Below are 144,179 nucleotides of genomic sequence, written 5' to 3'. Positions count from 1 at the left end.
GGGGTATAAACTTTACCATTCTATTTGGGAACCGCCTATAATGTGTGTAGCATGGAAGATATCGAGATCTCTCGGTTGTTATGTTGACAATGAAAGTATACCGCTCAAAATATTATTCATATCTATTTCAAAACCGAGCTCTGGCACCTCTACAAATCCATGCTTCCCTCTACTAAGGGCCTATCCATTTACTTTTATGTTGATTCATCATCCTCTTATTAAAAAGCACCAGTTGGAGAGCATCACTGTCATTTGCATCCATTACTGTTAGTTTACATTGAGTATGACTTGACTGGATCTCCTTTACCATGAATTACAATGTCTAGTCAGTCCTTGATCTTTAAAGGTGCTCTGCATTTATGTTTTGCGGTCTCAGAAAGGGCTAGCGAGATACCATCTTGTTATATCATATCATGATTGTTTTGAGAAAGTGTTGTCATCCAAGATTTGTTATTATTGCTCACTAGCTGATTATGCCATTGATATGAGTAAACATGAGACCTAAATGTTATTGTGAATATGGTTAGTTCATAATCTTTGCTGAAAACTTGAATGCTGGCTTTACATATTTACAACAACAAGAGCAAATAGAGTTTGTAAAAGTTTTTTCTTTATCACTTTCAGTTTATCAACTGAATTGCTTGAGGACAAGAAAAGGTTTAATCTTGGGGGAGTTGATACGTCTCCGTCGTATCTACTTTTCCAAACACTTTTGCCCTTGTTTTGGACTCTAACTTGCATGATTTGAATGGAACTAACCCGGCACGTTGTTTTTAGCAGAATTTCCATGGTGTTATTTTTGTGCAGAAATAAAAGTTCTTGGAATGACCTAAAAATCAACAGAGATTATTTTTGGAATATATAAAAAATATTGGTGAAAAGATCCACGTCAGGGGGGGCACACCTTGTCCACAAGGGTGGGGGCACGCCCCCTGCCTCATGGGCCCCTGACGCTCCACCGACCTCAACCTTGACTCCGTATATTCACTTTCAGGGAGAAAAAAACCACAGAGAAGGATTCATCGCGTTTTATGATATGGAGCCGCCGCTAAGCCCTAAACTCTCTCGGGAGGGCTGATCTGGAGTCCGTTCGTGGCTCTGGAGAGGGGAATCCGTCGCCATCATCATCATCAACCTTCCTCCATCACAAATTTCATGATGCTCACCACCGTGCGTGAGTAATTACATCGTAGGCTTTCTGGACGGTGATGGGTTGGATGAGATTTATCATGTAATCGAGTTAGTTTTGTTAGGGTTTGATCCCTAGTATCCACTATGTTCTGTTGATGTTGCTATGACTTTGCTATGCTTAATTCTTGTCACTAGGGCCCGAGTGCCATGATTTCAGATCTGAACCTATTATGTTTTCATCAATATATGAGAGTTCTTGATCCTATCGTGCAAGTCTATAGTCCCCTATTATGTGTTATGACCCGTTAACCCCGAAGTGACAATAATCGGGATACTTACCGTTGATGACCGTAGTTTGAGGAGTTCATGTATTCACTCAGTGTTAATGCTTTGGTACGGTACTCTATTAAAAGGAGGCCTTAATATCCCTTAGTTTCCAATAGGACCTCGCTGCCACGGGAGGGTAGGACAAAAGGTGTCATGCAAGTTCTTTTCCATAAGCACGTATGACTATATTCGGAATACATGCCTACATTACATTGATGAACTTGAGCTAGTTCTATGTCACCCTATGTTATGACTATTACATGATCGATCGCATCCGCATAATTCTCTAGCACCGATCCATTGCCTATGAGCTTTTCATATATTGTTCTTCGCTTATCTACTTTTCCGTTGCTATTGTTACAATCACTACAAAACCCAAAAATATTACTTTTGCTACCGTTACTTTTGCTATCGTTACCACTACTATCATATTACTTTGCTACTAAACACTTCGCTGCATATATTAAGTTATCCAGGTGTGGTTGAATTGACAACTCAGCCGCAAATACTTGAGAATATTCTTTGGCTCCCCTTGTGTCGAATCAATAAATTTGGGTTGAATACTCTACCCTTGAAAACTGTTGCGATCCCCTATACTTGTGGGTTATCATAGATTCTCATTTTGCTCTGTATGTAGTCACTTGTTGAAATCTCTAAAAAGATAAATATTTAGGAACGAAGAGAGTAGAAAACAGAGTTGGTGATGATGGTCGTCGAATTTATATCTAACGGATAGGAAGGAAACTATGGCAATTTTGCAAAAAGATACCCACACCCCTCTCCACGTTTGCAAATAAGGCCTTCCCACGTTCATCCTTTTCTCTACTCTTACTAGCAATGTGCCTATGCATTGCAACAGATCCAAAATAGAATAATACATGTTCACAAACTTGAAAGAAAAACACTCTAGTTTGGTGTATATATCACTAAAAATATACGCATATTAGGTGTCACTCAAAATATATTCCTTGTGGTTGTTTTGATGAGGTGGGGGAGGGATGTGGTTGGTTTCAAGATACTAAGGGGTTTCTACAAATTGGAGCAGAGAAGTGGGGTCTTGTTGCAAAAATGCCACGACTTACATCATAGTAGTTAGATGCAGATCTGATGGTCAGAAATGACGGACGGCACACACACCATCATCACCAACTAAGTCTTTTATAGGAGTAGAGATAAAAAACAGAGTTGGTGATGACGGTGTGCCTGCCATCCTGCAATATAGCCCATCCGATTTATATCTGACGGATAGGAAGGAAACTATGGCAATTTTGCAAAAAGATACCAAGACCCCTCTCCACATTTCCAAATAAGGCCTACCCTCGTTCATCCTTTTCTCTCACAAGATAAACTACTCATATAAATGCATCTTCATGTTCCGTGCAACGCATGGGTATCTTGCTAGTTTCTCACAAGATAAACTACTCATACAAATGCATCTTGATGTTCCGTGCAACGCACGGACATCTAGCTAGTTTCTTTTAAAATAGTTACTGCGATAATTGGGTTGAAGTGATATATTTTATGTCTGCCCCGAATGATTTCAGATTCACTAGTAGTAACAAAGAAAAGGTTGTCTTGTTAATTTATAGAAAACAGGGTGAAAACTATCACATGAGGCCGGTAAAAACAAGGCACACTGGGTTCAGCGTCATCGTCACTACAGTTGTGCGCGCGCGAGAAGTCTACATATTGAGGGGGCTACGGAGAAAAAGACGTATCGAGTGTGTCTGAGCGAGGCACAGAGACACAATGTTTGAGAGAGAAACCAATTTACAGATTAAGATCAGATCGAGTTGTCACCCTTCTATTATCATTGTTGGGGTTGGGGTGGGGAGGGGGAGGGAGAGAAAGACGTATCGAGAGTGTGCGCGGTATGCACAGAGGCACAACTAGTGTGTGTGTGTGTGTGTGTGTGTGTGTATGTGTGCATGTTTGAAAGAGGACTAGATAGATTACTATCAAGATCGAGGTGCCACCCTACTCCTTCGATGTCGGGTAGTGTGTGTATGTGTGTTTGAGAGAGAAGGCAGTCGATAGATTAGTATCAAGATTGAGGTGTCACCCTACTCCTTTGGTGTCAGGAAGTGTGTGTGGGGGTGGGTGTGGGCAGTGACACTTACATATCTCTACTCTTATAAAAACAGAGTTGGTGATGATGGTGTTCCTGCCATCCTGCAATATAGGCCATTCGATTTATATCTTACAGATAGGAAGGAAACTATAGAAATTTTGCAAAAATATACCCACACCCCTCTCCATATTTGCAAATAAGGCATTCCCTCGTTCAACCTTTTCTCCCACAAGATAAACTACTCATACAAATGCATCTTGATGTTTCGTGCAACGCATGGGCATCTTGCTATTAGGGAGAAGGAGTTTGTGTGACACATATCTATATTAAGGGATAGGTAGATAGCATGTGTGTGAGGCATAGTTAAAGCATCACGGAGATAAACAAATGGTGTGCATGCAAGTGTTGGAAAAAATGAAGCGATAAACAATGTCTACACGCGCGCGCGTGTGGGTGTGTGTGTGTTTGTGTGTGTGTGTGAGAGAGAGAGAGAGAAAGAGAGAGACAGATAGCGAAATCTCAAAACAAAAGGTGCTCTGCTGGAATCCCATTGTATGTATTCATATGGTTCTGGAACTCGAGTTAACCTTAGGCATATGTGTGAGAGACGTAATTATCCTTTGAGACATTAGTGGTTGTGGGTGTGCGGAATTAAAGGGGTGGGCGTGTTCGATAGAGAGAGCGTGTGTGTTTCTGTGTGAGAGACTTGTCGGACGGGGTAGAAAGTCGAATTCTAACCTTGACGGAGGGAGAGAAATACACGAAGTGCGCGTGTGTGATTCCGATGCCCACGAGGAAATGAGATATGTATGCGTGTGAGAGAGATTGCACACAATTCATTCACGTATCACTATCTAGCGATCGTGGACATGCATCGCTTGAACAAAATCAATATCTACTTCGTATCGTGGCCATAGGTACAATATCAATTCAACTCTATAAAGATTGGACACTCACATATCACATTTTTTCAATGTAAATAAACCTTTTCAATTGTGCATGCCAAAGTTACAATGATGTTTCTTCAAACAACCAATGTAGCTATCATGTACATGCACCATTGTTACTCTTGCATTCAAATTCATTAGTCTTGGATGATTTAAGGTTCTATTATGAAGTAGTATATGTAATATTCATATATGAATTCAACGGGTACGCAATTTATGAAATGGAGGCTATGTAATCATATGAGGTAACACTTTTAAGTACCGGACTACAATATCCATTTCTTTTGTGGGACTACAATATCCATTTCTTTTTGTGCACCTGTACACTAACACGTCAATGCATTATGTTTAAAGTAAATAACCAATGGCACCAAATTATCTATTTACACAAGAAATACATAGGCTGAGCATTATTAACTACTGACGCATGCCCCGTGTACACAGTCTCGCATGACCTTCCCGCTAGCACGGTCCAAAATTAGTTGAAACTGGATACGAACGATCCCGCGGGCGGCCAAATCTCCCGCCAGCAAAATCTCCCGCCTCCTTCTAAAATTTCCGCCACCTAGTCTTTAGCATGTGAAATTCCCCTTTTGTCCTTGGTGCATGGAGAACAATAGTTACAATACCGCCCTCATCCACATAATAGGTCGGGGCTGCTTTGGTAACTTTCAGTTCCCCCACCACACGGCACCCCCATTTCCTCTCCCCCTCCCACAAAAATGACTAACTCCATAGCACCAGAGCATCTTACATCACGCCATCCGTACTTCATTGGCCTTTCTACCCCTCCCCTCTTGAAACCCTAGACTGCTCATCCACCAGCGTACCAGAGTGAGGGAGTCCTGGAATAAGGGGTCCTCGGGCGTCTGACCTATTGGATATGGGCCGGACCAATGGGTTGTGAAGATACAAAGGCCGAAGATTCTACCCGTGTCCGGATGGGACTCTACTTGGCGTGGAAGGCAAGCTTGGCGACCAAATATGAAGATTCCTTTTTCTGTAACCGACCTTGTACAACCCTAATCCCCTCCGATGTCTATATAAACCGGAGGGCTTAGTCCGAATTAGGGCATACACATATATCCTCATAATCATAGTCAGACAGGCTAGACTTTTAGGGTTTAGTCATTATGATCTCGTGGTAGATCAACTCTTGTAATACTCATATTCATCAAGATCAATCAAGAAGGAAGTAGGGTATTACCTCCATAGAGAGGGCCCGAACCTGGGTAAACATTGTGCCCCCTGTCTCCTGTTACCATCGACCTTAGACGCACAGTTAGGGACCCACTACCCAAGATCCGCCGGTTTTGACACCGACATTGGTGCTTTCATTGAGAGTTCCACTGTGCCGTCGTCAAAAGGTTTGATGGCTCCTTCAATTATCTACAACGATGATGTCCAAGGGGAAGTCTTCCTCCCCGGACAGATCTTCGTGTTCGGCGGTTTCGCACTGCGGGCCAACTCGCTTGGCCATGTGGAGCAGATCGAAAGCTACGCCCCTGACCACCAAGTCAGATTTGGAAGCTTGAACTACGTCGCGGATATCCATGGAGACTTGATCTTCGACGGATTCGAGACCACGGTAGCCGCTTCCTGCCACCACGATGAACATGACGCAAATCTGTCATCGGTCCATACGCAGGAGATAGCACCTGTAGCTGCTTGGGCTCTAGATCCGGAGCAGCTTGCATCATCCGAAGACGAGAAGCTCAACCCCGTCACGGAAGCCATAGACTCAGCGGCGTTGGAGCCGCACACAGACTTAACTTCAAGTGACATCTATGTCACCAGAACCACGGACTTGTCTCCGGCTACAGGTTCTGAACCTTGTGCGTCCGCGTACGTCGAGCTTGATCGGTCATCGATCATCGAATTCAGCTCCGCGGACATCTTCCGACACTCACCTTTGGGCGACGTGCTAAGCTTGTTAAGAGCACTATCTTTAGCGGGGGGGCTCACAGCCGAATTGTATCCGGTTCGAACCGGAGGCTGATGACAGAGAATTTCCCTTCCCACCCACCGCCCACTTCATAGCCATTGTTGAAGACTTAACTGACATGCTCGATTACGGCTCCGACGACATCGACGGCATGGACGACGATGCGGGAGAAGAAGAGGCCCAGAACCCGCCGTTTACCAGACGCTAGATGGCCACTTCCTCGTATGATGTATACATGGTGGATGCACCAAAAGAGAATAGCGGCGATGACAAAGAAGATCCAGTTGAGGATAAACCTCCCGCGATACAATCACAGCGTCGGCGTCAGCGGCGCCGCTCCAAGTTATGCCGCAGCAAAGACAGCAACACCGACACAGGAGAAATAACACTCCGGAAGGCGCCGAAGACAACGAAGACCCCATTGATGCAACTGCCGAATAGAATGAACGGGAAGATGGGAAAGTTAGCCTTGGTAAACAGGCCACGCACGAAGACTCAGAGGACAGTAATTATCTTACGCTCTCCGAAGTTGAGGCGAGCCTCGGCACTGAAGATTTCATCATGCCTAAGGAACCTCTTGAGCAGGAGTGCTTCAAGCGCCAGCTAATAGCCACCGCAAGGAGCCTGAAAAAGAAGCAGCAGCAGCTTCAAGCTGACCAAGATCTGCTAAACGATAAATGGACTGATGTCCTAGCAGCCGAAGAATACGGCCTCAAGCACCCAACCAAAAGCTACCCGAAGCGCAAATTGCTACCTCAGTTCGACAACGAGGCTCTGGAGCACATACCCTCACTATTTACTCTTTTCCTTTTCAGATTTTCTTTCCACAGGTTCCCCCTGGTGGCCCAATCACCGGTCCTTTCAAAGGATAAATATACCAAGATGACATGAAGCACAGACGTATAGGGGAAATTTTAGGTAGTGTCTCTAACAATCACTCTACATGTTTTCAGGACCCACACGTAGCTCTCTCTTGGTCGTGGCTTAGCCCGTTGCTTATTGCACTATTTGTATCAATGCGCTTCAACGTATTAATCAAATTATAACGGAAATAGTTTGCGGCCCAAATTCTGTGGCCTTGGCTCATTACCATTGCTCTTTTTTATGTTTTCCTTTTTCTTTTTTGATCACTTTATCAAATAGCACCCGTACACTCTGGTACGTTTCAATTTGCCAGGGGCTTCATAGCACCCCACAACATGGCAACAAAAGTCCGAACACTTTTACAGTATAGTTCGGCATCCCGAATTTAGCACTATATGCATTGGCTCTGAATCATGTCTTTGGTCAATAGTTGGGTTGCCCGGCTCCTGTGCTTGCTACCCTACGTTCCGCTACATCGACTAGGGTAGTAAAGGGAGAACTACAACGATTGTGCCCTGGTTTACCCAGAGGAGCACCTCACTAGAGAAAGCCAAAAACTGACTGTCATGATACGGCGAGAGCCGGTCCACTCTTCGGAGGTCTCAAATCGTTAGAGATTTTTTCTGCATTACGCGAGGGATTGGTACTTGCCCAATTAGGTGTTTATAGCTTCCTAGTTCGGATACCAGGGTTGCGCCTAAATTTTTATCATCAAACTCCTATGGCTAAGTGAGGGTGTTCAAGCCGCATAGTCTGATTGCCTGGTTCATTGCGCTAAACACCTCCTTCATGGACCAAACAATTGGATCAAGAGTGTTTAGATTATATCCCGAACCCCCGTACTTCCTACGTGGGGGCAGAAGCCGACGACTAGCCAACTCTCAGATTTCACACAATATGGCCGCACATGAGGTGAATTTTTTTAAACAAACCTTATATTACATAACAAAATTTGTTTCATCATACAAGACAGAGACAACATGAAGATATTCATTCGAAACTAACGTCTTGCGCACATTGCGTTGCCACAATACGCGACCCCTCCAGGACATCAGCAAAATACCGCTCGGGTGTGCGGTGTTCCTTGCCCTCTGGTGGTCCCTCGATCGTAAGCTTGACGGCGTCCATCTTCACCCACCACACCTTGATGCAGGCAAAGGCCATGCATGCACCCTCAATGCAGGCTGATCGCTTGACGACGTCCAGCCGAGGATAGGCGTTCACCAGCTGCTTCACGAGCCCGAAGTAGCTATCGGGCATAGCTTCGGCAGGCCACAACCGGATTATTAGATCCTTCATGGCCGGTTTGGCCACCCTATGTAGCTCGACCATCTGTTTTAGCTGATCACTAAAGGGCACTGGATGTTCTGGCGCAAGATATTGCGACCAGAAGAACTTCTCCGTTGAGCCCCCTCTTCGGCTCGGAAGAACTCTGCAGCGTCACACACACTGCACGGCAGATCTGCAAACGCCCCTGGAGAACTCTGAATCCGGGTTAGTAAGAAATACTTCTTCACATACTTGCTTTGCATACTAAACGCCTTACCCGCCGTGATCTTCTTGGCGTCCTGGATCTCCTAGAGGGCACCCTGGGTTTCAACCCGGGCCGCTTCCGCGCTTTGACGAGCCTTCGCGAGTTCAGTCTCTCGAGCCGAAACATCGCACTCCAAGGTTTCATACTTCTGCATAGCGTTTTGGAGCTCTTGCTGGACCTCGTTCAACATGGCCTTAAGTTTCTTATGAGTAGCCTGCTCCTTGACAACTTTCCCCTTGGCTTTGGCCAGGGCCTTTTTAAGGGCCTCGACCACTGTCGTCGCTCCTACACATATCATGACACTACGGTCAATATACATCATTTATCCTTTCTGAATATATAGCGACTCATTACATACCTTGCTAGTCTTCCAGCTGCTTCCTCGCTTGGCCGAGCTCCTCCTCGGCCCGCTCCAGTCTTTGCTTTTAGTCCGGAGACTTCGGCAGTGCGTGAGGTCACGGCCAGCAACGACGCCTGCTTATTCACATCAGACACATTTAGTTAGTTTCCTGTGAAATTTAATTGATCCTCTATCCGGCTTTTCTTTCCGAACACCGGGCAGTGTCTTAGGGGCTATTGTCTGTAATGGGATTTTCCCTGTTATGCCGCTTAACTCAAAACCTGTCAGTGGGCCGCTGCAGGCTTTGGTCAGCCCGCTCTTGACAGACTGAACCTTCTCATTCACCGTACCCATAAGGATATGGTGTTCTTCCATAATGGAAGCGCCTCGTAGGGCTTCCAGCAAATTATCCGGTGCCTCTGGTTGGACAGAGGTCACTGGTGGAACAGGCACACGCCCTTCTTTCGAAGGAGGTTGCTCTTTGGATTTCGGAGCCGTATAGGTCCCCAGACTTGTATCCGACTGGGGGCCAAATTGAGCAAGGCCCCCATCCCCAGTCACCATGGGGATCTGCTCCCCCATGTGTCCAGAAGCCGAGGCTTTTCCTCCTGGCACCACCCTGGCGGCCTTCTGGACCCCTTCCTGGCTGGGGAAGGTCCTTTGGGACAACACCTTATTGTCGCCCTTGGCTGTGGGAGAGTGAGCGGCCGCCGGTGACTCACTAGCCATAGCCTTTGAATCCAACGAACCTCTTGATGAGGATCGCTGGGAGCTGTCGTGGGCCGGACTGCAATGGCATCATTTAAACATATTAATATCATAAAGTAAGAGAGGACGGACGCATGAACACATGTGGGTTTTAGTACTTACGATGTGGACGGAGGCTTGTTTCGGGGGTCTCGCTCCGGGCTGCTGTCGACATCCCACGCGGAGTTATTTGCAAGGGAACCCTTCCCCCTCTTGGGCGCCTCCGCCTCTAGATTTGTGGACGCCGCCCTCTTCTTCCTCCCCTCATCAGGGGGAGAAGTGTTTTCTTCCTCCTCCTCGTCATCGTCTTTGGCGGCGGAGGAGCGGGTCTTGTCTTCGGACGAAATGTCCGAAGCTCCCTTGCGGTGGGGGCCACTCTGGACCCCCTTGGCCTTCTTCTCCGGTGCCTTATAGGGCGCCGGCACCAGCATCTTCAGCAGGAGCGGGATAACTGGTTCCTTGGGCAGCGGAGCCGAACAGTGAATCCGCTTCACCCTCTCCGTCCATTCCTGAAGAAATAATGATAATAAAGTTTAGATATCCTCCTTGAAACCAGCAAGTAGAGGATGTGTTTGGAGACGTGAAAAACTTACCGCATTGGTATGATGGGTAATATCGTGCCCGCGGTCCGAATCTATGGCCGGCGGCGTCTCGTTGCCCTTGAAGAGCAACTTCCAGGCATCTTCGTGGGAGGTTCCGAAGAGCCTCTCCAAGGTTCGGTGCTTCTTTGGATTGAACTCCCATAAAGGGCAGCTTCGGCTTTGGCGTGGGAGGATCCAGCGAACCAGCATCACCTGGATTACATCGATGAGCTTGATGTTTTTATCCACCATGCTTTGAATGCGCGTTTGCAGCGCTATCAGCTCGTCTGACGAAGACCAATTCGGGCCCTTCTCTATCCAGGAGGTGAGCCGCATTGGGGCTCCCGACTTGAATTCGGATGCCGCGGCCCAGGTGGCGTCTCGGGGCTTTGTGATGTAGAACCACAGTTTTTTCCACTCCTTGATGGTTTCCACAAAAGTACCCTGGGGCCATGTGACATTGGGCATCTTTCTCACCATGGCACCTTTGCACTCCGCGTGCTAACCGTCCACCACCTTCGGCTTCACGTTGAAGGTTTTGAGCCACAGTCCGAAGTGGGGTTGGACGCGGAGGAAGGCCTCACACACGACAATGAATGCCGAGATGTTGAGGAAGGAGTTCGGGGCTAGATCATGGAAATCTAGCCCGTAATAGAACATCAGCCCGTGGACGAAAGGGTGGAGTAGAAACCCTAGCCCGCGGACAAAATAAGGGATGAATACCACCCTCTCGTTGGGCTTCGGTGTAGGGACGATTTGCCCCTTGGTTGGAAGACGATGGGCGATTTCCTTCGCCAGATACCCGACCACCCAAAGCTCTGTAATATCCTTCTCCTTGACGAAGGAGGCCATCCACTTGCCTTGCCCTCCAGATCTGGACATGGCTGAGGGCTTCTTTGAGGCAAAAAGAATGAGAATTTGGGTGCTGGAGCTCGAGAATGGATGGGCAGAGAAAGAGAGATAGTGTGGGTGAAGAAAGGAAGTCCTTATCTCCTTATAAAGGCAGTGAATATCAGACGCCTCCCCACTAGCCTTAAAACTCGTCTGTTCCCAAGGGCTGTGTAAATGGCATGGTTATATTACCCACGCTCGTATTGATGAGAATCCCGCAATAAGCGGACACAATCTCTGCTTTGACAAGACGTCCCAATGGAAACAGCATCTCAAAACGCGGAATGGCAAACAAAAAGGGTTCGATATAATGACCGGACAGACGTGATGTCATCTTGCAAAAAGTTGTCAGCAGATGGGACTTGTGCAATATTATATTCTCTGCAGTTGTATGTCGTGTTTCTATCGCAGATCCAGACACGTTCATTACGTCCGAAGACTATCTCGGAGTACTCGGAAAGGGGAACCCGCCTTGCAATGCCGAAGACAACATGCGCGCCGGACACCTCGTCATTGAAGCCTGGTTCAGGGGCTACTGAGGGAGTCCTGGAATAAGGGGTCCTCGGGCGTCCGACCTATTGGATATGGTCCGGACTAATGGGTCATGAAGATACAAAGGCCGAATATTCTAGCCGTGTCCGGATGGGACTCTACTTGGCGTGGAAGGCAAGCTTGGCGACCAAATATGAAGATTCCTTTTTCTGTAACCGACCTTGTACAACCCTAGTCCCCTCCGATGTCTATATAAACCGGAGGGCTTAGTCTGAATCAGGGCATACAGATATATCCCCATAATCATAGTCAGACAGGCTAGACTTTTAGGGTTTAGTCATTACGATCTCGTGGTAGATCAACTCTTGTAATACTCATATTCATCAAGATTAATCAAGCAGGAAGTAGGGTATTACCTCCATAGAGAGGGCCCGAACCTGGGTAAACATTGTGTCCCCTGTCTCCTGTTACCATCGACCTTAGACGCATAGTTCGGGACCCCCTACCCGAGATCTGCCGGTTTTGACACCGACACAGAGCACATTCACTGCTAGCGGCGTCCACCTTGCTGGATCTGCTTCTGCAACCGTATCTACCCCTCCCACCTCCACTAGAAACAAGTAGACTGCTCATCCACCACTGTACCATAGCCCATTCAGTGACGGACTTGTCCACGGCGCCGGATCTTCTTTGCTCATACTCTCATCAACCGCAGCGCTTCTGCAGTTGCTCATTCGTACTCCCCACCGGAGATGCTTCGTCCACACCCCCCACCGTCCCACTGACGCCCCCGTCGACGGCCTCTGATCCTCTTCGCTGACACCTTCCTCAACCCTATCGGAGCCACTTCGCCAACACCATCGTCAACCCTACCGAAGTAGCTTTGCCTATACCATTCTCAACCCTACTAGGGCCGCTTTGCCAAGTCACAAGTCCACGGCCACAGATCCGCTTTGTCGCACCCTCATCCAACCTACCAGAGCAGCTTCTGATGCCCCGTCCATGGCCGCAGATCCGCATCGACACCATCCTTAACCCAACCACCAGAGCAGCTTCACCGACGCCCTCATCCACAGCCACAGATCTGCTTCGCCCACACCGTAGTCCACCCTACCGGAGTCGCTCCACAAACACCCTACTTGACGGTTCTAGATCTCCTTACCGGACCTCGACAGCTAGCGCAGCGTCATCACCCTTGACGTTTCTAACCTGATTCCCACTGGCTGGCAAGATGCCAAGCACCCGCCACGGCCTAGGTACTTCACCTTTAAACCCGTTCAGCATCACCTGCCTGATGTACTTCAAATATACTAACATGTCGATGTTACCTGTTATGCAGCTGGCAGAAACTACAAGGCAATGTTTCTTCTGGATCTAACAGCTTGGCCAACCAAGATCCTGGACTGAGGCATTGCTATGATCTTGTAAGTGTGTGTCTCTCTCTCTCTCTTGTATTGTTGTGTGCCTGCCAGCGTTCTTTGCTAGGATTTTTGACTAGTAATCCCTTTGTGCAGACACTGATTTCTACTACTGGCTGCTAAATTAGATATGTAGATGTCATACATGATACTACCTCGTACCTCCATTCCTAATATAAGTCTTTCTAGAGATTCCACTATAGGCTACATATGGAGCAAAATGAGTGAATCTACACTCGAAAGTGCATCTATATACATCTGTATGTGGTCCATACTGGAATCTGTACAAAGACATATATTTAGGAACAGAGGTAGTACATTACAAAAAATCATAGGTGGCATGTAGGAATTCCAGTGCACTACATTAGGCTCCCTTAGAGTGCCTGCTAGTCCAGCACACAAAGTCATGGCTAGTTTATGCTATGCACACAATCGTTAATTGGTGGGTTAAATATGCACAAGGGATATGCAATGTATTATCATGTAGAGATGTCTGAAATTAGCCGTGTCAACTTGCAGATAGGGTTACACAATGAAAAAGTACAAGCTGTATGTGGCAATTTCATGGAACATCGCAAAAAAAGGAGAGGCGGCGGTGAGCCTATGCATTGTGCTATGGTAGGTCACTCCTCCATTCCAATCATTGTGACATGTTATTTGTATGTCAGTTCTATTGGCCAAGTTTCTTAGGGACAGTTATTATGAGTTATCCTAAGAAAATAAGCACATGTGAATATAAGCTCCAGGTAATAAGCCAACTAGTTCTTTTCATTGCCTTCCTTTTCAGCTTATCTTTGGTATGATCAGTGAAAAGTGTAGATTGCATTATATTTTGTCATTTTTCTGCCCATATGAAAATTAATTTGACTTGCAAACACCACAAATTGAACCCACTGCAGTAATTAAAATGATAGGAAAACAGACCGTCACTATTTGTTCAAAATGCAAATACAAATATACCATCTACTTTCCACAATCTACTTTGGTCAATGTCTTCCATAGAGATCCCATTGCCTAATTTAAATGAAGAACGCATGGCCCACATTTAAATGAAGAACAATTATTTATTGAAATTCGATGGTCCAAGTGGCTGGTTATTATCATATAGTAGCCCACCTGAAAGCATCATATAGCAACAGCAGCTCATAGTAACTCATCATACAGCAGTAGCAGCAGTGTGCAATTCTTCATATACCAGCAGCAGCTCATAGCAATTCATCATATAGCAGCAGCAGGAGCAGCTCATAGCAATTCATCATATAGCAGCAGTAGAAGCGGCTCATAGCAATTCATCATATAGCAACAGTAGGAGCAGCTTATAGCAACTCATCATATAGCAGCACCAGCTCATAGCAATTCATCATATAGAAGCAGCTCATACCAATTCATCATATAGCAGCAGCAGGAGCAGCTCATAGCAATGCATCATATAGCAGCAGCAGAAGCAGCTCATAGCAATTCATCGTATAGTGGATCAGAATAAAAATTTGGAAAAAAAATCAGAGGAGATCCTCACCTTGTTGGATGAGCCCATCCTTCAACAGCACCTCAGGGCCACAGCTTGGGAGTAGGGGAGGGGGGATAAGGTGTCTTCTGTCGCTGTCGGTGTCAAAACCGGTGGATCTCGGGTAGGGGGTCCCAAACTGTGTGTCTAAGGCGGATGGTAACAAGAGGCAGGGGACACGATGTTTACCCAGGTTCGGGCCCTCCTGATGGAGGTAATACCCTACGTCCTGCTTGATTGTTCTTTATGATATGAGTATTACAGGAGTTCATCTACCACGAGATCGTAGAGGCTAAACCATAGAAGCTAGCCTATGGTATGATTGTATGTTGTCCTACGGACTAAACCCTCCGGTTTATATAGACATCGGAGGGGGCTAGGGTTACACATAGTCAGTTACAAGGAGGAGATCTACATATCTGTATTGCCTAGCTTGCCTTCCACGCCAAGGAGAGTCCCATCCGGACACAGGACGAAGTCTTCAATCTTGTATCTTCATAGTCCGACAGTCCGGCCAAAGGATATAGTCCGGCTGTCCGGAGACCCCCTAATCCAGGACTCCCTCGGTAGCCCCTGAGCTAGGCTTCAATGACGATGAGTCCGGTGCGCATTTTTGTCTTCGGCATTGCAAGGCGGGTTCCTCCTCTGAATACTTCATGGAAGATTTTGAACACAAAGATAGTGTCCCGCTCTGCAAAACAAGTTCCACATACCACCGTAGAGAGAATAATATTTCCACAAATCTAATCTGCTGATGCGTTTTGACAGCACGACGTCATGTCATGACCCGGTCCTTATCCGAACCGTTTTCCCAGCCAGCCCTGCACATATTGCGAGGTAGTTTTCTTGAAATGTCTTGTCGAAGCAAAGATCGTGTCTCCCTTATTACGGGATTCTCATCAATACGGACGTGGATAACCCACTCATGCCCGTTGGTATGACTCCTCGATTTTAGGCGAGTCCAAAACGGCCGCGAGGAGGACGCTTGACATTCACCCTCTTTATAAAGAGGCCAAGACTTGTCCTTTTTTCCTCTCGTGCTCAATAGAATCCTTTCCCCGCCTCGAGTTCCAACACCCCAGGCTCAGGTCAGGCACTTCGGACCTTCAACCATGTCCGGATCCAACCTCCAAGGTTGGTGGATGCCTTCCTCTGTCATAGAGGAGGACATCAAGAAGCTGAGAGAGGCCAGATATCTGACCGCCGAAATTTCGCACAGGCTGCCCGCCCGAGGGCAGGTCATCCCCACTCCCAAACCCAATGAGAGTGTTGTGTTCATCTCTCACTTCCTCTGAGGACTAGGCCTCGCTCTGGATCCCTTTGTTAGGGGCTTGTCAGTGTCAAAACCGGCGGATCTCGGGTAGGGGTCCCGAACTGTGCGTCTAAGCGGATGGTAACAGGAGACAAGGGACACAATGTTTTACCCAGGTTTGGGCCCTCTTGATGGAGGTAAAACCCTACGTCCTGCTCGATTAATATTGATGATATGGGTAGTACAAGAGTAGATCTACCACGAGATCAAGGAGGCTAAACCCTAAAAGCTAGCCTATGGTATGGTTGTTGTATGATGATGTTGTGTCGACTAGCCTGGCCTCGGTTTATATAATGCACCAGTGGCCTAGGATAACAAGAGTCCTAGCCGAATACGCCGGTGGGGAGAAGTCCTTGTCTTGATCGCCAAGTCTTGTGGAATCTTCCTTGTATGCGGTAGCCGTTCGAACTGGCCCATGAGTATACGGCCACGGGGGTCCTCGGCCCAATCTAATAGATCGGGAGACGACGTGGTGAGTACCCCCTAGTCCAGGAACCGTCAGTAGACCCCTGAACCGGTCTTCAAGTTAGGGACGCTCCTCGATTCTTCCGAACTGTTCTTCATCTTCGGTTGCCGGTCTTGAAAACTGGTTCAACAAATCTTCTTTATCTTCGATCTTGAGGATCGCCGAAATGCATTCGACGAGTTTACACGTCGAGTATCCGAGGAGCCCCTTTAAGTTTCCGGCCTTTATCAATGCCTTGTTTATTTTTATGCCACACCTCGGGTTTGAAGTTGTTCCCGGGAGGCAGGGTCCTCTTGCGTCCGAGCTCCAACGCTGGACTGCATTCAAGGTATCTTTTACAGCCGAGCACCAATGCCGGACCGCTTCCCAGCTCTAGCGCCGGAATGTATCCGAGCTCCAACGCCGGACTATGTATCCGAGCTCCAACGCCAGACTGTATATCCGAGCTCCAACGCTGAAATATATCCGAGCTCCAACGCCGGACTGTGTCCAGGCTCCAATGCCGGACTATATCCGAGGTGTCGTATCACCTTGGTTCAAAAAAGTTGAAGGAGTTTAGCCGAGCTTAATGCCGGAAATGCCCTCTATGGAGCCAGCCACTAGCACCCGAGCTTTATGCCGGACTGCTTCCGAGGTGGTGCACCACCCCGACTATGGGCCGATTTTTTGTCAATATTTTTTATTGGTGCAATTTATTCTCTGCCGAGATATATAGCCAGTAGCCCTCAAGGTGTGTATCGGTCTAAAACCCGAGATGCACATGAAGGATGACATAAGACCGCTGATCCCAGTAGCCGTTGAGACTCAGGTTGATTTGCAAAATCGACCTGAGGATCAAGTCCTAGCTCGGCAGAATACTTTGGGACACAAAAAGCGGCGTGCTCAGTCCTCAAGACTCAGGTTGGGTGCGGCCGACCAACTTGAGGATCAAAATCTCCTCGGAAACTATATTACACATAAAATTTTCTGCATTGGACAAGCAATGCAATAGCCCCCACGACACTGGTCGGGTGGCAACACCAGATCAGGGGATCGATGTGCCCCTTTAATATTTGTAAATAATAAGCCCGAAGCCTAGTAGCCCCCGAGCCTTAATGCGGGCACGGGTGGCCGCATTAAGGATCAATATCCATAGTAAAATCACAAATTATGTGTAATGACTCTATGTATCCAAGTACTTTACGTCATTAATGCTCGGATCCGCATTGTATAAAACTTTGTTGACCGACCATCGGCTTCCACCTCCTTGGCCAGTAGCCGAGGAGTGTTTGTCCTACTTTATAAAGCCTTTATGAGGGCAAAGATTTACGACAAACAAGGCAATCTGGCCACACGGTTTTATAAAAAAAGGTACGCAGAGAGATATGTTATATTACTGTTTAATAGAAGAAATGTATTCCAAAGAAAATAGTCCCGCTATCGGTTCCTTTCTTTGGGTTGTTATGCTAAGCATGATCATGAAACCTCAGCTCGAATGTAAGAGAAAAATATCGAGGATTTAGTTTGGGAGGCCAGTTAATAGCCCCCGGTAGTGTTCGGCGACAGTCGAGGTCAAGTCGTAAACACTTCGGCCAATGTTATGAATGGCCCGTCATAGTCATCGGATCGCTGACCAGTTTACGCTTATTGTGACAGTCAGTTTTCGGCTTTCTCCACTAAGGTGCTTAACAATGTGAGCTGGAAGCACAATCGCAGTGGTTCTCCCTTTGCACGCCTAGCCGAACAAAACGGAACGTAGGAAGCAAGTGCAGGAGCCGGGCAACCCAACTATTGACCGAAGACACAATTCGAAACCGATGCATATATAGCAATATCTGAGAATGTTTTTGCTGAATCCCTAAAGGTGTCCGGCGTTGCACTGCGAGACTAATGCTGAAAAAGCACAAATAGTTTAAAAGTGCCAAAAAGCTTGGAAAACCAAGAAACGTCAGTAAAAACATGACGTCCGAACAAGATCAAGTGTTCGGTGCCAATCCGAAAATTGGTCTTAGAAAAAAGAAGTGATTCTGCCGTCCTTTAACATGACACATCCTATCTCAAGACTTCGAGCGGGTCAGCCTACGGCTTCAACCTCCTATCCCGAGGGCGGAGTACTTCTCATTAGGCCAGTTTAGCAAACTAAACTCTAGCGGCTTTGAGAGAGAAATTAGGCTCCCCAGCTAGTGACCGCACACTCGCGTCGAAAAAAGGAGTGATAAATAATAATAATAATAGAACTTTGCAACGACTGAGAAGAAGAACACTTATTATAAAATGGCTCAAATAAACTTAAGAGCCCCCAAGTGACTTGGGTAGAAGAATGATTGCATGTACCGAAGTATTTATATCATATCTATGTTCAACTGAACTTTAAACACGTCTTAACCGACCATCGGCTTCTCCCTCTTCGGTTAAGGACCGAAAAGTGTTATGTACTCCATCGGTCGAGAATATCGACGGTGTTTCCAATAACCAGGCAATCAGGACATAAGGCTGTAACAGACAAAGCGCGCTCAGGGAACTTATGCTATATTACTGTGAAGAGTAAGAAGCATCTTCGAAGAAAATAGTATCCCCACTAATACCTTTCTTCGGTGCTCATTGTTATTATGAGACTTGTGCAATAGATTTTTTGTACTCATGAGTTCCGTTGTGTGCCGACCATCATTGAATAACTATAAGAGCGCTAGCTTTCGGCTTCACCCAATCTGAGGTCCGGCTCGGGTGACCCGATCGTGACAATCGCAGAGGTGCTCCCTTTACTCCCTAGCCGAACAATCGGGAACTTAGGGGTAAACACAGGAGCGAGGCAACCTAGCTTGCAAATCGCTTAAGTCAATGTGGTGCATATTGTGGCGTAATACATGAACAAGGAACGAAGCCGTACAAGTATAATCATATGCAACAGGAAAAGCTTCATAAAGGAAGCCCCCAAGTAACCGGGGTATTTGAATTTATGCGTCACAAACAAAGTTTGGACAAGGAAATTTTTTAGAAGCAACTTTTTTCCAAAAAAGTATAATGCTTGGTCGAACCGAACGCAAGTTAGAAATTAAAGCTTTGAGCATGAAAGCGACTTAGCTGGTTAATGTGTTCGGTATTGATGACGCGGTCTGAGCTTGATGCGGGGCAAGGTTCCATCCCTCAAGCCGGTCCCGAGGTGGCGGAGCGGAGAGCTTGACACGCCGAAGTGGTGACATAGCACGATCAATGCAGACCGGCAGAGTGACGCCGAAGTCCCCGGATCATTTTCCTATGCACAAAAAATAGTGCAAACCGGAGATAATAGTAATAATAATAATTAAAAAAATCGTTGCATAATAAATAATTTATGCAAAGTGAGTAATAAAAGAAATATGGCCTGGCGCCGAAGTCAAGTCGATGCAGGGCATCGGCGTGATGCGGTAAAGGCGTGGCGAAGCCTGAATTCGCAGGTCGGTCCGAGCTCCGAGTATGGCGTTCGTCGGACTATGTACGGAAACTGACCGAGCCACCATGCGACTATCGTTAATGCAGCCACCATTTGATAGACCTGTGTACATATGACGGAAAAATGAACCCAAACAAGCAAAAAAATACTGGGATTAATAGCACCTGGTTTATTTGTTGTAGCAATCCGAAGGAAGGTGATTCCTAAAATTGGGACCCGCTCCGCACACCCATTGCCTGATGGGCGATAAAATGACGGCATGGCAATGCTGGTAAAGGTTGACTCGCCGAGGCAAAGCCCTCGGCCCAGCTAACGTGACGGAGCTGGTCGGCTAGTGACGCCGAAGTGTCCGGAGTAGGTTGATGAAGAGATGGCGAAGCCCCCGGTCCAGTCGAGATGTCGAAGCCTCGATGTCAGCCGATGAGTCAAAGTAGGTCGGCGTGATGGACACCAGCTTGAAGAAGCAATAGTGCGGCCCTGTCGATGCAGGTCGTGAAGTGGTCGATGCCAGCTTGATGAAGAGACCGTGCGGCGATGCCGGTATGCCCGCTCCGTGTAATCCGTGGGGCGGCGATGTTGGTGATGATTTATCCTTCGCGATGCCGGGCTCTTGTTCGGCTTGCCGAGATGATGATCCGAAGAAGTTGAGCTCGGCTCAACAAAGTGACGCCGTGTCTAGCGCAGGTCGGCAGCCTTGGAGTAATATTGCCGGACTGGTTTGACACCAGCATGATGTTGAAGATCATGTTCAAAAGATCTTACAGTTAGTGGGATGTGTTCGGGAACAAAACACAATACCCCATACAAAACTTCCTTCAAAAGGGATGTCTGAAATCCTGTTCATAAAAAAGATGAACTCGGGTCGGATTCGTTTTCGCGCAGAAAACAGATCCGAAAAATGATGCACTTATCGGAAGGTTCTCGGAGTTTGGACGGTCGGATCGAGCCGAAATTTTGAGAGGTGGTAGATATAGGAATTCCGCAGCCGATCAACGGTTGGATCTTCAAAAGGACGTCCGAGCTAGAAGTTGGACACCACGCCCTAAAATCATCCAAATTCCCGTCCAGATTTGATAGGGCTCCGGTATATTGTGGATTGTCAGAGATTCCTCCATCGGAACTTGACGAAATTTTCCAGGGTTGTTATAGACTCAATTCCGCACAATTGCACCAAAGCGATCGTCAAAGCGATACTCGAGGAGGTGGTGGCGGATACGAGTTCGTTGTCCAAAAAAAACAGCACGGTCGCTTGAGGGCAATGTTGACATTGAGCCCCCAAGCTCCATAGATGATTCCTCCGTGATCTTGATAGAGATCGGAGTTGATGTTTGATGAAGGCCCTCGTCCGAACATGGTGATCCGAACACGGGGCGTAATTCTTGGTCGAACCAAGGTGACCAGTCGAACTGGTGACGAAGACGCCGAAGTCGCAGTTGATCTGCAGGCGAGCCATCGATCCTTTTGTCGATCACACAGCGGAACTCTCAATGAAAGCACCAATGTCAGTGTCAAAACCGGCGGATCTCGGGTAGGGGGTCCCGAACTGTGCGTCTAGGCGGATGGTAACAGGAGACAAGGGACACAATGTTTTACCCAGGTTCGGGCCCTCTTGATGGAGTTAAAACCCTACGTCCTGCTCGATTAAGATTGATGATATGGGTAGTACAAGAGTAGATTTACCACGAGATCAAGGAGGCTAAACCCTAAAAGCTAGCCTATGGTATGGTTGTTGTATGATGATGTTGTGTCGACTAGCCTGGCCTCGGTTTATATAATGCACCAGTGGCCTAGGATAACAAGAGTCCTAGCCGAATACGCCGGTGGGGAGAAGTCCTTGTCTTGATCGCCAAGTCTTGTGGAATCTTCCTTGTATGCGGTAGCCGTCCGAACTGGCCCATGAGTATACGGCCACGAGGGTCCTCGGCCCAATCTAATAGATCGGGAGACGATGTGGTGAGTACCCCCTAGTCCAGGACACCGTCAGGGCTCATGTTCTATTATGGGCTGGATTTCCATGATCTGGCCCCGGATTCCCTCCTTCACATCTCGTCGATCATCGTCGTATGTGAGGTCTTCCTCCACATTACCCCTCACTTCGGCCTGTGGCTCAAGACCTTCAATGTGAAGCCGAAGATGATCGAGGGGCGACACGCAGAGTGCGGAGGTGCCGTAATAAGAAAAAGCACTGATGCTCCATGGCCAGAGGGTTCCTTCCCAGAGGTGTCCAGTTTGTGGCAGCGGGAGTGGTTTTATATCACAGCTCCCCGAAGTGCCAAGTGGGTAGCTGCCCATGCCTTTCGCTCGGGCCCCCCACCACAACTGACGTCATGGATCAGTAGGGGGCTGAGCTGGGGTCTAGCAAAGGATGTGCCGATATTGCAGAACCACATCCGAGATCTCTTTGAGAGAGATTTCAGCCTGGTTATGGTAATGCAAGTTATGCTAGTTCGTCGAGTCCAGTCTTGCAAACGTCGACCCCTCCGTATGTGGGAATTCAACATGGAAGGACCGTGAACCATCCAGCACTTCCTCGGCATGATGCTCGAGGAGATGTACAAATTGTTCTTCGGACCCCAAATAGAGTGTCCGGATACCATCGAGGATGCGGGTCTGAGCTGCAACCGCCCTGCTTCCCAAGTAAGTAATCCCATGGCCGAACACACTGTCCTTTTTTATCACGAGATCATTCTGAAAAGTCGCTCTTTGACCAGGACTGGATAACAAAGGCAAAGACTATCAGGTGTTCGGCCCCCCATCCCGAAGGCTTGGCCAATCTAGTACTGGACAGAATGCTCGAGCCGGCGCCTTATCAGGTGCCCTCAAAGGAAGATGAAGGGGGGATAAAGAGGCTGCAAGCAGGGGAATTAGCACCTCCGCGAAGGAGGATAACCATGGAGAAGAATATGACATTCCCTCTCCCCGAGGAAGGAAGAGGACCACCTCTGAAGATCAGGAAACAAAGGCTTCCAAACGGGGGAAGAAATACTCGCCAGAGGGTCCTGCTTCGGAGGGTATTCTTGCCGCACAATGTCCGCAAGGGGATCAGCTCGCTACCAAGCTGTAAGTAATCAAAAAGTACTTTAATAGTGAAAGTGTCCTACCTTACTTCTGAAGACAATAACCGAAGCTTATATCTTGTAGTTTAGATCGTAGCCCTTCTCAACAGAGTTCGTCTTCGGGGGATCTTCTTCCGGAGATGATGGAGAGCGAAACACCTCCCCCTGCCACCCCGCCTCATGAGGTGGGCGACCCTGAAGTGTCGTCGCGGAGGGTCTCTACTGATCCGCCAAGGCCAGAGGGTAATCCTTTGGCTTCCCGGAGTCCTTAGTATTTGGCTCCTAAAGAGAGCAACAGAAAGAGTCCGGAACCGTACAGTGTGCGGTCGGACGTACTAAAGGATCTTCTAGAGCAAGCGGCCATCTCAGAAGCGCATCGTATGCTAATGGGTAGGGTAATTGAAAGGATTTCATCCGCTAAAAGCGGATTGCATGAAGCTTTTATGAGTCTGCTGAAAGGCTTTGAGGTACGTGAAATAGTGTATGTTTTTGACAGTACCGCACACGTTAGTTGTGCCCTATGCAGATAGTAGCCCCTAAGACTCTGGTTGTCGTTGAAAACGGCGGCAAACAGAGGATCATAGTCCCAGGTAATAACCAGACCGCCTTTATATGCAGGTGGCTGAAGCTCCGGTGGCTAGCCGGACTAATGGGTTTGCCGAGCTAAAGCGGCAACTTGATGCGGCAGATGCCGACATCGTGCTTGTCAACAAGCGGCTTGACGGGGCACGGGGTGAGTGATTTCTCCGGTGATCAACACATAGTAAGAGGAGCATGATGCCAGTATCTTTAATATGTTGTGACTGCAGATGGAGCTACCACCGTGCAGACCCTTCGGGCGGAACTTGCCCGAGCCAAGGAGCAAGCCAGAAATAGTGATGCGGGCGCTCTAAAGGCGGTCGAAGAGCTGAGGGACGAACAGGCTGCACATTGCCAGAGCAAGGAAAGAATGGCCAAGATGGCTGTTGAGTTGAAAGATGTCGGCTTCTTGAAGAAGAAAACCGTGCGAAGGCGACGGACCTGGAGAAGGCCATGGTAGCAGCCAAGGAAGCCCGCTCCAAAATACGAGCGATGAAGGAGGAGCTGCATCAAGCTGGAGATATCGCAGCTGGGAAGCCCTTTTTGTTGCGGACTAAGTTCGGAGATCCGAAGTATGCACCTCTTGATCAACTATGGAGTTCTGCAAACTCATACATGGATTTGGCAGCAAGTGCTGCTGATGCGGCCGAGTACTTCAAGGATCAAAAAGATCGTGAAGTGGAGAAGCTGTTCTGGTCACAGTTCCATGCTCCAGTGTGTCCGCTGCTGTTGAATGAGTGAATGGCTGAGTGGTCCGAGCTCCATAGGTTGTCTGGACTTGCCATGAGGTCTGTTGTGGATCATCTGTGGCCGAGAGGGCCAAGGCCGAATAGTTACTTTAGTTTAGTGCAACAATTCCTTGGCGTTGTGCCGCATATCGATGCTATGAAGAGGTCGGCGTGCATAGAGGGTGCGCGGATGGCACTTGCCCGTGTCAAGACATACTAGGCAGATATGGAGGCCACCGCTATTGCAACACAGAGTTCGGCCGTGAGCCGAGTGGCTGCCGAGCACTACTTTGAAGAAGTTCTTAAAGGTGCTCGTTCGATAGAGGCTCAGTGTTCGAAGAATATTATGTTCTAGTGACATGTACTCCCATTGTAAATACAATGTTTTATTGAGTTATCAAGGCTATGTTTATACTTTTGCCTGAAAGTATTATGATGCCTCCTGTGCGGCCGTTTATGTAGATATGTATATAACCTGAAAGTTTGTAGTCGTCGGCTTTTGCCCCCACGCATATAATGCGGGGGTGTTCGCAAAAAACGCGTATTCACACTTGATCCAACATCTTGGTCCATTAAGGAGGTGGTAGCGCAGCGAACGAGGCAATCGGACTATATTGCTTTAACACTTTCACTTAGCCATAGGAGTTTGACGGTGGGGCTACTATATAGCCCCTGGTACTTCTGCGCTCGTCTGAATATGGGGCGTGTATGTACATGACCGGGAAACGGCCCTTCGTTAATGCGGAGGAATCCCGAAGATTCCGTTGAGTCATCGAGTGGCTGACCAGTCTCGCGCTTTATCATGACAGTCAGTTTTCGGCTTTCTCTCTGAGGTGCTCATCCGGATGAACCAGGGCACAATCGCAGTAGTTCTCCCAGTACTACCTTAGCCGATATAGCGGAACGTAAGGTACCAAAACGTGGGAGCCGGGCAAACCCAACATTTGACCAAAGACATGATTCGGAGTTGATGCATATAAGGCCAAACTTGCGACGCCGTATACTCCCTAAGGTATTCGGTCTTTATAACATATGTCGGGTTGAACGATGCCGCTAATAATAAACCCCGAGTGTCCAGGTACGTGCAATATCCTGACGTGGCCACATGCCAATAACGTCAGCATCCTTCTCGGTTCTATTGAGTATCTGGAGGATGTGAACAACAAGAAACAGTAAAAAAAGGTTTACGCAGGGTCTTAATCTAAAAAGAAACCTTTGAGCGGGTTCCTGCTGCACGTCTGCGCCTGTGTCTCCGTTGTGCCGTGTCCTGGACGGGTGTAGCACGATTCTCATCTATAAAAAAGAAGAACTTAGGTGGAAGTTACCGTGCCAAAAAATTGGTTATTGTCAATAAACTATTAAAATTTAGGATAAGTCAAGTTGAGCCGGACTAGCCCTGATTACACGCAGGAAGCCCCTGGTACTGTCTAGGAGGGTTTGATCATCAAACCAATCTCATGTATATGTAATGGTGCACCGGACTCGTCTAACCATGCCCGTGGTCTTGACGACCTGTCATTTTTTCTGGTTGGTGAGGCCGTCTAGTGCTCGGCTGTTAAAGCCGCCGCACACTCTTCCGCGCGTAGAAAATGCTCAGTATTTCTGCTAACGGTGATGGTGCCACGTGGACCAGGCATCTTAAGCTTGAGAGAAGTGTAATGCGGTATTGCATTAAAATGAGCGAAAGTCGTTCTTCCGAGTAGTGCTTGATAGCCACTTCGGAATGGAGCGATGTGGAAAGTTAACCTTTCGCTTCGGAAGTTATCGGGAGAACCGAATACAACCTCTAGCAATAGAGAGCCCGTACAGCGGGCCTCTTGGCCTGGTATTACTCCCTTGAAGGTAGTATTACTGTGGCTTATTTGTGTCGGGTCTATCCCCATTTTGCGGACTGTGTCCTGATATATCAAATTTAGACCACTGCCGCCGTCCATGAGGACTCGTGTGAGATGGTATCCGTTTATTATTGGGTCTAACCCCAAGGCAGCCAATCCTTCGTGTTGGTTGCTTGTCGCGTGATCCCCGCGATCAAAAGTGATCGGGCAGGCCAACAGGGGTTGAACCTAGGGGTGACGGGCTCTATGGCGCGTGTGTCTTGGAGTGCATATTTGCTTCTCCTTTTCGTCACATGGATCATGTTTACTATTTTGACCTCTGATGGGAATCTTTTTCTGTCCTCCAGTGCTTTGTTGGCGAGGTTCGTCCTCGTCTTCGCTTGGTGTCCCCCCCCCCCCTTTGTGTTCGGTGTTTAGCTTACCGGCCTGCTTGAAGACCCAGTATTCTCTGGGTGTAATTTGCAGGTTTATCAGGGGTGCCATGAATCTGACATAGTTTGTCAAGAATCTTGTTTAGGCCAGACGGTCCGTCTCTGCTGCCTTGGAAAGGCTTTTTCCGCTGACCTGGTCGAGAGCCCCTGAATCCGGCATTGACCGCTGTATTATCTGGGCTATCTTCTTTATTTCGACGCTTGTTTTTATTACGTCGTGGTTTTCCATTGCCATCCCTGACTTCGGATGTGTTTGGGTTGCTGGTGCTACTGCGGGCTAACCAGCTATCTTTGCCCGCGCAAAAGCGGGTCATGAGGCTTGTTAGGGCTGCCATTGTTCTCGGTTTTTCTTGGCCGAGGTGTCTGGCAAGCCATTCGTCTCGGATGCTGTGTTTGAAAGCTGCTAAGGCTTCGGCGTCCGGACAGTCGACGATTTGGTTCTTCTTAGTGAGAAACCTGTTCCAAAGCTTTCGGGCGGACTCTCCGGGCTATTAAATTATATGGATTAAATCGTCTGCATCTGGAGGTCGGACATAGGTCCCTTGAAAATTAGCCCGAAAAGCGTCCTCGAGATCCTCCCAACTTCCAATTGAGGTCCTCAGGGAGGCTTTTCAGCCAGTGCCGAGCTGGTCCTTTAAGCTTGAGGGGCAAGTATTTGATGGCATGGAGATCGTCTCCGCGAGCCATATGGATATGGAGGATAAAGTCCTCAATCCAGACCCCGGGGTCTGTGGTCCCTTTGTATGCCTCTATGTTCACTGGTTTGAATCCTTCTGGGAATTCGTGGTCCAGCACCTCATCGGTGAAACATATGGGGTGTGTGGCACCCCTGTATTGGGATGTGCCATGGCGCTCGGACGGTTGCAGTATTCGGTTTTGATTTTGTGCCGGAGCGCGCTTCCTAGATCCATAGATGGATCTGGTCGTACCGGACTTTTGGCGAAAGTCCTCACGTAGATCATGTGTTGACTTATGTGCGACTTTGTTAGCCGCTCTATCGCAGTCACAAGGTGGTGGATCCGGCCGGTTGGCCATTTCATTTTTTGGCTGTGTGGGCTCTGAGGCCTCACCATCGAATTCAGGTAATAGCTTGCACTTTGGATAGCTCTTTGTGTGGTAACTTCCACCGTACTTTGCTTCGTTGTCGAGCACTTTGTTCCACCTGCTGTTGAGGGTATTTTGTGCGGCCTTAAGCCTTTGCTTCTGCTTCTTCAGACTTCTCCCTGTGGCAATAAGCCTTCTGCGGAGGTTCTCTTGCTCCAATTGCATTTCCGGGATGATGTGTGCATCTTCGCATGGACTGTTTTCCTCCCGAGAGGGGGTTTGATGAGGTTTATCCTCGGCGTCGCCATGTTCGGACGTCGGATCCGTACTTTGTTCGCCGCTTGTAGCTTCATTGTGCTCTGCCGCCGGGGCAATGTGGTCGTCGTTTCCTCTAGAGTTGACTAGAGTGTTATTTTCTCTTGCACTGTTATCGCTGTTTTTGCTATGGCGGGACTTAGAGCGGCGCCGCTGATGTCGGCGCTTGGGTTGCTTCTTGGAGGGGCCATCCTCCGCTGTCTCTTCGCCATTGCCTTCTTTGGGTGTATCCACCATGTATATGTCATGTGATGGAGTGGCTGTCCGGCGCCCTGTGGGCGCTGGTTCCTGTTCGTCTCCGGCATCTTCGTCCATACCGTCGATGTCTTCGGAGTCGAAGTTGAGCATGTCGGTTAAATCGCCGACAGTGGCTACTGAGTGGGTGGTGGGTAGGCAGCGAATTTCTTCGTCGTCTGCATCCCATTCTAGCCGGACATAGTTCGGCCAAGGTTCTCCTCACAAGGAGAGAGACCTTAATGAATTTAGCACATCGCCGAAAGGTGAGTGTTGAAAGATATCCGTGGAGGTGAACTCCATGATCGGCGCCCAGTCAGATTCGATAGGCGCGGATGCAGGCGGCTCGGAGTCCGTGGCCGGAGACGAATCCAGTAAGGGGTGAAGTCAGTATGCGGCTCCATCGCCACTGAGAGTGCGGCCTCCATGGCGGGGTCTATCCCTTCCTCCTTGGATGGCGCAATTTTCTCCGGATTGAAGGCCGGAGTATTTGCAGATGCGATCTCCCGAACACTGTCCGACGGCAGAGTTACGTCGTGCTCGTCATGACTGTGCGGCGCACCTGACACAGGCTCGAATCCGTTGAAAATCAAGTCTCCGTGGATGTCGGCAGTGTAGTTTAAGTTTCTGAATCTGACCTGATGGCCAGGGGTGTAGCTCTCGATCTGCTCCAGATGGCCAAGCGAATTGGCCCGTAGTGCGAAGCCGACGAATACGAAGATCAGTCCGGGCAGAAAAACCTCACCCTGGACCGCATCGTTACCGATTATCGAGGGAGCCATCAAGCCTTATGGTGATGACACAGTGGAACTCTCAATGAAAGCACCAATGTCGGTGTCAAAACCGGCAGATCTCAGGTAGGGGGTCCCGAACTGTGCGTCTAAGGCGGATGGTAACAGGAGGCAGGGGACATGATGTTTACCCAGGTTCGGGCCTTCTTGATGGAGGTAATACCCTATGTCCTGCTTGATTGTTCTTGATGATATGAGTATTACAAGAGTTGATCTACCACGAGATCGTAGAGGCTAAACCCTAGAAGCTAGCCTATGGTATGATTGTATGTTGTCCTACGGACTAAACCCTCCGGTTTATATAGACACCGGAAGGGGCTAGGGTTATACAGAGTCAGTTACAAGGGAGCAGATCTACATATCCATATTGCCTAGCTTGCCTTCCACACCAAGGAGAGTCCCATCCGGACATGGGAAGAAGTTTTCAATCTTGTATCTTCATCAAGGTAGTTAGAATCCCGGTTCGACTGCTAGAATCCTATGACTTCACGACCCTACGGAAGCATGCTGATCCAAATCCCACTATGAATCTGAATCAGGTGGAATCCATGTTGGGTCACGATCCAAATCATAGAATCATGTACAAAAATGTACAATCCCCGACTATGTTATGGACTACATCCGATTCTACTAACTTATCTAAGTTGTTTGTTTAGTTGTAGCAAAATAGTATGACATCATCCAAACCCCTTTTCATATACCTCATGGACCTTTATTCCCCTCCCAAGTCCAAATGCTCAGCCGTAGACACCTTTGATCTAGCTCTCAGAAACCCTAGATCAAAATTGAGGATCAGGCTAGTTGACATATGGAATTGGCGTGAAAAGGAGGATGCTTCAAGATTGATCGGAGAAGGAGAGCAAGACCCTCCAAGTTTAGCAATGTAGGTCAGATAGACAAGTGATCGACTATTCACGCACTCTAAAAAGAACATAAGTAAATTTTGTGCATTAAAGGTTTAAATGTTCTATATATTTCCCTCTCATATATGTTCCATACATGCGAGCTAGATGGTAGGTTAGCCATAAAAAGAAGTGGAATACAACTAGCATTGATGTGTAAGTTCTTTCCTCCATATTTAGTGTCAATACTCTATAGAACCCATATAAAAATTTCTTGTGTGCATACAAAATATCTTATTTGAGTAAATCTAGTAGAATCCTCGATTCCATGACTCGATCCTACGACTCGATTCTGTCTGAGGAAAACCGATCCGACTCCGAATCCCGACTCTTACTACCTTGATCTTCATAGTCTGACAGTCCGGCCAAAGGATATAGTCCAGCTGTCCGGAGACCCCCTAATCCAGGACTCCCTCAGTCGTAGTGTGGCATCAGTCGTAGTTCTGCGGTGCCCGCCGGAGTAGTGCATTGGACGGACCATGGTGGAACAGTTGCTGGAGACCATGAGAATGAGGGGCGGTGCCAGAGGGAGGAGCAACCGGGGAGATTTGGCCCTACCCACCGGCCATGTAGCCTAGCTGGACAGAGCATCATCGAGGACCAGGCCAGATGGGACCAGTGGCGACGACTCGCTGGAGGAACCCTAGCGCTTCAGGCAGGGGATCAAGGTAGAGGGAAAGGGGAGAGGAGATGCAGGCGGGCAGGGCAATTGCATTTTGAGTGTAATATAGGCAGACAACAGAGTTATTTCACTATTCCCCTTCCCTTCAATTTTTAGTGAGTTTCTACCCGAAACACCCCCCCTCAAAAGCGAAATAAGTTAAGCCCAAACCCATAACTCAAAAATGACTTCTTTACATCTTTTATGGCTTATTTTACAATAAGCTCTAAAAAGGCGGAATAGAACTGGCCCTTAACATGCAATTCAATTGTGCGTGCAATGATGAATCACTCCTACCTGCAATACTGTACATTTAGGCATCATCATACATGGCATAACCTAATACATGTGCATTCCATTGTAGAATCTGGAATATGCAATGTTTATGTTAGTTCATACATTGCACATGATGTTTAAATGCCCCTTAAATCTGGTCAGTCAAGTGATGGTCTTTAAGCCTCCTTCTTTGCTTCTTTTCTTGATACATATGTTCAATTGATTGTTTGCATCAGCCAGCCATAACAGAACTGTTTGCTTCAATTACTTCTTGTTCTTGACCTAACACTCAAACAAAGCTTGTCAACAATTTAAACACTAAGGGATGCTGTAGTGGGGGCTTGTCTAACTCATAAGTGACATAAAGGTTTGGCTGTACACTAAAGTAGGCTCTCCAAGAGTACCTGGAGATCCAGTTCGAAGGTATGCCTAGTTTTTACATAGCGCACACATAGTAAATGCTCATTTCATTGTGTGCAAGTGCAAGAGATGTGGCATGTTTCATTATGTGGTGTTGTTTTGTTATAATCTCATCCTTTTGTGTTGTTCACAGACTGGAAAGTATGCATATTTATCTTCCAAGGAGACGAGTAACTAGTTTGTGTCACCTTGCAGAGGGGGTGCAATGAAGATAAGATTGAGGATTTCCATGTACAAGATGTTAGAAAGGATCCTTGCAAGAGAAGTAGGATCAGCATTGACCCTGTTCAACCAGTTAAGGTAAGTCACTGTATCCAACTCAACAGTTCAATTCCTTGTTTGTTTCAAGCACGGTTAATTTGCTCTTTTCATTTGCTTTATTTGTCCTTAGTTAACGAGATGCCCAAACAATGATGCCTGATGTTGGGTACTTGTATAACTATTAGTTGACATAATTAAAGGTCTTACCATTTAATTACTCTGGCGAAGTGTGCCTGAAGCTTTGAAGTCTATTAACCAACTATTACTGCATGAGGCTCACAATCTAGTTTATACTAGGATAATGATTGCATAGCTTTGCTTGATGTAGTAGGTTTGTATGAATCCCTCTGCTGTTCATTATGCTCCCTAAGACTTTAATTGATCTACAGAATGGCCAACTGCTTGCTTATTTATATGCAACGTGTTGTCTAAATTTATAACTTGTCTGTGTTTTGGATTTGGCCCCAACATCATGCTCCTCTGGTGAGCTAAGAGAGATTTCTATATGAAGGCTACACAAACTACTATTTTTATAATTTTTAAAATATCACCTGCTTATGCTTCATGAAGTGTAACATTATTGTTAGTCATGTTTTTCCATGTACTACAAAATAGTTTGTCTTGCTCGCTTCACTGTTGTAACTATATTTTTGCCCTAGTCATGTGTACTTACAGAAACATTTTGGGATGAAGTGACATCAACACAAAGATCTGCAAGCAGTGCGGAATCGCCATTACCGACTGATTATGGATTGGAATAGGAATGTGCTGATGTTCTCGAGCATCAACTAGGTCTGGCAAGACAACATGTACATGATTCTCAACATACAATCAACAAGTTGAGACGGGACATGCATGTATTAGATGCAAGAGTCAAAAATGAAACAAGACACTGAGGTAACCATGAAGGAATTGGAGATTTTGCAGACTAAACTTTGTGCTATCTGAATTCGGTCAATCCTATTTTCTGAAGAGATTGCAGTTCAAATGGTAAGTTCTGTTGATGTGTGTCCATGATGTATGAGCTTTATTTGTCCAGTGTATGTAATTTGTTGTTTGTGTACGCTTTATTATCACTGGTGCCGAACTATAATGCCCAGTGGGTATATTCGGCTGTAATTTCTTTATTGTATAGTGTAGGATTATTTCTACGTTTCTATGCCTTAGTCTTTTTATTGTATAGTGTATGTTTTTTAGAGGCGATAGTATAGAGTAGGATAATTCTTGAATATGCTATATCGTTGAAACGGGGGCCAACACGCCCAAACATTTCCTGGACGCCATATAAACGAACAAACATGTGTAGTCAAAGCGGGCCTTAATTGGGCTGGTCAAAATAATATTAAGTGGATCCCAGATGATGTGGCCCACCGTAACAACGGCTCTTAGCAGGCCGTTAATAGGCCAAAAGCTCGATAGGGCCGTATAAATGGAAATGGCTCGCAAGCCTCTAGCAGGCTGAAATAGATGTCAATTTTTTCTCGGCCCTTTTACTTTACGGGCCAGTAAGCAGCCGAAAGTGTTATGGGGCAGAGGAGGCCCAATTTTCAAACTAGGCTTTTAACAGGCCGAAAGTCGCGCTGGGCTGAAATGGTGCCCCGCGGAATGTGGGCCACTAATGGACCTAAAGTCAAAGGTCCAACTGTTGTGCGGGTCGTTAACAGGCCGAGAGACAAAATGGGCTAGGAGTTGGCCCATTTACCAATGGGCCAAGTACAGGCCTAAAGTCACAGTGGGCTAGAATTGGACCAACTGCAGAATGGGCCGAGAAAAGGCTGAAAGACGTTCCGGGCCGTTAACGGGCTGGAACTGGCAAGGGGCCGCTAATAGGCCGAAAGAAGCTCGGGCCGCAATTGAGCCCAAAGACGTAGCGGGCCGTTAACCGGCTAAAACTGACGATGGGCTGGAAATTGTCAAATGTAGAATGGGCCTTTAATGGGCCAATTCTATGTAACTTGTATGGGCCGTGCTTGTAAATGGGCCTGACTCAAGTAGGCCGCTAATGGGCCAGCTCGCTTATTTTGACAAGCCCGGCCTTTTAACCTGAATGGGCCACTGTTGGGCCGGTCCATGTGTCGACATATCATAGGCGCATCTCGCCCATTGGATGAGTGACACCTGTGCTAACGCGGAGCTGACACGTGGTTCCGTCGGCCAATGAGAATTTTACACATGGAAAATCGTCATTGGTCGTGGCTGTTAGCGGGTTATCGGATCCAAAATCAGACCTGATAGCTTGACGGCGACCCGTTACGGTGGATGCCACGTGTTGGTCACCCTTGACGAAAGCACTTCCATGACGCGGCATTTATCGTCATGGAAGTGAACACTTTTGTCATGATAATTTTGGTAATGTCATGGAACACTTCTACGACAGAACATGTATGACTATCTTGATTCTGTCATAAAATCGTCATGGATGTACATACATGACAGAAAACATGACTGATACGTCTCCAACGTATCTATAATTTTTTATTGCTCCATGCTATATTATCTACTGTTTTGGACTATATTGGGCTTTATTTTCCACCTTTATATTATTTTTGGGACTAACCTATTAACCGGAGGCCCAGCCCAGAATTGTTGTTTTTTGCCTATTTTAGTGTTTCGGAGAAACAGAATATCAAACGGAGTCCAAACAGAATAAAATCTTCGGGAACGTGATTTTCTCACCGAACGTGATCCAGGAGACTTGGACCCTACTCCAGGGAGTCAAAGAGGAGGTCATGAGGGTGGGGGGCGCCCCCCTGCCTCGTGGGCCCCTCGGTGCTCCACCGATGTAGTCCTTCCTCCTATATATACACACGTACCCCCAAACGATTAGAAGAGGAGCCAAAAACCTAATTCCACCGCCGCAACTTTCTGTATCCACGAGATCCCATCTTGGGGCCTGTTCCGGAGCTCCATCGGAAGAGGGCCATCATCACGGAGGGCTTCTACATCACCCTAGCCTCTCCGATGAAGTGTGAGTAGTTTACCTCAGACCTTCGGGTCCATAGTTAGTAGCTAGATGGCTTCTTCTCTCTCTTTGAATCTCAATACAAAGTTCTCCCCCTCTCTTGTGGAGATCTATTCGATGTAATCTTCTTTTTGCGGTGTGTTTGTTGAGACCGATGAATTGTGGGTTTATGATCAAGTCTATCTATGAATAATATTTGAATCTTCTCTGAATTCTTTTATGTATGATTGGTTATATTTGCAAGTCTCTTCGAATTATCCTTTTGGTTTGGCCAACTAGATTGGTAGTTCTTGCCATGGGAGAAGTGCTTAGCTTTGGGTTCGATCTTGCGGTGTCCTTACCCAATGATAGAAGGGGCAGAAAGGCAGGTATTGTATCGTTGCCATCGAGCATAACAAGATGTGGTTTATTTCATATTGCGTGAATTTATCTCTCTACATCATGTCATCTTGCTTAAGGCGTTACTCTATTTTTAACTTAATACTCTCTAGATGCATGCTGGATAGTGGTCGATGAGTGGAGTAATAGTAGTAGATGCAGAATCGTTTCGATCTACTTGTCATGGACGTGATGCCTATATACATGACCATGCCTAGATATTCTCATAACTATGCTCAATTCTGTCAATTGCTCAATAGTAATTTGTTCACCCACCATAGAATACTTATGCTCTTGAGAGAAGCCACTAGTGAAACCTATGGCCCCCGGGTCTATTCTCATCATATCAATCTCCATCACTTTAATCTTGCTTTGCATTTTACTTTGCCTTTACTTTTTACTTTGCATCTTTATACCAAAAATACCAAAAATATTATATCTATCAGATCTCACTCTCGTAAGTGATCATGAAGGGATTGACAACCCCTAATCGCGTTGGTTGCGAGTAGCTATCGTTTTATGCAGGTACGAGGGACTTGAGTGTGGCCTCCTACTGGATTGATACCTTGGTTCTCAAAAACTGAGGGAAATACTTACGCTACTCTACTGCATCATCATTCCTCTTTGGGGAAAACCAACGCAAGCTCAAGACGTAGCAAGAAGGATTTCTGGCGCCGTTGCCGGGGAGTCTACGCAAAAAGTCAACATACCAAGTACCCATCACAATCCCTATCTCTCGCATTACCTTATTTGCCATTTGCCTCTCATTTTCCCCTCCCCCACTTCACCCTTGTCGTTTTATTCGCCCTCTCTCTCTATCCTCCCTCTTTATTTGCCTCTTTCCCCCCGCTTGCCTTTTTGTTTGCTCGTGTGTTAGATTGCTTGTTTGTCGCGATGGCTCAAGATAATACTAAATTGTGTGACTTCACCAATACCAATAATAATGATTTCCTTAGCACTCCGATTGCTCCTCTTACCGATGCTGAATCTTGTGAAATTAATACTGCTTTGTTGAATCTTGTTATGAAAGATCAATTCGCCGGCCTTCCTAGTGAAGATGCCGCTACTCATATGAATAGCTTCGTTGATTTATGTGATATGAAAAAGAAAAAAGATGTCGATAATGATGTTGTTAAATTGAAGCTATTTCCTTTTTCGCTTAGAGATCATGCTAAAGCTTGGTTTTCGTCTTTGCCTAAGAATAGTATTGATTCATGGAACAAGTGCAAAGATGCTTTTATCTCTAAGTATTTCCCTCCCGCTAAGATCATCTCTCTTAGAAACGATATTATGAATTTTAAACAACTTGATCATGAACATGTTGCACAAGCTTGGGAGAGAATGAAATTAATGATACGTAATTGCCCTACTCATGGTTTGAATTTGTGGATGATCATACAAAAATTTTATGCCGGATTGAATTTTGCTTCTAGAAATCTTTTAGATTCGGCTGCGGGAGGAACTTTTATGGAAATCACTTTAGGAGATGCTACTAAACTCCTAGATAATATTATGGTTAATTATTCTCAATGACATACTGAAAGATCTTCTAATAAAAAGGTGCATGCGATAGAACAAATTAATGTGTTGAGTGGAAAGATGGATGAACTTATGAAATTATTTGCTACTAATAGTGCTTCTTCTGATCCTAATGATATGCCTTTATCTACTTTGATTGAGAATAACAATGAATCTATGGATGTGAATTTTGTTGGTAGGAATAATTTTGGTAACAACACTTATAGAGGGAATTTTAATCCTAGGCTATATCCTAGTAACCCTTCTAATAATTATGGGAATTCCTACAACAACTCTTATGGAAATTATAATAATATGCCCTCTGAATTTGAGAATAGTGTTAAAGAGTTTATGAATTCGCAAAAGAATTTTAATGCTTTGCTTGAGGAGAAATTGCTTAAAGTTGATGATTTAGCTAGAAACGTTGATAGAATTTCTCTTGAGATTGATTCATTAAAGCTTAGATCTATTCCTCCTAAACATGATATCAATGAGTCTCTCAAAGCCATGAGAATTTCCATTGATGAGTGCAATGAAAGAACCGCTAGGATGCGTGCTTCCAAAGATGCCTTTATTAAAGCGTGTTCCTCCAATTCCTATGAAAATCAAGATGAAGATCTAAAAGTTATTGATGTGTCCCCTATTAAATCTTTGTTTTACAATATGAATCTTGATGAAACTGAATATGATCTTCCTTTACCTAGAAGGCGTTCTAAAAATTCGGAGTATTTTGATCTTAATGATGAAATTGATGAAAGTGGGATTGAAAGAAATAAAAATCTAGATGTTGCTAAACCCACTATATTGGATTTCAAGGAATTTAATTATGAAAGTTGCTCTTTAATTGATTGTATTTCCTTGTTTCAATCCGTGCTAGATTCTCCACATGCTTATAGTCAAAATAAATCCTTCACCGAACATATTGTTGATGCCTTGATGCAATCTTATGAAGAAAAACTTGAGTTGAAAGTTTCTATCCCTAGAAAACTCTATGATGAGTGGGAACCAACTATTGAAATTAAAATTAAAGATCATGAGTTCTATGCTTTGTGTGATTTGGGTGCTAGTGTCTCCACTATTCCCAAAACTTTGTGTGATTTACTAGATTTCCGTAATTTTGATGATTGCTCTCTAAACTTGCATCTTGCGGATTCCACTATTAAGAAACCTATGGGAAGGATTAATGATGTTCTTATTGTTGCAAATAGGAATTATGTGCCCGTAGATTTCATTGTTCTTGATATAGATTGCAATCCTTCTTGCCCTATTATTCTTGGTAGACCTTTCCTTAGAATGGTTGGTGCGATTATTGATATGAAGGAAGGGAATATTAGATTTCAATTTTCATTAAAGAAGGGCATGGAACACTTTCCAAGAAATAAAATAAAATTACCATATGAAACTATCATGAGAGCCACTTATGGATTGCCTACCAAAGATGGCAATACCTAGATCTATCCTCGCTTTTATGCCTAGCTAGGGGCGTTAAACGATAGCGCTTGTTGGGAGGCAACCCAATTTTATTTTTATTACTTGCTTTTTGCTCCTGCTTAGTAATAAATAAATTATTTATCCTCTGTTTTGGTTGTGCTTTTTGTGTTTAATTAGTGTTTGTGCCAAGTAGAACTGTTGGGAAGACTTGGGGAAAGTCTTGTTGAACTTGCTGTAAAAAACAGAAGCTTTAGCACTCACGAGAACTGCTGTCATTTTTATTTGAAGAGTGATATTTAGTTAATTATTTTAAATATAATTAATATATAAATTCCTCACGTCCAGAAATTTATTTTAGAATTTTTGGGGTTACAGATCTTGCGCTAGCTACAGATTACTACAGACTGTTCTGTTTTTGACAGATTCTGTTTTTCGTGTGTTATTTGCTTATTTTGATGAATCTATGGCTAGTAAAATAGTTTATAATCCATAGATAAGTTGGAATACAGTAGGTTTAAAACCAATATAAATAAATAATGAGTTCATTACAGTACCTTGAACTGGTCTTTTGTTTTCTTTCGCTAACGGAGCTCACGAGTTTCCTATTTTGAGTTTCGTGTTGTGAAGTTTTCAAGTTTTGGGTGAATTCTTTTGATGGATTACGGAACAAGGAGTGGCAAGAGCCTAGGCTTGGTCATTCCCATGGCACCCCCAAGATAACCCAAGGACACCAAAAAGTCAAAGCTTGGGGATGCCCCGGAAGGCATCCCCTCTTTTATCTACTTCCATCGGTAATTTACTTGGAGCTATATTTTTATTCACCAACATGATATGTGTTTTGCTTGGAGCGTCTTGTATTATTTGTGTCTTTGTGTCTTAGTGTTCCACAATCATCCTTTCTGTACACACCTTTTGAGAGAGCCATACATGAATTAAAATTTGATAGAATACTCTATGTGCTTCACTTATATCTTTTGAGCTATGTAGTTTTGCTCTGTGTGCTTCACTTATATCTTTTGAGCGTTATAATTTTGCTCTATGTGCTTCACTTATATCTTTTAGAGCACGGTGGTGGATTTGTTTTAAAGAAACTATTGATCTCTCATGCTTCACTTAAATTATTTTGAGAGTCTCTTAATAGCATGGTAATTTGCTTAATAATAATATGCTTGGTATTCAAGATTTGTGAAACTTTCTTTTGAGTGTGTTGAATACTAAAAAAAGATTGAAGCATGATAATTGTGTTGAGATATGGAGGTGATAATATTAAAGTCTTGCTAGTTGAGTAGTTGTGAATTTAAAGAATACTTGTGTTAAAGTTTGTGATTCCCGTAGCATGCACGTATGGTGAACCGTTATGTGATGAAGTCGGAGCACGATTTATTTATTGATTGCCTTCCTTATGAGTGGCGGTCGGGGACGAGCGATGGTCTTTTCCTACCAATCTATCCCCCTAGGAGCATGCGTGTAATACTTTTCTTTGATAACTTCTAGATTTTTGCAATAAGTATATGAGTTCTTTATGACTAATATTGAGTCCATGGATTATACGCACTCTCACCCTTCCAGCTTTGCTAGCCTCTCTAATACCGCGCACCTTTCGCCGATATCATACACCTACCATATACCTTCCTCAAAACAGCCACCATACCTACCTATTATGGCATTTCCATAGCCATTCCGAGATATATTGCCATGCAACTTTCCACCATCTAGTTCATCATGACATATTCATCATTGTCATATTGCTTAGCATGATCATGTAGTTGACATAGTATTTGTGGAAAAGCCACCGTTCATAATTTCTTCATACTTGTCACTCTTGATTCATTGCATATCTCGGTACACCACAGGAGGCATCCATATAGAGTCATACTTTGTTTTAGAATCGAGTTGTAATCATTGAGTTGTAAATAAATAAAAGTGTGATGATCATCATTTAAAAGAGCATTGTCCCAATAAAAAAAGAGAAAGGCCAAAGAAAAAAAGAAGGCCCAAAAAAAGAAAATAAATAAAAAGGGACCATGCTACTATCTTTTTTTCGACACTTGTGCTTCAAAGTAGCACCATGATATAGCGAGTCTCATATATTGTGCTTCAAAGTAGCACCATGTTCTTCATATAGAGAGTCTCATATGTTGTCACTTTCATATACTAGTGGGAATTTTACATTATAGAACTTGGCTTGTATATTCCAATGATGGGCTTCCTCAAAATTTCCCTAGGTCTTCGTGAGCAAGCAAGTTGGATGCACACCCACTTAGTTTCATTTTGAGCTTTCATACATTTATAGCTCTAGTGCATCCGTTGCATGGCAATCCCTACTCACTCACATTGATATCTATTGATGGGCATCTCCATAGCCCGTTGATACGCCTAGTTGATGTGAGACTATCTTCCCCTCCTTTTTGTCTTCTCCACAACCACCATTCTATTCCACCTATAGTGCTATATCCATGGCTCATGCTCATGTATTGCGTGAAGATTGAAAAAGTTTTGAAAAAGTTAGAGTATGAAACAATTGCTTGGCTTGTCATCGGGGTTGTGCATGATTTACATACTTTATGTGGTGAAGATGGAGCATAGCCAGACTATATGATTTTGTAGGGATAACTTTCTTTGGCCATGTTATTTTGAGAAGACATAATTTCTTTGTTAGTATGCTTGAAGTATTATTATTTTTATGTCAATATAAACTTTGGTCTTGAATCTCTCTAATCTGAATATTCATACCACAATTAAGAAGATTTGCATTGAAATTATGCCAAGTAGCACTCCGCATCAAAAATTCTCTTTTTATCATTTACCTACTCGAGGACGAGCAAGAATTAAGCTTGGGGATGCCTGATACGTCTCCAACGTATCTATAATTTTTGATTGCTCCATGCTATATTATCTACTGTTTTGGACTATATTGGGCTTTATTTTCCACCTCTATATTATTTTTGGGACTAACCTATTAACCGGAGGCCCAGCCCAGAATTGTTGTTTTTTTGCCTATTTCAGTGTTTCGGAGAAACAGAATATCAAACGGATTCCAAACGGAATAAAATCTTCGGGAACGTGATTTTCTCACCGAACGTGATCCAGGAGACTTGGACCCTACTCCAGGGAGTCAAAGAGGAGGTCACGAGGGTGGGGTGCGCCCCCCCCCTAGGGTGCGCCCCCTGCCTCGTGGGCCCCTCGGTGCTCCACCGACATAGTCCTTCCTCCTATATATACACACGTACCCCCAAAAGATCAGAAGAGGAGCCAAAAACCTAATTCCTCCACCGCAACTTTCTGTATCCACGAGATCCCATCTTGGGGCCTGTTCCGGAGCTCCGCCGGAAGAGGGCCCATCACGGAGGGCTTCTACATCATCCTAGCCTCTCCGATGAAGTGTGAGTAGTTTACCTCAGACCTTTGGGTCCATAGTTAGTAGCTAGATGGCTTCTTCTCTCTCTTTGAATCTCAATACAAAGTTTTCCCCCTCTCTTGTGGAGATCTATTCGATGTAATCTTCTTTTTGCGGTGTGTTTGTTGAGACCGATGAATTGTGGGTTTATGATCAAGTCTATCTATGAATAATATTTGAATCTTCTCTGAATTCTTTTATGTATGATTGGTTATCTTTGCAAGTCTCTTCGAATTATCCATTTCGTTTGGCCAACTAGATTGGTAGTTCTTTCCATGGGAGAAGTGCTTAGCTTTGGGTTCGATCTTGCGGTGTCCTTACCCAATGATAGAAGGGGCAGAAAGGCAGGTATTGTATCGTTGCCATCGAGCATAACAAGATGTGGTTTATTTCATATTGCGTGAATTTATCTCTCTACATCATGTCATCTTGCTTAAGGCGTTACTCTGTTTTTAACTTAATACTCTAGATGCATGCTGGATAGCGGTCGATGAGTGGAGTAATAGTAGTAGATGCAGAATCGTTTCGATCTACTTGTCATGGACGTGATGCCTATATACATTATCATGCCTAGATATTCTCATAACTATGCTCAATTCTGTCAATTTCTCAATAGTAATTTGTTCACCCACCGTAGAATACTTATGCTCTTGAGAGAAGCCACTAGTGAAACCTATGGCCCCCGGGTCTATTCTCATCATATCAATCTCCATCACTTTAATCTTGCTTTGCTTTTTTACTTTGCCTTTACTTTTTACTTTGCATCTTTATACCAAAAATACCAAAAATATTATATCTATCAAATCTCACTCTCGTAAGTGACCCTGAAGGGATTGACAACCCCTAATCGCTTTGGTTGCGAGTAGCTATCGTTTTGTGCAGGTACGAGGGACTTGAGCGTGGCCTCCTACTGGATTGATACCTTGGTTCTCAAAAACTGAGGGAAATACTTATGCTACTCTGCTGCATCATCCCTTCCTCTTCGGGGAAATCCAACGCGAGCTCAAGACGTAGCAGTGACCTACTGTGACAAACACATATCATCACGGAAGTGTATTTTTTTGTAGTGTTTGCTTTTTTGATCGCCATTGGAGGCAAGTCCGGAGGGAGATTGGTAGATCTAGAGACGCGTGGAGCAGAGAGGGAAGGGGATCTAGAGCAAGACGAAGGAAGCGCAATGAAGACTTGGCAATAGGTGCCAGCCTTTTTGTCAGCCCGGGATGGTTGCCGAGGCAGTATGGGGAAGCAGAGACGCCCGCATCCCATCAAGCTCCATGCGTCGACCGAGGTCGCATGCGGTTGGGGCCCGCGGCGCTCCACCCTTGCCCCTTGGCTTCACCTCAAAGCCAAGTCCGAGCGCGCCTTGGGCCCGGGGGCTACTGTCGGCGTTCTGGGAATGGGGGTACCCGGACTTGCCTGCCTGCGGCCCACGACGTGGCTCCATCGACGCCCTGGTACGGCCCACCTTCTACATCGACAACTCAAGACCCTCGCGAGGGGCCAAGCCTCGCGATGCGGATGACGCCAAGACCTCTAGAAGGAGCGGCCTCCTCAGGCTGTCTCCTGAGGAGCGGAGATCTCTATGCAAGCCCTCAACCCATGAGGCTCGGGTGACGCAAGCCATGACGACCAAGGCCAAGCGGGCGCCAGCGGGCGTAGTATAGCAGTTTCCTCGTTGGTGCTAAGGAGGCAAGCACAGGTGCAGACTCCCGAGGAATCAGCCAAAGGTTTCCATTTCCATGCAACAAGACCAAGTCCGCCAGGACGGAGGTCATCACCGAGCCCACCACGGCGTCACGACCAGAAGCTTTGCAGGTGAAGACCACCTTTCGTCAGGATAACATGTACTAGTTGTCTCCATTTGAATTTGGCCATTGTGAGATCCCTTCCCGCTTCCATTTTGGGGGAAGAGGACCAAGGCCTCTATAAATATAGCCGAGACACCACCTTAGAGGGGGATGATGAGATAGATATAGGGATGAATCATTCAGACCATCCTCTCCCTCACCAGCATAAGAACACACCTCCTGAGGTTGTTCTTCATGGTACCAGTTCATCCTCAGCCCAGCTCGAGGCCAATCCACCGCAAAGCAGGAGTAGGGCTTTACACCATAGGTGGCCCGAACCTGGGTAAACTGACTTGTCCCATTTCTTTCCAGTTCATCGAGCTAGGCCATGAGAGCGATGAGTAGGCAGACTGGGAGGTTGAGTTCTTCGCATGCACCCCAGAGTTCGAATCTATACAGGGTCAGCGGAGCCCGGATTCCGATAGGCACAATATGGGCATTCCGCTTCACCTTGTTCAGCAACCAGAATGTATTTCGTGTCTTTCTTTACCGTCTTTAATAGTACAAGTATACAATTGTGGTTCATCATTCTTTATTTGCTATTATGTAATTCTTGAACATATGTACCTATGAATCGAATAATGCATTGGTTGTTTGAACCTGATGGATATAAATAAAGCTACAACATACATTCAAATTCAAATCCAAATCCGGTACAATTTGAAATAGCAGCAATTAAATTACGGTGAAATTACGCCCTCTAGGTCGTTACAGCACACACGGCTGGTAAAGCACAAACGTTTGCGATATACACCATAATCCGACACGGTTCACAGAGTGGAAACGTGTGCAAGCATGAACACAGTTGCTGTTTGCAAATCGTGTGCGATGTCAGACAATATCACAAGCGAGTTCGAAGAGCGTGTGCCAGTAGTAGTGGCCAGTAACTCGAACACTACATCAAGACTGGACCTTTGGGTTCTCTCACTGTCGTCAAGATAGTTTTTATCAGCTTTCTTGGAGAAAAACAGGGATGTCTCACTATCTTGAACCTTATCTGCATTACTTTCTTTACCATTGCATAACGGGGTACTATTCTCCAATATTTTGTCCGCATTCTAAAAGAGAAACAAGTAGACACATCACAAGTTTACCATGTTGTATATGAAACTCATTTTGGTAAATCAGTTCAGTAGTAAAGTGGACAGGAAAACAACATGAAACAAACATATATCTATGTACCATGGTCACTTTATGGTCTAAATATCATTCTAGTTTTTGTTGCCAAATCAAGATAGAGACACAGTTCAAATAATATTTGTTCAAGACAAAGCAGAATAGACAGAATATAAGTGTGGGAAACTACAGAGCAATAACAACACTTGTAATGTGCATGACATGAGAACATAATTGTTTATTCAATTGAAACTGAAATCAACATAGAGCAAGTTACAACAACAAACCAGTTAAAGAAACAGGTTTAAAACATACCTATTGCGCCATTGGAGTTTCAATTCCATCCTTCAAATTTGAAAATAGTTGGTATGATTAAATACAGTGATGCAAGAGCAAAGGAGTATGAACCATAGCTACAGAACATGACCTGAGAACAATTCTTCTTCTACTTTAAGCATTGAGTTGGGATTCGGAGTGGTGGTCCTCGTGCTTTGGGCACTGCAGTTCCCTTACTAACTACTCGTGTTTGGGTGCTCTGTGGTGGAGACAGTGATGTGTCAACTGGAACTGGGTTACTATCTGCTGGAGTTGGGGTTAGAAGGGGTGTAGCTGGTTCTCTGTCCAACTGGGTAGGGGTACAATCTGCGAGAGTCTGGATTATTTGTTGTGGGGCTGGTTCTTGGGCAAGTACAACCGTGGTTTTATCTGCATCAACTGGTAGCACTATCTTTTCTGAAGACCGTGTTGTTACTCCCTTAGATACTTCCATCACCCTCTCTAATTCAAATGGCTGATAAACAAGAAAAGTAATTGAATGTGCAGACATTGTATCATAGACAAGTGCAATGGATAGTGTGGAATAACATAGGGCATGAAATCATTCACATTTATGTTGTCTAACCAAACAGGATAGCATGACACAATTTCACATATATAATGGCTAACTAATCAGGATAGCATGACACAATTTCACATATATGATGGCTAACTAAAAAAGATGGAAAGACATAGTTCAAAATATGATGAATATGTAAACATGATGACATGATATAACTACATAATGTGTTTATTAAATAGGTTGGCATGCCATAATTCACATACATGCCACCTATGGAAACATGATAGCATAATATAATTCACGGATAGAATGACATAATTCAAAATATGATGACTATAAACACTAAACATGATGAGATGATATAACTATATGATGTCTTTATTAAATGGGTTGCCATGCCATAATTCAGATAAATGTTGTGTATGTAAACATGATGGCATGATATAATTCAAATATATGATTTATATAGTAAGCAAGTAAGTAGATGGAAATCACATATATGATGTAAAAACCTAAGCAATGCAAGACAATATGCATGACATGAGTAATATAACCCTGCCAAGTTTAAGCATAGACCTCAGGGGAAATAGGACCGGTCATTAGTCTCTGAATCCTCCTTTAATGAGCTCTCTGTAACCAGCAAGATGTCTGCTTCAGCAGGTAGCATTGTCTGCTCTGAATACCTTGTTTTCACTCTAGATACTCCCATCACCCCTTCAAATGGCCGATGCAGAGGAAGAGTAGTTGAATATACAAACGTTGTCGACAAATGGAACATGTAACACAAAAAAGGATAGCCTGATATAATTCGCATACATGATGATTGGCTAAACAGCATGGCATTGCATAATTCACATATATAATTCCTTGCAACAAGATAGCATTGCATAATTCACATATATGATGTCTTGCAACAAGATGGCATTGCATAATTCACATATATGGTAATTAGACACTAAACATGTGGCATTCACACAAAGCATGTCTAAACTAATCAAATGACATAGCAATGCAAGACACCATACGCACGATATGAGCAACATAACCCTGCCAAGTTAGAGCATACACCTTGGGGGGAATAGGACTGGTCATCTATCTCTGAATCCTCCTCTGAGGAGCTATCCATAACCAGCGAGATATGCGCTTCGTCAAATAGCATAGTCTGCTCTGAAGACCTTGTTTTCACTCCAGAATTTTCCATCACCGTGTCAAATGGCTAATGCACATGAAGAGTAGTTGAATGTACTAACATTGTTGACAAATGTAATACGTAATGAAAAAAAGGATGGCCTGATATAATTCACATATAAGATGACTAGCTAAGTAGGATGGCATAGCAAAATTCACATATATGATGCCTGACTAAACAAGATGGTGTTGCATAATTCACATATACGATGAAGAAACTAAACAGATGGCATTCACACAAAGCATGTCTAAACTAAGCAGATGACATATTTGATGTATAAAGTAAGCAATGCAAGGCACCATATGCATGATATAACCAACATCAGCATGCCAAGTTAGAGCGAAGACCTCAGGGGGTAAATAGGAGTGGTCTTCTCCTTCTGAATCCCCCTAAGAACAGTTATCTTCCTCTTGATTACAATCCAAAATGGGTGGAGGGGGGCTGCCTTTGCGCCTACCATGGAGCGACGTCTGCATGAAATTTTATTGCCATGCAAGGCTCGTCTCTTTTGCTCTACATGTTCAGTTCCATTGTGAGATTATGTAAGGAGTGCATGCAAAAATCCAGAGTGATGGTAGCAACTTGTGGATAGACCCAAAACCAATGATAGCAGGCAGATAATGGCTTCAGTTAAAAAATACAGATAATGGCTTCTTTATTGTTTGTTTCCCACCCAACATGAAACTCATAGTAGACACTAGAGATTAACTAGATAGTAGATAGATACTATTGATTGTGGCCCCGATATGTACCCCACAACCATTTAAAAACTCAAGTTCGACCATTAGTTTGGAGCTGACCCGGAGTCTAATCGGTGAACAGGACGATACAATAGCATGTAAGATTAAGCGATGCATAACGTAAGCAGACACGAAAGAGTGCGACCTCTCTTGCGGAACCGTGTAGTCCTTGATGGCCCACAAGTATAGGGGATCTATCGTAGTACTTTTGATAAGTAAGAGTGTCGAACCCAACGAGGAGCAGAAGGAAATGATAAGCGGTTTCTAGCAAGGTATTCTCGGCAAGTACTGAAATAAGTGGTAACAGATAGTTTTGTGACAGGATAATTTGTAATGAGCAACAAGTAACAAAAGTAAATAAAGTGCAGCAAGGTGGCCCAATCCTTTTTGTAGCAAAGGACAAGCCTGGACGAACTCTTATATAGAGAAAAATGTTCCCGAGGACACATGGGAATATCGTCAAGCTAGTTTTCATCACGCTCATATGATTCACGTTCGGTACTTTGATAATCTGATATGTGGGTGGACCGGTGCTTGGGTGATGTCCTTACTTGGACAAGCATCCCACTTATGATTAACCTCTATTGCAAGCATTTGCAACTACAACAAAAGTATTAAGGTAAACCTAACCATAGCATGAAACATATGGATCCAAATCAGCCCCTTACGAAGCAACGCATAAACTAGGGTTTAAGATTCTGTCACTCTAGCAACCCATCATCTACTTATTACTCCCCAATGCCTTCCTCTAGGCCCAAACAATGGTGAAGTGTCATGTAGTCGACGTTCACATGACACCACTAGAGGGATGACAACATACATCTCATCAAAATATCGAACGAAGACCAAATTCACATGACTACTAATAGCAAGACTTCTCCCATGTCCTCAGGAACAAACGTAACTATATTCATGTTCATAATCAGAGGGGTATTAATATGCATATAGGATCTGAACATATGATCTTCCACCAAATAAACCAACTAGCATCAACTACAAGGAGTAATTAACACTACTAGCAACCCACAGGTACCAACCCCAGACTTGGAGACAAGAATTGGATACAAGAGATGAACTAGGGTTTTGAGAGGAGATGGTGCTGGTGAAGATGTTGATGGAGATTGCCCTCTCCCGATGAGAGGAGCGTTGGTGATGACGATGGCGATGATTTCCCCCTCCCGTAGGGAAGTTTCCCCGGCAGAACAGCTCCGCCAGAGCCCTAGATTGGTTCCGCCAAGGTTCCGCCTCGTGGTGGCGGAGTTTCGTCCGAGAAGATGGCTTATTATTTTTTCCTCATAGAAAGACCTCATATAGCAGAAGATGGTCATCGGAGGGCCACCAGGGGGCCCACGAGGTAGGGGGCGCGCCCAGGCGGTAGGGCGCGCCCCCACCCTCGTGGGCAGGGTGTGGCCCCCTGGTGAACTTCTTGCTCTCAGTATTTTTTATATATTCAGAAAATGCCTTCCGTGAAGTCTCAGGACTTTTGGAGCTGTGTAGAATAGGTCTCTAATATTTGCTCCTTTTCCAGCCCAGAATCCCAGCTGCCGACATTCTCCCTCTTTATGGAAACCTTGTAAAATAAGAGAGAATAGGCATAAGTATTGTTACATAATGTGTTATAACAGCCCATAATGCAATAAATATCGATATAAAAGCATGATGCAAAATGGACGTATCATCCTCGAGGTCATCTTCTCGGTTGGTGATGGTAATGCAGTTCTCGTGGCCGCCGGCGGCGGGGAAGAAGATCTGAGGCGGGGAAAGACAGTCTGGAGGCCGGATCCCTGCTGTGTCGGACCTTCTGTCGTTGGAGCATCTGAGCTGGGGTGGACGACGGCACCGCAGGAGCGGGACAAACCACACAAGGTTTTCTTTGACAACTATCTATAAGAGAAGTAATTCCGTAAGGGCTCGTTTGAATTGGAGGATTCTAACAACGCAGGGATAGGAAATACACAGTAATAGGATAGGAATGCACGTGCAAAATAGAGAATTTAAAAACACAGGATTTCTGCTAATCTGGGTGTTCAGTTCACAAGAATTGAAAGATCACAGGATGCAAAGAAGCATGGTGAGATTAAGTCAAACCACAAGAAAATGTACGATTATAATGCTATTATGCTACTATCTCTTAGTCTTATGCTTCATGAATAGGAATTTGAAAAGGAGGACAAGTGGATATTAAAATTCCTATGGTTTTTGTTTCAAAGAGACACTAAAGGAACAAATCCTACAGCTTTCCTTTGCTCCATTCCTTTGAAACAAATGCATGAATAGTACTAGCATAGGAAACTTTCCAATTCCTATGTTTTTCCTTCAGTTTTCCTTTCAAGGACTAGAGATTCTAGTAGGAAGGCATGAGCAGGGAAAAGCCTACACTCAAAAAATGTTCCTGTGCTACTTCTACTACTTTGGACCCAGGCCACTGTCCTACTAGCTCAACTCCTAGGCTCATCTACAAATGCACAGCTCAAACGCACAGAGATAAATAATGATGGCATTCAAGAGAGTCCATCACGGATAGCTAAGTTGCCTGGTACATCACTGCTTGTCATATAGTAGGAGAACCTAATCATATTTCACGTTACTACGTGTGCTCAGTGGACTATATATTAACATGTAGAGTAAAAAAGCGATGCAACAAGTGTACAACCTCTTTGGCGAAGCCATGTCGATCTCAGCGTGGTTGGGTTGGTCGGTGAGGATACTCCGGCTGATTTGGCTGTCGGAGGAGGGGAAGAAGATCTTAGGCGTCTGGAGATGGAGCCCAGGGTACTGCTCCGCTATGATGGAGGGTTTCATTGTTGGAGCAGCTCCGGTGAGTTATACGATGGCGAGGCTGAAGCAGGACAAGAGAGACAACGTTAACCTGAGTGGAATTCTAATAGCATCTCCAGTATATGACGTAAAATACATAACCACAAAGTGCTAGGTGTAAAATACTACATCAGTCGCTCATCTCTGAACTTAACTGTTGAAACTGAATTTAACTGTCGAAACTGAATTTTGCTGTCGAAACTGAACGCACTAGGATCATTATAAGTGACAATCTTTTATTCAACTTTAATAGGTGCAGCTACTTTTACTTCTATGGGAGGATGATATTTAAACACTTCTCCTTGGGGAGATCAACATAAGTAGCAAAAGATTCACAGAAAGAAGCTACTATCTCAGAGTCAAGTCCATATTTAGTGCTAAATTTACGGAAAACATCGGTATCCATAAAAGATTTAACACAATCAAACTTAGGTGTCATACCTGACTCCTTACCTTCGTCGAGGTCCCAATCTTCAGAGTTGCGTTTAATTCTTACCAATAAATCTCATTTGAATTCAATAGTCTTCATCATAAAAGAGCCAGCACAAGAAGTATCGAGCATGGTGCGATTGTTATCAGAAAGTCGAGCATATAAATTCTGAATAATCATCTCTCTTGAGAGCTTATGATTGGGGCATGAATATAACATTGATTTAAGCCTCCCCCAAGCTTGAGCGATGCTTTCTCCTTCGTGAGGCCAAAAATTATACATATAATTGTGATCACGATGAACAAGATGCATAGGATAAATCTTCTGATGAAATTCCAATTTCAATCGTTTGTAGTTCCATGACCCCGTATCATCACATAGCCTATACCATGTCAATGCATCTTGCCTCAAAGATAAACGGAAGACCTTCTTAACAACATCTCCGGGTACACCTGCAAGCTTAAATAATCCACAAACTTCATCAACATATATTAGGTGCTCATCAGGATGCATTGTTCCATCTCCTGCAAAAGGATTAGCTGGCCGTTTTTCTAACATACCTGAAGGAAATTCAAAGCAGACATTTTCATTTTCATTTTCATTTTCAGTAGGTTCAGTAGGTTGAGGAGAAACTCTTTGCTCTACTGGTCGGGGTGAAGATACCCCGAACAAGCCCCTCAGAAGATTACTTTCCATAGTAACAAGTGACAGTAAATTTCAGCACACTATATAAATTTTTCCTTATCAAATTCCACCTACCAAAGGCGCTTCACTCCCCGGCAATGGCGCCAGAAAAGAGCCTTGATGACCCACAAGTATAGGGGCTCTATCATAGTCCTTTCGATAAGTAAGAGTGTCGAGCCCAACGAGGAGCAGAAGGAAATGATAAGCGGTCTTCGGCAAGGTATTCTCTGCAAGTACTAAAATAAGTGGTAACAGATAGTTTTGTTATAGGATAATTTGTAACGAGCAACAAGTAACAAAAGTAAATAAAGTGCAGCAAGGTGGCCCAATCCTTTTTGTAGAAAAGGACAAGCCTGGACGAACTCTTATATAGAGAAAAATGCTCCTGAGGACACATGGGAATATCGTCAAGCTAGTTTTCATCACACTCATATGATTCGCGTTCGGTACTTTGATAATCTGATATGTGGGTGGACCGGTGCTTGGGTGATGTCCTTACTTGGACAAGCATCCCACTTATGATTAACCTCTATTGCAAGCATCCGCAACTACAACAAAAGTATTAAGCTAACCCTAACCATAGCATGAAACATATGGATCCAAATCAGCCCCTTACGAAGCAACACATAAAGTAGGGTTTAAGCTTCTGTCACTCTAGCAAGCCATCATATACTTATTACTCCCCAGTGCCTTCCTCTAGGACCAAACAATGGAGAAGTGTCATGTAGTCAACATTCACATGACACCACTAGAGGGATGACAACATACATCTCATCAAAATATCGTACGAAGACCAAATTCACATGACTACTAATAGCAAGACTTCTCTTATGTCCTCAGGAAGAAACGTAACTACTCACAGAGCATATTCATGTTCATAATCAGAGGGGTATTAATATGCATATAGGATCTGAACATATGATCTTCCACCAAATAAACCAACTAGCATCAACTACAAGGAGTAATTAACACTACTAGCAACCCACAGGTACCAATCCCGGACTTGGAGACAAGAATTGGATACAAGAGATGAACTAGGGTTTTGAGAGGAGATGGTGCTGGTGAAGATGTTGATGGAGATTGCCCTCTCCCGACGAGAGGAGCGTTGGTGATGACAATGGCGATGATTTTCCCCTCCTAGAGGGAAGATTCCCCGACAGAATAGCTTCGCCAGAGCCCTAAATTGGTTCCGCCAAGGTTCCGCCTCATGGCGGCGGAGTTTCGTCCGAGAAGATGGCTTATTATTTATAACTAATCAAAAGACCTCATATAGCAGAAGATGGTCATCGGAGGGCCACTAGGGGGCCCACGAGTAGGGGGGGCGCACCCAGGGGGTAGGGCGCGCCCCCCACCCTCGTGGGAAGGGTGTGGCTCCTTTGGTGAACTTCTTGCTCTCAGTATTTTTTATATATTCGGAAAACGTCTTTCGTGAAGTTTCAGGACTTTTGGAGCTGTGCGGAATAGGTCTCTAATATTTGCTCCTTTTCCAGCCCAGAATCCCAGCTGTCGGCATTCTCCCTCTTTATGGAAACCTTGTAAAATAAGAGAGAATAGGCATAAGTATTGTGACATAATGTGTAATAACAGCCCATAATGCAATAAATATCGATATAAAAGCATGATGCAAAATGGACGTATCATCCTCGAGGTCATCTTCTCGGTTGGTGATGGTAATGCAGTTGTCGTGGCCGCAGCCGGCGGGGAAGAAGATCTGACGCGGGAAAGACAGACTGGAGGCCAGATCCCTGCTGTGTCGGACCTTCTGTCGTTGGAGCATCTGAGCTGGGGTGGACGACGGCACAGCAGGAGCGAGACAAACCACACAAGGTTTTCTTTGACAACTATCTGTAAGAGAAGTAATTCCATAAGGGCTTGTTCGAATTGGAGGATTCTAACAACGCAGGGATAGGAAATACACAGTAATAGGATAGGAATGCACGTGCAAAATAGAGAATTTAAAAACACAGGATTTCTGCTAATCTGGGTGTTTAGTTCACAAGAATAGAAAGATCACAGGATGCAAAGGAGCATGGTGAGATTTAGTCAAACCACAAGAAAATGTACGGTTATAATGCTATTATGCTACTATCTCTTAGTCTTATGCTTCATGAATAGGAATTTGAAAAGGAGGACAAGTGGATATTAAAATTCCTACGGTTTTTGTTTCAAAGAGACACTAAAGGAACAAATCGTTTTCCTTTGCTCCATTCCTTTGAACCAAATGCATGAATAGTAGTAGCATAGGAAACTTTCCAATTCCTATGTTTTTCCTTCAGTTTTCCTTTCAAGCACTAGCGATTCTAGTAGGAAGGCATGAGCAGGGAAAAGCCTACACTCAAAAAATGTTCCTGTGCTACTTCTACTACTTTGGAACCAGGCCACTGTCCTACTAGCTCAACTCCCAGGCTCATCTACAAATGCACAGCTCAAATGCACAGAGATAAATAATGATGGCGTTCAAGAGAGTCCATCACGGATAGCTAAGTTGCCTGGTACCTCACTACTTGTCATATAGTAGGAGAACCTAATTGTATTTCACGTTACTACGTGTGCTCAGTGGACTATATATATAACATGTAGAGTAAAAGAGCGATGCAACAAGTGTACAACCTCTTTGGCGAAGCCATGTCGATCTCAACGTGATTGGGTTGGTCGGTGAGGATACTCCGGCTGATTTGGCTGTCGCAGGAGGGGAAGAAGATCTTAGGCATTTGGAGATGGAGCCCGGGGTACTGCTCCGCTATGATGGAGGGTTTGATCGTTGGAGAAGCTCCGGTGAGTTATACGACGGCGAGGCTGAAGCAGGACAAGAGAGATAATGTTAACCTGAGTGGAATTCTAATAGCATCTCCAGTAGATGACGTAAAATACATAACCACAAAGTGCTAGGTGTAAAATACTACATCAGTCGCTCATCTCTGAACTTAACTGTTGAAACTGAATTTAACTGTCGAAACTGAATTTTGCTGTCGAAACTGAATGCACTAGGATCATTATAAGTGATAATCTTTTCTTCAACTTTAATAGGTGCAGCTACTTTTACTTCTATGGCAGGATGATATTTAAACCACTTCTCCTTGGGAGATCAACATAAGTAGCAAAAGATTCACAGAAAGAAGCTACTATCTCAGAGTCAAGTCCATATTTAGTGCTAAATTTACGGAAAACATCAGTATCCATAAAAGATTTAACACAATCAAACTTAGGTGTCATACCTGACTCCTTACCTTCATCGAGGTCCCAATCTTCAGAGTTGCGTTTAATTCTTTCCAATAAATCTCATTTGAATTCAATAGTCTTCATCGTAAAAGAGCCAGCACAAGAAGTATCGAGCATGGTGCGATTGTTATCAGAAAGCCGAGCATATAAATTATGAATAATCATCTCTCTTGAGAGCTCATGATTGGGGCATGAATATAACATTGATTTAAGCCTCCCCCAAGCTTGAGCGATGCTTTCTCCTTCGTGAGGCCAAAAATTATACATATAATTGTGATCACGATGAACAAGATGCATAGGATAAATCTTCTGATGAAATTCCAATTTCAATCGTTTGTAGTTCCATGAACCTGTATCATCACATAGCCTATACCATGTCAATGCATCTTCCCTCAAAGATAAAGGGAAGACCTTCTTAACAACATCTCCGGGTACACCTGCAAGCTTAAATAATCCACAAACTTCATCAACATATATTATGTGCTTATCAGGATGCATTGTTCCATCTCGTGCAAAAGGATTAGCTAGCCGTTTTTCTAACATACCCGAAGGAAATTCAAAGCAGACATTTTCATTTTCATTTTCAGTAGGTTCAGTAGGTTGAGGAGAAACTCTTTGCTCTACTGGTCGGGGTGAAGATACCCCGAACAAGCCCCTCGAAGGATTACTTTCCATAGTGACAAGTGACAGTAAATTTCAGCACACTATATAAATTTTTCCTTACCAAATTCCACCTACCAAAGGCGCTTCACTCCCCGGCAATGGCACCAGAAAAGAGTCTTGATGACCCACAAGTATAGGGGATCTATAATAGTCCTTTCGATAAGTAAGAGTGTCAAACCCAACGAGGAGCAGAAGGAAATGATAAGCGGTCTCCACCAAGGTATTCCCTGCAAGTACTGAAATAAGTGGTAACACATAGTTTTGTGATATGATAATTTGTAACGATCAACAAGTAACAAAAGTAAATAAAGTGCAGCAAGGTGGCCCAATCCTTTTTGTAGAAAAGGACAAGCCTGGACGAACTCTTATATAGAGAAAAACGCTCCCGATGACACATGGGAATATCCTCAAGCTAGTTTTCCTCACACTCATATGATTCGCGTTCGGTACTTTGATAATCTGATATGTGGGTGGACCGGTGCTTGGGTGCTGTCCTTACTTGGACAAGCATCCCACTTATGATTAACCTCTATTGCAAGCATCCGCAACTACAAAAAAAGTATTAAGGTAAACCTAACCATAGCATGAAACATATGGATCCAAATCAGCCCCTTACGGAGCAACACATAAAGTAGGGTTTAAGCTTCTGTCACTCTAGCAACCCATCATATACTTATTACTCCCCAATGCCTTCCTCTAGGCCCAAACAATGGCGAAGTGTCATGTAGTCGACGTTCACATGACACCACTAGAGGGATGACAACATACATCTCATCAAAATATCGAACGAAGACCAAATTCACATGACTACTAATAGCAAGACTTCTCCCATGTCCTCAGGAACAAACGTAACTACTCACAAAGCATATTCATGTTCATAATCAGAAGGGTATTAATATGCATATAGGATCTGAACATATGATCTTCCACCAAATAAACCAACTAGCATCAACTACAAGGTGTAATTAACACTACTAGCAACCCACAGGTACCAATCCCGAACTTGGAGACAAGAATTGGATACAAGAGATGAACTAGGGTTTTGAGAGGAGATGGTGCTGGTGAAGATGTTGATGGAGATTGCCCTCTCCCGATGAGAGGAGCGTTGGTGATGACGATGGCGATGATTTCCCCCTCCCAGAGGGAAGTTTCCCCGATAGAACAGCTCCGCCAGAGCCCTAGATTGGTTCTGCCAAGGTTCCGCCTCGTGGCGGCGAAGTTTCGTCGGAGAAGATGGCTTATTATTTTTAATTCATCGAAAGACCTCATATAGAAGAAGATGGTCATTGAAGGGCCACCAGGGGGCCCACGAGGTAGGGGGGCGCGCCCAGGGGGTAGGGCGCGCCCCCCACCCTCGTGGGCAGGGTGTGGCCCCCCTGGTGAACTTCTTGCTCTCAGTATTTTTTATATATTCGGAAAACGTCTTCCGTGATGTTTCAGGACTTTTGGAGCTATGCAGAATAGGTCTCTAATATTTGCTCCTTTTCCAGCCCAGAATCCTAGCTGCTGGCATTCTCCCTCTTTATGGAAACCTTGTAAAATAAGAGAGAATAGGCATACGTATTGTGACATAATGTGTAATAACAGCCCATAATGCAATAAATATTGATATAAAAGCATGATGCAAAATGGACGTATCAACTCCCCCAAGCTTAGACCTTGCTTGTCCTCAAGTGAAAGCCGAAATCGAAAAATATGTCCACGTGTTTAGAGATAGAGGTGTCGATAAAAATAGAATACGGACATGAGGGCATCATGATCATTCTTAGAACAGCAACTTATATAATTCTTATCATATAATTTCTTATGCTAGAGTAATAATTCAATCACAATTTCAAGTATGAATCATAAACTTCATTGACAACTAACAAACTATAATCTTAGTCATTGGAGCAATTGCGGTTTATCATAACATAGGAAAGAGTCAACATATAAGAGCTTTTCAGCAAGTCCACATACTCAACTATCATATAGTCTTTCACAATTGCTGACACTCATGCAATAATTATGGGTATGGAGTTTTAATCGGACATAGAGAAAGATAGGGGCTTATAGTTTTGCCTCCCAACGTTTTACCTCGAGGGTAATGTCAACAATAATAGTTCATGAAAACTCACATCTAATTAGCCATATATACCAGGATCTTTCCAACATATTGTGCTTGACAAAGGATAAAATGTAAAAAGGAAGGGTGAAGATCTCCATGACTCTTATGCAAGGTAGGAGATAAAAGTAAAAGATAGGCCCTTCGTAGACGGAAGCAGAGGTTGTCATGCGCTTTTATGGTTGGAGGCACAAAATCTTAATGCGAAAGAATGTCACTTTATATTGCCACTTGTGATATGGACCTTTATTATGCAGTCTGTCGCTTTTATTTCTTCCATATCACACGATCGTATAAAGTTTATTTTCTCCCACACTAATAAGTCATACATATTTAGAGAGCAATTTTTATTGCTTTGCACCGATGACAACTTACTTGGAGGATCTTACTCAATCCATAGGTAGGTATGGTGGACTCTCATGGCAAAACTAGTTTAAGGGTATTTGGAAGCACAAGTAGTATCTCTACTTGGTGCGATGAATTTGGCTAGCATGAGAGGGAAAGGCAAGCTCAACCATGTTGGATGATCCATGGCAATATAATTTATCTCAGATGTAAGGAACATAACCCATTACGTTGTCTTCCTTGTCCAACGTCAACTCTTTAGCATGTCATATTTTAATGAGTGCTCACAATCATAAAAATGTCCAATATTGTATATCTATATGTGAAGACCTCTCTTTCTTTATTACTTCCTATTAATTGCAACGATGACCAAAACTATGTTTGTCAACTCTCAACAACTTTTATTCATCATACTCTTTTTATGTGAACTCATTACTCTCCATGAGATCCATATGATCTCTTTGTTTCTTTTTATTTATTTCTCTTTTCTTTTATTCACTTAGGATCAGGGCAAAAGAATCAAGCCCTTGACTCAACACTAATTTTTATTATATATAGCTCACGGACTCGATTACATAGAAGGATCATAAGGCAAAATTCACAACTAGATCATACTAAGAACTTTTATTCTACTAGATCAAGATACTGCCAAAAGGATCGAACTAAGAAAAATAGTAAAGATAAAAGTGATGGTCATACGATACCGGGGCACTCCCCCAAGCTTGGCAGTTGCCAAGGGGAGTGCCCATACCCAGGTGATTATGTCTCTCTTTTCAGGGGTGGTGATGTGATGTTCTTGGCGATGATGCCCCTCAGGATATGATTCTCCTCCTCGAGCTTATTGACTTGCTGCTTGAGGTCCATTATTTCCTTTCGGAGTTTTCCTGCAACAGCCAAAGCTCCCTGCACCCAAGGGTGCTGCATAGCTGCGGGAGAACCAGTGACACTCTTTTTCATATTCTCATAAGAAAGAAATCTAACAATGGAAGGGATAACCGAGTTTGGAATAGCCGAGCTCTGAAGTTCTCCCATTGTGAATGCAACTCGGAAGCGGGAAGTGACTTCTTGATCCTCTTCCATGGCATCTATCATTTTCAATTCGGCCTCCATCTCTTCCTCAGTTGCTGGCCCAAAGAGATCAATAGTGTTGTTTGTCATTGATCTTGGTGCCGGGTGAGACACCCGGCTCTCCCCGACTGACTCTTGCGAAGACATCTTGCTCTAATCTGCAGCAACAATAGCTCGAAGCACAAACAGAGGATAATTTCGTGATAAGGGAGTCAAACTCCCGGGAGGCTATATGATGAATTCTTACTGACCAAAATATGTGTCGTGTAAGAAAACGGAGTCCGGAAAGCGCACGAGGTGCCCACGAGGTAGGGGGCGCGCCCTCCACCCTCGTGGAGGCCTCGTGTCCTTCCCGGGCTACTACTTATTTTTCTATTTTTCTAAATATTCCAAAACAGAGAAATATTGCCTTAAAAACTGTTTTGGAGTTGGTTTACTTACCGTACCACATACCTATTCCTTTTCGGAATCTGGAATGTTCCGGAAAGTGTTTCTTATGTATTCCTCCGGGGTTACGGTTTCAATAACATTGGTTTCAACATTTATAGGATTACCTGAGATATAATGTTTAATTCTTTGACCGTTCACCACCTTCAGATTTGTGCCTTCGAAATTGTTGATTTTTATGGCACTGGAACGATAGACCTCCTCGATAATGTAAGGACCTTCCCATTTAGAGAGAAGTTTTCCTACAAAAAATCTTAAACGAGAGTTGTATAGCAATACATAATCACCTACATTAAACTCACGCTTTTGTATCCTTTTATCATGCCATCTTTTAACCTTTCCTTTAAACAACTTGGCATTTTCATAGGCTTGGGTTCTCCATTCATCAAGTGAGCTAATATCAAATAACCTCTTCTCACTGGCAAGTTTGAAATAATAATTGAGTTCTTTAATAGCCCAATATGCCTTATGTTCTAGTTCGAGAGGTAAGTGACATGCTTTTCCATAAACCATTTTATACGGAGACATACCCATAGGATTTTTATATGCAGTTCTATAGGCCCATAATGCATCATCAAGTTTCTTGGACCAATTCTTTCTAGATCTATTAACAGTCTTTTGCAAAATTAATTTGAGCTCTCTATTACTCAATTCTACTTGACCACTAGACTGTGGGTGATAAGGGGATGCAATTCTATGATTAACATCATATTTAGCAAGCATTTTATGGAAAGCACCATGAATAAAGTGTGAACCACCATCAGTCATTAAATATCTAGGGACTCCAAATCTTGGAAAAATAACTTCTTTAAGCATTCTAATAGAAGTGTTATGATCAGAACTACTAGTTGGAATAGCTTCTACCCACTTAGTAACGTAATCAACAGCAACTAAAATATGTGTATACCCATTAGAGGAAGGAAAAGGTCCCATATAATCAAAGCCCCAAACATCAAATGGTTCAATAACAAGTGAATAATTCATAGGCATTTCTTGACGTCTACTAATATTACCAATTCTTTGACATTCATCACAAGATAAGACAAACTTACGGGCATCTTTGAAGAGAATAGGCCAATAAAAACCAGATTGCAATACCTTATGTGCAGTTCTATCTCCAGCATGGTGTCCTCCATAAGCTTCGGAGTGACACTTGCGTAGGATCTGTTCCTGTTCATGCTCAGGTACACAACGTCTAATAACACCATCTACTCCTTTATAAAGATGTGGGTCATCCCAAAAGTAATGCCTCAAATCATAGAAGAACTTTTTCTTTTGTTGATATGTGAAACTAGGTGGTATAAACTTAGCAACAATGTAATTAGCATAATCAGCATACCATGGAGGAGTATGAGAAGTATTTATGACACTTAATTTCTCATCAGGAAAGCTATCATCAATAGGTAGTGGGTCATCAAGCACATTTTCTAACCTAGCCAAGTTGTCTGCAACGGGGTTCTCAGCTCCCTTTCTATCAACAATATGTAAATCAAATTCTGGTAGCAAGAGAACCCATCTAATAAGTCTAGGTTTAGCATCTTTCTTTTCCATAAGATATTTAATAGCAACATGATCAGTGTGAATAGTTACTTTAGAATCAACAATATAAGGTCTGAACTTATCACAAGCAAATACAACTGGTAAGAATTCTTTTGCAGTAGTAGCATAATTTCTTTGAGCATTGTCTAGGCTTTTACTAGCATATTGAATAACGTTTAATTTCTTATCAACTCTTTGCCCTAGAATAGCACCTATAGCATAATCACTAGCATCACACATAATTTCAAAGGGTAAATTCCAATCAGGTGGTTGAACAATAGGTGCAGAGATCAATGCTTTCTTAAGTATTTCAAATGCTTCTACACAATCATCATCAAAGACAAATGGTATATCATTTTGTAATAAATTAGTCAGAGGCCGAGAAATTTTTGAGAAGTCCTTAATGAACCTCCTATAAAATCCGGTGTGACCAAGGAAACTTCTTATACCTTTGATGTCCTTGGGACATGGCATCTTTTCAATAGCATCAACCTTGGCTTTATCAACCTCAATACCTCTTTCAGAAACTTTATGCCCCAAGACAATACCTTCATTAACCATAAAGTGGCACTTTTCCCAATTCAAGACAAGATTAGTTTCTTCACATCTCTGCAAAACTCAATCAAGGTTGCTCAAGCAATCATCAAAAGAAGATCCATAGACGGAGAAATCGTCAATGAAAACCTCGCAAATCTTTTCACAAAAGTCTGAGAATATAGCCATCATGCATCTTTGAAAGGTAGCAGGTGCATTACATAAACCAAAAGGCATACGTCTATAAGCAAAAGTACCAAAAGGACAAGTAAAAGTAGTCTTTGATTGATCCTTAGCTGACACGGGTATTTGAGAGAAACCAGAATAACCATCTAGAAAGCAAAAATGTGTATGTTTGGATAATCTTTCTAGCATTTGATCGATAAAAGGTAAGGGGTAATGATCCTTTTTAGTGGCCTTATTTAATTTGCGGAAATCAATTACCATCCTATAACCTGTAATAATTCTTTGAGGAATCAATTCATCTTTATCATTAGGAACGACAGTAATACCTCCCTTCTTAGGGACACAATGGACAGGACTTACCCACTGACTATCAGCAACGGGATAGATTATACCTGCCTCTAGGACCTTTAGTATTTCCTTTCTTACCACTTCTTTCATTTTAGGATTCAGCCGTCGTTGATGATCACGAACTGGTTTAGTATCTTCTTCTAAATTTATTTTATGTTGACATAGAGTGGGACTAATGCCCTTAAGATCATCAAGAGTATACCCAATAGCAGCACAGTGCTTCTTTAGAGTTTTCAATAATCTCTCTTCCTCATGCGCTGAAAGGTTAGCACTAATAATAACAGGATATATCTTTTTCTCATCAAGATAAGCATATTTAAGAGTATCGGACAACGGTTTAAGCTCAAACACGGGATCACCCTTGGGTGGAGGAGGATCCCCTAGGATTTCAACAGGTAAATTGTTTTTCAGAATAGGTTCCTGTTTAAAGAATACTTCATCTATTTCCCTTCTTTCATTCATAAGCATATCATTTTCATGGTCTAGCAAATATTGTTCTAAAGGATCACTAGGAGGTACGGCAATAGAAGCAAGACCAATAATTTCATCCTTACAAGGTAATTCTTCTTCACGGTCTTGTCTACTGAATTTAGAGAAATTAAATTCATGAGACATATCATCTAAACCGGTAGTAACAACATCCTTTTTGCAATCTATCTTAGCATTACCAGTGTTTAAGAAGGGTCTACCAAATATAATGGGACAAAAGCTATCTTGTGGGGAACCAAGAACAATAAAATCAGCAGGATATTTAGTTTTCCCACACAAGACTTCAACATCTCTAACAATTCCCATTGGTGAAATAGTATCTCTATTGGCAAGTTTAATTGTGACATCAATATCTTCTATCTCGGTAGGTGCAATATCATGCATAATTTCTTTGTATAAGCTGTAAGGTATTGCACTAGCACTAGCACCCATATCACATAAGCCATGATAACAATGATATCCTATTTTAACAGAAATAATAGGCATGCCTACCACAGGTCTGTTTTTATCTTTAGCACAAGGTTTAGCAATTCTAGCAGTCTCGTCAAGGAAATGAATAACATGCCCATCAATATTATCAGACAAGAGATCTTTAACAATAGCAATATCAGGTTCAACTTTAATTTGCTCATGGGGTGTATAAGTTTTAATATTGCATTTACGAACTATAGTTGAAGCTTTAGCATGATCCTTTATCCTAACAGGGAAGGTGGTTTCTCAACATAAGAAGTAGGAACAATAGGATCATTATAAGTGACAATCTTTTCTTCAATTTTAATAGGTGCATCTACTTTTACTTCTATGGGAGGATGATATTTAAACCACTTCTCCTTGGGGAGATCAACATAAGTAGCAAAAGATTCACAGAAAGAAGCTACTATCTCAGAGTCAAGTCCATATTTAGTGCTAAATTTATGAAAAACATCGGTATCCATAAAAGATTTAACACAATCAAACTTAGGTGTCATACCTGACTCCTTACCTTCGTCGAGGTCCCAATCTTCAGAGTTGCGTTTAATTCTTTCCAATAAATCTCATTTGAATTCAATAGTCTTCATCATAAAAGAGCCAGCACAAGAAGTATCGAGCATGGTGCGATTGTTATCAGAAAGCCGAGCATATAAATTCTGAATAATCATCTCTATTGAGAGCTCATGATTGGGGCATGAATATAACATTGACTTAAGCCTCCCACAAGCTTGAGCGATGCTTTCTCCTTCGTGAGGCCAAAAATTATACATATAATTGTGATCACGATGAACAAGATGCATAGGATAAATCTTCTGATGAAATTTCAATTTCAATCGTTTGTAGTTCCATGACCCCGTATCATCACATAGCCTATACCATGTCAATGCATCTTCCCTCAAAGATAAAGGGAAGACCTTCTTAACAACATCTCCGGGTACACCTGCAAGCTTACATAATCCACAAACTTCATCAACATATATTAGGTGCTCATCAGGATGCATTGTTCCATCTCCTGCAAAAGGATTAGCTAGCCGTTTTTCTAACATACCCGAAGGAAATTCAAAGCAGACATTTTCATTTTCATTTTCATTTTCAGTAGGTTCAGTAGGTTGAGGAGAAACTCTTTGCTCTACTGGTCGGGGTGAAGATACCCCGAACAAGCCCCTCGGAGGATTACTTTCCATAGTAACAAGTGACAGTAAATTTCAGCACACTATATAAATTTTTCCTTACCAAATTCCACCTACCAAAGGCGCTTCACTCCCCGGCAATGGCGCCAGAAAAGAGTCTTGATGACCCACAAGTATAGAGGATCTATCATAGTCCTTTCGATAAGTAAGAGTGTCGAACCCAACGAGGAGCAGAAGGAAATGATAAGCAGTCTCCAGCAAGGTATTCTCTGCAAGTACTGAAATAAGTGGTAACAGATAGTTTTGTGATAGGATAATTTGTAACGAGCAACAAGTAACAAAAGTAAATAAAGTGCAGAAAGGTGGCCCAATCCTTTTTGTAGAAAAGGACAAGCCTGGACGAACTCTTATATAGAGAAAAACGCTCCCGAGGACACATGGGAATATCGTCAAGCTAGTTTTCATCACACTCATATGATTCGCGTTCGGTACTTTGATAATCTGATATGTGGGTGGACCGGTGCTTGGGTGCGGTCCTTACTTGGACAAGCATCCCACTAATGATTAACCTCTATTGTAAGCATCCGCAACTACAACAAAAGTATTAAGGTAAACCTAACCATAGCATGAAACATATGGATCCAAATCAGCCCCTTACGAAGCAACACATAAAGTAGGGTTTAAGCTTCTGTCACTCTAGCAACCCATCATATACTTATTACTCCCCAATGCCTTCCTCTAGGCCCAAACAATGGCGAAGTGTCATGTAGTCGATGTTCACATGACACCACTAGATGGATGACAACATACATCTCATCAAAATATCGAACGAAGACCAAATTCACATGACTACAAATAGCAAGACTTCTCCCATGTCCTCAGGAACAAACGTAACTACTCACAAAGCATATTCATGTTCATAATCAGAGGGGTATTAATATGCATATAGGATCTGAACATATGATCTTCCACCAAATAAACCAACTAGCATCAACTACAAGGAGTAATTAACACTACTAGCAACCCACAGGTACCAATCCCGGACTTGGAGACAAGAATTGGATACAAGAGATGAACTAGGGTTTTGAGAGGATATGGTGCTGGTGAAGATGTTGATGGAGATTGCCCTCTCCTGATGAGAGGAGCGTTGGTGATGACGATGGCGATGATTTCCCCCTCCCAGAGGGAAGTTTCCCCGATAGAACAGCTCCGCCAGAGCCCTAGATTGGTTCCGCCAAGGTTCCGCCTCGTGGCGGCGGAGTTTCGTCTGAGAAGATGGCTTATTATTTTTAACTAATCGAAAGACCTCATATAGCAGAAGATGGTCATCGGAGGGCCACCAGGGGGCCCACGAGGTAGGGGGTGTGCCCAGGGGGTAGGGCGCGCCCCCCATGCTCGTGGGAAGGGTGTGGCCCCTCTGGTGAACTTCTTGCTCTCAGTATTTTTTATATATTCGGAAAACGTCTTCCGTGAAGTTTCAGGACTTTTGGAGCTATGCAAAATAGGTCTCTAATATTTGCTCCTTTTCCATCCCAGAATCCCAGCTGCCGGCATTCTCCCTCTTTATGGAAACCTTCTAAAATAAGAGAGAATAGGCATAAGTATTGTGACATAATGTGTAATAACAGCCCATAATGCAATAAATATCGATATAAAAGCATGATGCAAAATGGACGTATCATCCTCAAGGTCATCTTCTCGGTTGGTGATGGTAATGTAGTTGTCGTGGCCGCCGCCGGCGGGCAAGAAGATCTGAGGCGGGGAAAGATAGTCTGCAGGCCGGATCCCTGCTGTGTCGGACCTTCTGTCGTTGGAGCATCTGAGCTGGGGTGGACGACGGCACAGCAGGAGCGGGACAAACCACACAAGGTTTTCTTTGACAACTATCTGTAAGAGAAGTAATTCCATAAGGGCTCATTTGAATTGGAGGATTCTAACAACGCAGAGATAGGAAATACACAGTAATAGGATAGGAATGCACATGCAAAATAGAGAATTTAAAAACACAGGATTTCTGCTAATCTGGGTGTTTAGTTCACAAGAATTGAAAGATCACAGGATGCAAAGAAGCATGGTGAGATTAAGTCAAACCACAAGAAAATGTATGGTTATAATGCTATTATGCTACTATCTCTTAGTCTTATGCTTCATGAATAGGAATTTGAAAAGGAGGACAAGTGGATATTAAAATTCCTACGGTTTTTGTTTCAAAGAGACACTAAAGGAACAAATCCTACAGTTTTCCTTTGCTCCATTCCTTTGAACCAAATGCATGAATAGTAGTAGCATAGGAAACTTTCCAATTCCTATGTTTTTCCTTCAGTTTTTCTTTCAAGCACTAGTGATTCTAGTAGGAAGGCATGAGCAGGGAAAAGCCTACACTCAAAAAATGTTCTTGTGCTACTTCAACTACTTTGGACCCAGGCCACTGTCCTACTAGCTCAACTCCCAGGCTCATCTACAAATGCACAGCTCAAACGCATAGAGATAAATAATGATGATGTTCAAGAGAGTCCATCACGGATAGCTAAGTTTCCTGGTACCTCACTGCTTGTCATATAGTAGCAGAACCTAATCGTATTTCACGTTACTACGTGTGCTCAGTGGACTATATATATAACATGTAGAGTAAAAAAGCGATGCAACAAGTGTACAACCTCTTTGGCGAAGCCATGTCGATCTCAGCGTGATTGGGTTGGTCGGTGAGGATACTCCGGCTGATTTGGCTGTCGGAGGAGGGGAAGAAGATCTTAGGCGTCTAGAGATGGAGCCCAGGGTACTGCTCCGCTATGATGAGGGTTTCATCGTTGGAGCAGCTCCGGTGAGTTATACGACGGCGAGGCTGAAGCAGGACAAGAGAGACAATGTTAACCTGAGTGGAATTGTAATAGCATCTCCAGTAGATGACGTAAAATACATAACCACAAAGTGCTAGGTGTAAAATACTACATCAGTCGCTCATCTCTGAACTTAACTGTTGAAACTGAATTTAACTGTCGAGACTGAATTTTGCTGTCGAAACTGAACGCACTAGGATCATTATAAGTGACAATCTTTTCTTCAACTTTAATAGGTGCAGCTACTTTTACTTCTATGGGAGGATGATATTTAAACCACTTCTCCTTGGGGAGATCAACATAAGTAGCAAAAGATTCACAGAAAGAAGCTACTATCTCAGAGTCAAGTCCATATTTAGTGCTAAATTTACGGAAAACATCGGTATCCATAAAAGATTTAACACAATCAAACTTAGGTGTCATACCTGACTCCTTACCTTCGTCGAGGTCCCAATCTTCAGAGTTGCGTTTAATTCTTTCCAATAAATCTCATTTGAATTCAATAGTCTTCATCATAAAAGAGCCAGCACAAGAAGTATCGAGCATGGTGCGATTGTTATCAGAAAGTCGAGCATATAAATTCTGAATAATCATCTCTCTTGAGAGCTCATGATTGGGGCATGAATATAACATTGATTTAAGCCTCCCCCAAGCTTGAGCGATGCTTTCTCCTTCGTGAGGCCAAAAATTATATATATAATTGTGATCACGATGAACAAGATGCATAGGATAAATCTTCTGATGAAATTCCAATTTCAATCATTTGTAGTTCCATGACCCCGTATCATCACATAGCCTATACCATGTCAATGCATCTTCCCTCAAAGATAAAGGGAAGACCTTCTTAACAACATCTCCGGGTACACCTGCAAGCTTACATAATCTACAGACTTCATCAACATATATTAGGTTCTCATCAGGATGCATTGTTCCATCTCCTGCAAAAGGATTAGCCAGCCGTTTTTCTAACATACCCGAAGGAAATTCAAAGCAGACATTTTCATTTTCATTTTCATTTTCACTAGGTTCAGTAGGTTGAGAAGAAACTCTTTGCTCTACTGGTCGGGGTGAAGATACCCCGAACAAGCCCCTCGGAGGATTACTTTCCATAGTAACAAGTGACAGTAAATTTCAGCACACTATATAAATTTTTCCTTACCAAATTCCACCTACCAAAGGCGCTTCACTCCCCGGCAACGGCGCCAGAAAAGATTCTTGATGACCCACAAGTATAGGGGATCTATCATAGTCCTTTCGATAAGTAAGAGTGTCGAACCCAACAAGGAGCAGAAGGAAATGATAAGCGGTCTCCAGCAAGGTATTCTCTACAAGTACTGAAATAAGTGGTAACAGATAGTTTTGTGATAGGATAATTTGTAACGAGCAACAAGTAACAAAAGTATATAAAGTGCAGCAAGGTGGCCCAATCCTTTTTGTAGAAAACGATAAGCCTGGACGAACTCTTATATAGAGAAAAATGCTCCCGGGGACACATGGGAATATCATCAAGCTAGTTTTCATCACACTCATATGATTCGCGTTCGGTACTTTGATAATATGATTTGTGAGTGGACCGGTGCTTGGGTGCTGTCCTTACTTGGACAAGCATCCCACTTATGATTAACCTCTATTGCAAGCATCCGCAACTACAACAAAAGTATTAAGGTAAACCTAACCATAGCATGAAACATATGGATCCAAATCAGCCCCTTACGAAGCAACACATAAAGTAGGGTTTAAGCTTCTGTCACTCTAGCAACCCATCATATACTTATTACTCCCCAATGCCTTCCTCTAGGCCCAAACAATGGCGAAGTGTCATGTAGTCGACGTTCACATGACACCACTAGAGGGATGACAACATACATCTCATCAAAATATCGAACGAAGACCAAATTCACATGACTACTAATAGCAAGACTTCTCCCATGTCCTCAGGAACAAACGTAACTATATTCATGTTCATAACCAGAGGGGTATTAATATGCATATAGGATCTGAACATATGATCTTCCACCAAATAAACCAACTAGCATCAACTACAAGGAGTAATTAACACTACTAGCAACCCACAGGTACCAACCCCGGACTTGGAGACAAGAATTGGATACAAGAGATGAACTAGGGTTTTGAGAGGAGATGGTGCTGGTGAAGATGTTGATGGAGATTGCCCTCTCCCGATGAGAGGAGCGTTGGTGATGACGATGGCGATGATTTCCCACTCCCAGAGGGAAGTTTCCCCGATAGAACAGCTCCGCCAGAGCCCTAGATTGGTTCCGCCAAGGTTCCGCCTCGTGGTGGCGGAGTTTCGTCGGAGAAGATGGCTTATTATTTTTAATTCATCGAAAGACCTCATATAGAAGAAGATGGTCATTGAAGGGCCACCAGGGGGCCCACGAGGTAGGGGGGCGCCCAGGGGGTAGGGCGCGCCCCCCACCCTCGTGGGCAGGGTGTGGCCCCCCTGGTGAACTTCTTGCTCTCAGTATTTTTTATATATTCGGAAAACGTCTTCCGTGATGTTTCAGGACTTTTGGAGCTATGCAGAATAGGTCCCTAATATTTGCTCCTTTTCCAGCCCAGAATCCTAGCTGCTGGCATTCTCCCTCTTTATGGAAACCTTGTAAAATAAGAGAGAATAGGCATACGTATTGTGACATAATGTGTTATAACAACCCATAATGCAATAAATATTGATATAAAAGCATGATGCAAAATGGACGTATCAACTCCCCCAAGCTTAGACCTTGCTTGTCCTCAAGTGAAAGCCAAAATCGAAAAATATGTCCACGTGCTTAGAGATAGAGGTGTCGATAAAAATAGAATACGGACATGAGGGCATCATGATCATTCTTAGAACAGCAACTTATATAATTCTTGTCATATAATTTCTTATGCTAGAGTAATAATTCAATCACAATTTCAAGTATGAATCATAAACTTCAACATATAAGAGCTTTTCAGCAAGTCCACATACTCAACTAGCATATAGTCTTTCACAATTGCTGACACTCATGCAATACTTATGGGTATGGAGTTTTAATCGGACATAGAGAAAGATAGGGGCTTATAGTTTTGCCTCCCAACGTTTTACCTCGAGGGTAATGTCAACAATAATAGTTCATGAAAACTAACATCTAATTAGCCATATATACCATGATCTTTCCAACATATTGTGCTTGCCAAAGGATAAAATGTAAAAAGGAAGGGTGAAGATCTCCATGACTCTTATGCAAGGTAGGAGATAAAAGTAAAAGATAGGCCCTTCGCAGACGGAAGCAGAGGTTGTCATGCGCTTTTATGGTTGGATGCACAAAATCTTAATGCGAAAGAATGTCACTTTATATTGCCACTTGTGATATGGACCTTTATTATGCAGTCTGTCGCTTTTATTTCTTCCATATCACACGATCGTATAAAGTATATTTTCTCCCGCACTAATAAGTCATACATATTTAGAGAGCAATTTTTATTGCTTTGCACCGATGACAACTTACTTGGATGATCTTACTCAATCCATAGGTAGGTATGGTGGACTCTCATGGCAAAACTAGTTTAAGGGTATTTGGAAGCACAAGTAGTATCTCTACTTGGTGCGATGAATTTGGCTAGCATGAGAGGGAAAGGCAAGATTAACCATGTTGGATGATCCATGGCAATATAATTTATCTCAGATGTAAGAAAACATAACCCATTACGTTGTCTTCCTTGTCCAGCGTCAACTCTTTAGCATGTCATATTTTAATGAGTGCTCACAATCATAAAAAATGTCCAAGATAGTATATCTATATGTGAAGACCTCTCTTTCTTTATTACTTCCTATTAATTGCAACGATGACCAAAACTATGTTTGTCAACTCTCAACAACTTTTATTCATCATACTCTTTTTATGTGAGCTCATTACTCTCCATGAGATCCATATGATCTCTTTGTTTCTTTTTATTTCTTTCTCTTTTCTTTTATTCACTTAGGATCATGGCAAAAGAGTCAAGCCCTTGACTCAACACTAATCTTTATTATATATAGCTCACGGACTCGGTTGCATAGAAGGATCATAAGGCAAAACTCACAACTAGATCATACTAAGAACTTTTATTCTACTAGATCAAGATATTACCAAAAGGATCGAACTAAGAAAAACGGTAAAGATAAAAGTGATGGTCATATGATACCGGGGCACTCCCCCAAGCTTGGCAGTTGCCAAGGGGAGTGCCCATACCCAGGTGATTATGTCTCTCTTTTCGGGGGTGGTGGTGTGATGTTCTTGGCGATGATGCCCCTCAGGAAGCAAGAGCAAGAGTAGAACAACAGCGCAAGTAAGAGCAAGAGCGAGAGCAGCAGCGCAAGCAAAAGCAAGATCGAGAGCAGCAGCGGGAGCAAGAGCAAGAGCTAGAGCAGACTAGGCAGGGGACCGAGAGCAAGAGTAGAGCAGCAGTGCGAGCAAGAGCTAAAGCAGTAGCAGCTCCTATTGATGTGGGCGTCACCGCCGAGGGAGCTACGTCGTGGAGGAAGTGGTCGGCGACGCCGCCGTGGATGGAGCCGCGCCATGTCGGCTCGGGACCGAGCGCCTGATGACCCACAAGTGTAGGGGGTATATCGTAGCCTTTTCGATAAGTAAGAGTGTCGAACCCAACGAGGAGCAAAAGGAAATGATAAGCGGTTTTCAGCAAGGTATTCTCTGCAATCACTGAAATTATCGGTAACAGATAGTTTTGTGATAAGGTAATTTGTAACGGGTAGCAAGTAATAAAAGTAAATAAGGTGCAGTAAGATGGCCTAATCCTTTTTGTAGCAAAGGACAAGTCTGGACAAACTCTTATATAAAGGAAAGCGCTCATGAGGACACATGGGAATTATCATCAAGCTGGTTTTCATCACATTCATATGATTCGCGTTCGGTACTTTGATAATTTGATATGTGGGTGGACCAGTGCTTGGGTACTGCCCTTTCTTTGGCAAGCATACCACTTATGATTAACCCCTATTGCAAGCATCCGCAACTACAACAGAAGTATTAAGGTAAACCTAACCATAGCATGAAACATATGGATCCAAATCGGCCCCTTACGAAGCAACGCATAAACTAGGGTTTAAGCTTCTGTCACTCTAGCAACCCATCATCTACTTTTTACTTACCAATGCCTTCCTCTAGGCCCAAACAATGATGAAGTGTCATGTAGTCGACGTTCACATGACACCACTAGAGGAAACACAACATACATCTCATCAAAATATCGAACGAATACCAAATTCATATGACTACTTATAGCAAGACTTCTCCCATGTCCTCAGGAACAAATATAACTACTCACAAATCATATTCATGTTCATAATCAGAGGGGTATTAATATGCATAATGGATCTGAACATATGATCTTCCACCAAGTAAACCAACTAGCATCAACTACAAGGAGTAATCAACACTACTAGCAACCCACAGATACCAATCTGAGGTTTTGAGACAAAGATTGGATACAAGAGATGAACTAGGGTTTGAGATGAGATGGTGCTGGTGAAGATGTTGATGGAGATTGACCACCTCCTGATGAGAGGATCGATGGTGATGATTTCCCCCTCCCAGAGGGAAGTTTCCCTGGCAGAACAGCTTCACCGGAGCCTTAGATTGGTTCCGCCAAGATTCCACCTCGTGGCGGTGGAGTTTTGTCCCGAAAGCTTGCTTATGATTTTTTCCTCAACGAAAGACTCCATATAGCCAAAGATGGGTATCCGAGGGCTGCCAAGGGGCCCACGAGGCAAGGGGGCGCGCCTAGGGGGGTAGGGCGCGCCCCCACCCTCATGGACGATGGGTGGCCCCCCTCTGGTACTTCTTTCGCCCAATATTGTTTATATATTCTGAAACATGCTCCCGTGAAGTTTCAGGACTTTTGGAGATGTGCATAATAGGTCTCTAATATTTGCTCCTTTTCCAGCCCAGAATTCCAGCTGTCGGCATTCCCCCTCTTCATGTAAACCTTGTAAAATAAGAGAGAATAGGCATAAGTATTGTGACATAATGTGTAATAAGAGCCCATAATGCAAAAAAATATCGATATAAAAGCACGATGCAAAATGGATATATCAGCACCGGCAGCTCCGTGAGATCGAATCAAGAAGAAAATGCGGCGATTAGTGTACAACCTTTTTGGTGGCGCCGATTAGGCCTCAGCTTCATCCGAGGAAACGGTGATGATGCTGCTCTTTCGGTGGTGCGGCTGAAGATGATGGTGTGGGAATGGAGGTGGCGGGAAAGGTGAGGGGAACGTCGGGGCAGCTCCTTGGAGGTGGAGGACGGGGTTGTTGAACCGGTGAGACGACGAGATCGACGACGGATCCTCATCTGGTACGATGGATGAGGGACGTCGAGGTGTTGTTGTGGACGACATCGTCGGGGAAGAGGCTCCGGCTGGGTGGCGGACGGAGGAGGGTGTGGGGCTTCGCGGGTTTTCGCGGCATCGGTGTACGAATGGGTGGGCGAATGGGATGGGGGAACTATGGCTTAGGGACGCGCTTGTCCGAAATGTGGGATAAGTTATAAAAGTACACCCACCGTATGCCACTTTTGTTAGGCAAATCTGGCACGCCTACTAGTCCAACCCATCTCATCCTAGCACGTGTCCAACAACAGCGCAGCACTGCAATGGCAGCCCAACAAGAGCACAGCCAGCCAAGCCCACCTCTCTTCAAAAGTTATTTTCCTTCTCTTGCTCCTTGGGCCAAGCATTTTTTTACACTAAAGCCCATCTAGCGATCACACTTCAAGGCCAGCGCAGGGACGTGCTCCTCTCTTCCTTTGCATGTTCAATATGGAGCAGGAACAGAACAGAAACAGCCATGGCCTCCATCTCTTCCTCCCCTCCTCCCACTTAATTTATTTGCCTGTTCACACCGGAGTTAACACGAAAACTGTGGAGGGCGTTACAAGTAACCCATTCAGGGAATTAGAACCCAACATTATTGCTTTAATTGAACGAACCGATCCATGAAACGTACAGCCATTAATGACCGCACTAAGCTCGCTGTGGATCTCCTCGTATGGACTTCCCTCGCACCTATAAAGAGCACCCGGAGGATCTCCTCCTAGTACCCATATTCCTCCCGAAGAATCCCTCTCCATCTCCCTCCCCATCTCATGGAATCTCTCGCCGGAGTTTACCCTCTGCCACCACTTCAGACGAAGCTAGCAACGCCTCCGGTGAGTCCCTCACGACTCCTTTTCTTCCTATGGATGCTGGACCTCTGTGCGGACCATCTTGACGTCTTACCTCCTTCTAATACGCAGCCGGAACACACCGTCCGGGAGTACGCAACCAAACGGAGTTCAGCGCAACTCCGGCGGCCCTCCACCACCACCACCGGATGAGTTCGAGCCCGAGGCCTTGACTTCCTGACTCACCGCGCCGTCCCCTGCCCCGTCCGCCTTGCTCCTTCACCTGGAACCGCTGTGTCGTCGAGACCATCGACATCCGAGCCATGCTGCCGTCTCCGGCGACCGGACCATCTCTCCTCGGTGAGCCCATTCCCTTCCAGACGCTCGATCCAAAGATCGCTCTCCCTCCGTTCTGCTCTGTTAAAAAAACGTAGGGGTATCCACCAGTAAATATAGGACACGTGGTAGACCAAATTTAATCCCGTAATTGATTTCCAGAAAAATTCCCAATCTTTAGAAATCCATATCTTTTGATCTACTTGTCCAAATTTGACAAATAAGATATCCCTGAGTTGCTTAGAACTTCTAGTTTATTATAAAATTTTGAGATTTCAGTTTTTGGCAAGTTAAAATATAGTTTTGATTTAAATGGTAATTCGAGTATTTTTGCTATATCTTTTATGTTGTAAATCATATGAAAAAGTTTTATATATGAAAATTGGTCTTTGGAATCATATCTAGAACTCATAGAATAATTTTTCAGTGTGGTTTAGTTATCGTTTTAGCACAATACTGTAATTTTAACCTTCTTTGATCATCCATTAATAAACTAATTAAACTAAATTTTGTTTCATTGTTAAAACCATTAGATTGATCCGTAGAAACCCTCTCTGGTTAGTTGTTATCATCTTAAAAAAGTTAGAGTTAGAAAGTTATTAATTAGTTTATTAACATGAACTATATGCCATTCATACGAATTGGTCCAATTGCATAAACTTGAGTCATATGTAGTTAACTTGCTAGGGTTGTTTGGCATGAATTGTGTGTCGGATGGTTTTGCTTGAGTACTTGTTATGTGAATGTTGATGTGTGAAGTGTCTTACTTAAGTTATCTATCGCGTTAGATTGCGACGAGTGTGAAGGTGAATTCTACGAGGAGGTAGAACCGTGTGACTACGAAACCGAAGGCAAGTTGCAACTTGATCGTTCCTTGTCCTATGTGTTTGTAATATGCATGATCTCTTTAAAATTTACTAGTATGCATGTTTTACTGAAAAGTTTTGCAAACAACTATTGCTAGTTAAAGCTCTAGGTACTTGTAGCTATGCTTAGCCATGCTTGCAAATAAAAGGGTTGGGAATCAAACAAGTTTACATGTTTAAACTTGTCTTCTTTTGGGGCAATGATTTATGAAAACTTTTGGAAAATAAAAAATTATATATTATTTTACTTCTACTCCCTGGGCGGAATGGTATTGATGGGAGCGTCTACAAGTGATTGCGTCCATCGGGGTCTTGCAGTGAATGCGTCTGACTGGGGTCTTGCACACAGGTTTTTGGTGGGGACCATCGTTCAGGGGAATGAGATCTTCCAAGTACAGTTTTATGTAGCTCCTAGTATAGCCACATGCTACTATGGGCTCTGGCTTAGTTTAGTACTAACAGGAAACCCTTACCTCAGGACTGCCATCGGAGAGAGGTTTTCATTGCCTAAGTTGCGGGCGGCTTGGTCAGGTATAGGGGGCTATTACGGAAAGGCTTCGTCACAATCTTCTTTTAGTCGTACACTCAAGTGGGGGTTGGTTGTGTTGGTTGTGTCATGTGGGGAACGCATACGACCTCTGCAGAGGGTTTAACCTAATCGATTAGTCGTGCCCCCGGTTACGGGCAATTTTGAGCAACTAAAGACTTGGACTGAAGAAGAATCTCCCCTCTTTTTTCTAAAAGTCTGTTTTAAGGGCTAAAGTTGAAGGATGAGCATAGTGAATGTGTTTCACTTCAATTTTATGTATGTTTTAAACTAATTTGGAGAATGAACACTGGTGCGTATATCCAAGTGTCTCACTCCTACCTTTTAAACTAAAACTATTTTTTATTTCATTTTTATTTCAAAAGAAGTTTACAAAATTTAGTATAGGTGAAAATTGGCTTTATGCAAAGGAAACCTTCACCAATACTTACCTTGCATATATAGTCTGTTAAAATTTTCTTGGGACATTTACATCTATGCCCTTAACTCAAACCCACTACTCAGTTTTGCCCCTAATTTTTAGGTATGCTCAGTTTTGCCCCTAATTTTTAGGTATGCTCAGTTTTGCCCCTCCGCCGTTAGTTTAACTTATAGAAATGACCTTTTGTGCCGTTACCGTTCGGTCAAAGGGCTTTGACTGTCCTGAAAAAATAGCAAAACAATTCAAAAAAATTGGAACTTTGTGGGATCGAAGATACTCATGTGAACAGTAAATTAAAAAAATAGAGAAAAAATCGAAAAAAAATATGAAATTTTGTGGGACTGAAGATACTGCAGTTGTGCAAGATGTGTGCACATTTTTGTTGTGTTTGGAAATTGTAGGAGCTCATGGAGGAAAAAAACAAAATTTAGCTCAAAAAAACTTTGAAAAAATGCACTATTTTGTTTTTTTTCTCTAGAGCGCCTCGTACGTCATTTGATCACCAAAAATGGCAAGCACCTTGTGCACTCAAACCTCTTTGAAGCCAAAAAAATAAACTTTTTTGAATTTTTTTGCTATTTTTTCGAATTTACTGTTCAGGGGCATAAATTATTTTTGCTTTCCTTTGCCACGAGCTCCCGGAGTGTCCAACCAACACCAAAATTTGCACGCGCCTTGCGAACATGACTATCTTTGATCCCACAAAATTTCATTTTTTTTTGATTTTTTTGCTATTTTTTTATGGATGGTCAAAGTCCTTTGACCAAACGGTAACGGCGCAAAAGGGAATTCCTATAAGTGACACTAACAGCGGAGGGGCAAAACCGAGCATACCTAAAAATTAGGGGCAAAACTGAGTGGTGGGTTCGAGTTAGGGGCACAACTGGAATTGGCCCAATTTTCTTTGTAACTTGTGAGTATATTCCACGTACTCATCTGCATCTGTCATGTGTAGATCTTGATAGAGTAAGAGACGATAGGGTTATGGTCTACACTCAACGAGCCTAGTGACGTTGATGGATCCCTAACTAAGTGACTACGTATAATTCCGCTGTATTATGTGCCATCATTGAGCTGTGCCAATGGTATGTATTTGCTTAATTCTGGATCTACCGTTGTCGTAAAATGATGTATGTTTTACTGATATTCATTTTTGTTACTGTGTGTGTTAACTACGATCCAGGATAGCACAGTAAGCACAGAGACTTGGATTTTACCAAATTCGGGTAGTAACAGTTCAGGGGTATCACGGGCATTTCGCGTGTCGGGATTTCACAGGAGGTGGGAATTTTCACGCGCGTTGTAATTTTGGGATAGTAAGGAGCGGGTTGAGATGCAGGAAGTTTTCGGAGCACAACGAGAGAAAGATATATCTTAAATATTTTGAGGTAACAAGACGCAGCTTGAAATTTCTGGACAAGCCTAACGTGTGTTGTACCAAATCAATTCGCACTTCCGTCGATGAAAAACAAAAAAAATCAATTCACACCACACAAGAGAGTCTAGTCCCGTGTACTGTACCAAATCAATTCGCACAACAAATTCCATTCAAAACTTTGAATTCATGTTATGTTTAATTAAAATATTTTGCTACGTGTATAATGCATGCAACCTGCTACTCGAATGAACGTCTTAGTGCATTCCAAACGTATATACTACCGCTTCAATATGAACTAAATTTGAATTTGTTTCTCTAATTGAATAAGATCTACAATCATGACTGTTGTGAAGTCAAACCATTTGAATTCGTTTCTCTATTTTAATAAGATCTACAATCATCATTATTGTCAAGTTATACCATCGTTTGTGTATTATCTTCAGACCACACCACATGATTACTGTCTTAGATATGAACTATGTGTACTATATGAACTCGAACTCGATTTTTTGAATCCATTTTATGTTGATTTCAAATCACAGTACATTTCAAGATCTAGCCAGATCTTCATAATCTAAATCATGTCTCATGTATAATGTGTTTATCACATAATGTATGGTGCCTCGCCCCTACGTCTACAAGTATTTAGATGTGAGTTGCAAACGCTACACATTACCACAAATTCAAATAAAATGTGATATTGTTCGATATATAGTATGGTTTAGATTGTTCGATATTTAGTTGTGAGATGTAAATGCCACACATTATCACAAATTCAAATAAAATGTGAGATTGTTCGATGTATAGTATGGTTTAGATTATTCGATATTTAGCTGTGAGTTGCAAACACCATGCATTATCACATTATGGTATAACATGTCCAAAACCACAGCACGCATATCACTGCTATATTCATGCATGCATATGTTTATAACACTATGATCTCCTATTTAAATATATGAATCCACTTTTATATCGAATTATGATCTTTGTTAGTCTCTTACATCCACACAATCCTCTAACCTTTGTAGCTAGCACTAAATTTTTCTCGTGCATGCACACACCCTCCTCGCCCTCCCCCTCCCTCAGCATTTTATCCATCACGCACATTCATTTTTTTCTTTAGGTCGTTCTCCCACAGTGTCCACAACTCCTTTCTGACACACACTGATCGATAAACCTCTCAAGCGATGTCTGCCTACAACATACACACGCACCTTCCATCTCCTCCTCCTCGTGTCTCTCATACGGTCCCACACACATGTAAACTCTTGCCCCTCTTTTCATCGATCTCACAACCGCACACTCCTCCCCCTATCTAGCTAGTAGCTAGGTGATACGTCTCCAACGTATCTATAATTTTTGATTGCTCCATGCTATATTATCTACTGTTTTGGACTATATTGAGCTTTATTTTCCACTTCTATATTATTTTTGGGACTAACCTATTAACCGGAGGCCCAGCCCAGAATTGCTGTTTTTTTGCCTATTTCAGTGTTTTAAATAAACGGAATATCAAACGGAGTCCAAACGGAATAAAACCTTCGGGAACGTGATTTTCTCACCGAACGTGATCCAGGAGACTTGGACCCTACGCCAGGGCATCAAAGAGGCGGTCACGAGGGTGGGGGGCGCCCCCCTAGAGCAGGCCCCCTGCCTCGTGGGCCCCTCAATGCTCCACCGACGTACTCCTTCCTCATATATATACCTATGTACCCCCAAACGAACAGAGACGGAGCCAAAAACCTAATTCCACCACCGTAACTTTCTGTATCCACGAGATCCCATCTTGGGGCCTGTTCCGGAGCTCCGCCGGAGAGGGCCATCATCACGGAGGGCTTCTACATCATCATAGCCTCTCCGATAAAGTGTGAGTAGTTTACCTCAGACCTTCGGGTCCATAGTTAGTAGCTAGATGGATTCTTCTCTCTTTTTGGATCTCAATACAAAGTTCTCCCCCTCTCTTGTGGAGATCTATTCGATGTAATCTTCTTCTTTTTGTGGTGTGTTTGTTGAGACCGATGAATTGTGGGTTTATGGTCAAGTTTATCTATGAATAATATTTGAATCTTCTCTGAATTCTTTTATGTATGATTGGTTATCTTTGCAAGTCTCTTCGAATTATCCGTTTGGTTTGGCCAACTAGATTGGTAGTTCTTGCCATGGGAGAAGTGCTTAGCTTTGGGTTCGATCTTGCGGTGTCCTTTCCTAGTGACAGAAGGGGCAGCAAGGCACGTATTGTATCGTTGCCATCGAGGATAACAAGATGGGGTTTATTTTATATTGCATGAATTTATCTCTCTACATCATGTCATCTTGCTTAAGGCGTTACTCTGTTTTTAACTTAATACTCTAGATGCATGCTGGATAGCGGTCGATGAGTGGAGTAATAGTAGTAGATGCAGAGTCATTTCGGTCTACTTATCACGGACGTGATGCCTATATACATGATCATGCCTAGATATTCTCATAACTATGCTCAATTCTGTCAATTGCTCAATAGTAATTTGTTCACCCACCGTAGAATACTTATGCTCTTGAGAGAAGCCACTAGTGAAATCTATGGCCCCCGGGTCTATTCTCATCATATTAATCTCCATCACTTTAATCTTGTTTTGCTTTTTACTTTGTCTTTACTTTTTTCTTTGCATCTTTATACCAAAAATATTATATCTATCAGATCTCACTCTCGTAAGTGACCGTGAAGGGATTGACAACCCCTAATCGCGTTGGTTGCGAGTAGCTATCGTTTTGTGCAGGTACGAGGGCTTGAGCGTGGCCTCCTACTGGATTGATACCTTGGTTCTCAAAAACTGAGGGAAATACTTACGCTACTCTGATGCATCATCCCTTCCTCTTCGGGGAAATCCAACGCAAGCTCAAGAGGTAGCAAGAAGGATTTCTGGCGCTGTTGCCGGGGAGTCTACGCAAAAAGTCAACATACCAAGTACCCATCACAATCCCTATCTCTCGCATTACATTATTTGCCATTTGCCTCTCATTTTCCTCTCCCCCACTTCACCCTTGTCGTTTTATTCGCCCTCTCTTTCCCAATCTCCTTCTCCTCTCTCTCTTTTCCGCTTGCCTTTTTGTTTGCTCGTGTGCTAGTTTGCTTGCTTGTCGTTATGTCTGAAATTGGGGAAGTTATCACCGATATGGGCGATAACAATATCATGGAAAATTCGGATGCTCCTGCTGAAGAACCCCCTACCTACCATATAAAAAGATTTTGAATCGGTAGTGGTAATATTATTGGAAAAGGAGTTATTAAAGATTTCTTTACTTGTGCCGGTGCTTTGCCCTCTATGGGCAGTTCTATTCTCCATAGAACTAGTAGTCTTGTGGACACTATTGCCATGATTATCGTTGAACTTGAAAGGCAATTTATGCATATGCACCCATCTATACAAATAGTTTTCCTAGAATTTTCTAATATCGAGCATTCCTCTGTTAAGCGTGCCGCTACTATCTTTTTGGCTCATGAATTCAGATTTATAATAAAAGAAGCCAAAGAAATCTTTGCGCACTATAGGGCGGATGCTGGTCGGCCTCCCATAGAATCTATCCTCTTCGATCAAGAAGAAATTATGCGCTTTCAATCTCTTGACTATGTTGCTTTTAATGAAAACCTTAGAAAAATGTGCCAATCAATATTTTAATTAATAGAATCTCTGAACTTAATGATGATTTGGCTAATCGAAATAATGAGCTAGGATGCTCTCTTGAGTTTAGGCTCACAAGGTTCTGTCAAAAGAATGCTTATAATGATGAATTGGTTGTACAATACGAAGGGCCGAAAGAGGAACCTATACCTCCTAAAATTGATCTTGGGGACTTCTGTCCTATTAAATTTAACCCTTTTGATTAATTTTGCTTGCCTCAAAGAAACCTTGCTGCCGAACATAGAGAATATGAATTGAGTTTCACCGATCTATCTTATTACTATGGCACAACCTAGATCTATCCTCGCTTTCATGCCTACCTAGGGGCGTTAAACGATAGCGCTTGTTGGGAGGTAACCCAATTTTATTTTTATTCCTTGCTTTTTGCTCCTGTTTAGTAATAAATAAATTATTTAGCCTCTGTTTTGATTGTGTTTTTTGTGTTTAATTAGTGTTTGTGCCAAGTAGAACCATTGGGAAGACTTGGGAAAGTCTTGTTGAACTTGCTGTAAAAAACAGAAACTTTAGCGCTCACGACAACTGCTGTAATTTTTATTTGAAGAGTGCTATTTAGTTAATTATTTTTGAAGATGATTAATAGATAAATTCCTCACGTCCAGAAATTTATTTTAGAATTTTTGGGGTTCCATATCTTGCGCTAGCTACAGATTACTACAGATTGTTCTGTTTTTGACAGATTCTGTTTTTCGTGTGTTGTTTGCTTATTTTGATGAATCTATGGTTAGTAAAATAGTTTATAGTCCATAGAGAAGTTGGAATACAGTAGGTTTAACACCAATATAAATAAAGAATGAGTTCATTACAGTACCTTGAAGTGGTCTTTTGTTTTCTTTCGCTAACGAAGCTCACGAGTTTTCTACTTTAAGTTTTGTGTTGTGAAGTTTTCAAGTTTTGGGTGAATTCTTGTGATGGATTATGGAACAAGGAGTGGCAAGAGCCTAAGCTTGGGTATTCCCATGTCACCCCCAAGATAATCCAAGGACACCAAAAATTCAAAGCTTGGGGATGCCCCGGAAGGCATCCCCTCTTTCGTCCACTTCCATCGGTAATTTATTTGGAGCTATATTTTTAATCACCAACATGGTATGTGTTTTGCTTGGAGCGTCTTGTATTATTTCTGTCTTTGTGTTTTAGTATGCCACAATCATCCTTGCTGTGCACACCTTTTGAGAGAGCCTTACATGAATTAAAATTTGATAGAATACTCTATGTGCTTCACTTATATCTTTTGAGCTATGTAGTTTTGCTCTATGTGCTTCACTTATATCTTTTGAGCTATGTAATTTTGCTCTATGTGCCTCACTTATATCTTTTAGCATTATAATTTTGCTCTATGTGCTTCACTTAGATCTTTTAGAGCACGGTGGTGGATTTGTTTTAAACAAACTATTGATCTCTCATGCTTCACTTAAATTATTTTGAGAGTCTCTTAATAGCATGGTAATTTGCTTAATAATAATATGCTTGGTATTCAAGATTTGTAAAACTTTCTTTTGAGTGTGTTGAATACTAAGAAAATATTGAAACATGATAATTGTTTTGAGATATGGAGGTGATAATATTAAAGTCATGCTAGTTGAGTAGTTGTGAATTTAAAGAATACTTGTGTTAAAGTTTGTGATTCCCGTAGCATGCACGTATGGTGAGCCGTTATGTGATGAAGTCGGAGCATGATATTTATTGATTGTCTTCCTTATGAGTGGCAGTCGGGGATGAGCGATGGTCTTTTCCTACCAATCTATCCCCCTAGGAGCATGCGTGTAATACTTTGCTTTGATAACTTCTAGATTTTTGCAATAAGTATATGAGTTTTTTATGACTAATGTTGAGTCCATGGATTATACGCACTCTCACCCTTCCACCTTTGCTAGCCTCTCTAATACCACACACCTTTCGCCGGTATCATACACCTACCATATACCTCCCTCAAAACAGCCACCATACCTACCTATTATGGCATTTCCATAGCCATTCCGAGATATATTGCCATGCAACTTTCCACCGTTCCGTTTATTGTGACACACTCCATCATTGTCATATTGCATATCCCGGTACACCGCCGGAGGCACTCATATAGAGTCATATTTTGTTCTAAGTATCGAGTTGTAATTGTTGAGTTGTAAGAAAAATAAAAGTGTGATGATCATCATTTTTAGAGCATTGTCCCAAGTGAGGAAAGAATGATGGAGACTATGATTCCCCCATAAGTCGGGATGAGACTCCGGATGAAAAATAAATAAAAGAGGCCAAAGAAGCCCAAATAAAAAAATAAATATAAAAAATGAGAGAAAAAGAGAGAAGGGACAATGTTACTATCCTTTTACCACACTTGTGCTTCAAAGTAGCACCATGATCTTCATAGTAGAGAGTCTCTCATGTTATCACTTTCATATACTAGTGGGAATTTTACATTATAGAGCTTGGCTTGCATATTCCAATGATGGGCTTCCTGAAAATGCCCTAGGTCTTCGTGAGTAAGCAAGTTGGATGCACACCCACTTAGTTTCTTTTGATGAGCTTTCATATACTTATAGCTCTAGTGCATCCGTTGCATGGCAATCCCTACTCACTCACATTGATATCTATTGATGGGCATCTCCATAGCCCGTTGATACGCCTAGTTAATGTGACACTATCTTCTCCTTTTTGTCTTCTCCACAACCACCATTCTATTCCACCTATAGTGCTATATCCATGGCTCACGCTCATGTATTGCGTGAAGATTGAAAAAGTTTTGAAAAAGTTAGGAGTATGAAACAATTGCTTGGCTTGTCATCGGGGTTGTGCATGATTTAAATACTTTGTGTGGTGAAGATAGAGCATAGCCGGACTATATGATTTTGTAGCGATAACTTTCTTTGGCCATGTTATTTTGAGAAGACATAATTGCTTTGTGAGTATGCTTGAATTATTATTATGTTTATGTCAATATAAACTTTTTTCTTGAATCTTTCGAATCTGAATATTCATATCACAATTAAGAAGATTTGCATTGAAATTATGCCAAGTAGCACTCCGCATCAAAAATTCTCTTTTTTATCATTTACCTACTCGAGGACGAGCAGGAATTAAGCTTGGGGATGCCTGATACGTCTCCAATGTATCTATAATTTTTGATTGCTCCATGCTATATTATCTACTGTTTTGGACTATATTGGGCTTTATTTTCCACTTTTATATTATTTTTGGGACTAACCTATTAACCGGAGGCCCAGCCCAGAATTGCTGTTTTTTTGCCTATTTCAGTGTTTCAAAGAAACGAAATATCAAACGGAGTCCAAACGGAATAAAACCTTCGGGAACGTGATTTTCTCATCGAACGTGATCTAGGAGACTTGGACCCTACGCCAAGGCATCAGAGAGGCGGTCATGAGGGTGGGGGCGCCCCCCTAGGGCGCGCCCCCCTGCCTCGTGGGCCCCTCGATGCTCCACCGACGTACTCCTTCCTCCTATATATACCTACGTACCCCCAAACGAACAGAGACGGAGCCAAAAACCTAATTCCACCGCCGCAACTTTCTGTATCCACGAGATCCCATCTTGGGGCCTGTTCCGGAGCTCTGCCGGAGAGGGCCATCATCACGGAGGGCTTCTACATCATCATAGCCTCTCCGATGAAGTGTGGGTAGTTTACCTCAGACCTTCGGGTCCATAGTTAGTAGCTAGATGGATTCTTCTCTCTTTTTGGATCTCAATACAAAGTTCTCCCCCTCTCTTGTGGAGATCTATTTGATGTAATCTTCTTCTTTTTGTGGTGTGTTTGTTGAGACCGATGAATTGTGGGTTTATGATCAAGTCTATATATGAATAATATTTGAATCTTCTCTGAATTCTTTTATGTATGATTGGTTATCTTTGCAAGTCTCTTTGAATTATTCGTTTGGTTTGGCCAACTAGATTGGTAGTTCTTGCCATGGGAGAAGTGCTTAGCTTTGGGTTCGATCTTGCGGTGTCCTTTCCAAGTGACAGAAGGGGCAGCAAGGCACGTATTGTATCGTTGCCATCGAGGATAACAAGCTGGGGTTTATTTCATATTGCATGAATTTATCTCTCTACATCATGTCATCTTGCTTAAGGCGTTACTCTGTTTTTAACTTAATACTCTAGATGCATGCTGGATAGCGGTCGATGAGTGGAGTAATAGTAGTAGATGCAAAATCATTTCGGTCTACTTGTCACGGACGTGATGCCTATATACATGATCATGCCTAGATATTCGCATAACTATGTTCAATTCTGTCAATTGCTCAATAGTAATTTGTTCACCCACCGTAGAATACTTATGCTCTTGAGAGAAGCCACTAGTGAAACCTATGGCCCCCGGGTCTATTCTCATCATATTAATCTCCATCACTTTAATCTTGTTTTGCTTTTTACTTTGCCTTCACTTTTTACTTTGCATCTTTATACTAAAAATACCAAAAATATTATATCTATCAGATCTCACTCTTGTAAGTGACCATGAAGGGATTGACAACCCCTAATCGCGTTGGTTGCGAGTAGCTATCGTTTTGTGCAGGTACGAGGGACTTGAGCGTGGCCTCCTACTGGATTGATACCTTGGTTCTCAAAAACTGAGGGAAATACTTATGCTACTCTGCTACATCATCCCTTCCTCTTCGGGGAAATCCAACGCAAGCTCAAGAGGTAGCACTAGGCCTCTCGCACCACCTCTAACTCCATTCTCTTTGTCTATCCGTCTCACTGGGACTTATTTGCCTCTAACAAATGGATGTACACTGACTGATCTCCCGCTATACATATAGCTAGCTAGGTTGTTATAACTCATTTTTCCCCATGCGTCGATCGTTCTACCTCATTAGTTATGTCTCTCCCTTCCTCCGACAAACAACAATTGATCTACCGATCTAGTTAGGTTTGCTTCCCAAACACATGGTCCCCCTTCATCATCCATGCATGCGTCCTGACACATCTATCACGCACATGCACACACGGAAACACATCCCCACTCTTATTGATAATATTGCAGCTCTACCCTTAGTTTGTCTAGTAGGCCTCTCCCACCATCTTCAAGAAGCAACTCCATCACCCATCCAACACTCTACCCCTCTCCCTCCGTCTCTCTCTCTCTCTTCTCCCCCCCCCTCTCTCTCTCTGTGTGCCAACCTATTTCCTGTCCTTCACTTATGTATGGATGTCGACCGATCTCCCTAAAGACATAGCTGGGTCTCTCCTTCTCAACACATATACGAGTCATTCTACCTCTCTAGTTAGGTCTCTACCTCCCCCTCCCTCCCCCACACACACTGATACATCGAGCGCTCTAGTCATGTCTCCCTGCCACACACAAACTTGCCATGTGCCCTCTGATGTTCCGGTAGGTCAGTCTCCCTATATCTTTGACTTGCACACACACAATTTCGATGGCTCTCTTCATCGATCTCGCACCGACCCACTTGATCTTCTCTTCGACTCTATCGATATCTATGACCCCTCCCTCTCTTCTCGTGGATCACCCCCTCTATATATGATATAGGAAGGCCTCTATTTCACACACATTGCATGTGTCAAATTTTTGTTTGAGATATCATCGACACATATTCCCACAAATACATTCATGAAATCACCCCCCCAACAAAAAACACTCACGAATGCACATGCCATCTTTCTAGGTTTGTATCTCTCTCACACACACCCACGTAGGTGGGGGACGTGCACGAAGAGAAGAGGTGCATGCATGGCGCATGTACTGCCATCTCTTTCCCAACCACACCCGCGCGGGTACACGATGGAGCTCATTTCTGTATGAAAAGGCAGCCCACATGGTAATTTGACACGTCTACTGGTTTTCCACTTGATGGAGGATCGTGTACCACGGGTGAACAAAATAATTCTGACTTGAGGCGTTATGTTAAAAAAGAGGCAAACCATGTGGGGACTACCTTAGAGGCAAGGCTCTATACATTGGAGATGCTCTGTATGTATTACTTTTGATGTGTCACGTCAACTCGCAGAACGAGGAGAAGCTTGCTTAGTACGCCGTGTCCCCCGCCCATGGGTGCGGTGGCTCGTAGGACTAGGTGAAGCTTGCTTACTATGCCTTACGCCCGCTCCCTCGTCCACGTGCGCGGTGGCTCGCAGGACGAGGAGAAAATTTTACTACTCCTACTGTTTACTCCTCGTCCCTACCTTGGTTAGAGAGATTATCACATTGTTTGAAATATATGTCCTTTAGTAGATTTCAATATGAACTATTAGTACATACTCCAAACAATGATGTATATAGACGTATTTTAGAGTGTAGATTCACTTATTTTGCTCTGTATGTAGTCCATATTGAAACAGACATAATAGTACGCACTATCCCTTGCCCCTCGCCCCTCGACCCTCGCCCACGTGGTGGACATGTAGCAATTCATTCGGTCTTAGATAGCCAGAACGATATATATTGCAGTACCATTATTGCTTGACTTCCCGAAAAGGTGAAGAGCCAAGCGCAAGGTTATTGGAGATGCCAAGCGCAAGGTTTGTAGGAGAATGAGTAGTAGTACTAGTACTAGTAGTACGTACCAGTGGTATGTACTGTATGAGGAAGAAGGCAACAAAATGTATGTTTTGCGTGACTGTCTCTTCTTATAGGACGTGCTAGACCTAGTGGACCTCATTGTTGCAATGGGAGTACTCCCTATCATAGATGGCACGATTCAGAGTGGTGGGCAGCGGGCATAATTCGGAGCTACTTAGTCTTAAACCCCATGAACAAGTCTCATCGAAAGGAATATCCATCCTCTACACGTGCTCCTATGTAAAATGAGTAAATACGACAAAAAGAGAAAGAGAGGAAGTAAAAAAAATCACCAGCCTTAGATCCAGCCCTATTGTATCGGTGAATGATATTTCTACATCGTGATTGACATGGCTATATTATTAACCATGCTATGGAGGTAGAAGCAGATTTTTATTTATTTGCGGAGGTAGCAACAGATGGATATTCAACAAGGAGTGAAATGATGGATGCTTCCTCGGTCAAACATAGAGAAAGGTGGGCCTCATGATTTGACGGCTTATTACTCATTATTACTGCCTATACTCTTTGCCCATATATAATAACCGCATGGTACAGTAGTGGACTATACTTTTAATAACCATGCTCGAAGAGAAGAGGTGCACGCACCCACGCACGTAGTACTAGTAGCACTCTTTGTGTCTTCCCCAACCACACACGTGATACGGTGGAGCTCATTTCTGTAAGATGATGCAACCCATGTGATAATTTGACGCGTCTAGTAGTAGTTACTCACTTATAAATAATGGAGGGTCGGGAACCACGCATGAACAGTGCCGCGTCATTTATAAATAAAGTTTTTTTCTTCAGCGGCACATATGCAATATAAATAGGTTCATATGGAGAGAAAAAGAAACCGCTTCACTATATACATAGCCAGGACGAGCCTACACGGTTGCTTGATGAGGTTACTCTCTTCACACTCTCTCGCACAAAATGACTGTGGCCACATTTCTTACATTTGGGCGTATCACGTCCGTCGGGGGAAGGGGTGGATGCTTTGTGTAGATGTGGTCGATGTCGGCACTTCCCAATCAGGGGTCCCCGACGTTCTCTCACACAAAGCCGGTGAGGTTGCCTTCGTCCCTTGCTCACTTCTGCGACATGGGCAGTTGCCTCCTCCCGACGCCCTCCTCTAGGTTGAGCTACGTCCCGACATCCCTCAGGTACAACTTCCTTACAGCTGGCTTGCACCACTGCCCCAGCTGCCCACATCGCTCCATGTGGATATTTCTCTACTTCTTTGCCCCGCACATACCTCTATTGGCTTCTACTGTATTTGTGATGAATTTATATCTCATCAACTAGTCCCAGTAATATTATTCTAATCATGCTTCTTCAATTTCTTTGCCACAGGGATGCTCATCTCGATTTTTGTGAAACTGCACAAAATGATCCTATGGTCAAAGGGTTACAAACTTCCTTTCTTCAGAAGCTTCAACGTTGCCAGCAAATTAAAGCTTGGTTAGGGTTTATGGTTCAAGGGCTAGGGACTGCATGGATCTTTTTTTCTTTAGCTATATCTGTTCCAAAAATAAGTGTCAACTTTAGTAGTAGTAAAACTTTGTACTAAAGTTTGCATAAAGTTGAGACACTTATTTTGGAACGGAGGGAGTACATATTGGCTATGATCTATCCATCATTGAGATGCAATAGCATGCATGTTATTCTCCTTTGTATTTGATGAAATGTTGCAATGGGGCAACCTTGGACGCAAGATACATGAAACCAAAGTTGGAAGCTTCATAGCATTGTACAAATTTATCTCGCTGAAAAATTACAGTACGTACTATACTACTATGTAAAGAGTTAGGTGTCGCACGGTGTCCAGAAAATATGGTGATAGTGTGAGGTGGGCCATATAATCACTGAGCCTGCGTGTCTTCATTGCTTTCACACTCCTTCGCTGTAAGAATGGAGAAAATTGTAATCTAGTACCTCCTTTCGCCGAAGCGTGGGACATCTAGCAGTCGTACCGCCTCAATAATAATGACCAATGAGCCGTCAAATCGTATAGACCCAACAGTAAGTTGGATGGACGAAGCAACCATCACTCTTGAATCTGCTTCTCCCTTCAATGCAGGCGCCAGTGAAAGGTCGCGTCCACTCTGCCCGGGCATGAATGCGGCATCGATTCTCTGGAGTGGCGCTGACCGTTTCGGGCGGGAAGCGCGCAAGGGCGATGGAGGGGCTTTGGGTGGGCCAGGCTGGTCAGGAGCGGGCGTGGTAGCTATCCCGACTGGACGCCCAGAAACGAGAGGATGCACTGCCTCTCACGGCTAAATCGTACACTACATACCATCTCTCTGTAGTAGTAGGTCGATGTCTCTAACACACACACGCTGTTAAACACACACACACACACACACGCATGTTCATAGAATATGAATATCATGCGAGTGCGAAGCCACAAAAAGTGAGATACAAATGGAGTACGAACAAGAAAAGAAGAGGTGATGAATATTCCATCAAACCTGGACTGAGGAGTAGTACTCCCTCCGTCTAGGTGTTAAGTCATCCTATGAAAATCAGATATTCCCAAAATGTTTAGACGTCGTCCATTAACTTCGCATCTCAATCCCCTCCTGGCCTTGTTGCTAGCGAGTGTTGTTACTTACTCTGCCTTGTTATCTCCCCGGGAAACCCAGTGCATGGAGCACAATTACGCGTTGATCAGTCAAGAAATCAAAGTCGGCTTGCATGCGTGTTAATACGTGGCCCTGCATGGTAGCTAAAGGGCATCTCTTACTACCTCCATCTCGATGAATAAGTCATTCACGTAGTTTTAGGTCGATGATTTAACTATCTAAATATGTATTATATGTGACAAAAAATATATATTTAGAAACTACATCTGTGTAGAAATCTAGTGATATACTTTTAATCACATATAACACATATTTAATTTCTCAAATCAATGACCTAGAACTACGCGAATGACTTATTCACCTAGACGGAGGTAGTTGTCGTTGTGATTAATTGTTGCGTTTAGAGACAGAAATCAGAGCTTTGATTGGAGGAAGGACCAGTCAAGTTTCCCCTTCTCCTCCAATCTGCTTGCAACTTGGTCCCGCCGCACCTCTAATGTGACTTACACCTAGACGGAGGGAGTAGTACAAGATACAGTGGCACACTTACTTAGGTCGAATACAAGTGCCCAAAATTATTGGAAGAGAGCATAGTGTACAAACTAAATAATTAAAAGAGTAAAATGCATTGTTGGTTCACTGAACTTATCGTATAAGTTCACTTTGGTCACTGTACTCAAGAATACGGTCGATACGGTCACTATATACGTGATGAGGTGATTATACGGTCACTGCGAGATCGTATAGCTCTGTATTCAACCATTTTGACCAGTCAAAGATTCCTCCTGGCACCTTGTCAGATCAGTTTTCTCTCTCTGTCATGTGGGTCCTACCTGTCATTGGGTGGAAGAAATAAGTTGGACGGAAATAAAAATATGCATGGGGGCGTGGTTCGAACACTAGACCTGATGCTTTATACGGGCAAACAGGCTAGCCAGCTACACCAACCTCCAGTTGTGATTAACTAGTGGCAAATATAGTTTTCTACCTTTAGTAGCGGCACACGCATGCAGCGCACAGCTTGCAGTGCATGCACATGCACTAGCACGGACTCAAGTCGCACGCTGGCCTCTATTGCCACAAGTTCGTGCAGTACCTCGTCTGTTGTCAGCCATTCCCGTTGTTCACCCTGCCACCTGAGATCGTCGACCCATTGCTCTACCACTACGCCAAGTCCGAGCTCTCGCTGCTTGTGGCACAACACATATGAACTCCATCTGCGTGACATGACATGACCATCAATGATGATTATGATGACACCCACACTAGGTCGCTCTACTTGCCTTGTGCGCACGATTGTCGTGCGGCTGCCGAAGTACGACCCTGCGACCTCAACTTCATTATCGGTCGCTGGTGTGTGCGTGTTGTGTGCTAACTAGTGTGTGTCTGCCCACTGTGTGCTAGTGTGCGAGTGCATGCATGCCTATTGTGTGCATGTTATAGTAAGGATTCACTTAAAATAGTACGTGAACGAATAGAGGGATCAATTGGATAGTGTTCATGAGCAGTAACGAGATGTGTGAGGTAAGATACACCGCTGGCGCTTTTAATTTTTCTTATTAATTTGTTTGTTTCATCCTTTGACTGGTGGGACCCAACATACTACGTGGAGAGAGGTAAGGTGACTAAGGCTGCATTATTTCTATACTACCAACACTGCTTTAAATCCCAAAAGACCTTACCACCAAAGCCACATGACACGATTATGATTTAAATCCCAATGACTACCACGCAAAAAAAAACGACATGCTTGTCACACGAATGCAGGAATGTATAAAAGGTTATTTTCCTCTCGTTAATCATAACGTGAGGGTGGTGTAGCTGGTTAGCCTGTTCGCCCATCTAACCCGAGGTCTTGGGTTCGATAACCGCACTTGAGCATAATTTTATTTTTGTTCGACTTCTTGCTTTGTAGCGCCCAAGATGCGGCTATATCTCCCACGTGTCGAGGCACGACTTAGAGGCATAACCGCATTTTGGTATTCTCGCAAGAAGGGTAATCTTCACACAATTCCATGTAAATGAAAAAGGAAGGAAATAGTTGGCTTACAATCACCACGTCACACAATGATCAAATAATTCATACATTAATCAGAGTACACACAAGGTCCTACTACAGACGAATCCAAATGAAAAGAAGACAAACCCAAATGCTAAATCCCAATCGCGTCCCTACTGGGCACCACTACTGATCATCCGGAAAGGAAACATAGTAACGGCCATGGTTATCGTTGAACTCCCACTTCAGCTCGGTGGCATCATCTGCACTGGTATTATCGGCACACGCAACTGTTTTGGTCATATCTGTGAGTCACGAGGACTCGGCAATCTCAAAACCCGCGAGATCAATTCTATTTAAGCTTATAGGTAGGATGTGGTTATAAGGTGGAGCTGCAGCAGGCACTAAGCAAATATGGTGGCTAACATACGAGTACAAGAGTAAGATGAGAAACTATGCAACGGTCGTAAACTAGAAGTGATCAAGAAGTGATCCTGAACTACTTACGTTCAAACATAACCGCACCATGTTCTCTTCTTGAACCTCGTCGAAAAGAGACCATCACGGTTACACACGCGGTTGGTGTATTTTAATTAAGTCAAGTGTCAAGCTCTCTACAACCGGATATTAACAAATTTCCATCTGCTACATAACTGCGGGCACGACTCTTGGAAGTTTAAACCCTGCATGGGTGTCCCAACTTAGCCCATGACAAGCTCATGATCCACGGAGACAATCCTCCATCTCGGGACCCTCCGATCAGACTCGGAATCCCGATACACAAGACATTTCGACAATGGTAAAACAAGTCCAGCAAGACCTCCCGATGCACCGACCTAGCCTGATAGGAGTTGTGCGTATCTCGTTCTCAGGGTACACCGGATGGGTCGGCCTATAGGTATATACCAAATACCTCGAGTTTCCCCAAGGAGGCCCCGCAGTCTGCCCGGTTTGGACCAACACTCATGAGGAGCACTGGCACGGGTTGTTGATTAAGTCCACGGGGTCCGGAAAGTCCCTATGCAAGTTTTTAGTTGTTATTAGGAAATGGTAAAACTAATGTTGGGCCTTGCTGGAGGAGTTTTATTCAAAGCGAACTATCAAGAGCGGCCCATAAACCCTCACCGTGTTAGGGACGCAAAATCAAGGAACATAACACCGGTATGACGAAAACTAGGGCGGCAAGAGTGGAACAAAACACCAAGAAAAATGTCAAGCCTTCCACCCTTTACAAGTATATAGATGCATTAATTAATAAGAGGTATTGTGATATCCCAACATATCCATGTTCCCACATGGAACAACCTCCAAGGCACTTGCAACTAGCAACGCTATAAGAGGGGCTGAGTAAAAGCGCTAACATAGCCAAACAACGGTTTGCTAGGAAGGTGGGTTAGAGGCTTGACATGGCAATATGGAGGCATGATAAACAAGTGGTAGGTAGCTCGACATTGCGATAGAATGAACAACTAGCAAGAAAAGATAGAAGTGATATCGGGGGTAATGATCATCTTGCCTACACAGTTCTCAGAGTTGTCAAAAGCTTGCTCCTCGTAAACGTACTCGACAGGATCCTCTCTACCCAAAGCAAGAAGACAAGCAACGGAACAACAATCAATCACGGTGCAATGCACAAGCAACATGATGCAAGACATGGCATGGGATACAAGATATGATGTGAAATGCATATGAGTACTCCGGAAGGGAAAATATGATCATGGCATTAACTTGGCAAGCCAAGCGTGCCACTGGATAGGTTGAGAGATTTCGGTCGAAATCGATATAAAGATCACCGGGAACGGATGCACGGTTTGCAAATGACGAGCAAAACAAAAACAATGCCAAACTACGCTTAACAACATCATAGCACTTAAGATGCATCATGAAAATATGCTACAACACTCCAACATAAGAACAAAGCACATGCCAGTAAAGTACAGGTGAAGCTCTATAAATCATGAACACTGAGCTCCTGCTAGAACTCACTAGAACAAGTCTAAAACAGCATGGTAAAAATGCAAAAGATAACAGTTTACAGACTTAGCAGCTTTCACTGATCTTGACAGAAACAACAACAGGTAGCAATGTTTAGAGCTAGTAAACTACATGCTACAGGAACATATTATGGCAAACAAGAGCATGGCATGCTAGTACTAAAGGCAATGAACAAAACTCGCTTAGTGAACTTGAGCCAAAGATGCACAGAAAAGATGGTAGCATCAATGCAAACATGGCAAGTGATACAAACAGATTCAAACTTAGTAGAAAAACATGGCATGGCAGAAACAGATTCATGATAGCAACTTTGCAAGCTTGTACCACTCATCACAAAGCATTTCATGGCATGACAAAGTTACTAACAGTAAGAAGACACATTTATGAAGCTAAACATGGCAAAAGCATAGTCATAGGGTGCATGGATCACTAGCAAAACACATGGCAAAAATGCACTTCCTGTTAACAGATTGACAGCAACAATATTTAGCAAAAGGAGAGCATGGTAATGACAAGCAATAGTACTCCATAATCACATGAAATGGCTTGAATGGATAGAGCATAACCATATCTTCAAAACACCCTTACTTAACTGCATCAAAATATGTATGGAATTACTAGAGGCAACAGGTCAACATAGCAACCTAATGTAACAGGAAAAGACTTGGCAGAAAAACTAAGTGGCTGAAAACAGCAACATCAAGTGGCCTACTTGGCATGCTTGTGCTAGTCACCACATGGCACATAAAAATACAAGGCTTGCACCACTATAAATATGGCATGAAGATGCTCCTAAAACATGTAGGCATGATGCTCAAAGGATGAACACACAATGCTATGAAAAAGACAAAACAGCAAGTTATGATTGCTTCCAGCATATAAAATCATTTAGCACTTTTGCAACGAAGATTAGGGCATCAATATGGACAGTGACATGCACACAAATGACACTAGCATGTAGAGCATCACGAGAAGAACATTTTACTATATCATGCACGCATAACGGAGCTACGAGCGTGGAGTTATGACATGGCAAAGATGGTCACATGAGATAGATTCCAGGGACTTAGTGAGATTTCAACCTCGCGAAAAGTCAACGGAGCGGACGTGTCTGGGTCGGGCAGACGTGTCCGGCGAAGTGGATCGGGCGCGGGTCCGTGCGGCGAGATCGACGCCGGCGAGGCAGGATGCGGCGGGGGTTGCTGGAGATGACGGATCCGACGGCGGCGGGTGCGACGCCGGCGAAGGAGAAGGCGGGTGGCGCGGGTCGGGCGGAGTGCCTCGGGGCTACGTGCGGCAGGGTCCGGCGGCTAAGGCGGGGGAGCAAGGCGGCAGCAGTGCTCCGACGCGGCGGCGGAGCTTGGCGGTGAAGGCGACGGGCCTCGGGCGCGAGTCGAGGGGCGCTCACGGGAGGCGACGACGGCCGATCCGGGCCGGGAGGGACCCGCCTGGGCCCCGGCGGGCCGCGCGGTGGTGGGACTGGCGGCGCTGATGTGGTGAGCCCCGATTGGGCGCGGGCGGGGGCGGATGTGTCCGGCGCGGAGGGGGAAGGTGGATCTAGGGGTTTTCCACGAATTTCGGGGGAGAGGGCCTATTTATAGATAGACGGAGCTAGGAGAGTCCAAATGAGGTGCAGTTTTAGTCCACACGATCGTGATCCAATGATGGAGGGCATGGAGGGGGTTTAGATGGGCTAGTGGGCTATTGTGGAGGGGTGTTGGGCTGCAAGGAGAGAGGGTTTTCAACGGTTACACGGTTAACCATTGGGGCATCAAACGACCTCCAAATGGAACGAAATTTGACACGTGGCCTACCGGTGGTGTACCAAGGCCACTCGATAAATCTCGGCCCATTCGGAGAACATTTTTCTCCGGCTCATGAAACGAGATCTGAGAGGTGCAACGGGTGCATGTGTGAGTGCCGGATTCCGAAACGGACAACAGGGAAAATGACCGGATGCATGAGACGAACACAAATGCAAATGAGATGCACATGATGACATGAGATGAAATGCATGACATGAACAAAAAGCAGAACAAGGACAAAACCCAACCACGAAGGATATAACATATAACATAGCCAGAAATGGCAAGAGTTGGACTTACAATTATGGAATGTTACATCCGGGACGTTACAACTCTCCACCACTACAAGAGGATCTCGACCTGAGATATGGGACTAAAAGAACTCCGGATATTCGAAGCGGAGGTGATCCTCGCGCTCCCATGTAGCTTCTCGGTCGGAATGGTGAGACCACTTAACTTTCAGGAATTTGATCGACTTGTTGCGAGTTTTGCACTTGGTTTATTCAAGAATGGCAATGGGATGCTCATGATAAGACAAGTCTTCTTGGAGATCAATTTCTTCGAAGTTGATAGTGCACCCGGGCATCTTGAAGCACTTGCGAAGCTGTGACACGTGAAACACATCGTGCACATTTGAGAAGTTGGGCGGAAGCTCAAGTTGATAGGCGAGGTCGCCCCTTTTGCCAATGATCTTGAAATGACCCACGTATCTTGGGGCAAGCTTCCCTTTGATACCGAAGCATTGAGTGCCTTTCATGGGGGAGACGCGGAGATAGACATGGTCTCCGATCTCGAAAGCCAAGTCACGGTGCTTGCTATCATAGTAACTCTTCTGGCGCGATTGTGCGGCTTTGAGATTTTCACGGATGACTTTACACATTTCTTCAGATTATGTGATCAAGTCATTGCCAAGAAGTTGGCGTTCACCAGTCTCAGACCAATTGAGAGGAGTACGGTACTTTATGCCATAAAGAATTTCAAATGGGGCCTTGCCCGAACTTGCTTGGAAGCTGTTGTTGTAGGAGAACTTGGCATATGGGAGGAAATCTTCCCACTTCATACCGAAAGAGATAACACAAGCTCTGAGCATGTCTTCGAGTATTTGATTGACTCTCTCGACTTGGCCACTTGTTTGAGGATGGAAAGCCGTGCTGAAGCGAATGTTGGTGCCCATGGCCTTCTAGAAGCAGTCCCAGAACTTGGAAGTCAAAATGCTTCCGCGGTCTAAAGAGATCAATTGCGGAATTCCGTGCAACGAGACAATTCTGGAGGTTTATAGCTCTGCCAACTGAGCTGTCATGATAGATTCTTTGATTGGAAGGAAATAAGCCACTTTTGTAAGCTTGTCAATGACAACGAAGATAGCATCGTTTCCACACTTCGACTTGGGGAAGCCAGTGATAAAGTCCATTTTGATATGATCAAACTTCCATTCTGGAATGGCAAGAGGTTGGAGGAGACCAGCTGCCTTCACCCTTCGACAGACATCACATTCATTCACGAATTGAGCAATCTCTCGCTTCATTCGAGTCCTCCAATATGACTTCTTGAGGTCATGGTACATCTTCGAACTACCTGGATGAATGGAAATAAGAGAATTGTGCGCTTCGTTCATTATGACCTTCCTTAGATCACCTTTAGGAAGCACAATCTGGTCCTCGAAGAATAAGGTGTCCTTGTCATCAATGCGATAGCACTTGTATTTGCATAAGCCCTTGGCAATACCATGTTTCACCTTCTTCACCATGGTATCAAGGAGTTGTGCCTCGCGAATTTGGTCTTCCAAAGTTGGAGTGACTTGAAGGTTGGCAAGAAAACCATGAGGAACAACTTGGAGGTCGAGCTTGCAAAAAGCTTCACAAAGATCCGGTTGGAATGGCTTGAGAATTAAGCTGTTGCAATAAGCCTTTCTGCTCAAAGCATCTGCAATCACATTCACCTTGCCTGGAGTGTATTCAATACTTGGATTGTACTCTTGAATCATTTTGACCCAACAAGTTTGTCGGAGGTTGAGGTTGGGTTGAGTGAAGATATATTTGAGGCTCTTGTGGTCGGTGAAAATGTCCACTTGACTTCCCAACAAGAGATGACTCCATGTTATTAATGCATGGACAACTGCCGCCAACTCAAGATCGTGAGTGGGGTAGTTCCTTTCATTTGGCTTCAACTGACGAGAAGTATAGGCCACAACTTTCTTCTCCTGCATTAACACAGCATCGAGACCTTGCAACAAGGCATCACAGAAAACTTTGTATGGCTTGGACTCATCAGGAGGAGTTAGGACAGGAGCTGTGATGAGTTTCTCTTTGAGAGTGTTGAAAGAAACGTCACACTCAGGAGTCCAGGAATACTTGACATGCTTCTGGAGGAGGTTGGAAAGAGGTTTAGCAATCTTTGAGAAATTCTCAACAAATCTTCGGCAATAGCTTGCAAGCCCAAGGAAACTCCGGAGCTGCTTGATGTTCTGAGTAGGCTCCCAATTCACAATTGCAGAAACCTTGTCCGGATTAACAGCAATGCCCTTGGCAGAGATGATGTGTCAAGGTAAATAACTTCATCAAGCCAAAACTCACATTTGAAGAATTTTGCATAGAACTGATACTCTTTGATCTTGTCGAGCACCAATTGCAAATGTTTGGCATGATCTTTCTTATTCTTGGAGAACACCAAGATATCATCAAGATACACCAGGATGAATTCATTGGTGTAGGGGTTGAAGATGAAGTTCATCATGCAAGAGAATGTTGGAGGGGCATTGACAAGACTGAAAGACGTGACAGTATATTCATAAGAACCAAAGCTTGTTCTGAATGCTGTCTTAGGGATATCTTCTTCACGAATGTGAATCTGATGATAACCCATACAGAGGTCAAGCTTGGAAAACACCTTTGCACCTTTGAGTTGCTCGAATAGCTCATTGATATTAAGAAGTGGGTACTTATTCTTGATTGTGTTCTTGTTCAATGGACGGTAATCGACGCAAAGTCGGTCCGTGCCATCCTTCTTCTGGACAAAAAGAACACCACAATCCCACGGAGATGAACTTGGTCTGATCAGACCCAAACTCTCTTGTTCATTGAGCTGTTTCTTTAATTCTTTCAGCTCTTTTGGCCCAAGCTTGTATGGACGCTTGCAAACGGGTTCCATACTGGGCTCCAGATCGATAACGAACTCGACTGGCCGGTGAGGAGGCATACCCAGAAGCTCTTCTGGAAAGACTTCTTGATACTCACAAACAACTGGAATCTGAGAAATAGCGTCTAACTCTCCCTTCTCATTGAGAGAGAACAACTGAATGGTTTCATCCCGAGCGGCATAGATGATCACATCCTTAGAAGGGTGTGTTAATTTAATCTCCTTGGAGGCACAATCAAGAGCAGCCTTGTGTTGAGAAAGCCAATCCATGCCAAGAATGAGATCAATATCAGAGTCGCCGAGAACAATTGAGGAAGCCAGGAATTTGTAATTTCCCATCTTGATGGAAACATCCGGAACCACCAAACGAGAACTCAAGTGCTTGCCCGGGGAAACAACCGCTAATGGTTTTTCCAAACGTGTCGAAATGAAATCATGCTTTGTGAAAGAACGGTGTTGACATGAAATAATGCGATGCACCAGAATCGAACAAAACGTTAGCAGGAATAGAGTTAACTGGAAGTCTACCCATGATCACATCAGTAGATTCCTCCGCTTGAGCTGCGTTCAACATGTTCACCTTTGCAAACTTGGGATTGTGCTTGACAACTGCATTGTTTGCTGACCTCACAGGAGGAGGAGGCGGAAGGCGCCTCTGGGTGCACTTGTTTGCATAGTGACCTTTCAGACCACACTTGTTGCAAGTAACCTTTGAGAGCGGACGATGATAAGGAGGAGGAGGACCACCTGTCCTCGGAGCTTGAGTCTAAGACTTGTTCTGATAGCCTGGGTTGTGTGGGTGGGAAGATCCACGACCACCTGAGTTCTTCTGCTGGTAGGGCTGAAAACGGAGGAGGTGGAGGAAGCCAGAACTTTTGTTGCTTAGCTACCACTTGTGAGGAAGAAGACAAGTGAACTATATCCCTGATTCTCTTCTTTGAAGCCTCACACTTGAGCTGAGCAGCTTCTTGCCTGAGGGCCATGTTATAGAACTGATTGAACTGAGTAGGCTCAACAAGAACGAGAGCTAACTGCAGATCTTCTCTGAGGACACCCCTGAAGTAATAGATCATGCTCTTTTCATCAGGAACGTCTTTCCTTGCGAAGAAAGCAAGCTTCTGAAACTGGATGTTGCATTGATACACGGACATGCTTCCTTGCTTGAGATTGCGGAATTTGTGACGCTTGCTCTCGACAACACTTGTTGGAATGTGATGAGCTCGAAAGTCTCGACAGAAGTCAGTCCAGGTAATCAGTCGGGCCCCTCTAGAATCTTTGTATTGTTGATACCAATCAGCTGCTTGGTCCTTGAGCTGAAAAGAAGCAAACTTGATGTAGTCCTCAGGCCTGACATTGCTACATTCAAAATGCTTGTTGATGTCCACGAGCCAATCATTGGCGTCCATGGCCTCGGCATAAGCGCTGAAAGACTTTGGCTGATTTGCAAGAAACTGGTTGAGGGTAGCAAACTGAGGCTGATTGTTGAATTGCCCTTGACCTTGATTTCCTTGGTTGCCTCAGCCTTGGTTGCGCTCTTGCAAGAGTTGCGAAAGCATCTGGGTATTGGCGTTGGTGGCTGCCATCACAGCTTGCCATGCCTCCAGAGGCGGAGGAGGTGGCGGAGGGTTGGACTGCTCTCCATCAGTACGTTGCGGATTTAGACGCGTAGGGGGGTCCATCCTAAAGAGGGTGACATCCATTAGAATCATGATAGAAAGATAGACAAGCTGAATCAACGGATAGAAATGTGCAATATATAGTCTTCACAATATCATTCAAACAGAGATTGAACGAATGAATTCCAAAGTTAACAATACATGACCATTAAGGTGAGAAGCCACTTAAAAAGAGTTTGATGAATGAAACAACAAGGTACGACTGGAACAAATAAATGGTAGGGATCGCCCAATCCCATACCAATTATCTACCAGAAGAATAACTAAGAGCTACTTGAATTCCCACCTATTAACTCCCGAAACTTTCTGGTTATGCAACCTGGTGTTGGGGATACAGGGAGGCACAATATATATCACACAACTAACAAGCCCTATGCTCCAACTGTATCCATCCGTCAACATATAACCAAGAAAACTCCGGAAATCATGTACCTCAACCTTCGAAAAGCATCTGTTATACTAGCTATGGCAATACTCCCGAACTCCCTCCGCAGTACTGGGTGGCGTCGAGGTTATCTCACCACTAACTGCATAAAAGAGATTTTTGATGTCGGCGAGCTCAAGTATTCCAAAACTGCAACGATAAAATTGTGACGACAACACCTCGGAGCTCAACTCCCCGGGACACTGCCACAACCCCTAAATGTCAGAAGGCACCAAGAACAATGTTCTTGTCATAAGAATATCAGAACGACCCCAATATACCCGCGTAATCCTAATTTTTTTAGTGAAAATGAGGAGAGGAAAGTCAAAACATCTACGTCAGGAGACCTCACCAGAGCGACGAAGGGGGCTGAGGAGTAAAACGAATCCTACTCTCTGATATATATAATCCTAAGATTCAAAACAGTTTTGTTCTAGACTCAACAATGTCAGCGATTTGATCAAGCAGGGGGCTCCTAAGTCGGGATGGCTCTGATTAACAACTTGTAACGCCCAAGGTGCGGCTATATCTCCCACGTGTCGAGGCACGACTAAGAGGCATAACCGCATTTTGGTATTATCACAAGAAGGGTCATCTTCACACAATCCCATGTAAAATGAAAAAGGAAGGAAATAGTTGGCTTACAATCGCCACGTCACACAATGATCAAATAATTCATACATTAATCAGAGTACACACAAGGTCCGACTACGGACGAATCCAAATGAAATTAAGACAACCCCAAATGCTAAATCCCGATCACGTCCCTACTGGGCACCATTACTGATCATCCGGAAAGGAAACATAGTGATGGCCAAGGTCTTCGTCGAACTCCCACTTGAGCTTGGTGGCATCACCTGCACTGGTATCATCGGCACCTACAACTGTTTTGGTAGTATCTGTGAGTCACGAGGACTCAGCAATCTCAAAACCCGTGAAATCAAGACTATTGACGCGTACCATGGGTTTTGTCAACTTAGTCAATATAAACGATTCTAGCTGCGGTGACCGTACGATGTCCATCCAACGGTCGTCGTGCTTCTTCAACCTCTGGTCTTCTTGCTCCAGCCGCCCAAACCAGTGCTGGCCATGCCGCCTGCTCCTGCCTCCCGTGTCCAGTTGTGCTGCCACCGCTGGCCATGCCATCCCTCTATACTCACCCACACCTCCTGTTATTCTCCGGCGACGGTAGCCTCACACCATAGGCGAAGCAGTCAACCCACGTACTCCCTTCTGTGTGGGCATCCACTGCCGCGTCTTCCCTGCCTCCGCGTCATTCCCTTCCTAGGCCTCGCCATCGTCCATCGCCTTGGTGCTCTCGTCACGGCGTGGTCAACATGGTCAATGAAGGACATCCATCGAAAGATGACGTTAGGTGGTGAGGCTGACAGCTGGACCCACCATCTACATCTTCAAACACAAGGAAGTGACTCCTTATCACTCACAAAATAAAAATGATTCCTCCCCCTAACAGCTGGGACCGAGCAGCTATATCTTCGCATGCAAGGAAGTGCGTCCTTATCCTCCCTGACCGCTGGGACCCACCCGGTCAAGCGTACATAGAGTTGTATGTCTAGTCGCAAACATGTACGTACATACTAGTCGATTGGTCTCTCTGCAAGTATGAATCGTGGCCGAGTAAGTAGCGGCACATGTCGTTGTAGAGCACCCGACAGAGTAGTTCACGCAGTCCTGTCTAAGTCATGTACACGTATGTACAACCACAGGGAAAAAATACGACCACGTACGTACATACGGACGGGGTCTCAGGCGCGTACTAGCGCATATATATGGACTACCAGGGCTTGTGTACATGGAGAGGCAACAGACGGCAGCAACAGCGTCCTGTTCATTGGGCAGTGAACCGGCTGGGTCGGAACGGAGAAACAACATCCTGTTCATCGGGAGGCAACCAACTAGGTCGGAATGCGTTGTGTTCATCGGGAGCCAACCGGCTTGGATGGAACAGCCGATCTAAACGAGGCCTGGCGTACCATAGAACAAAGAAAACGGCCTTTTGTTTGACCGGCCACGGTCGAAATGGGATCCTGTTCATCGGGAGGGGTCTGGCGTACCGCAAAACGAAGGAAACAGACTTCTCTTCGACCTCCTATGGTCGAAATGGGGTCCTGTTGATCGGGAGGGGTGTGGCGTGATACGTCTACAACGTATCTATAATTTTTTATTGCTCCATGCTATGTTATCTACTGTTCTGGGCAATATTGGGCTTTATTATCCACTTTTATATTATTTTTGGGACTAACCTATTAACCGGAGGCCCAGCCCAGAATTTCTATTTTTTGCCTATTTCAGTGTTTCGAAGAAAAGGAATATTAAACAGAGTCGAAACGGAACGAAATCAACTAGAGAAGTTATTTTTGTAAGGAAAGCTACCGGATGGACTTGGACCCCACGTCAGTAGCCAAGGGGGGTGCTCACGAGGGTGGCCCCCCCCCCTAGGGCGCGCCCCCTGCCTCATGGGGCCCCCGAAGCGCCACCGACGTACTTCCTGCACCCATATATACTCACGTACCCTAAAACTTCTAGAACGGAGATAAGATCGGGAGTTCCGCCGCCAGAAGCCTCTGTAGCGACCGAAAACCAATCTAGACCCGTTCCGGCACCCTGCCGGAGGGGGAATCCTTCTCCGGTGGCCATCTTCATCATCACGGCGCTCTCCATGACGAGGAGGGAGTAGTTCTCCCTTGGGGCTGAGGGTATGTACCAGTAGCTATGTGATTGATCTCTCTCTCTCTCTCTCGTGTTCCTGAGGTGATACGATCTTGATGTATTGCGAGCTTTGCTATTATATTTGGATCCTATGATGTTTTCTGCCCCCCTCTACTCTCTTGTAATGGATTGAGTTTCCCCTTTGAAGTAACCTTATCGGATTGAGTCTTTAAAGATTTGAGAACATGATACGTCTCCAACGTATCTATAATTGTTTATTGCTCCATGCTACTTTATCTACTGTTTTGGACTATATTGGGCTTTATTTTCCACTTTTATATTATTTTTGGGACTAACTTATTAACCAGAGGCCCAGCCCAGAATTGCTATTTTTTTTGCCCATTTCAGTATTTCGAGGAAACAGAATATCAAACGGAGTCCAAACGGAATGAAACCTTCGGGAACGTGATCTTCTCACCGAACGTGATCCAGGAGACTTGGACCCTACTCCAAGAAGTTTGCAGGGAGGTCACGAGGGTGGAGGGCGCCCCCCTGGGAGCGCCCCCCTGCCTCGTGGGCCCCCCGGAGCTCCACCGACATGCTCCTTCCTCCTATATATACCTACGTACCCCCATTAGACCAAAGGGGAGCCAGAAACCTAATTCCACCGCCGCAACTTCCTGTATCCACAAGATCCCATCTTGGGGCCTGTTCCAGAGCTCCGCCGGAGAGGGCATCCATCACGGAGGGCTTCTACATCAACACCATAGCCCTTCCGATGAAGTGTGAGTAGTTTACTTCAGACCTTCGGGTCCATAGCTAGTAGCTAGATGGCTTCTTCTCTCTTTTTGGATCTCAATACAATGTTCTCCCCCTCTCTCGTGGAGATCTATTCGATGTAATCTTCTTTTTGCAGTGTGTTTGTTGAGACCGATGAATTGTGGGTTTATGATCCAACTTATCTATGAATAATATTTGAATCTTCTCTAAATTCTTTTATGTATGATTGAGTTATCTTTGCAAGTCTCTTCGAATTATCCGTTTGGTTTGGCCAACTAGATTGGTAGTTCTTGCAATGGGAAAAGTGCTTAGCTTTGGGTTCAATCTTGCGGTGTCCTTACTCAGTGACAGAAAGAGTTGCAAGGCACGTATTGTATTGTTGCCATCGAGGATAACAAGATGGGGTATTTGTCATATTGCATGAATTTATTCCTCTACATCATGTCATCTTGCTTAAGGCGTTACTCTGTTTTTAACTTAATACTCTAGATTCATGCTGGATAGCGGTCGATGAGTGGAGTAATAGTAGTAGATGCAGGCAGGAGTCGGTCTACTTGTCACGGACGTGATGCCTATATACATGATCATACCTAGATAACCTCATAACTATGCTCAATTCTATCAATTGCTCAACAGTAATTTGTTCACCCACCGTAGAATATCTATGCTCTTGAGAGAAGCCACTAGTGAAACCTATGGCCCCTGGGTCTATTCTCATCATATCAATCTCCATTACTTTATTTTACTTGTTTTGCTTTTACTTTTCACTTTGCATATTTATACCAAAAATACCAAAAATATTATCTCTATCAGATCTCACTCTCGTAAGTGACCGTGAAGGGATTGACAACCCCTAAGCGTTGGTTGCGAGTTGCTACCGTTTTGTGCAGGTACGTGGGACTTGCACGTGACCTCCTACTGGATTGATACCTTGGTTCTCAAAAACTGAGGGAAATACTTACGCTACTGTGCTGCATCACCCCCTCCTCTTCGGGGAAAACCAACGCTAGCTCGAGACGTAGCAAGAAGGATTTCTGGCGCCGTTGCCGGGGAGGCCTACACCAAGTCAAGTCAAGATTTACTCTCCCATCAACGAGCCATTTCTGGCGCCGTTGCCGGGGAGGCCTACGCCAAGTCAAGTCAAGATTTACTCTCCCGTCAACGAGCCATTTCTGGCGCCGTTGCCGGGGAAGCCTACGCAAAAGTCAACATACCAAGTACCCGTCACAATCTCTATCTCTCGCATTACATTATTTGCCATTTGCCTCTCGTTTTCCTCTCCCCCACTTCACCCTTGCCGTTTTATTCACCCTCTCTTTCCCAATCTCCTCCTCTTTTTCCCTTTGCCTTTTATTTGCTCGTGTGTTAGTTTGCTTGCTTGTTCTTCACGATGGCCTTACCTAATTTTGGTGATCTTCACCTTAAAAGGCTAGAAGATATCAAAAACGATGTGAGGAAGTTTATGGTCTTGCAATTTGAGCATAATAATTTCTTTAGAAACGAGCTTAAGGAACAAAAGAGTTTTATGAGTTATATGAATAAAGAGCTCGATGATATGTCCAAAGAATTTGATGGTGTAAGATCCCAAATTGCTCATCTTGAAAAAATGACCGCTGAAATTTCGGATATGCAAGCCAACTTAGTCAATAAGATGGCCGCTAAACCAAATTCCTATGAAAATCAACATGAAGATCTGAAAGTTATTGATGTGTCCCCTATTAAATCTTTGTTTTGCAATGTGAATCTTGATGAATCTGATTATGATCTTCCCTTACCTAGAAGGCGTTCTAAGAATTCTGAGTTTTTAGATCCTGATGATGAAATTGATAAAAAAGGGACTGAAAGAAATAAAAATCTAGATATTGCTAAACCCACTATTTTGGATCTCAAGGAATTTAACTATGAAAATTGCTCTTTAATTGATTGTATTTCCTTGTTGCAATCCGTGTTAAATTCTCCTCATGCTTATAGTCGAAATAAGGCCTTTACCGAACACATTGTTGACGCCTTAATGCAATCTTATGAAGAAAAGCTTGAGTTGAAAATTTATATCCCTAGAAAACTCCATGATGAGTGGGAACCTACAATTAAGATTAAAATTAAAAATTATGAGTTTCATGCTTTGTGTGATTTGGGTGCTAGTGTCTCTACTATCCCCAAAGCTTTGTGTGATTTGCTAGATTTCCGTGACTTTGATGATTGCTCTCTAAACTTGCATCTTGCGGATTCCACTATTAAAAAGCCTATGGGAAGAATTAATGATGTTCTTATTGTTGCAAATAGGAATTATGTGCCCGTAAATTTTATCGTTCTTGATATAGATTGCAATCATTCATGTCTCATTATTCTTGGTAGACCTTTCCTTAGAACGATTGGTGCAATTATTGATATGAAGGAAGGGAATATTAAATTCCAATTTCCCTTAAAGAAGGGCATGGAACACTTTCCTAGAAAAAAAGTAAAATTACCATATGAATCTATCATGAGAGCCACTTATGAATTGCCTACCAAAGATGGCAATACCTAGATCTATCCTTGCTTTTATGCCTAGCTAGGGGCGTTAAACGATAGCGCTTGTTGGGAGGCAACCCAATTTTATTTTGTGTTTTTGTTTTTGGTTTTGTTTAGGAATAAATAATCCATCTAGATTCTGTTTAGATGTGGTTTTATCTTTTAATTAGTGTTTGTGCCAAGTTAAACCTATTAGATCTTCTTGGAAGATAGTTATTTGATCTTGCTGTAATTTCCAGAATCTTTGCGCTCAGTGCCCGAATTGTCAAAAATCACAAGAACGTGATAAAATAGTGATTCCAATTGCTGCTGATCAATAAACAAATTTCCCAGGTCGTCTAATTTTTATAGAATTTTTTGGGTTCCAGAAGTTTGCGTTAGTAACAGATTACTACAGACTGTTCTGTTTTTGACAGATTCTGTTTTGCGTGTGTTGTTTGCTTATTTTGATGAATCTATGGCTAGTAAAATAGTTTATAAACCATAGAGAAGTTGGAATACAGTAGGTTTAACACCAATACAAATAAAGAACAAGTTCACTACAGTACCTTAAAGTAATTTTTTGTTTTCTTTCTCTAACGGAGCTCACGAGATTTCTATTGAGTTTTGTGTTGTGAAGTTTTCAAGTTTTGGGTGAATTCTTTTGATGGATTATGGAACAAGGAGTGGCAAGAGCCTAAGCTTGGGGATGCCCATGGCACCCCCAAGATAATCCAAGGACACCAAAAAGTCAAAGCTTGGGGATGCCCCGGAAGGCATCCCCTCTTTTGTCCACTTCCATCGGTAATTTACTTGGAGCTATATTTTTATTCACCACATGATATATGTTTTGCTTGGAGCATCTTGTATTATTTGTGTCTTTGCTTGTTAGTCTACCACAATCATCCTTGCTGTACACACCTTTTGAGAGAGCCATGTATGAATTGAAATTTGTTAGAATACTCTATGTGCTTCACTTATATCTTTTGAGCTTGATAGTTTACTCTATGTGCTTCACTTATATCTTTTTGAGCGTGATAATTTTTGCTCTAGTGCTCTACTTAGATCTTTTAGAGCATGGTGGTGGTTTGTTTTAAAGAAACTTGATCTCTCATGCTTCACTTAGATTATTTTGAGAGTCGTTAATAGCATGGTAATTTGCTTAATGTTAATATACTTGGTATTCAAGATATGTGAAACTTTCTTTTTAGTCGGTTGAATACTAAGATAAGTTTGATGCTTGATAACTGTTTTGAGATATGGAGGTGATAATATCATACTCATGCTAGTTGAGTAGTTGTGAATTTGAGAAATACTTGTGTTGAAGTTAGCAAGTCCCGTAGCATGCACGTATGGTTAAAGTTGTGTAACAAATTTGAAGCATGAAGTGTACCTAGCTTGTGCATCCTTATGAGTGGTGGTTGGGGACGAGCGATGGTCTTTTCCTACCAATCTATCCCCCTAGGAGCATGCGCGTAGTACTTGATTTTTGATGACTTCTAAATTTTTGCAATAAGTATATGAGTTCTTTTGACTAATGTTGAGTCCATGGATTATACGCACTTTTACCTTTCTGCCATTTGCTAGCCTCTTCGGTACCGTGCATTGCCCTTTCTCACATTAAGAGTTGGTGCAAACTTCGCCGGTGCATCCAAACCCCGTGATATGATACGCTCTTTCACACATAAACCTCCCTATATCTTCCTCAAAACAGCCACCATACCTACCTATCATGGCATTTCCATAGCCATTCCGAGATATATTGCCATGCAACTTCCATCATCATCATCATCATCATCATGACATGCTTTACTTTTGTCATATTGCCATTGCATGATCTTGTAGTTGACATCGTATTTGTGGCAAAGCCACCATGCATTATTTTTCATATATGTCACTCTTGATTCATTGCACCATCCCGGTACACCGCCAGAGGCATTCATATAGAGTCATATCTTGTTCTAGTATCGAGTTGTAATCATTATGTTGTAATCAATAGAAGTGTGATGATCATTATTATTAGAGCATTGCCCAATCAAAAAAAAGAGAGAGAGGCCAAAAAGAAAAAAAGAAAGGCCCAAAAAAAGAGAAAATAAAAAGGGCAATGCTACTATCTCTTTTTCCACACTTGTGCTTCAAAGTAGCACCTTGTTCTTCATGTAGTGAGTCTCATATATTGTGCTTCAAAGTAGCACCATGATTTTCATATAGTGAGTCTCATAAGTTGTCTTGTTCATACTAGTGGGAATTTTTCATTATAGAACTTGGCTTGTATATTCCAACGATGGGCTTCCTCAAAATGCCCTAGGTCTTCATGAGCAAGCAAGTTGGATGCACACCCACTAGTTTTCTTTTGTTGAGCATTCTTAGCTCTAGTGCATCTGTTGCATGGCAATCCCTACTCCTTGCATTAACATCAATTGATGGGCATCTCCATAGCTCATTGATTAGCCTCGTTGATGTGAGACTTTCTCCTTTTTTGTCTTCTCCACACAATCCCCATCATCATAATCTATACCACCCATAGTGCTATGTCCATGGCTCGCGCTCATGTATTGCGTGAAGGTTGAAAAAGTTTGAGATTATTTGAGTATGAAACAATTGCTTGGCTTGTCATCGGGGGTATAGAAGTTGGGAACATCTTTGTGTGACGAAAATGAAGCATAGCCTAACTATATGATTTTGTAGGGATGAACTTCCTTTGGCCATGTTATTTTGAGATGACATAATTGTTTAATTAGTATGCTTGAAGTATTATCATTTTTATGTCAATATGAACTTTTGTCTTGAACCTTTCGGATCTGAATATTCATACCATGATTAAGAAGATTTACATTGAAATTATGCCAAAGTATCACTCCGCATCAAAAATTCTCTTTTTATCATTTACCTACTCGAGGACGAGCAGGAATTAAGCTTGGGGATGCCTGATACGTCTCCAACGTATCTATAATTTTTGATTGCTCCATGCTGCTTTATCTACTATTTTGGACTATATTGGGCTTTATTTTCCACTTTTATATTATTTTTGGGACTAACCTATTAACCAGAGGCCCAGCCCAGAATTGCTATTTTTTGCCTATTTCAGTATTTCAAGGAAACAGAATATCAAACGGAGTCCAAACGGAATGAAACCTTCGGGAACATGATCTTCTCACCGAACGTGATCCAGGAGACCTGGACCCTACTCCAAGAAGTTTCCGGGGAGGTCACGAGGGTGGAGGGCGCCCCCCTGGGCGCGCCCCCTGCCTCGTGGGCCCCCCGGAGCTCCACCGACGTGCTCCTTCCTCCTATATATACCTACGTACCCCCATTAGACCAAAGGGGAGCCAAAAACCTAATTCCACCGCCGCAACTTCCTGTATCCACGAGATCCCATCTTGGGGCCTGTTCCGGAGCTCCGCCGGAGAGGGCATCCATCACGGAGGGCTTCTACATCAACACCATAGCCCTTCCGATAAAGTGTGAGTAGTTTACTTCAGACCTTCGAGTCCATAGCTAGTAGCTAGATGGCTTCTTCTCTCTTTTTGGATCTCAATACAATGTTCTCCCCCTCTCTCGTGGAGATCTATTCGATGTAATCTTCTTTTTGCAGTGTGTTTGTTGAGACCGATGAATTGTGGGTTTATGATCCAACTTATCTATGAATAATATTTGAATCTTCTCTGAATTCTTTTATGTATGATTGAGTTATCTTTGCAAGTCTCTTCGAATTATCCGTTTGGTTTGGCCAACTAGATTGGTAGTTCTTGCAATGGGAGAAGTGCTTAGCTTTGGGTTCAATCTTGCGGTGTCCTTACTCAGTGACAGAAAGAGTTGCAAGGCACGTATTGTATTGTTGCCATCGAGGATAACAAGATGGGGTATTTGTCATATTGCATGAATTTATTCCTCTACATCATGTCATCTTGCTTAAGGCGTTACTCTGTTTTTAACTTAATACTCTAGATGCATGCTGGATAGCGGTCGATGAGTGGAGTAATAGTAGTAGATGCAGGCAGGAGTCGGTCTACTTGTCACGGGCGTGATGCCTATATACATGATCATACCTAGATAACCTCATAACTATGCTCAATTCTATCAATTGCTCAACAGTAATTTGTTCACCCATCGTAGAATATCTATGCTCTTGAGAGAAGCCACTAGTGAAACCTATGGCCCCCGGGTCTATTCTCATCATATCAATCTCCATTACTTTATTTTACTTGTTTTGCTTTTACTTTTCACTTTGCATCTTTATACCAAAAATACCAAAAATATTATCTCTATCAGATCTCACTCTCTTAAGTGACCGTGAAGGGATTGACAACCCCTAAGCATTGGTTGCGAGTTGCTACCGTTTTGTGCACGTACGTGGGACTTGCGCGTGACCTCCTACTAGATTGATACCTTGGTTCTCAAAAACTGAGGGAAATACTTACGCTACTGTGCTGCATCACCCCCTCCTCTTCGGGGAAAACCAACACTAGCTCGAGACGTAGCAGAACACTTGATGTATGTCTTGCCGTGTGTATCTGTGGTGACAATGCGATATCACGTGATTCACTTGATGTATGTTTTGGTGATCAACTTGCGGGTTCCGCCCATGAACCTATGCATAGGGGTTGGCACACGTTTTCGTCGTGATTCTTCGGTAGAAACTTTGGGGCACTCTTTGAGGTTCTATGTGTTGGTTCAATAGATGAATCTGAGATTGTGTGATGCATATCGTATAATCATACCCACGGATACTTGATGTGACATTGGTGTATCTAGGTGACATTAGGGTTTTGGTTGATTTGTGTCTTAAGGTGTTATTCTAGTACGAACTCTAGGGCTGTTTGTGACACTTATAGGAATAGCCCAACAGATTGATTGGAAAGAATAACTTTGAGGTGGTTTCGTACCCTACCATAATCTCTTCGTTTGTTCTCCGCTAGTGACTTCAGAGTGACTCTTTGTTGCATGTTGAGGGATAGTTATGTGACCCAATTATGTTATTATTGTTGAGTGGACTTGCACTAGTGAAAGTATGAACCCTAGGCCTTATTTACACGCATTGCAATATCGTTTGTGCTCACTTTTATCATTAGTTACCTTGCTGTTTTTATATTTTCAGATTACAAAAACTATTATCTACTATCCATATTGCACTTGTATCACCATCTCTTCGCTGAACTAGTGCACCTATACAATTTACCATTGTATTGGGTGTGTTGGGGACACAAGACACTCTTTGTTATTTGGTTGCAGGGTTGCTTGAGAGAGACCATCTTCATCCTATGTCTCCAACCGATTGATAAACCTTAGGTCATCCACTTGAGGGAAATTTGCTACTGTCCTACAAACCTCTGCACTTGGAGGCCCAACAACGTCTACAAGAAGAAGGTTGTGTAGTATATATCAAGCTCATTTCTGGCGCCGTTGCCGGGGAGGTTAGCACTTGAAGGTATATCTTTAGATCGTTCAATCGAGTCTTTTAGTTTCTTGTTTTATCACTAGTTTAGTTTATAAAAGAAAACTATAAAAAATGGAATTGAGTTTGTCTCATACGCTTCACCTTTTTAATATCTTTCGTGAGTATGATGGAAAGGATAATTGTGCTCAAGTGCTAGAAGAAGAAATCTATAAAATGTTTGGCACTAAATATTTTAATGATGAGCATGATTGCAATGTTGTCAGTACGAATTCTTTGAATATCTATGATGCTAATGATATGCAAAGCCACAAGCTTGGGGAAGCTATGTTTGATGAACATGATATTTTTTGTCCCCCAAGTTTTGATGAGCAAATTTATTATTATGAAAGCATGCCTCCTATTTATGATGATTATATTGATGAAAGTGGATTTGGAGAGGTCATGACTTTAATTTGTGATGAATCCACTATTCCGAAAGAGGTTCCAATTGATTATGAGAACAAAGTTGCTATCTATGATGATTATTGTGATGACTTGTATGCTATAAAGAATAGGGATAACCATGAAAATTATCATCATGATTTTAGTTTTCAATTGGATTATGCCTCACATGATAATTATTTTGTTGAGTTTGCTCCCACTATTATTCATGAGAAGAATTTTGCTTATGTGGAGAGTAATAAAATTTCTATGCTTGTAGATCATGAAAAGAATGCTTTAGGTGCTGGTTATATTGTTGAATTCATTCATGATGCTACTGAAAATTATTATGTGGGAGGAACATATGCTTGTAGGAATTTCAATAATACCAAGTTTCCTCTCTATGTGCTTAAAACCTTGAAGTTTTGCTTGCTTTACCTTCCTATGCTAATTGATTATTGTTTCCGTAAGTTGTTTGCTCACAAAATCCCTATGCATAGGAAGTGGGTTAGACTTAAATGTGCTAGTCATATTCTTCAAGATGCTCTCTTTATATTTCAATTCTTATCCTTTATGTGAGCATCGTTGAAATCATCATGCCTAGCTAGGGGCGTTAAACGATAGCGCTTGTTGGGAGGCAACCCAATTTTATTTTAGTTACTTGATTTTTGTTCCTGTTTAGTAATAAATAATTCATCTAGCCTCTGTTTAGATGTGGTTTTTATGTTTTAAATTAGTGTTTGTGCCAAGTAGAACCGTTGGGAAGACTTGGGGAAAGTCTTGTTGATCTTGCTGTAAAAAACAGAAACTTTAGCGCTCACGAGAATTGCTGCCATTTTTTATTGGAGAGTGCTATTTAGTTAATTTTTTCAGATGATTAATAGATAAATTCCTCAGGTCCAGCAATTTATTTGAGAATTTTATGAGTTCCAGAAGTATACGTTTGATCCAGATTACTATAGACTGTTCTGTTTTTGACAGATTCTGCTTTTCGTGTGTTGTTTGCTTATTTTGATGAATCTATGGCTAGTAAAATAGTTTATAAACCATAGAGAAGTTGGAATACAGTAGGTTTAACACCAATATAAATAAAGAATGAGTTCATTACAGTACCTTGAAGTAGTGTTTTGTTTTCTTTCGCTAACGGAGCTTACAAGTTTTCTGTTAAGTTTTGTGTTGTGAAGTTTTCAAGTTTTGGGTAAGGATTCGATGGACTATGGAATAAGGAGTGGCAAGAGCCTAAGCTTGGGGATGCCCAAGTCACCCCAAGGTAATATTCAAGGACAACCATGAGCCTAAGCTTGGGGATGCCCCGGAAGGCATCCCCTCTTTCGTCTTCGTTCATCGGTAACTTTACTTGGAGCTATATTTTTATTCGCCACATGATATGTGTTTTGCTTGGATCGTCATTTTATTTTATTTAGTTTTGCTTACTGTTTGAATAAAATACCAAGATCTGAAATTATTAAATGTTAGAGAGTCTTCACATAGTTGCATAATTATTCGACTACTCATTGATTTTCACTTATATCTTTCGGAGTAGTTTGTCATTTGCTCTAGTGCTTCACTTATATCTTTTTAGAGCACGGTGGTGGTTTTGTTTTATAGAAACTATTGATCTCTCATGCTTCACTTAGATTATTTTGAGAGTCTTAAATAGCATGGTAGTTTGCTTAATAATCCTAATATGCTAGGTATTCAAGATTAGTAAAATTTTCTTAGGAGTGTTTTGAATACTAAGAGAAGTTTGATGCTTGATGATTGTTTTGAGATATGGAGGTAATAATATCAAAGTCGTGCTAGTTGAGTAGTTGGGAATTTGAGGAATACTTGTGTTGAAGTTTGCAAGTCCCGTATCATGCACGTATGGTAAACATTGTGTAACAAATTTGAAACATGAGGTGTTATTTGATTGTCTTCCTTATGAGTGGCGGTCGGGGACGAGCGATGGTCGTTTCCTACCAATCTATCCCCCTAGGAGCATGCGCATAGTGCCGAGGTTATTGATGACTTGTAGATTTTTGCAATAAGTATGTGAGTTCTTTATGACAAATGTTGAGTCCAAGGATTATACGCACTCTCACCCTTCCGTCCTTGCTAGCCTCTTCGGTACCGTGCATTGCCCTTTCTCACATTGAGAGTTGGTGCAAACTTCGCCGGTGCACCCAAACCCCGTGATATGATACGCTCTATCACACATAAACATCCTTATATCTTCCTCAAAACAGCCACCATACCTACCTATTATGGTATTTCCATAGCCATTCTGAGATATATTGTCATGCAACTTTCCACCATTCCGTTTATTATGACACGCATCATCATTGTCATATTGCTTTGCATGATCATGTAGTTGACATAGTATTTGTGGCAAAGCCACCGTTCATAATTCTTTCATGCATGTCACTCTTGGTTCATTGCATATCCCGGTACACCGCCGGAGGCATTCATATAGAGTCATCTTTGTTCTAGTACCGAGTTGTAATCATTGAGTTGTAAATAAATAGAAGTGTGATGATCATCATTTTCTAGAGCATTGTCGCAAGTGAGGAATAAAAAAATAAAAAAGAGAAAGGCCATAAAAAAGAGAAAGGCCATAAAAAAGAGAAGGCCCAAAAAAAGAGAGAAGGCCCAAAAAAATGAAAACGAGAGAAAAAGAGAGAAGGGACAATGCTACTATCCTTTTACCACACTTGTGCTTCAAAGTAACACCATGATCTTCATAGTAGAGAGTCTCTTGTTTTGTCACTTTAGTGGGAATCTTTCATTATAGAACTTGGCTTGTATATTCCAACAATGGGCCTCCTCAAGTGCCCTAGGTCTTCGTGAGCAAGCAAGTTGGATGCACACCCACTTAGTTTCTTTTGTTGAGCTTTCATACATTTATAGCTCTAGTGCATCCGTTGCATGGCAATCCCTACTCCTTGCATTAACATCAATCGGTGGGCATCTCCATAGACCATTTATTAGCCTCGTTGATGTGAGACTTTCTCCTTTTTGTATTCTCCACATAACCCCCCTCATTATATTCTATTCCACCCATAGTGCTATATCCATGGCTCGCGCTCATGTATTGCGTGAAAGTTTATGAGTTTGAGATTACTAAAGTATGAAACAAATGCTTGGCTTGTCATCGGGGTTGTGCATGATGAGAGCATTCTTGTGTGACGAAAATGAAACATGACTAAACTATATGATTTTGTAGGGATGAACTTTCTTTGGCCATGTTATTTTTAGAAGACATAATTGCTTAGTTAGTATGCTTGAAGTATTATTATTTCTATGTCAATATGAACTTTTGTCTTGAATCTTATGGATCTGAATATTCATACCACAATTAAGAAGAATCACATTGAAATTATGCAAAGTAGCACTCTGCATCAAAAATTCTGTTCTTATCATTTACCTACTCGAGGACGAGCAGGAATTAAGGTTGGGGATGCTTGATACGTCTCCAACGTATCTATAATTTTTGATTGCTCCATGCTATGTTATCTACTGTTTTGGGCAATATTGGGCTTTATTATCCACTTTTATATTATTTTTGGGACTAACCTATTAACCGGAGGCCCAGCCCAGAATTGCTGTTTTTGCCTATTTCAGTGTTTCGAAGAAAAGGAATATCAAACGGAGTCGAAATGGAACGAAATGAACTGGAGAAGTTGTTTTTGGAAGGAAAGCTATCGGATGGACTTGGACCCCACGTCAGGAGCCAAGGGAGGTGCTCACTAGGGTGGGGGCGCCCCCCCCCCTAGGGCGCGCCCCTGCCTCGTGGGGCCCCTGAAGCTCCACCGATGTACTTCCTGCACCCAAATATACTCACGTACCCTAAAACTTCCAGAACAGAGATTAGAACGGGAGTTCCGCCGCCAGAAGCCTCCGTAGCCACCGAAAACCAATCTAGACCTGTTTCGGCACCCTGCCGGAGGGGGAATCCTTCTCCGGTGGCAATCTTCATCATCCCGGCGCTCTCCATGATGAGGAGGGAGTAGTTCTCCCTCGGGGCTGAGGGTATGTACCAGTAGCTATGTGTTTGATCTCTCTCTCTCTCTCGTGTTCTTGAGGTGATACGATCTTGATGTATCGCGAGCTTTGCTATTATATTTGGATCCTATGATGTTTTCTCCCCCCTCTACTCTCTTGTAATGGATTGAGTTTCCCCTTTGAAGTAATCTTATCAGATTGAGTCTTTAAAGATTTGAGAACACTTGATGTATGTCTTGCCGTGCGTATCTGTGGTGACAATGGGATATCACGTGATTCACTTGATGTATGTTTTGGTGATCAACTTGCGGGTTCCGCCCATGAACCTATGCATAGGGGTTGGCACACGTTTTCGTCGTGATTCTCTGGTAGAAACTTTGGGGCACTCTTTGAGGTTCTATGTATTGGTTGAATAGATGAATCTGAGATTGTGTGATGCATATCGTATAATCATACCCACGGATACTTGAGGTGACATTGGAGTATCTAGGTGACATTAGGGTTTTGGTTGATTTGTGTCTTAAGGTGTTATTCTAGTATGAACTCTAGGGCTGTTTGTGACACTTATAGGAATAGCCCAACGGATTGATTGGAAAGAATAACTTTGAGGTGGTTTCGTACCCTACCATAATCTTTTCGTTTGTTCTCCGCTATTAGTGACTTTGGAGTGACTCTTTGTTGCATGTTGAGGGATAGTTATGTGATCCAATTATGTTATTATTGTTAAGAGGACTTGCACTAGTGAAAGTATGAACCCTAGGCCTTATTTCCACGCATTGCAATACCGTTTGTGCTCACTTTTATCATTAGTTACCTTGCTGTTTTTATATTTTCAGATTACAAAAACTATTATCTACTATCCATATTGCACTTGTATCACCATCTCTTCGCCGAACTAGTGCACCTATACAATTTACCATTGTATTGGGTGTGTTGGAGACACAAGAGACTCTTTGTTATTTGGTTGCAGGGTTGCTTGAGAGAGACCATCTCCATCCTACGCCTCCTACGGATTGATAAACCTTAGGTCATCCACTTGAGGGAAATTTGCTACTATCCTACAAACCTCTGCACTTGGAGGCCCAATAACGTCTACAAGAGGAAGGTTGTGTAGTAGACATCATGGCGTACTGCAAAACGGAGGAAACGGACTTGTGTTGGAGCTCTATGGTCGAAATGGGGTCATGTTCATCAGGAGGGGTGTGGCATACTGCAAAACGGGACTCCATGGGCTACTGTTCATCTCCATCGTCGACCTCCTCCAGCCTCCACGGGCTATTGTTCATCCACCGTCGACCTCCTCCAGCCTCCACCTGTGACTGTTCATCCACGGGCTCCTATTCATCCAGCCTCCACCGCTCCTCCACCGGCTACTGTTCAACCAGCCCTCTCCATGGGGTCCTGTTCAACCACCCCTCCATGGGCTACTGTTTATTCAGCCCTCCACTGGCTACTGTTCAACCAGCCATCCACGGGGTCCTGTTCATCCAGCCCTCCACAGGGTCATGTTCATGCACCCCAACCGGCTTGATCGGGGTCATGTTCATCCAGCGGCAATGGCCTCTACTACCACAGGGTCCTGTTCATCCAACCCCCACCAGGAACTGTTTAGACAACCCCCCAACAACACCCATTGTTCATCAAGAGGCAGCAGGTTCGATCGGCTTCAGTTAGCAGCGGTAGCGAAGGAATCGCTCGATCGGGTTTAGTTAATAGCCAGATCGATCGATCGCTCGGGTTCAGTAACGCGTAGCCTGCAGTGCAATCGCTCGGGTTTAATGGGCGAACGCCTCGCTAGGGTTCAGTTAGAGCCCAACGCCTCGCACCCATGTGTGTACGTGTATGAGAGAAACGCGCATTGCTCGGCCCCTGACCACCCACCGTAACCGGGAACTCCCCCATATTTTCCTTGCCCTCGCTTCTACCACGGTTTTTTCTGTCATGGACGGCCCAAAGAATGTCATGTAGCTGCGTCTCCGGCCCGCCCAGTACGAAAAGCCCATTTTCTGTCATGATTTTTTGTCATAGAAGTAGGAGCCCACCACATCTATGATGATACCGGGTTTTGTCACAATTATCATCATAGAAGTTTCATAAGCATGACAGGAAAAAAATCGTTCGGCCCAAAATGTCACGGATGTGTCTTTTTTGTAGTGTCAATTGCACCCAAGGTCTCCAGTTTAGGCGCAGAGACCATAATTATTTGTGAAGGTTTATAACACCAATGAAGGAGCAACCTTTGAAGTGAAGGGGCATCTTCGATGATGAGCTCGTGTCCTTCAAAACAAATTCCAATGCTTACAAGGTGAGGCGACTTAATTTTGAGACAAGGGATATGGATTCCATTTCCAAAAACAAGCACCAAGTGCTCCAGGGCAGGGCAGCTGGAATGGATGATGCTGTGAAGTGAGGCCTCTGACAGATCAACCAACATAAGCGCAATTTTTTTAGCAGTGGGAGTCTAAGCATTTGTACCAGATTGTCTACTAAATGGTACCGGGTCAAGGTGGCGATGGAGAGAGGAGAAAAACCATGAGATGGACATCAGTAGTGAGGGCACAGATATAGCAAATGGTAGTAACCTATCGTTGTAGTAATGGTAGAACTCAAGCTACTAGAGTTTTTTGAATTGACGGGATGTCAGCCAAGCGCCCATCGTGTAGGGTATGTCTAACAGGTAGCATGCCGGGATACAGATGCCTTGAACGGAGCCCTAGTGGTAGGAGATGATGGCTCCGGGGAGTTCAAAATCATCATTGATAGATAGCTGACGTCAGTCGAGATTCAGAAGCGCGGCATGCCACTGAGTGCGCCACCGAGATGCGAGGACTTGTGTGCGACAGCCATCCTTGGTGGGGAGAAGGGAGATGATCTCCCCAAGGATGGCGTCCAGTAGATCGTTGATGCGGTCCACCCGGTCAAAGCGTACATAGCGTTGTCTGTCTAGTCGCAAACGTGTACGTACATACTAGTCGATTGGTCTCTCTGCAAGTATGAATCGTGGCCAAGTAAGTAGCGGCATGTGTCGTTGTAGAGCACCCGACAGAGTAGTTCACGCAGTCCTGTCTAAGTCATGTACACGTACGTACAGCCACAGGGAAAAAAATACGACCACGTACGTACATACGGGCGGGGTCTCGGGCACGTACTCGCGCATATATATGGACTACCAGGGCTTGTGTACATGGAGAGGCAACAGACGGCAGCAACAGCGTCCTGTTCATTGGGCAGCGAACCGGCTGGGTCGGAACAGAGAAACAACATCCTATTCATCGGGAGGCAACCAACTAGGTCAGAATGTGTTGTGTTCATCGGGAGCGAACCGGCTTGGATGGAACAGACGATCTAAATGAGGGCTGGCGTACCGTAGAACAAAGAAAACGGCCTTTTGTTTGACCGGCCACGGTCGAAATGGGATCCTGTTCATCGGGAGGGGTCTGGCGTACCGCAAAACGAAGGAAACAGACTTCTCTTCGACCTCCTATGGTCGAAATGGGGTGTTGTTGATCGGGAGGGGTGTGCCGTGATACGTCTCCAACGTATCTATAATTTTTGATTGCTCCATGCTATGTTATGTACTGTTTTGGGCAATATTGGGCTTTATTATCCACTTTTATATTATTTTTGGGACTAACCTATTAACCGGAGGCCCAGCCCAGAATTGTTGTTTTTGCCTATTTCAGTGTTTCGAAGAAAAGGAATATCAAACGGAGTCGAAACGGAACGAAATCAATTGGAGAAGTTATTTTTGGAAGGAAAGCTACCAGATGGACTTGGACCCCATGTCAGTAGCCAAGGGGGGTGCTCACGAGGGTGGGGGCGCCCCCCCTAGGGCGCGCCCACTGCCTCGTGGGGCCCCCGAAGCGCCACCGACGTACTTCCTGCACCCATATATACTCACGTACCCTAAAACTTCTAGAACAGAGATTAGATCGTGAGTTCCGCCACTAGAAGCCTCCGTAGCCACCGAAAACCAATCTAGACCCGTTCCGGCACCCTGCCGGAGGGGGAGTCCTTCTCCGGTGGCCATCTTCATCATCCCGGCGCTTTCCATGACGAAGAGGGAGTAGTTCTCCCTTGGGGCTGAGGGTATGTACCAGTAGCTATGTATTTGATCTCTCTCTCTCTCTCGTGTTCTTGAGGTGATACGATCTTGATGTATCGCGAGCTTTGCTATTATATTTGGATCCTATGATGTTTTCTCCCCCCTCTACTCTCTTGTAATGGATTGATTTTCCCCTTTGAAGTAACCTTATCGGATTGAGTCTTTAAAGATTTGAGAACACTTGATGTATGTCTTGCCGTGCGTATCTGTGGTGACAATGCGATATCACGTGATTCACTTGATGTATGTTTTGGTGATCAACTTGCGGGTTCCGCCCATGAACCTATGCATAGGGGTTGGCACACATTTTCGTCGTGATTCTTCGATAGAAACTTTGGGGCACTCTTTGAGGTTCTATGTGTTGGTTGAATAGATGAATCTGAGATTGTGTGATGCATATCGTATAATCATACCCACGGATACTTGAGGTGACATTGGAGTATCTAGGTGACATTAGGGTTTTGGTTGATTTGTGTCTTAAGGTGTTATTCTAGTACGAACTCTAGGGCTGTTTGTGACACTTATAGGAATAGCCCAACGGATTGATTGGAAAGAATAACTTTGAGGTGGTTTCGTACCCTACCATAATCTCTTCATTTGTTCTCCGCTATTAGTGACTTTGGAGTGACTCTTTGTTGCATGTTGAGGGATAGTTATGTGATCCAATTATGTTATTATTGTTGAGAGGACTTGCACTAGTGAAAGTATGAACCCTAGGCCTTATTTCCACGCATTGCAATATCATTTGTGCTCACTTTTATCATTAGTTACCTTGTTGTTTTTTATATTTTCAGATTACAAAAACTATTATCTACTATCCCTATTGCACTTGTATCACCATATCTTCGCGGAACTAGTGCACCTATACAATTTACCATTGTATTGGGTGTGTTGGGGACACAAGACACTCTTTGTTATTTGGTTGCAGGGTTGCTTGAGAGAGACCATCTTCATCCTACGCCTCCAACGGATTGATAAACCTTAGGTCATCCACTTGAGGGAAATTTGCTACTGTCCTAAGGCTCAGTAGGGCTCAGTGTCCTACGTCCGCTATCGGGTGTGTCTACGAGTTCAGTAGGGCTTTGTCTACGAGGTAGGGCTTTGTCTACGAGTTCCTCAGGTCTAGGGGGTCGTGGCCGCTTCTGGCCGCACTATCGGGTGCAGGATCCACAACTGACGGCGCTGCTGGTCGAAGCCTCAGCTATGTACATACCAATCTGGAAACAAATGGCAGAAACATACATGTAGGGCATTCAAAATCAATTCTCAAGACCTGGAAGAAAAAAGGCACAAACATATACGTAGGACATTCAAAATTAATTCTCAAGATCTGGCCACGAATTATTAGCACGCACGCTAACCCTAGTCGGATTATTAGCAAAAATCATTTGTACAGAACAAACAAGTAATCACTAACTCTATACGGATACCATTCAAAAAATCAATACACTACATGCATCTAACGGATCTTAATTACTCTGATTTCATGGACTGAGAGAACATAACCACATGATTTGTATTCCAAAAAAATAGAGGGGGGAGTAACCAGAGAAAACACATGATATGTTTGTCGCACAAATGTGAGTCGCAGTCGTTGTCGGAGTTGCCGTGGACCTCAGGCTGCAGCTGGGGGGCACGACGGTGCCGACGAAGTCAAGCTCGTGTTGTTGCGCGCGCGAGACCTCATCGGTGGCGACGACAACCTCTGTGCGCAACTTCACGCATTGGGCGGGTGCTTCACCAGCCCTGGCGTCATCACTCCCTCCGATGGTGCGCTTCAGGGGCATCCCCATACACTCCAGATGACTGTGACCACTGTGGACTAGGGGTGCAGCTGCCTATTATGGCCAGAGCAGTGGGAGCGAGGTGGGCAGCAGTCAAAGTTTGTGTTGCCTCTCGATGAGCCTGCGCGGCGGACTACTGACTTGTGGGCCTACTAAGTTGACGCGGACGTAGGGCTTTGTCAACTTAGTCAATATAAATGATTCTAGTTGTGGCGACCGTATGATCTCCATCCAACGACTGTCGTGCTTCTTCAACCTCTGGTCTTCTTGCTACAGCCGCCCAAACCGTCGCGGGTCGTCCCGCCTGCTCCTCCCTCCCGTGGCCGGCTGTACTACCGCGCCGGTGCTATTTCTTGAGCCTGTGTTAGTTTTTCCCTTGAAGAGAAAAGGGTGATGCAGCAAATTAGAGATAAGTATTTCACTCCGTTAAGAACCAAGGTAATAATCCAGTAGGAGAAGAACACGCAAATCACCAATACTTGCACAAATAATCAAACACTTGCACCCAACGAGATAAAGGGGTTGTCAATGCCTTCACGGTCACTTGCAAAGGTGAGATCTGATAGAGATAAATAAAACTAAACAAAAGATAACTAAATATTTTGGGATTTTTTTGGTTTATAGATCTAAAAAGAAAAGATTGCAAAATATTAGATCAGAAACTAATATGATGGAATATAGACCCGGGGGGCATAGGTTTTAATAGAGGCTTCTCTCATGAAGGCAAATGATACGGTGGGTGAACAAATTACTGTCGAGCAATTAATAGAAAAGCGCAAATTTATGACGATATCCAAGGCAATGATTATGTAATATAGGCATCAAGTCTGTGTCAAGTAGACTAACTCCTGCCTGCATCTACTACTATTACTCCACACATCGACCAACTCCTGCCTGCATCTAGAGTATTAAGTTCATGAAGGACAGAGTAACGCTTTAAGTAAGATGACATGATGTAGAGGAATAAACTCAAGCAATATTGTGATGCCCGGATAATTAAGCTATAGTGAATGATGCCACATCACCATGATTACTATTGTTAATCTCGCGATGATCCAAATCCCATTCGAATTCAAATTTAAAATAAAGTTAAAAAGCAAAAGTTTTCAAACATTAAAAATAAAATGTTTGATGGGTTGAAAATATTCAGTAGCTAATTATCTTGTAGAAATCAACATTTTACAAAATATTGGAATGCCCCTTATATATTCAAAACAAGAACAAGAGCATTTAAATTAACCAATTAAAGATAAACAAATTTGTAAACTATTCAAAATAAATTGAAACTTGTTGTGCTAACTCAACTCACTTCCTAGTATTTATGTGATAGATATTGGTTTTAGATAATTTGATTTAATATAGAAAATAAGTGCAAAACAAGAAAATGGAACTATAATATGGAAAATAGAAGAAACAAAAAAAATGGAGAAAAGGCTAAGTGCATACTGTTTACTTGCGGCATGCTACTACGGTAACTAGGCCCAGCCCACGAACGGCCTTCTCCTTTCTCTACAGAGGAGGAGGCAGGAGATGTGCGTGTCGCACATCCACGGCTGCCGTGGCCGTAGATGGCCGCCACGTCGATCCCCTTCACTTATAATTGCGCCAATGCGAACCCAGGTTGCCCTCGTCCATTCCCCCCTCTTTCCCCATCGCCCCCTTCTTCTTTCGCTTGAATTCGAGCTTGGAAACTCTCACGGTGACCGCGCTCGTCATCGTCATTACCGCGACCACCGTCATCGCCTTCGCGTGGGAGGACGTCCAGGAGGCCCGCGACGGATGTCTTCATCCGCCCCGAGCACGGAACGGAGCCGAGGTGGTCTGCGCGCTCGCCATCGAGGCAGTTTTCGTCGCGTACATTGTCGTCGTCCGTCATCGATTACCGCCATTCCGGTCAACCCCGACTCTCCCCGACCTCACCATCGGCATCTCAGTGAGCTGCTCCTCCCTATCCCCCTCGCCCCGCTGTCGATCAGTTGTCGTAGACCCGTGCCCGCCCGAGGGCCGAGGTCACCATGGCCGGAGTTCCGCGTCCGCGCACATCCACTCCTGGCCCTGCTCGTGTTGCTCCTCCTGCCGTCGCCCGTCGCGCGCGACCACGCACGCGCTAGTCCGCCCACACACGCCCGCCTCGCGTCGTGCCTACCGTCGCTCGCCGCTGCCGCTCCCCTGCCTCGGTCGGCCGCGCTCGTCGCGAGCTCCCCGCCACCCCGGCCGCGCCCGCCAGCGCGTGCTGCGTCATCACGCACGCCCGCGCCGTGCCCCGCTACTGCGCTACTGCCGTGCTGCTCGCCTGCTGCGTTGCTGCTTGCCTCGCCGGCTATTGCTACCCCTGTGTGCTGCTCGCTGTCTACTGCTACTCGTTGCTTGATGCTGCCGCTGCTATGCTACTGCTGTTGCCCGATGTACAGCTGCTGCTCCTTTGCATGCTGCTGCGCTGCCCCTCCCGCTGTTCTGCTTGATGCCGCTGCAGGCCATGAACAAAGGCCATGGCCATGGCAATGGTGTATGCGTGTGTGATGTGTGTGTGTGCCCCTGCGTGAGTGTGCCATGTGTGTGGCCGGCTGGGCTCTGCCCACTAATAGCCGGCCCTTGTTTCGATTAGTACTAGGTTTAGCTTTAATTCGTGCTAAATTAGTCTAGTAACTTATGACATGCGGGACCCATTTTAGATTAATCCAGGAGGTTAAAATAAATAAAATGCTAACAATGTGTTTGTGCCAATGACACCTAGGACCCATCTATAGTTTGACCAGTCAACAGTCAAACAGTTGACTGTTGACTGAGTCAACTGGGCCGGCTGTCAGCCACATATGCACCTCTCTGGGTACACTCTCTATGTACCCATAGCATTTTATTCTTTTATTACAAAATAATATTAATTTTAAATTAGAAAATCATTTAAAACTTCAATAAATCATATAAAATAAACCGTAACTCCGATAAAAAAGTTTTATATATGAAAGTTGCTCAAAAAATCCAACTAATCTGAATACGCAATCCGTTCATCCGACATACGTCCCTAGCATAGCGAACCTGCAACTTTCCCCCTCCGATTCATCTGTCCGAAAACGCGAAACATCGGAGATACTTTCCCGATATTTCCCCCTTCGCCGAAATCACCTACTACTGCGTTAGGTCACCCATAGCACCGCTTATTGCCATGTTATGCTTTGTGTTGCTTTGATTGGTTTATTATTTATTATGTTCCCCCTTTGTTACTTCTTTCCGGTAGACCTCGAGACCGCCGCCGATACCCCCGTGATCGACTACATCGACAACGGCCCCTCCTTCTTGCCAGAGCAACCAGGCAGGCCAACCCTCCTTGTATATCCCGACATCGCCTACGCTTTCCCTCTACTGCTTGCATTAGAGTAGTGTTACCGTTTCATCAGTTTGATCCTATACTGCTGCATAGCCTGTCCTTGTTACTATTGTTGATTCCTTTACCTGCAATCCTACATGCTTAGTATAGGTTGCTAGTATTACATCAGTGGCCCTACACTCTTGTCCGTCTGCCATGTTATACTACTGGGCCGTGATCACTCGGGAGGTGATCATGGGTATATACTTATATACATAATACATGATATATGTAGTGACTAAAGTCGGGTCGGCTCGTAGAGTACTCGCGACTGATTCACGGATTGGGATCGAAGGACGTTTGTCCTGACGGCCCTCTGAGTGGACCTTTGTGGCGGAGCGACAGGGCAGGTTGGGACCACCTAGGAGAGAGGTGGGCCTGGCCCTGGTCGGCGTCCGCGGTTACTTCAATTAACACGCTTAACGAGATCTTGGTATTTGATCTGAGTCTGGCCACTGGCCTATACGCACTAACCAACTACGCGGGAACAGTTATGGGCACTCGACGTCGTGGTATCAACCGAAGCCTTCTTGGCATCAGCGACTGAGCGGCACGCGCCGATTGGACCGTAAGCTTGCGCTTGTATTAAGGGAGCTAGGTCAACTTCCGGCCGCGTACGCAACGTGCAGGTGTGCAATGGTGTAGCGACCCAACCTCAGACGGTCAAGTCTTTGTGCTTCAGTGTCATCTCTGGATCGGTAATGCTGACACACACAGTACTCGAATGGATCTATAACAGAGTAGCAATCACATACTTATTACATCGATATTCTTATTACAATAAATATGGCTTAAGGCCATCTAAGTAAGATAACAACTGAAGGCTTGGAAGATAAAGTGAGTCCATCAACTCCAACAGCATAGCTGAGTGCACGACAAACGACCTAGCGCACCTTACACTTTGTCTGAAAAGTCTGCAACATGATACGTTGCAGCCGAAACGGGTCAGCATATGGAATATGCTGGCAATATAACACAGTAGAGCAAAGAACAGATAGATGCTATCACTACATGCATATATGGCTGGAGGAGGCTCTATGGTTATAATGTTTTTATGAAAAGCCAATTTTTCCCTACAACAAAGGAATATATTTTATTTAACTATCATGGTGGTTGAAACATTGAGAAGGCTCCTCCAACTCAATCCTGATTAAAGTAATCATTATCAACCCAACAAATTGATTTAGAGTGATGAGATCAGATTAATAATTCAAGTACCAGATACTCAAGTTGTCCATAATCGGGGACTCGATCTCCTCCGTTGGATTTCTTGCACTACATGGTGTTTGAGAAACGGATGACCAAGACACAGTCTTTCAGAAGCATTAACTCTAACCCTGGGTAGACAGTACCAACCTACATCCTCTACATCTGCTAGCCTACCACTGGAAGAGGTCATGCAACCTACTCAACTATGATAGAGCCCATAATAGCCTGTGGCTACACACGGAAGTTTCTAGCATGAATAATCTTATGATCCCTGTGAGCCTGGGTGGCGAACCATAGGATGATCACACGGGTACTACGGGATATCCTAGGACAACACTGGATTCTCCAGGTGCCCGCAACCAATCCACCCAGATGTGTATTTAAGTAGCCACCTTAAGTAAATCATTAATTAATAATCTCACATCTGTCATGGATACTCTCAAACCCAAACCACGTCTACGAGCATAGCATGGCAATAAGTAGCATAACGTAGAAGTAACTCCCATGGTTTGATAATAAAAGGGTAATAGGTTCTACCTCATCATCTACTTCCCGAACCCACAAGTTAAGAGATCCTACTCATGCAATGTTTGATGGTTGAAACTAATGCATAAAAACTGGGTAAAAGGGATATGATCAAAGTGTTACTTGCCTTGCTGACGATCCGCAAAACCTAGAGACTCGTAGTAGCATGCTTCACACTCCGGGAATTCTATCGCAAACAAACAATAGCATACATAAGCACTCAACTAAAAGCACGGATAAAACTCAAATAAGAAGATCTAACCAGAAAGTTCAACTGAAGAACTCCGGTTTGCAAAAAGAATCAAATCAAACGGAGCAACGAAACTCAAACTACGAGAGAAACAAGATCCGTTTACTAATCTGGACTAAAGTCAAATTTTACAGTACCAAAATCTTGTTCAAGTTGGTTAAACAGAAAGAGGGCTTCGAGACAAAGATCTAGGCACTTGTTTCACCTGATTTGGATAAACGAGCGAAAAGATAAACTAAAACGAAGATCTGGGCAGAAATCACGATCGAAAATAATCGCGGAAAAACACTGGAAAATAAAACGAGACGAACAGGCTAACGAACGAACGTTCGCTGTCTGCGGCTAACTAACGAACAGCGTTCATTAAAACGAACATACGGACGAACGTCCACTATTTAACTAAACCGAAAAAGTGAACCGAAACTAAAAAAACAAGATCTAGGGTTTCAAAAAAAAAACAACGGTTTTCCCGAGAAAACCGAGTCGGCGGCGGCGGCTACCTCGGCAACGGCGAGATCGGTGGCGGCGGGCGGCGGCTCTAGCGGCGGGGAACGGCGGCGGCGGCGCTAGGGTTTGCAGGGGCGGGCGGCTGGGCTAGCGGGGCGAGGCCTCGGCTTTTAAAGGGCCGGTCGGGGCGAGGTGTCCGGGACGGACACGACACGTTAGGTCAGTTTACTTTTTTTTAAAATAATCCTGACACGGAATAACTAATAAAAGAAATATTAAACGAAGTCCCAAAATTCTGAAATAAATTTTCACGGTCCTCTAATAATATTGCGGACAAAGTGAACATTTATTTGGGCCTCTAATGCAATTTTGAAAAACACATATTTTTCCTAATTCAAATAAAATAGCAATAAAAGTCCAAATAAAATACTTATTTGATTTTAATATTTTCCTCCAATATTTCTTTATTTGGAGAAGTCATTTTATCCCCTCTCTTTTATTTTTCATATTAGAAATATTTGAAGAGAAAAATAATTAAAACCAAATGATCCTCTTTTCAAAATTTAAAAAAAAACTCAAATATGAAAATAACAAAATTCCCAACTCTCTCCGTGGGTCCTTGAGTTGCTTAGAATTTCTAGGATCAACCAAAATGCAATAAAATATGATATGCAATGATGACCTATGTATAACATTCCAAATTGAAAATTTGGGATGTTACAAACCTACCCCCCTTAAGATGAATCTCGTCCTCGAGATTTGGGTTGGCTAAAAAATAGGTGTGGGTGGTCCTTGCGTAGGTCTTCCTCTCGTTCCCAGGTGGCTTCATCCTCGGCATGGTGGCTCCACTGAACTTTGCAAAATTTTATAACCTTGCTGCGTGTAACTCGGCTGGCAAACTCGAGAATCTTGACTGGTTTCTCCTCATAGGTCAGATCACTATCCAACTGAATTGCTTCCAGGGGCACTGTATCTCTGAGAGGAATATCGGCCATCTCAGCATGACACTTCTTCAACTGGGAAACATGAAACACATCATGAACTCCTGACAGTCCTTCGGGTAGCTCCAACTTGTAGGCAACCTCTCCTATACGTTCCAAAACTTGTATGGTCCTATGAATCTTGGGGCTAGCTTTCCCTTAACTCCAAAATGTTTAACTCCTCGCAGGGGTGATACTCAAAGATATGCTCTGTCTCCGGTTTCGTAGACTACCTCCTTGCGTTTTGAGTCTGCATAACTTTTCTGCCTGGATCTACCTTCAGTCTGTCTCGAATCAGCTTAACCTTCTCTTCTGATTCCTTGATCAAATCGGGTCCAAACAACTGGCGGTCTCCAACTTCATCCCACATCAACGGCGTCCTGCACCTTCTTCCATACAAAGCCTCGAAAGGTGCCATCTTCAAACTGGCCTGGTAGTTGTTGTTGTATGAGAACTCCGCGTAGGGCAAGTTATCATCCCAACTAGATCCATAATCTAGCGCACAAGCTCTCAACATGTCCTTCAGAATCTGATTGACTCTCTAGGTCTGTCCATCTGTCTGCGGATGAAAAGTTGTACTGAATTCTAGCCTGGTACCCAAAGTCTGGTGCAGCTGGTGCCAAAACTTTGAAGTAAACTATGTTCCTCTATCTCATATGATGGTCCTCGGAACTCCGTGCAGACATACGATCCTGGTCATATATATCTTGGCCAACTTCGCACTTGTATAGGTGGTCTTCACTGGGATAAAGTGAGCTACTTTGGTCAGATGATCCACAACTACCCTGATAAAATCATATCTCGATCGGGTCCTGGGTAAACCGGTGATAAAATCCATGCCAAGCTTGTCCCACTTCCATTCGGGTATTGGCATAGGCTGCAGTAATCCTGCTGGCTTCTGATGTTCCGCCTTCACTCTCTGACATAAATCACATACTGCTACATACTCGGCAATATCTTTCTTCATTCCAGTCCACCAGAAACATTCCTTCAAATCCAAATACATCTTGGTGTTTCCGGGGTGTATCGAGTATGGCGAGTCATGAGCTTCCTGAAGTATCAACTTCCTGATCTCCGCATTATTGGGCACATATACACGGTCCTCAAACCACAAGGTGTCGTGCTCATCCTCACAAAAACCTTTGGCCTTTCATTTTCTCATCTTCTCCTTTATCTCAGCAATTTCCTTAGCATCCTCCTGAGCTTCTCAAATTTTTCCCAATAATGTCGAATGAATTTCCAATGCTGCAACAACCTCTAGGGACTATCTCCAAGCGTAGCTCCCTGAGATCTTCAGCTAACTCCAGTGGCAATCCTCCGCTTACGAGGGTATTGGCGTAACTCTTCCGACTCAAAGCGTCTGCTACGACATTGGCCTTGCTTGGATGATAGTGCAACTTCATATCGTAATCCTTTATGAGCTCCAACCATCTCATTTGCCTGAGATTCAACTCCTTCTGTGTGAAAATGTACTTCAAACCCTTATGATCCGTGTACACATCACAATGGTTCCCAATAAGAAAATGTCTCCAGGTTTTGAGTGCATGCACTACGGCTGCTAACTCCAAATCATGTGTGGCATAATTTAATTCATGCGGTCGAAGCTGTCGTGAGGCATACAAAACAACTCTTCTGTCTTGCATAAGTACACTTCCAAGTCCTAAGCGAGACGCGTCGCAATACACTTGGAAATCGTTACGTATATCTGGCAGAATCAGCACTAGGGCCATAGTCAAATGTTTCTTCAACTCCTGAAAACTTGCCTCACATTCATCTGTCCATTTAAACTTGGTGTCCTTCTTTAACAGCTCTATCAAGGGCTTTGCAATCTTAGAGAAATTCTCAATGAATCTCCGATAATATCCCGCGAGTCCTAAAAAACTGTGGATCTCTCCAACTGAGGTGGGTGCCAACCACTCAGTGACTGACTGAACCTTAGAGGGTCTACTGCTATACCTTCTCCTGATAGAACATGTCCAAGGAATCCAACTTCCTTCAACCAAAACTCACATTTGCTGAATTTGGCGTATAACTGATGTTCCCTGGTCTTCTCGAGAACTAAACGCAAATGCTCCTTATGCTCCTCTTCATTCTTCGAGTATACCAAGATATCATCAATGAACACCACGACAAACTTATCCAAGAACTCCATAGATACTTTGTTCATCATGCTCATGAAATAGGCAGGGGCATTAGTCAATCCAAATGACATAACCGTGTACTCATATAACCCGTACCTTGTGGTGAAAGTTGTCTTAGGTATATCCTGTTCTCGAATCTTCAGCTAGTGGTACCATGATCGTAAATCAATCTTGGAAAATACTTTAGCTCCTTGCAACTGATCAAACAAATCATTGATCATTGGCAGTGGGTACTTGTTCTTGATCGTCACTTCATTCAATGTGCGATCATCAACAACCATTCTCAGAGATTTATCCTTCTTCTCAACCAAGAGCACTGGGGCACCCCATGGTGATGAACTTCGTTGAATGTAACATTTTCTCCAATAACTCCTTGATCTACTTCTTAATCTCCTCCAGATCATTCGCGGGCATCCAGTATGGTCTCTTCGATATCGGTCCGGTGCCTAGCAACAGCTCTATCAAAAACTCAATATCACGATCTGGCAGCATGCCTGGTAATTCCTCTGGAAATACATCCGGGTAATCCTTCATTATAGGCACTTCTTCCTGAACAACTCCCGTGAGGGAATTTACACGAGTACTCTTAGGAGTATGCCTGGATACATACTTAATCCTTTTTCCCCTTCGGGGTGGTGAGTAGAATTGACCTACTGGCGCAATCAATGTTTCCTCCATACTTTGATAACCAATCAATTCCTAGTATAACATCCACTCCTTGTGACTCCAGAATTATAAGGTCTGAGGGGGAAACATGGCTACCAATGGTTAAGGGTAACTGATCGCACCATCGGCTAGCCATATACTCTGCACCGGGTGAGCTCACTAGCAAAGGTGTCCTAAGGGCTAGGGTGGGTAACATAAACTTGTCCACAAATCCCCTTGAAATGTATGAATGTGATGCACCAGTATCAAAAAGAATGAGAGCGGTAAATGACTTAACCAAAAACTTACCGATTACCGCATCTGGCTGCTCTTCAACCTCCTCCACGTTCACGTGGTTCACTTGTCCCCTATTGAAATGGTTGGGCTTCTTCCCAGAGCTTCCATTGCCATTACCATTCTTTGCTTCAGAACATTCAGTGGCATAATGTCCAGTCTTCCCGCACTTGAAACAAATAATGTGACTTAGATCCTTCTTGGCGAGAGTTGCTGGGTTAGAGCGGTTCTGATTGCTGCATGCTCCATTCTCGTTTCCATTCTTGGAGCCACTGTGGTTATGCGAACTTCCTCCATTGTGAGTATGTCCTCCATGGTTATGGGTAAATCCTCTCGAGTTCTGGGTGAAACGAGGCTTCTGCTGAGCTCCTGAGTTGTACTTCCCCTGTCCATACTTCCTCTTGCGGCTCTCAATCTGCTGTTGCGTCCCTTCAATCATACGAGCCTTATCTACCAACTCCAGGTAGTGGTTGAATGTTGCCACCATCAACTGCATACTCATCTCATCATTCAGCCCTTCCATAAACTTCTCCTGTTTCGCGGCATCGGTGGCCACGTCATCTAGGGCATAACGGTCTAGCTTGCTAAACTACTCCACGTACTGCCCTACAGTACGGTTGCCCTGGCGTAAGTTGCGAAACTCATGCTTCTTCATCCTCATAGCTCCAGACGAGACATGAGCAGTGTGGAATGCTTGCTGAAACTATGGCTATGGGAAAAGTGGTTGTGTAATTCTCCCACCATGCGTCTGCGGGTCCATCCAATTGGTGTGTGGCAAAACGCACCTTCTCAGCATCTGTGCAACCGGCAGTGGTTAACTCCCTTCCAATCCTACGTAGCCAGTCATCTGCAACTATGGGCTCGGTGCTACTGGAAAACACCGGTGGTTGTAACCTCAGAAAACGGGCTAAGTTGTCAACTGGAGGTGGAGGTGGTGGCGATGGGTTGTTGTTGTTGTTGTTGTTGTTATTGTTGTTGTTGTTGTTGTTGCCCTGATTCTGAACTAGCAACTGCATCAGTGTACTTTTCTGTTGGATCAACTGAGTGAGCTCTGGTGGGAAGGCAAATCCGGGGTCACGTCTTGGAGGCATCTGATGGGTTTAGAGGGGAGAGATTAGAATAGAATGAGGTCTAATGAGAAAGCACTACTCGTATGCACATGAGACAAACACAATCAATATCACTCCAAAACAAAATCAATCAAGGGCATACAATCGATCTAACTATCGTTACAGTGCTCGGACTATTAATATATACATGGGGGAATACTACTAATAATATGGTGGTCTACTAGAAATTTTGATCGGTAGAAGATTCCATGATATCTGCTCCAACTTCGTCTTCATAATCATCATCGCTGGGGTCAGAGTCGGTGTCGTCGATGATGATGTAGTCCTTGGGGTGGTCATCATCTCCTCCTGGCGCAGGGTCTCCCATGAATACTCCTAGCTTCCTTGTCAGGTCGTCATTCTTCTCCACTAGTATGATGATTTCCTCCTCGTATTCATCGCACGTAGACTTGAGTTCCTCTTCTAGCTCCATGTTCCTGGTTAACGCCTTCTTCAAATCTATCATGCTTATGCACATCTGATTCTCTTGTCGATGAATGTGCTGGTTTAACTCCTGGATGAAGGTTGCAATGGACCTGTCCTTCCTGGTGCTGATCATCTCCCATTGCTCATCTCGGCGCCCACATACCTGGTAGATAGTGTCCTTAAGCTCCTTGTGATAAACTTCACCGATGCGTCCCATGGCAATGTGGGCTGCCATGCTCTTGCCTAGACTCCAGGTTGGTGCATCAAAGGAAAACTCTATGGGCTCTGTTACTGGCGTGGATGTCCTTCCTGGAACTTGAACTCGAATCATCCAACGCTCCTCTTCTGGTAGTGTGGCGGTGTAGGTCCCGGTGAAGCTTGGTATCCCAATGTTCAGGTACCTAGTGAATTCCTTCAAGTGTCGTCCAAAAGGCGTGTCTTCATCCGGCTGTGTAAACTTATTCCTCGTGTCTGCCATCCTATAGTGTAGAAAATGGAGAGGAGTCAGAAATGAGTAGAGAAGAGGGACCTATGGCTCATCTTAGTGGTCGTGTCCTACATTCAGCGTGTGCTCTGATACCATCTTGTAGCGACCCGACCTCAGACGGTCAAGTCTCTATGCTTCAGTGTCATCCCTAGATCGGTAATGTTGACACACATAGTACTCGAATGGATTTATAACAGAGTAGCAATCACACACTTATTACATCGGTAGTCTCAAAAAGAGAACTTATTACAATAAATATGGCTTAAGGCCATCTAAGTAAGATAACAACGGAAGGCTTGGACGATAAAGTGAGTCCATCAACTCCAACGGCATAGCTGAGTGCACGACAAACGACCTAGCGCACCTTACACTTCGTCTGAAAAGTCTGCAACATGATACGTTGCAGCCCAAAACGGGTCTGCACATGGAATATGCTGGCAATATAACACAGTAGAGAAAAGAACAGATAAATGCTATCACTACATGCGTATATGGCTGGTGGAGGCTCTATGGTTATAATGTTTTTGTGAAAAGCCATTTTTTCCTACAACAAAAGGAATATATTTTATTTAACTATCATGGTGGTTGAAATATTGAGAAGGCTCCTCCAACTCAATCCCAATTAAAGTAATCATTATCAACCCAACAAATTAATTTAGAGTGATGAGATCAAATCAATAATTCAAGTACCATATACTCAAGTTGTCCATAACCGAGGACACGGCTAACCATGATTAGTTTGTACACTCTGCAGAGGTTAGCGCACTTTTCCCCACAAGACTCGATTTGCTCCGTTGGATTTCTCGCACTACATGGTGTTTGAGAAACGGATGACCGAGACACAGTCTTTCGGAAGCATTAACTCTAACCTGTGTAGACTGTACCAACCTACATCCCCTACATCTGCTAGCCTACCATTGGAAGAGGTCATGCAACCTACTCAACTATGCTAGAGCCCATAATAGTTTGTGGTTGCACACGGAAGTTTCTAGCATGAATAATCTTATGATCCCTTTGAGCTTGGGTGGCGAACCGTAGGATGATCACATGGGTACTCCGGGTTATCCTAGGACAACACTGGATTCTCCAGGTGCCCGCAACCAATTCACCAAGATGTGTATTTAAGTAGCCACCTTAATTAAACCATTAATTAATAATCTCACATCTGTCATGGATACTCTCAAACCTAAACCACGTCTACGAGCATAGCATGGCAATAAGTAGCATAACGTAGAAGTAACTCCCAGGGTTTGATAATAAAAGGGTAATAGGTTCTACCTCATCATCTACTTCCCGAACCCACAAGTTAAGAGATCCTACCTCGGCAACGGCGAGATTGGTGGCGGCGGGCGGCGGCTCAGGCGGCGGGGATCGGCGGCGGCGGCGCTAGGGTTTGCGGGGGCGGGGCGGCTGGGCTGGCGGGGCGAAGCCTCGGCCTTTAAAGGGCCGGCCGGGGAGAGGTGTCCGAGACAGACACGACCCGTTAGGTCGGTTTACTTTTTTTAAGTAATCCTGACGCGAAAAACTAATAAAAGAAATACTAAACGGAGTCCAAAAATCCTGAAATAAATTTTCACGGCCCTCTAATAATATTGCGGACAAAGTGAACATTTATTTGGGCCTCTAATGCAATTTTGAAAAACACATATTTTTCCTAATTCAAATAAAATAGCAATAAAAGTCCAAATAAAATACTTATTTGATTTTAATATTTTCCTCCAATATTTCTTTATTTGGAGAAGTCATTTTATCCTCTCTCTTTTATTTTTCATATTAGAAATATTTGAAGAGAAAAATAATTAAAACCAAATTATCCTCTTTTCAAAATTTGAGAAAAACTCAAATATGAAAATAACGAAATTCTCAACTCTCTTCGTGGGTCCTTGAGTTGCTTAGAATTTCTAGGATCAACAAAAATGCAATAAAATATGATATGCAATAATGACCTATATATAACATTCCAAATTGAAATTTGGGATGTTACAAATGGGCGATGGGCTTAGACCCCTGCGCCATAGGATTTAGACCGCGTGCTGACCTCTCTGTTGTGCCTAGGTGGGGCTGCGACGTGTTGATCTTCCGAGGCTGGGCATGACCCAGGAAAGTGTGTCCGGCCAAAGGGGATCGAGGATGTTGGGAAATGTGGTGCACCCCTGCATGGAAGTTTATCTATTTGAATAGTTGTGTCCCTCGATAAAAGGACGACCCAGAGTTGTACCTTGACCTTATGACAACTAGAACCGGATACTTAATGAAACACACCCTTTCAAGTGCCAGATACAACCCGGTGATCGCTCTCTCACGAGGCGACGAGGGGAGGATTGTCGGGTAGGATTATGCTATGCGATGCTACTTGGTTAACTTACCATCTACTCTCTTCTACTGCTTCAAGATGGAGGCTGCCAGAAGCGTAGTCTTCTATAGGACTATCTACCCCCCTCTTACTCTGGCATTCTGCAGTTCAGTCCACATATACTACCCCTTTCATTGATACCAATGCATATGTAGTGTAGTTCCTTGCTTGCGAGTACTTTGGATGAGTACTCACGGTTGCTTTGCTCCCCCCCTTTTCCCCCTTCCTATACCTGGTAGTCGCAACCAGATGCTGGAGCCCAGGAGCCAGATGCCGCCTTCGATGACTCCTACTACAGTGGAGGTGCCTACTACTACGAGCAGACCACCGACGACGACCAGGAGTAGTTTAAGAGGATCCCAGGCAGGAGGCATGTGCCTCTTTCGATCTGTATCTCAGTTCGTGCTAGCCATCTTATGGCACCTTGTTTAACGTATGTCTATACTCAGATATTGTTGCTTTCGCTGACTCGTCTATGACCGAGCTCTTGTATTCGAGCCGTCGAGGCCCCTGGCTTGTAATATGATGCTTTTATGACTTATTTTATTTTTATAGTTGTGTTGTGATATCTTCCCGTGAGTCCCTGATCTTGATCGTACACGTTTGCGTTTATGATTAGTGTACGATTGAATCGGGGGCGTCGCAAGTTTGTATCAGAGTCGACTGCCTATAGGAATCCCCCTCCCAAACTCCTTGGCCGAAGTTGAGTCTAGTCATTGCAAAACTTTTACTAACATGGCTATGCGGCTTACGGGCCCATGTCGCCATTGGGTGGTAGTAGGATCTTTTAGTCCTCGACCTATACACTGGGACTCTGACATGTCTTCTATTTGGGTTAAACGATTTTACTAACTCCGACTCTAGGTTCTCGATAATACTTTCTCCTAGAGAGCCCCTTCAGTCCGGATGATCGCCTGCTACACCACAAGATTCGGAAGTTACTCTCCAGTGTTCACTCGAGACCTTGTTCCCGTTGCTTTTGCAATTCCCTACAACCGTTATCCCTATGGAGAATTACATGCACCTATCGTCTTACTTTCATTCCCAGGTGCTCTTATTATTACAAGATGCATTGAATTATTCTTCGACTTTTTAAGAATCCTTGAGCTTACTGCCTTGCAGTTCTTTGACACACGAATACCCCCTATAGATAATTCCTTGCACTTACCAAGTATCCGTTCTTCCCCGTTGTTCTTATGATTCACAAGATACATTGAAATACTATCTGATCTTCTGGTAATCCTCTGCCCACTATTGCTCTAAAAATACTTGTCTGCTTGTATTATGGTTGCGTCCCATATGACTAGCAATGTTCATTAGTATCGTTTATCATTATCATTTCGAGCCCCTTGATTCAATATGTTGTGAATGCACGCAATCCTCAATTAGATCCTAGAACTCATCCTTCTAGCTCAGACGCATTTTAAACATGAGTTGGATCTCGACCAATCAAATTTCCATTGATTGTACCCCTAAGGCTATTCAACTTATCCATCCTAAATCAGAGCGTTTGCTTCTGATCCCTTGATTTGGAAATCATAATTCATTTGCATTTGAGCTTTGAGTTTTTCAGTTGTTTCTATAATCTGATCTCCTTGCATTCTTCTTCCTCTGGTTGAGGACCAATGCTCACATCATATCCCATGTGGACCATCAGATCCTTTGTTGGATTTTATCCGACAACGTCCTTCATATTCAATAACCTATGAGCCTTTCCTCGGATACATAATGCCTTTGGTAAATTATATCCTATGCTTTCTCAAGCATGCTCTACTATCAAGCTTGTGTTATTTATTCTTGAAATTTGTGGTATATGCTCCTAAGATGCACCGATGGGTTGAACATATGCCTTCCCCAAACCGTATGAATCCGAAAGTTTTCGCGAGTCATGCTCTTCTGTTGTTTCGCCAGATAAAATTTCTACATACAGTTTCATCAAAAGAAAGAAGTAAAATGAAAGGTCATGCATTGAAGAAGTGGGCGTCGACCGTGAACCTTTGCGTTCATGCCCATGGACCCGATGTGGAACTTATCATCGAAGCTTCTTGTAATAATAATAATCCCCTAGTTATAAGTTCGTCTTGTATCTATGTTTAGTCCTTTGCAACCGTGGTTCCGACCATGATTGTTCTTCTTTGATCCCATTTCTCGGACAAGTTAAAGCACTTGTCTTCTATAGATCAATATGCATGCCCAACCTCTATTATGATCTACCTTCGAGTATTACCCTTGGTATCTCGAGGATATCATGCCATTGCACTACATCTTATGAACTTTTGATGAAGTACTACATTTCCCTGTCATTGTCACATCATGGGTTCTGGGTTGTTTGTCAACTGAGAACACTGATAAGTGAATCGATTCTGCACTCCGATTCAGTAACTCTAAGTTTTTTGTGTGCTTATGACTTTAATAGTCCTTCAAGTTATTCCTAGCCTGGTCGGTTATATCATTATCGTGCTAACTTTTAACTGTGCTACCTGGCCTTTCTTCCCGGAGCACAATTTTCGACGATGAGCTGAACTTACATCGATCTTCCTCGTCATATCGTTTCACCTTGAACATCAAGCTTGATTTTGAGTTTGTGTCATATTCGTGGTTCCAATAACCCTTCCCTTCACCCTTGCTTATGCTTGATGTCGTCGTTGATCGATTACATCTGCATGGAACCTCTCGACAAATGTATTGTGACCGTCATCAACATTTTGACTCCTTACAGGATATCAATCAAATTCGTGGTGGTAAGTACCATCCTTGTCCCTTGGTAAATTGAGTTACCATCGACATCATCCTTACCTTCCTTTCATCACAAACTTGTTCAGGTCATGGATGCAACTTGCTATCCAGCTTGTAATATGTTCTACCTTGAAGTATTACCATCCTTTACGTCAAGCATGTTGTGAGAATTGTTCCACCTCTTAAGAATTCTTGATGTGGTAATACTTCTCGCAATCTCCGTTCATTTCTTGGTCCCCCATGTTGTTGCTAACCGGAATACCGGCAAATGAACTATGATGCGTGAATTCAAAACTTCTAGCAACCCTATTGTTTCGAAGTGAGTGGCCGATAGTTTTGTTATCGAATCACCATTCTAACTTTGATCGTCCTACTTGGTCCATATTTCCAGGTACATTTCCGTTCAATATTTAATTGTGGATGTTCTCATCAAACATACCTCATTATATACTTTGGTGTATCCAATGCTATCACCTTGTTCACTTAATTGTGGAAATCCATCTTTTTGGAAACCTCGATGAATTGACGCGGAGTGTGCCAGCCACCTCCTCATCCTCTCCTTGGTTTAATGATCAAATCTAGTTTTGGAACTCGCTTCCATAGTTCAAATTCCCGAGAATCTTACTATGTCATCTCATCAATTTATGTTGCACCGTTTCTTCTCAGGCATCCTGAGTCTGAGGTATCCTGACACCAATTAGATCTGAATCTCGGTCATATGTGATGGTTGGAACATATTTCCAAGAGTTATAAGATTGGTCTTTATATAACCCAATAAGGTGATGTCATGCCTAGCACACCTAGCCGGAGGACCTATTGCTATAGTTTCCCTTTTACCAAGGTTAGCCATTCTTCCCTGAGGAAATTGTAAGACTTATTCTATGAGTTGTTCCAGATGGATCCTTTGTGTATCCAAAGTCTGACCTTTTCTTGAAGACCATGCCAATACTATTTCGAAGCATATCTGTGGTACTCCGAACATCATTAAGAACAATGTAGGCGCAATGCTAAATGTTTCTTGATCATTTATCCAAACACTGTTGTATGAGTAACGTAGTGAATTTCATCTCACATTTATCTAAAATGGTTATCTACTTATTATCATGTCATGGATATCATCCTCTGCTTGTCCTTGGGAAGGATATACCCCTGAAACATGTGTTTAAACACATTTTCCTTTCCATTGTTTTGTTTAACCTTTGTTGTAATCTACTTAGCTAAGCAGTGTTAATTCCCTGCTTATGTAAGCACCTCATTGTACCACGCAGTCAGTAAGAACCTGTTACTATTGTTGATGACATTCTGGTAACCACCGATGGATGAGAACTTCGCCTATTGGTCCGCCTGGTTCAACAAGCAGGAAGATGGTTCTCTTCGTCCCTCGCCCTTGGTACTGACGTTGTTGCCGACATAACTGACAGGCTATCCTCTGACATGTCTTGCCTACATGATCGTACAAGACGTCATTGCCCTTCGTACCTTTAACTCACATGGTGGGCCCATAACCCACAGTTCCACTGGATCGAAACCTGACTCTCCTGTACACCCCCTATTTCCATAGTTATTCCTCACGCGTGCCTTCGTATGTAATTCACGAGCCACCTTTCAAGATATCATCAATTCTGGTATCAGACACAAGGCTTATCCCCATTTCTCTGAGCCCCTTTCACGCTCCGTTTCAGGCATCGGGCGATTGCCTACCCGCTCAAAACTTCCCATGATACCTCCTTACTTTGCTCTCGATATTTTCTTAAGTTTTAATTCGAGAGTTACTTTCCGCCACCTTCCCCAATTTTATCAACCAGATAGTGAACCTTGCAGAGGTCCGTTCTCCCAGAATACCCACCATTTATTCTTCCGTATGTACGATGGAGTTCCTGAAGAAAGGATGCCGATTCATCATGATGACCTGAAGCAGAGAAATGAAGACATCAACGTAATGGATCAACCTCTTCAGGAAGAGCAATCAAGACCGAGAAGATTCGTTAGAATTTCATAACCAGATCTTTCCCCCTTACTTCACCTCTTAAAATCTCGGGACGAGATTTCTTGTAGTGGAGGAGATTTGTGACGCCCGGATAATTAAGCTATAGTGATTCCCAGTAAATGATGCCACGTCACCATGATTACTATTGTTAATCTCGCGATGATCCAAGTCCCATTCGAATTCAAATTTAAAATAAAGTTAAACAACAAAAGTTTTCAAACATTAAAAGTAAAATGTCCGATGGGTTGAAAATATTCAGTAGCTAATTATCTTGTAGAAATCAACATTTCACAAAATATTGGAATGCCCCTTATATATTCAAAACAGGACCAAGAGCATTTAAATTAACCAATTAAAGATAAAAAATTGTAAACTATTCAAAATAAATTGAAACTTGTTGTGCTAACTCAACTCACTTCCTAGTATTTATGTGATAGATATTGGTTTTAGATAATTTGATTTAATATAGAAAATAAGTGCAAAACAAGAAAATGGAAATATAATATGGAAAATAGAAGAAACAAAAAATGGAGAAAAGGCTAAGTGCACACTATTTACTTGCGGCCTGCTACTACAGTAAATAGGCCCTACCCACGAACAACCTTCTCCTTCCTCTACAGAGGAGGAGGCAGGAGATGTGTGTGTCGCACATCCACATATGTCGTGGTCGTAGATGGCCGCCACGTCGATCCCCTTTGCTTATAACTGCGCCAACGCGAACCCTATGTTGCCCTCGTCCATTCCCCCCTCTTTCCCCGTCACACCCTTCTTCTTTCGCTTGAATTCGAGCTTCAAAACTCTCACGGTGACCGCACTCATCATCGTCATTACTGTGACCACCGTCGTCGCCTTCGCGTGGGAGGACGTCCAGGAGGCCCGCCACAGATGTCTTCATCCGCCCCGAGCACGGAACGGAGCTGAGGTGGCCCGAGCGCTCGCCATCGATGCAGTCTTCGTCGCATACATCATTGTCATCCGTCATCGATTACCGCCGTTCCGGTCAACCCCAACTCTCCCCGACCTCACCATCGGCATCATAGTGAGCTGCTCCTCCCTATCCCCCTCGCCCCGTTGTCGATCAGTCGTCGTAGACCCGTGCCCGCCCGAGGGCCGAGGCCGCCATGCCTAGAGTTATGCGTCCACGCACATCCACTCCTGGCCATGCTCATGTTTCTCCTCCTGCCGTCGCCCGTCGTGCGCGACCATGCACGCGCTTGTCCGCCCACACACGCCCACGCTCACGTCGTGCCTACCGCCGCTTGCAGCTGCCGCTCCCTGTGCCTCGGTCGGCCGCGCTCTTCGCGAGCTCCCCGCCGCCCCGACCATGCCCGACGGCGCGCGCTGCATCGTCACGCACACCCGGGCTATGCCCCGCTACTGCGCTACTACTGTGCTGCTCACCTGCTGCATTGCTGCTTGCCTCGCTGGCTATTGCTGCCCCTGTGTGCTGCTCACTGTCTACTGCTGCTCGTTGCTTGCTGCTGCCGCTGCTATGCTATTGTTGTTTCCCGCTGCATGGCTGCTTCTCCTTTGCATGCTGCTGCACTGCCTCTCCCGCTGTCCGAAAACGCGAAACACCGGGGATACTTTCCCGATGTTTCCCCCTTCACCGATACCGCCTACTACTGCGTTAGGTCACCCCTAGCACCGCTTATTGCCATGTTATGCTTTGTGTTCCTTTGTTTGCTTTATTGTTTACTGTGTTCCCCCTCCATTACTTCTTTCTGGTAGACCTCGAGACCGTCGCCGATACCCCCGTGATCGACTACATCAATGACGACCCCTCCTTCTTGCCAGAGCAACCAGGCAAGCAAACCCCCCTTGTTCGTCCCGATATCGCCTACTCTTTCCCTCTACTACTTGCATTAGAGTAGTGTTACTGGTTCATCGGTTTGATCCTATACTGCTGCATAGCCTGTCCTTGTTACTACTGTTGATTCCTTTACCTACAATCCTACATTCTTAGTATAGGTTGCTAGTATTACATCAGTGGCCCTACACTCTTGTCCGTATGCCATGCTATACTACTGGGCCGTGATCACTCAGGAGGTGATCACGGGTATATACTTATATACATAATACATGATATATGTGGTGACTAAAGTCGGGTTGGCTCGTAGAGTACCCGCAAGTGATTCACGGATTGGGACCGAAAGGACGTTTGTCCTGACGGCCCTCTGAGTTGACCTTTGTGGCGGAGCGACAGGGCAAGTTGAGACCACCTAGGAGAGAGGTGGGCCTGGCACTGGTCGGCGTCCGCGGTTACTTCAATTAACATGCTTAACGAGATCTTGGTATTTGATCTGAGTCTGGCCACTGGCCTATACGCACTAACCAACTACGTGGGAATAGTTATGGGCACTCGATGTCATGGTATCAGTCGAAGCCTTCTTGACGTCAGCGACTGAGCGGCGCGCGCCGGATTGGACCGTAAGACTGCGCTTGTATTAAGGGGGCTAGATTTGCTTCCGGCCACGTATGCAACGTGCATGTGTGCAATGGGAGATGGGCGTGCTAACCTCTCTGTTGTGCCTAGGTGGGGCTGCAACGTGTTGACCTTCCAAGGCCGGGCATGACCCGGGAAAGTGTGTCAGGTCAAAGGGGATCGAGCGTGTTGGGGAATGTGGTGCACCCCTACAGGGAAGTTTATCTATTCGAATAGTTGTGCCCCTCGATAAAAGGACGACCCAGAGTTGTACATTGACCTTATGACAACTAGAACCGGATACTTAATAAAACACACCCTTTCAAGTGCCAGATACAACCCGGTGATCGCTCTCTCATAGGACGACGAGGGGAGGATTGCCGGGTAGAATTATACTATGCGATGAT

The sequence above is a fragment of the Triticum dicoccoides genome, chromosome 3A (genome assembly GCF_002162155.2).
Source record: "Triticum dicoccoides isolate Atlit2015 ecotype Zavitan chromosome 3A, WEW_v2.0, whole genome shotgun sequence".
Classification (NCBI taxonomy): Eukaryota; Viridiplantae; Streptophyta; class Magnoliopsida; order Poales; family Poaceae; genus Triticum; species Triticum dicoccoides.
Note: the sequence above shows the minus strand (reverse complement) of the source record.